Here is a 144,179-nt window from a genome sequence, read left to right as displayed (position 1 = left end):
GCGACGGGGAAAATGGCTTGGTCTTATAGGGCAAGGACATGTGACATACACTGCCAATCACACATGCCCTTGCTTGTGTGAAAAAAAGCACTTCGCTCCGTGTGTGCGCTGCTGATAGGCTGACAGATTGCACCTCCCCACTGCAAATGCGGGAAAGAGAAAAAAAAATGGAGATCTTCATTGTTCCTGCAGAGATCCATCCCCTGCCCCTCCCCCCGCCCCGCTGTACACTCAAACTGCGTATTAACATTAATTTTCATCATTACTGAGAAAAAATCCAGTTATGATTTTGGTGTACGAACAGTTATCGAACATAACCTCGATCAGCCGAATTTTTCTCAAATTGTTCGTGTTCGCCGACCGGCTCGAACACCGCCCAAAACAGCTCGAATTTGAGATTGGCGAACAGTTCGAGTAGAACAACGCTCATCTCTAATCACCACCAGTAGTATATTCACTGACAGCAAGCTCTTATTGACTGAAGTTACTGTGAGTGATCGTGCATTTCACCTATAAATATTGCTGGAGAAGAGATGTGATAGGAAGAAGTATGATATTTATTTATTTATTTTTCTCCACTTTTCTCCACTAACATATTCTGAAATACTATACCCATTAGGGCTCACAATCTAGATTCTCTATCAGTATGTCTATAGAGTGTGTTAGGAAACTGGAGAACCCGGCGGAAAGCCACGCAAACACAGTGAGAACATACAAACTCCTTGCAGATGTTGTTCTTGGTGAAATTTAGGCCCAGGACCTCTGCGCTGCTAGACTTCAGTGCTAACCACTGAGCCATTGTGCTGCCCCATGACATGACACAGTCTCACAGTGATGCATTTTTATGTGGTGCATAATTCTATCTGGGACATTTTAGCAGTTATGAAAGGGATTAAGGAATAAGGCATTGTGCCTTCCCATTGTTTATTTATAATTTCTATATTGCCAAGACTTCCATATTCACAAGAGTTAGGTTTTAATTGTACTCTTTGCCCCACCTATTGCAATACTGCTGCTCACTTCTATCACTCTTTCCAAGATGAGTACTCTATGTACCTATCTATGCATTGCATTATGATTTTGTAAGTAGAGTTGAGCCACCCCCATAGTGTTCTGGTTCGGTTCGTCGAACACCAGTATGTTTGCCAAACTGTTCATCGAACTGTTCGTCGAACACCGTCGAACACCATTAAAACAAATGGCAGGCAAACAAAAACACATAGAAACACATAGAAAACACCTTCAAAGGTGTCCAAAAGCTGACAAACTGCTCAGAAGACACAACTAACAAATGGAAAAGTGACAAGTACATATAGTCATGCGAAAAGAAAAGAGGTGGAGGAGTAAAAGGAGGGGGAGACACAGATATAGACATGTCATGCCCTTCTAAAATCAAGAAAGGCTGGAGTAAAAATCTAAAATCAGCCTACCAACACCCAGACGTCGTGACAAGAAAATTAAAAAAAGAAATATTTTTTGGTAGAATGGCGGTTCCATTCAGAACACTTTCCTTACAAGATGTAGTGATATCCCCATTGTGAGTTGTGCCAAAAACGGAACCCAATACATTCGGACTAATCCACCATTTGTCATATCCAAGGGGCAGGTCAGTAAACGACAACATTGACGCGGAACGAAGTACAGTAGTATATACTGTACATCCTTTGACAAGGCAATCAGGCGGATCAAGAAGTTGGGAAGGGTCACCCTAATGGTAAAAACAGGCATTGATGCGGCGTTCCGGTTACTTAATACCTGTGCCTCCGAATAGTGTCTACCTATTGGGCTGCTTCTGGGATGGAGCATACTATATAGATCGCTGTTTGCCCATGGGCTGGTCCAGATCCTGCTCACTATTTGAGGCGTTTAGTTGCTTCCTCGAATGGGTTGTAATGGACGTTTCTAATGGGGCACATATTATCCATTACCTCGACAACTTCTTATGCCTGGGCCCAAAAGATTCGCCACAGTGTGAATACATGCGTAGTCCACCTGTGAGAAGGAGAGAGCTGGAGGGAGAGTGGACACCACAGAGCCAAGGGGTTAGATGGAGAACGGAAGGAGGAAAGAGGGCGAAGGAGGTAAGGGAGTACAGTGGAATGCCGACCTGAGCTCGCCCACGTTCCTGTTGGGCAGGATACAGCCCTGGGAAGAAAAGTCGCTTGCGCATCCCTTTCAGGTTACAGGCGCGAGCGGACAGAGGGACTACGCAGAAGGGCGAAGCCGACACGGCCAGACCGTTCCTGCCCGTGCGACCTCCGTGTCGCCGGGTTTGTGCCAGAGCCGTGATGGACCCTGACGGCCAGCCCCCCTCTCCCAATACTGGTGCCTGTCCTCTGGTGGGTCGAGCCCCCCCGCGGTGGGGGGTGGAGTAACATCTGCAGAAGAAAGACCATCTTCCAGCCAAACTAAGATGTCTACTTCTTTTCGTGGACAATGTGATATGATCCCTTTCTTACGGACACGCCCATCGCTACAAATTCCAGATGAGGCACAAAAACAGCAGGTGCTTCAACGGATATCAAGTGCTCCTTCAAGTGGGCTCTCCTCCACCTCAACTTCAACATCACAAATACTCCAGTCCTCAGAGGTAACACCCCAATCGCACTTGATTCCTCACAGCTCCCAAGTCTCCAGCTGCCCATCTGAGTATGGGGTAACACAGATGGTTGAGTCTGCACAGCTGTTTACTCATACTATAGCCTGGGAAACGGAGGTCTGCTCCAGAGCTTCTGTTAATCCAGACGAGGAAATGATCTGCACTGATGCCCAGAATCTTTATGAGTCGGTTCCAGGACCAGATGAAGAAGGTTCTGAGCATAATGTAGACCCTCGTTCCCAAACTGTAACTCCTGTTGGTGGAGACAATGATGAAGACGATGATGAGACTCAAATACCTGATTGGAGCGATAACTTGACTTTCCGGTCAGGGCAGGAAGAGGTTGGCTCTGAGGACGAAGGGTGTGAGAACACACAGGGTGATGATGACGAGGTTGGAGATCCCTCTTACTGTCAACCCACAGTCAGCCAGTCGATGAGGTCATCAGAGGAGGTGGGGGAGGATGCTATTGACGACAAGGTTAGGTTGCACCTTCCTGGACAGAGACGGAGTACTGGAAGCACGTCAACAACTGCATCCTCAACCACAACTCTGCCTCTGACCACAAGTCGTGGTGGCTCTTCAGGTCGCATTGGCTCTAAGCCTTGCATAGCCTGGGAATTTTTTCAGATCGATAAGGATGACCCAACTCGTGTTACCTGTAATATTTGTTACCAAAAGCTAAGTAGAGGCCAAAAAATCCATAGTTTGAGTACTTCATGCATGAACCGTCACATGGATATGAAGCATAAGTTGCAGTGGGAAGCTCACTGTGCTACAATGCGGCCTAGCGGGCCGGGCCAACCACCGTCTTCCCCATCTTGTGCATCCGTGGTCTCTTCATCCTCTGTGGCTGGGGGGGACAGCAGTCACACATGTTTTTGGACGCAGACATGCCACCTCTTTACCCACAACAGCCAGTGTGAATGGCAGGTCGTCAATTCATTTGGAAGTGGAAACACCAGCTGGTGATGAGCGCTCTCCGACATCGAGAGCACCACCTTTGGATCAAGGCAACCTAACTTTTCCGACTGCATCTTCCTCACAGACCGGCAGTTTTCCGGGGACACCCTACTCAACCCCGTCTAAGCACAACAGCCAGCCCTCGGTCCCTCAGATGTGGACAAGTAAAAGACCATTTCCTCCTAGCCATGACAAAGCTAAGAGGTTGAATTTCACCATCTGAAAGCTGTTGGCTACACAAATGCTGCCTTTCCGCCTGGTGGACACAGAGGATTTTCGGGACCTTATGTCCGTCACAGTGCCCCAGTACCAGATGCCCAGTCGGCACTACTTCTCAAAGAAAGGTGTGCCTGCGCTCCACCAGCATGTCTCACACAACATCACCGCTTCTTTGAGAAACTCTGTGTGTGACAGGGTGCATTTCACCACAGACACTTGGACGAGTAGGCATGGACAGGGGCGTTTCATATCGCTGACTGGGCACTGGGTAACTATGGTGACAGCAGGACAAGGGGCTGCTGTCCAAGTCTTGCCGTCCCCACGAGTTGTGCGTCAATACTCTTTATCTAGAAGTTCCTCCACTGCTTCTGCCTCCTCAACCTCCTCTCGGTCCTCCACCTGCACCCAAAGCCTGTCTGGTAATGCCACCCATTTTCTAACTGTGCAGAAGGAATCCTGCACACCTCCTTACTATGCTGGCAGCAGGGCTCAACGGCATCAGGCGGTGTTTACTTTGAAATGTCTGGGAAATTTGAGTCACACAGCTGAGGAGTTGTGGTCAGCTCTGGAGACCCTGTTTCATGAATGGTTGTCTCCACTGGACCTGCAATCAGGGAAGGCTGTGTGTGAGAATGCTGCAAACCTTGGTGTGGCCCTTCGCCGGGGCAATGCCACACACGTGCCTTGTATGGCTCACGTGTTGAAACTGGTTGTCCAGCAATTTTTAGCCCTCTATCCTGGACTAGATGGCCTTCTGCAGAGGGCACGGTCGCTGTGTGCTCACTTCCGCCATTTGCACCCCGCAGCTCAACGACTTACATCTCTACAGAAGTCGTTGGGTCTGACAGTTCACCGGCTGAAGTGCGATGTGCCGACACGGTGGAATTCAATTCTGCACATGTTGCAGCGACTGTGGCAGCACCAACAAGCCCTGGTGCAATATGTTCTGACATATAGCCTGGGCCAACGAGATCCAGAGGTGGGGCAAATCACGCTGGAGGAGTGGTCTCAGATCAGGGACCTATGCACCCTTCTGCACAGTTTTGAAATGGAGACGAAGATGTTTAATGCTGATGATGCCATTATCAGCATGACTATTCCGGTGATTTACAAGCTGGAGCACACGTTAAACAGAATTCGGAGTCAGGTTGTGGGACAAGAGGAGGTGGAGGAAGTAGAGGAGGAGTCGTAAGCGGAAGGGATAACATTTCCAAGGTCCAGACGGTCGGCAGCACCAAGGCGGCAGGCATGGGAGGGTGGGGGAGAGGGATTAACCAGAGCGCATGGTAGCAGCCAAACAGTTGATGAAGGTATAGGAGCCGAGGAAGAAGTGGAGGATGAACTGGCGATGGGCATGAAAGACTCATCAGATGAGGGAGACCTTGATCACATTTCTGTTGTGCGAGGTTGGGGGAAGAGGGCAGAGGAAAGAAGCATTCTTACCTCGCTACCAACACAGCAAGGACTTGGTCCTCCTTGATGCACAAGACACATGAGTGCCTTCTTGCTGCACTACCTGAAACATGACCCTCGGATTGTCATAATTCGAAGTAATCCCGACTACTGGGTTGCCACACTCTTAGATCCCCGGTACAAAAGTAAATTTTGCGAAATAATTCCTGCCATAGAAAGGGATTCACGCATGCAGGAGTATCAGCAGAGGCTGTTGCAGAATCTTACATATGCTTTTCCACAAAACACCAGTGGTGCAAGTAGTGAATCTCAAAGTTCTAACTAGCCAACCGTGGGACTGTCGAGCCTTCATCACTCAAACCGTAACAGTAGCACAGTATCTGCTGGTAACAGCAATTTTGTGCAATTGTTTCACCACTTTTTTAGACCATCCTTTGCAAGGCCACAGGAGACAAGAAGTCTGACACATAGTCAACGCCTAGAGAGGATGGTACAGGAGTATATCCAAGCGAACATCGAAGCCATGACTGTGTCACTGGACACTTGCTCATTTTGGGCTTCCAATCTGGAAAAATGGCCGGAGCTCGCCACTCACACCTTGGAGATCTTGTCATGCCCTGCAGCCAGCGTTCTCTCTGAACGTGTGTTCAGCGCTGCTGGTGGTGTGCTGACAGATAAGCGTACGCGGCTGTCCACTGAGAATGTAGACAGACTCACGTTCATAAAGATGAACAAATCATGGATCCGCAAGGACTTTTCTACCCCTGTGTCATCCTGGGGAGACTAAAAGCTTGAGGATTTGGTAAAATCATCTCACCAACCGTTTTAAGCAACTCTGGGGCAATTGATGCCACTGAAGTGGTGTCTGTGCCACAATTTTTGGAAAAAATGGAGACTCTTTTTGGAGTCCCCTTGCTGTGTTTTACGTGATGTTGGCATCGTCAATTCAAGGTTGGTTGGGCCCCCCCCCCCCTTTTAACCGTAAGAAACTACATACACTATGGCTTGGGGTAACACAGATGGGTGAGTCTGAAGAGCTGTTTACTCATAGGTCTGCTCCAAAGCTTCAGTGTCTGCTAGTCAGTGTAGTAGCCCAGCTCTGAAGCAAGCTACACCGCCTGTGTATCTAATAAGAAGTTCAGCCCCACTACCGCCCCCCTTTCCTTGACAATACAATAATGTAACTCTTACAACTGGATGGGTGAGGATCGGTCACAGCTTTATTAACTCTTTATACTTATTCCATTAGAAAGGCATTTTATTTCTAAAATAATTCAGCTTGTTGCAGCATGCCCTGTGTCTCCACACCGTCAAGTTGGCCAACAAGTGTAACTCTCCAACATGTCCTTTCTCTTTTCAGGCCACGGAGGATCCTGTGTTCTCGTATGCAGGACTCTGATACCCATCCATCACTCTTAACACTTGTTCCACTCCGTCCTGGAGTCCAGACAGGAATATGTCTAGTCCAATATCCATTAAGCGAACACCATCGGGCCGTATGAGGCCTGCTTTATATCCTTCCAGTTGTCGGTGTCTCTTCTAAATTTTTGCCATCCGAATATTTATTACCCGCCTTGTCCATTCGATGGCCGTGATGTCTCGCGCACCTTGCCATACCGCTATCGGCACAATCTCTGACCATACTATAGTTAATTTTGTGAAAAATTCTCTGAAGCGCTCAGTGTCTAGTTTCATTATTGCCATTAGTTATGCGCTCTTGTGATGACCTAGGTCATTTCCCCCGGCCTGTATAACTAAGATGACCGGACCTCTTGCCTCTCTCCCTACCTTGCTTACCTACATTAGTACCTGTGGCCATTACAGGCCTCTAATACCTCTCCAGTTGAAATATGTGTTATGAAACTCTAATTTCCTCCCGCCTGGGTGGACTTTCGCCCTTCATTCTGCCCAATATATATACGAGTGGCCTATCACCCACACTGTTGGCTTAGCGTCACCTGTAAAAGAAACAAACCACGTTAGGATAACATGTCCGGTCTTATGTATCTCGCCAAACACATGGATCACCATCTCCCTATCCTCTGAACTTCCGTTTCTGACAGTCTTGCTCTTGCTGCTTCCGTGGCCGCGCCTATGCGGAATGAGTGTGTCCCGTAATCTTTGGGGTGGTTCCCTGCCGATGTTAGGCATTTATTAAATATAGCATGGAACTGGTATCTTGGTAATGGCGTTCCATCAATGTGTGATAGATTGAAATTACTTTGTGATCTGATGGTTATATATGTATTTACTATTGTTACCCGACTCAGTGTACCGTTTGTGGGTTGTAGAAGTACCCAAGTACCCCTGCCCGCTGGAACCGTTTTCGATTTGAATATGCGTAGATGTATTGCATTATTGGCTATGACTAAATCCTGCTGTAATAAGCCTCCACTGGTGGTAATTTTGGATTGAGGGACTAATTCGCTTATGCATAGCGCCCCGAAGAAGGCGATCGCAAATGCAGTAGACAGTAGTGTTGCTTCAAATTGTGAGTGTCATGTTAATGGTGTTAGGGATATGATGTGAGAAATCAGTTTTAGTGACACGGGACGGGATGTCTACACTCCTGACTTGGCTGACACCTTTTCCACCCTTTTATGGATTGTCTGATGATGAATCTCTTTGTCACATCTCCCCAATTCAGTAGTTGGAAGTGAAATGCTACTCCGGTCAGACACCGCTGCGCTGACGCCCCTGATATGCCCCTCATCATTAGCTGGTGGAGAAATTTTATGGTGACTTGTAATCTGGCTTGTTCACATTGGTCAACCCGTCTGCCTGCTACTAGTCGTGTCCACTCTTCCCATGCCTTACCGTATGCTTGCCACGTCGACGGGGCAACTGACGCTTAATGGCATCAACTATTCGCCACTAGATCCAATAGGGAGGGTGGAGAACTGTTGCCCGATGGGTGGGCGTTGGGGAGGAGCTCTGTGAAAATCTACCAATTGAATTGTGATAAAGCGTTAGCAGCAGCGTTAGACCCCTCAGCATCGTGGCTAGCGCGGACCCATACATTGTGTTTTAGGCACAGGAATGCTAGCCGGTGTAGTAGGCCTCGCACTGGGAGAGATGATGATGTCATCTTATCAATGCAGTACGCTAGGCTGATGTTTTTTGTTATGAAGCGTATATTTTTGTTAGCCAGGCACGCGCCCCATATTTCTATTGCTACCACAATTGGGAAGTGTTCCAGGAGTGTCTGTTTTTTTATCAGCACTTGTTCTGCCCAATACGGAGGCCATAAGCTTGTGCACCATTGGTTATTTAGTATCGCTGCATATCCGAACACATGGGCTACTCCAATGAGTAACAGACACTGCTACAGGCCCAAAAGGTTTTGCTTGGCTAGATGCAGTAAAAAATTGTTATTAAATGCAAAGGTGGTGTAGCTTGGTACAGATGGGTTACTCCAATGAGTAACAGACACTGCTACTATGCCCAAAATTATTTACTGGGCTAGATGCAGTAAAAATTTTTTATTAAATTAAAAGGTGGTGTAGCTAGGTACAGATGGGCTACTACAATGAGAAACAGACACTGATGCTATGCCCAAAATTATTTACTGGGCTAGATGCAGTAAAAAATTGTTATTAAATTCAAAGGTGGTGTAGCTTGGTACAGATGGGCTACTACAATGAGTAACAGACACTGCTACAGGCCCAAAATTATTTACTGGGCTAGATGCAGTAAAAAATTGTTATTAAATTCAAAGTTGGTGTAGCTTGGTACAGATGGGCTACTACAATGAGTAACAGACACTGCTACAGGCCCAAAATTATTTACTGGGCTAGATGCAGTAAAAAATTGTTATTAAATTCAAAGGTGGTGTAGCTTTGTACAGATGGGCTGCTACAATGAGCAACAGACACTGCTACATGCCCAAAATTATTTACTGGGCTAGATGCAGTAAAAAATAGTTATTAAATTCAAAGGTGGTGTAGCTTGGTACAGATGGGCTACTACAATGAGTAGCAGACACTGCTACAGGCCCAAAATTATTTACCTTGCTAGATGCAGTAAAAAATTGTTATTAAATTCAAAGGTGGTGTAGCTTGGTACAGATAGCCTACTACAATGAGTAACAGACACTGCTACAGGCCCAAAATTATTTACTGGGCTAGATGCAGTAAAAAATTGTTATTAAATTCAAAGGTGGTGCAGCTTGGTACAGATGGGCTACTACAATGAGTAACAGACACTGCTAGAGGCCCAAAATTATTTACTGGGCTAGATGCAGTAAAAAAATGTTATTAAATTCAAAGTTGGTGTAGCTTGGTACAGATGGGCTACTACAATGAGTAACAGACACTGCTACAGGCCCAAAATTATTTACTGGGCTAGATGCAGTAAAAAATTGTTATTAAATTCAAAGTTGGTGTAGCTTGGTACAGATGGGCTACTACGATGAGTAACAGACACTGCTACAGGCCCAAAATTATTTACTGGGCTAGATGATGTAAAAAATTGTTATTAAATTCAAAGGTGGTGTAGCTTGGTACAGATGGGCTGCTACAATGAGCAACAGACACTGCTACATGCCCAAAATTATTTACTGGGCTAGATGCAGTAAAAAATTGTTATTAAATTCAAAGGTGGTGTAGCTTGGTACAGATGGGCTACTACAATGAGTAGCAGACACTGCTACAGGCCCAAAATTATTTACTGGGCTAGATGCAGTAAAAAATTGTTATTAAATTCAAAGGTGGTGTAGCTTGGTGCAGATGGGCTACTACAATGAGTAACAGACACTGCTACAGGCCCAAAATTATTTACTGGGCTAGATGCAGTAAAAAATTGTTATTAATTTCAAAGGTGGTGTAGCATGGTACAGATGGGCTACTACAATGAGTAACAGACACTGCTACAGGCCCAAAATTATTTACTGGGCTAGATACAGTAAAAAATGTTATTAAATTCAAAGGTGGTGTAGCTTCTTACAGATGGGCTACTACAATGAGTAACAGACACTGCTACAGGCCCAAAATTATTTACTGGGCTAGATGCAGTAAAAAATTGTTATTAAATTCAAAGGTGGTATAGCTTGGTACAGATTGGCTACTACAATGAGTAACAGACACTGCTACAGGCCCAAAATTATTTGCTGGGCTAGATGCAGTAAAATATTGTTATTAAATTCAAAGGTGGTGTAGCTTGGTACAGATGGGCTACTACAATGAGTAACAGACACATCTACAGGCCCAAAATTATTTACTGGGCTAGATGCAGTAAAAAATTGTTATTAAATTCAAAGGTGGTGTAGCTTGGTACAGATGGGCTACTACAATGAGTAATAGACACTGCTACAGGTCTAAAGTAATTTATTGGGCTAGATGCAGTAAAAAATTGTTATTAAATTCAAAGGTGTTGTAGCTTGGTACAGATGGGCTACTACAATGAGTAACAGACACATCTACAGGCCCAAAATTATTTACTGGACTAGATGCAGTAAAAAATTGTTATTAAATTCAAAGGTGGCGTAGCTTGGTACAGATGGGCTACTCCAATGAGTAACAGACACATCTACAGGCCCAAAATTATTTGCTGGGCTAGATGCAGTAAAAAATTGTTATTAAATTCAAAGGTGGTGTAGCTTGGTACAGATGGGCTACTGCAATGAGTAACAGGCACTGTTACAGGCTCAAAATTATTTACTGGGCTAGATGCAGTAAAATATTGTTATATAATTCAAAGGTGGTGTAGCTTGGTACAGATGGGCTACTACAATGAGTAAGAGACACTGCTACAGGCCCAAAATTATTTACTGGGCTAGATGCAGTAAAGAATTGTTATTAAATTCAAAGGTGGTGTAGCTTGGTACAGATGGGCTACTACAATGAGCAACAGGCACTGCTACAGACCCAAAATTATTTACTGGGCTAGATGCAGTAAAAAATTGCTATTAAATTCAAAGGTGGTGTAGCTTTGTACAGATGGGCTGCTACAATGAGCAACAGACACTGCTACATGCCCAAAATTATTTACTGGGCTAGATGCAGTAAAAAATAGTTATTAAATTCAAAGGTGGTGTAGCTTGGTACAGATGGGCTACTACAATGAGTAGCAGACACTGCTACAGGCCCAAAATTATTTACCTTGCTAGATGCAGTAAAAAATTGTTATTACATTCAAAGGTGGTGTAGCTTGGTACAGATGGCCTACTACAATGAGTAACAGACACTGCTACAGGCCCAAAATTATTTACTGGGCTAGATGCAGTAAAAAATTGTTATTAAATTCAAAGGTGGTGCAGCTTGGTACAGATGGGCTACTACAATGAGTAACAGACACTGCTAGAGGCCCAAAATTATTTACTGGGCTAGATGCAGTAAAAAAATGTTATTAAATTCAAAGTTGGTGTAGCTTGGTACAGATGGGCTACTACAATGAGTAACAGACACTGCTACAGGCCCAAAATTATTTACTGGGCTAGATGCAGTAAAAAATTGTTATTAAATTCAAAGTTGGTGTAGCTTGGTACAGATGGGCTACTACAATGAGTAACAGACACTGCTACAGGCCCAAAATTATTTACTGGGCTAGATGATGTAAAAAATTGTTATTAAATTCAAAGGTGGTGTAGCTTGGTACAGATGGGCTGCTACAATGAGCAACAGACACTGCTACATGCCCAAAATTATTTACTGTGCTAGATGCAGTAAAAAATTGTTATTAAATTCAAAGGTGGTGTAGCTTGGTACAGATGGGCTACTACAATGAGTAGCAGACACTGCTACAGGCCCAAAATTATTTACTGGGCTAGATGCAGTAAAAAATTGTTATTAAATTCAAAGGTGGTGTAGCTTGGTACAGATGGGCTACTGCAATGAGTAACAGGCACTGTTACAGGCTCAAAATTATTTACTGGGCTAGATGCAGTAAAATATTGTTATTAAATTCAAAGGTGGTGTAGCTTGGTACAGATGGGCTACTACAATGAGTAAGAGACACTGCTACAGGCCCAAAATTATTTACTGGGCTAGATGCAGTAAAGAATTGTTATTAAATTCAAAGGTGGTGTAGCTTGGTACAGATGGGCTACTACAATGAGCAACAGGCACTGCTACAGGCCCAAAATTATTTACTGGGCTAGATGCAGTAAAAAATTGCTATTAAATTCAAAGGTGGTGTAGCTTGGTACAGATGAGCTACTACAATGAGTAACAGACACTGCTACATGACCAAAATTATTTACTGGGCTAGATGCAGTAAAAAATTGTTATTAAATTCAAAGGTGGTGTAGCTTGGTACAGATGGGCTACTACAATGAGTAACAGGCACTGCTACAGGCCCAAAATTATTTATTGGGCTAGATGCAGTAAAAAATTGTTATTAAATTCAAAGGTGGTGTAGCTTGGTACAGATGGGCTACTTCAATGAGTAACAGACACTGCTACTCTGCCCAAAAGGTTTTACTTGGCTAGGTGCAGTAAATAAATGGTATTAGATACACAAGTGGTGTAGCTTGCAACACAGATAGGCTACTCCACTGACTAACACACACTGCTAGAGGCCCAAAAGGATTGGTTTAGTTAGATTTAGCCAAATGCTATGAATAACACTTGCACAGCACTGGCACAGACCTACCTGGTAAAAAGTGCTAGGAACTGCTTTAACCTAGCCCTCAAAAGGGCTGCAATTACAAACTAGTCCCTACTCCCTAAACCTTTCTGTCTATTTAAGAGAAAATTCGCTTGCAATTCATAGTTACACAATATAGCACTAACAGCAGCAGCGGTGCCGTCTAACACTCAGCTGCAGCAGTGAGAAAATGGTGGCGACGGGGAAAATGGCTGTGTCTTATAGGGTAAGGATATGTGACATACACAGCCAATGACACATGCCCTTGCTTGTGTGAAAAAAAAAGCACTTTGCTGCGTGTGTGCGCTGCTGATAGGCTGACAGACTGCACCGCCCAACTGTAAATGCGGGAAAGGAAAAAAAAAAAGGAGATCCGCATTATTTCTGCAGAGATCCATGGCCTGCCCCTCCCCCCGCCCACTGTACTCTGAAAATGTGTATTAACATTGATTAACAGTATTACTGTGAAAAAATCCAGTTACGATTTTGGTGCACGAACAGTTATCGAACATAACCTCGAAAAGCCGGATTTTTGGGAAATCGTTCGGGTTCGTCGAACGACTCGAACACCGCCCAAAACAGCTCGCATTTGAGAATGGCGAACAGTTCGAGTCGAACACCGCTCATCTCTATTTGTAAGGTTCACAAAGTTCACTGTATTTTTTTTGTCTCAGATGGAGCCTCTTTGTCTCCTACATATTTTGTATGTTCACTACTCAAACACATCTGCAAACCACACTGTCTTTGCACACTGTTCTAAAATTGTTTTTTAAAGCCTATAATTGGAACCAAGTGAAACAATAGTAATGTTATGTAAGAAAAAAAATAGGCAAGTACTTGTTTGATCAAGACATAATCTGCACACTGAGGTTAAACAGCTATGGAAGTGAACACAAGACAGATAGCAATACTCTAGGAGACCAAGTGATTTAAGACCTGCAGGCAAAAGAAAAATCCTAAATTAGTCTTTTAGTGATTGGTCCATTATGAATAAAATTTATGGTTTGCTTATAGTAGTTACAATCTGGTCAGTTCCTTCTACTTCAAGCAGCGATATTGGTATGGTAAGATTCACAGGTGTAATTGTAGGGTACAATTTTTACATTTTTTAATGACAGTTCTTGCAACCACCAATAACAGCAAGACAGGTTATCAATTAACTTTGTAACCTATTACAATACTTTAATTTCTTGTGTTGTTTATATTTCATTTTGTTATTAGGATATTCTTACCAAAATTTCAGAATCATAATGACAAGTTCATTCCTAGCATACAGCTTACATTGAATCAGTGTATGGTATGTACAGGTATGGTACGCAGTAGGATGGGTACGGAAAGTATTCAGACCCCTTTAAACTTTCACTCTGTGTTTCATTGCAGCCATTTGGTAACGTACAGCCATGAGTCTTCTTGGGAATGATGCAACAAGTTTTTAACACCTGGATTTGGGGATCCTCTGCCATTCTTCTTTGCAGATCCTCTCCAGTTCCGTCAGGTTGGATGGTGAATGTTGGTGGACAGCCATTTTCAGGTCTCTCCAGAGATGCTCAATTTGGTTTAGGTCAGGGCTCTGGCTGGGCCAGTCAAAAATGGTCACGGAGTTGTTCTGTCCTTTGTTACTTTAGCTGTGTGCTTAGGGTCATTGTCTTGTTGGAAGGTGAACCTTCGGCCAAGTCTGAGGTCCAGAGCACTCTGGAAGAGGTTTTCATCCAGGATATCTCTGTACTTGGCCTCATTCATGTTTCCTTCAATTGCAACCAGTTGTCCTGTCTCTCCAGCTGAAAAACACCCCCATAGCATGATGCTGCCACCACCATGTTTCACTGTTGAGATTGTATTGGGCAGGTGATGAGCAGTGCCTGGTTTTCTCCACACATACCGCTTGGAATTATCACCCAAAAGTTATATCTTCGTCTCTTCAGACCAGAGAATCTTATTTCTCATAGTCTGGGAGTCCTTCGTGTGTTTTTGAGCAAACTCTGTGTGGGCTTCCATATGTCTTGTTGACCGAAACGTCTTTACTGTGGACTGCTAATAAAAGTACCTTTTATATCATTTGGTGTGCTGAGGTTATCGCGACATTTCAAGGCTTTGGACCCGACTCAAGCACCCAGGTCCAGTAGTGCTGCATTTTTTCTTAGTTGTACTGAGGAGAGGCTTCCATTGGGCCACTCTGCCATAAAGGCCCTACTGGTGGGGGGCTGCAGTGATTGTTGAGTCCTCTTCCTCTCTAAAGTAATAATTTGCATATATTGGACATATTTTTTTTTTCACATAGGCTTGGCTACTAAGATTGTCTGTGGCATTTTTATTTATTATATTAATTTAATTTTTTCTATTTTTTATTTATTTATTTAAACATTTTATTTTTCATTTATTCTATATATTGTGCCCTCAAATGGACATAAAAGGTGTTATAGGGGCCCAATTTTCATTTTATTTCCCGTTTAACTGGGGCTGACACATGGGCATACCCACCGTGGGGCGGGGGGGGCAGCTGCCCCCCCCAGAAGCAGGCACGCAAGCCGCACACCAGGGCCGGCGTCAGCACCCGGGCAAATGCCGGGGCCCTGAGCAGGCAGGGGGGGGGCCCCTCACCGTCAGCGCCCACTCCCCCCCGCTTGCTCAGGGCCCCGGCACCCGACACAATACTTACCCCTCCCCGTGCCTCCGCAGCAGCTCATGCATCCTCCGTGGCTGCTGCACTGTGACATCTCAGGTCAGAGGGCACGGTGACGTCTATACACCGCACTCTCTCCTGAGCAGTCACAGCGCAGAGCGGGATGAGGCCGGCGATGCTGGAGTCGAGTCTGGAGCAGCGGCAGCAGGTGAGATGTGAGGTGAGTATTTGATTTTTTTTAATTATATGGAGGCCTGTGGCAATATAAGGGAGGGGGGTGAGGTGGGGGTGTGTGACATCCTGCATGGGGCATTATAAGGGGGGGTGACTTCCTGCATGGGGCATTATAAGGGGGAGTGTGACATTCTGCATGGGGCATTATAAGGGAGGGTGACATCCTGCATGGAGCGTTATAAGGGGGTGTGTGTGTGACATCCTGCATGGGGCATTATAAGGGAGGGGGTGTGTGTGACATCCTGCATGGGGCATTATAAGGGAGGGGGGGTGTGTGACATCCTGCATGGGGTATTGTAAGGGGGGGTGACATCCTGCATGGGGCATTATAAAGGGGGGTGACATCCTGCATGGGGCATTATAAGGGGAGGGTGTGTGACATCCTGCATGGGGCATTATAAGGGGAGGGTGTGTGACATCCTGCATGGGGCATTATAAGGGAGGGGGGTGTGTGTAACATCCTGCATGGGGCATTATAAGGAAGGGGGGTGTGTGTGTCATCCTGCATGGGGCATTATAAGGTGGGGTGACTCCTACATGGGGCATTATATGGGGGGAACAGCCTGCATGGGGCATTATGTGGGGGGAACAGCCTGTGTGGGGCATTATGTGGGGGGAACAGCCTGCGTGGGGCATTATGTGGGGGGGAACAGCCTGCATGAGGCATTATGTGTGGGGAACAGCCTGCATGGAGCGTTATATGGGGGGCAGTATTCTGTATGGAGCGTTATATGGGGGTCAGTATTCTGTATGGAGCGTTATATGGGGGCCTGTATCCTGCCTGGAGCGTTTTATGGGGGCCAGTATTCTGTATGGAGCTTTATATGGGAGCCAGTATCCTGTATGGAGCATTATATGGGAGCCAGTCTTCTGTATGGAGCGTTATATGGGGGCCAGTATTCTGTATCGAGCATTATATGGGGGCCAGTATCCTGTATGGAGCGTTATATGGGGACCAGTATCCTGTATGGAGCATTTTATGGGGGCCAGTATACTGTGTGGAGCGATATGCTGGTTTCTGAGCTATTGTGGAATTTACAATAGATATCACTCATGTAATGTAAGAAGTGAAATCTTTGCATTGTACTATATATATATTTGTCTTCGGTATCTGTGACCATGGGTTGCCCCCCCCCTAGTTTTGATCCTGGGTACGCCCATGGGCTGACATATTGGCCTGCAGTACAAGGGAAATGCAGCCTGCTGACTGCATAGCAGAGCTGTCTAGGTCTCCTATGACCCAGCACCTCCTCTATACACAGTAATCACATAGCCACAGTGAATGGAAGAGGAAGTGCCGTCAGCGCTTCTTATTACTGTGTGTGCAATGCTTGTTTAGTGCTGTGTATACAGCAATAGAAAAAACACAGATGCTAGTAAATTATCTCTGCCTTCTCTATGGGGACTCAGGCGATCTGGCAGCTGGATCTCCGATCCTGCAGTAACATGATCACATTTAGAAGAGCTACTGTGCAGTGATATTTTAAATCGGCACTGCAGAGTAGGACCCGGACCGCCTAGACTTTTAAAGACTGTTGAGAGTGCAGAAGCCTTTTATGATGCCTGCCTCAGTCACCAGGTGCTACCTCATTCACTCGGTGGGTGGCGCTAGTGATGGAGGAGTTAGCATTGAAAATATCACTGGGCAGCACAAGCACTGTCAAAGCGAGTATGTTTTGCTATGTATGTGCTGTCCAGCCTCTCAGCAGGTGTAATAAACTCTCTAAAGTTACCTATGCGGCAGTGCCATAACCGATTTAAACTTCCAGGAATCTGCTGGGAGTTGCCACATATTATGTTCCTTTTCCCTATACTGTTGGTGCTTTTGTGATAATCTGTTCCTGACTACATGCCAGCTAGTGACCCCAACTTTTTAGTTCTCTGTTTTCTCCCTTTCTTTGCTATTTCTCAGATAATTGGCTAGTTTGACTCTGCTGTGACTGACTTTCTAGTTCCTGACCCCGGATATTTCATAGGCTACAATTTTTTCTCCTGATTCTGATCCTAGTTCTTCTGTACTGATCCAATTAGTTTAACCACTCCAACCAGAAGCCACTCCATGGCTGCAACCATGGGAATATCATTGTAATTCCAGACCAGATCCCTGTATAATGGTTTAAGGGAACCTGATATGAGATTCATGCTGCTTTTAGCACAGATACCATGATTTTGATACTGGCTGAGTTATTACAGCTATGTATATTCTATTCTGAGACTCTTTTCATAGAAAACACACTTAAAAAAAACTGTCTGGGTACTATGGGTCTAGGTTGACTAATCTGAGTCCAGCCCCCAAAGGCCCTTTGTGTGTATGTGCGTGTATGTGGAGAGACTTTTAAGTCTAGGGAAGTGGAGTGGGTAGAAGTTGCCAGGGATTGACTAGTCATTCAAGTCCCAAAATAGTTGATTTCTCAAACCATGTTGTCTCTGAAATGCCATACCATTTCAGAGTAAAACATTCACGACTAAAATAATTCTTGCAGTGCCTGCACCATGCTGCACATTGTTCAATCTGAGCATTTCTCTTCAAAGGATGAAGGCCGTGGTTCCTTTCAGACATTCTAGATGGATTGGTTAGCATCAAGTTTATCTGAGGTTGCTTTTTGAGTTGAAGGCCTCAGAAAGACTTAATAACCAATGTGTAATGCTTCAAGGAAAAATATGGGGTTATATATGACATGATCTATTATGAATGCTTGCCTGCAATAGAGTTCTGTGTTATATTGTAAGAGATTAAAGGAAAGTTTTTCTTTGCTTAGTCGCAATAAATAAACATTACATTTACATATAACAGCACATTCCTCTGTTGTCTTTTTCACATGATGTCGAGCAGTAATGTGCAGTCTCTACACTGTCCTGTTTATGGTATGGATCTTTAATGTGGTTTTTTGTTTTCAGGAAAACTGCTTGCATATGGGATACCGCAAATAAATTTATGCAAAAAAAATGACTCGGAGGTCTTAACAAAGTAATTGTGCTAAGAAATGAACTCTGAGAGATGATTTGTGGACACTTTTAAAGGCATTTATCATGTATATTGGGTTAGTAAATATTATTCTTGATAATCTCTTTCCTGCAATTATTCTATAAAGGCTGACATCATATGTCAGAGAACCTTTGCATATATGTGTATATATATATATATATATATATATATATATATATATGTATGTATATATATCTTTCTTCATAAATATTTTTTCTCTCAACTTGTTTTGGACTTTCAGGACAAATAATTTGTTGTTTTTTATTGCCATATCACAAGAGTCTTTCCTATTTAATTTTCCCATCCACACAGACTTATGAGGGTTTGTTCATTGTAAAATGAGTGGTATTTGTTATTTGTTATGATTTTTGTCTGGACACTACAAGCCATTTTTGATGTTCATAGGACTTGTCTCTTTACATAAGAAAAAGCACTGTTTTCAAGGTAATGTTTTTTCTTGTTTTTTCTTTCGTGATGAGGCAGTCACCTCATAGACATATTCGTAGCATGCCTTTCCACAACCCCACCCTGCTTTCAAACTCATCATATTGATTTAGGCCTCTTGCTAATAACATATCAGAAAGCAGACTCAATGAAGGTACACAGTCCAGTTGTACAGTTGTGATCAGCATATTAACCCTCCTTAAAGTAGAATATTAACCCTCCTTAAAGCAGAATATTAACCCTTTCTCTTCCTTTTTTCATCCAACTCTTTTTCATCCAACTCTCTTGCTACCCTTTTTTTATTCCATTGCCACCTTTTATGTCCACAAGTCAGTAATTTTCATATACAGTATAAAGAGGACTTTCTTTTATGCATACTTCAACTTCCAGAGCTTATACATCATTGCACTCACTGCTGGGTAGTGCTTCCAAACAGGGACCTCATATCGACCACAAGTCCTTAATTGTATTTGCTTAGCGTGCCAATGACTGATCTACATATCGCATCTTTCAATATAAAAACCTTAAATGTGTCCAAGTAAAGACCCCTACTTACTCTTCTTTCTATAAAATATTCTCAAATATCATGTTCATACAAGAAACTCAAATAAAATCCACAAAAAATACTAAAATTTCTCCAAAACATCTTCAAACAATTGTTTCATAGCTGGCATTCTACAATAGACTCAAAAGGCATTGCATCCTTTTGGATTCCTGTTCCCAAATCTCTCAGGCAGCAATGAGGAAATTCGATTATAAATTACAAGAAATAACCAACATAAATGTATGGAGGCTATGAATGCTAAAGACTTCACTTTTTTCTAGCACACTCACCAATTAATCCTATCAAAAGCTAGACCATATTTTATATTGCACTCTTTACTTTCATTTCCCTGATCTGATGTTTTAGGTAATATCACTATCATCAACCAATCACCAGTAAAAGTGCAAGTTATTGTCTCTTCTTGCCCGCATAGTGAGTGTATCTGGAAGTTAAACAAATTCATTCTTGACAGCGAGTCCAATAGAGGCCATATCAGAAATTACCTTCTCTTACTTTGAGACAAACTACAAAGGCATTGAAAAACATCCATTAGTCTGGGATTCACACAAGCCATATAGAACAAGGATTATGCTTGCCCTTGGCATTCGCACTAAGAAACCAATAAAAAAAAAACCTCTTTCTTAGCCCAAATCTCCTCAATTATTCTCAAAAGCTCTTTCTGTTCAAGCAGACCTCACAGAGCTCAGGGAACATCCAAAGGCATCAAAACATTATAATTTTTACCAACATGGAATCTATGTACATGGTGATACTGGTGGAAGGTTCATGTCGACTGTAATAAAGAAAGCAAAAGTAAGACAATATCACTTCAATTAAGGATGACCAGGGACAGGCATATTTGACCTTCCTTGATATTACAAGCATTCCCGATTGGCAGCAATCATCTTTTTGGAGAGCAGTGGCTTTCTCCTACTATACACCATTGTGATTCCGTGTTGTCCTTTGGGTCAACTCATGAACCTATCTCTTTTAGGTGACCACTCCTGTGGAAGATAGTAATAGTCTTCAGTCTCTTCCTCCTGAACACAATCTCTCTGACTGTTGATTGGTCCAAGTCTGCGTTTGTTGAGATTGTAGTTTAAATATCAAATACACATATACCTTTATTTTAAAAACATAAATCAAACTTAATCAAATTGACAATGGAAACATTAATCTATTAAGAAGTTAAGAACTTATCTTACAGTGTGTTTTCAACTTAGGAAACAGTTTATGTTGTAGCTTCTAGTATATACCCATGGCATGGTGCAAGTGTTTGCACACATGTACTTCAATAGCATAATGAAGCTCTGCTTGTCATATTTCCTCATTCATATATGACTCTTTAAAGCCTTTTCCTGTTTTACAGATGGTTTCTATTTAGTGGAAGCATCCACTACAAGGTGGATACATACCAACTAGGTAGGTCATCTATGGGTGAGAAATATAATATATCAAAAACATGATTTCCCTTGACATTTCACAGCTGCTTTTTAGCTAGACACCTGGAAATATCCCATATTTGTGTAATAGGAGTTTTCACTCATGTGAGAATTTTTTGTTACTGAAGATAAGCAATGGACGATGATTTAAACTTTGTTATTACACCTTGATTTTGTTCTAAATTATGTATTCAGTGTGAAACATATACAGCTCTGGCAAAAATTAAGAGACCACTGCAAAATTTTCATTTTCTCAGATTTTTCTCTTTATAGGTATATTTTTGAGTAAAATGTACATTGTTGTTTTAGTCTATAAACTACTGACAACATGTCTCCGAAATTCAAAGCTAAAAATGTTCTATTTATTTGCAGCAAATGATAAAGCGTCAAAATACTAAAAAAGAAACAGTGCTTTCAGACCTCAAATTACTCATGTTTTAACTCAGGAAGAGTTCAGAAATCAATATTTGGTGGACTAAACCTGATTTTTAAATCACCGCTTTCATGCGTTTTGGCATGCTTTCCACCAGTCTTTCCATGCTTTCCAATAGAAAACTGGTCAGTGGTCTCTTAATTTTTGCCAGACTTGTATGTATACAATTAGGTTGTATTTAATGACCTTGTTCTACCTCTTTTTTTTCTCTATTCATAGTAAATACACAACTTTTTTAATACATTATTTGCGATTACACACTATTACTTTTGAACATTTTTAAAAATTTAAATATTGTAAATATTATATTATTCTAATATTAATAATATGTATATTATTGAATGTCCTACTAAGATTACAATAAGACCAAAACAATGAAAACATGTTTTATTGAGAAAAATATATTTTTGTGATAAGATATTACAAGACATAACTTTTTCTATTTTCTTCCATTAGCATCAGCTTTAAAAGAGCATATTATTTTTCATCAAAAACGGTGTTTACGAAGTACTCTGTTTATATCCGCTATTGCTTTTACTTATTTACTTACAGGAGGGTATTTGTTCATTTTGTTTCTGTCTTAGGTTTTGTCTGTTTAATGGCCAATGTGAACATGCTTCTATTTTGCATGCATACCAAGTTATACTCCAGTTAATTTTTTTTTCCGTTTAGTTTCAGGTTTCTGAATTTAGTGCAGGTAAGGGTGTGACCTCCCTTCCATTTTGCTAGGCACTACATTTAAATAGCTTCCCATTTGCTCTGTGTCCATGTTAAGGATCCAGTCTTGCTCAGTCCTTATTCACACTGATGTCACTATGATGCATGATAAGGTTTTAATACTAGAGGTTAGGACCATCCTGATTTAAGTACACCTTGACGCTGGTGCGATGGGTTTTAGGCATTTTATGATCAAAAACGGTGTTTACGAAGTACCCTATTTATATGCACTATTGCTTTTACTTATTTACTTACAGTCGGGTATACAGTAAGTTCATTTTGTTTCTGTTTTAGGTTCACATTTTACTTATGCTGCCTTTAAAAAAGGGAGAAAAAATATTTTAAGAATGAGTTACTAAAGGTTTGAGCACACGTGTGTGCATGCATCTCTTTAACAGTATAATTTTATATTTCTTTTACCTTTTCTTTACCTCATACTCTGTGGCCAATATAGTCTTCTTTAAAAAGCTGGATTTAGCACTTTTAACCCAACAAAATCTGTATAGCATTATGTGCTTTATTATACCTTGCTTTTGTTCTTTTCCAGTTAATTTATTAGCTTTTATGCTTTTCTCATCATATTTCATTCAAAATCTAGAGATTTATTGTTTTCTCAATGGTTGGTTAAAGTGTTTCATGAACCGTAAAAGTGACTTAGAAGTTCTACTTTAAGTTTAAACAACCAAATATGATAAGGTTTCTAAGTAGTGCTGAAGAAAGAAGGTTGTAAAATCAGGACAAATTGGCTTATGATCCATCTCATAGCATTAATGCCGCAAGTTCCAGACATTTTTTTTTATTTTAAACAATGAGTGATCTGATAGATAGTATTTCTGGTAAGATCAACTTGCATGAGAGTTAAAATTAAGAAGAAAATATTAAATTTAAAAAAACATATTCAATATTATTCAATGGACTAACTAAGGAGCAGACCCAAAGGTGTTTTTGCATTTTCTGAAAATTACATAATTGAAAAATAAAAGAAAGTTAGATTTAGCACCAGCAAACCAGGACATTTCTGTGTAGGCTAGAAAATTTATAAATTTCTTTGAGAAAGACTGGGATGTGTGTGTGGTAAGTGCTTGCATATATTTGCAAAAAAGTAGGTCCAAATTTCCTACCAAAAAAATTACTGACAAAGTAAATTTTCCCAAAATGTGCTTACTATTTCTGATGCCATTTATAAATATTTCCTATATATTATACTAGTATATAATAGCTATATATACTTATGCTATATTAGTATATATACAGTACAGACCAAAAGTTTGGACACACCTTCTCATTTAAAGATTTTTCTGTATTTTCATGACTATGAAAATTGTACATTCACACTGAAGGCATCAAAACTATGAAATAACACACATGGAATTATATACTTAACAAAAAAGTGTGAAACAACTGAAAATATGTCTTATATTCTAGGTTCTTCAAAGTAGCCACCTTTTGCTTTGATGACTGCTTTGCACACTCTTGGAATTCTCTTGATGAGCTTCAAGAGCTAGTCACCAGAAATGGTCTTCCAAAAATCTTGAAGGAGTTCCCAGAGATGCTTAGCACTTATTGGCCCTTTTTCCTTCATTCTGCGGTCCAGCTCACCCCAAACCATCTAGATTGGGGTCAGGTCTGGTGACTGTGGAGGCTACGTCATCTGGCGTAGCACCCCATCACTCTCTTCCTTGGTCAAATAGCCCTTACACAGCCTGGAGGTGTGTTTGGGGTCATTGTCCTGTTGAAAAATAAATGATGGCCCAACTAAACGCAAACCGGATGGAATAGCATGCCGCTGCAAGATGCTGTGGTAGCCATGCTGGTTCAGTATGCCTTAAATTTTGAATAAATCCCCAACAGTGTCACCAGCAAAGCACCCCCACACCATCACACCTCCTCCTCCATGCTTCACGGTGGGAACCAGGCATGTAGAGTCCATCCATTCACTTTTTCTGCGTCGCACAAAGATCTCAAATTTGGACTCATCAGACCAAGGCACAGATTTCCACTGGTCTAATGTCCATTCCTTGTGTTCTTTAGCCCAAACAAGTCTCTTCTGCTTGTTGCCTCTCCTTAGCAGTGGTTTCCTTGCAGCTATTTTACCATGAAGGCCTGCTGCACAAAGTCTCCTCTTAACAGTTGTTGAAGAGATGTGTCTGCTGCTAGAACTCTGTGTGGCATTGACCTGGTCTCTAATATGAGCTGCTGTTAACCTGCGATTTCTGAGGCCGGTGACTCGGATAAACTTATCCTCAGAAGCAGAGGAGACTCTTGGTCTTCCTTTCCTGGGGCAGTCCTCATGTGAGCCAGTTTCTTTGTAGCGCTTGATGGTTTTTGCAGCTGCACTTGGGGACACTTTCAAAGTTTGCCCAATTTTTCGGACTGACTGACCTTCATTTCTTAAAGTAAAGATGGCCACTCGTTTTTCTTTACTTAGCGGCTTTTTTCTTGCCTTAATACAAATTCTAACAGTCTATTCAGTAGGACTATCAGCTGTGTATCCACCAGACTTCTGCACAACACAACTGATTGTCCCAACCCCATTTATAAGGCAAGAAATCCCACTAATTAAACCTGACAGGGCACACCTGTGAAGCGAAAAACCATTTCTGGTGACTACCTCTTGAAGCTCTTCAAGAGAATGCCCAGAGTGTGAAAAGCAGTCATCAAAGCAAAAGGTGGCTACTTTGAAGAACCTAGAATATTAGACATATTTACAGTTGTTTCACACTTTTTTGTTAAGTATATAATTCCACATGTGTTAATTAGAGTTGAGCCACCCCGGTAGTGTCCGAGTTCGGTTCGTCGAACACCCGTATGTTCGCCGAACTGTTCGTCGAACACCGTCGAACAACGGTAAAACCAATGGCAGGCAAACAAAAACACATAGAAACACATAGAAAACACCTTCAAAGGTGTCCAAAACCTGACAAACTGCTCAGAAGACACAACTAACACATGGAAAAGTGACAAGTACATATAGTCATGCAAAAAGAAAAGAGGTGGAGGAGTAAAAGGAGGGGGAGACACAGATATAGGCATGTCATGCCCTTCTAAAACCAAAAAAGTGCGAAGCTGACAAGGCCAGTCCGTTCCTGCCCGTGCGACCTCCGTGTCGCCGGGTTTGTGCCAGAGCTGCGGTGGACCCTGACGGCCAGCCCCCCTCTCCTAATACTGGTGCCTGTCCGCTGGTGGGTCGAGCGAGCCCCCCTGCGGTGGAGGCAGGTCTAAGCTTTTTAATTTAAATTGTCTCTGTAATTTGAATGAGTACACTTTAAATCCTTTTACAAGGATCTATTGGAGGGGAAGTCTGATGCCATCAGCCGCGGGAATTTCGGCTCCAGTAGCTTCCACTAAATCTGCTGCACTTAAAAAGATTTTATAAGAATCGAGCTTGGCGGTCCACCGCAAGGCGTCCTACTGCCAGTCCCAGCCCCTGTGCCTTGGGGTGCCTTCTCCATGCTCTTCACTGAGTTTCCCGGGGGCCCGAAGCATTTCCTTTGAAAAAATTAAGTGTCCAAACTACAGGTGGTGTAGCTTGCTTAACAGGTGGGATAATCCGCTGACACTGCTACTAGGTCCAAAGTATTTCCTGGGCTAGAGGCAGTTAAAAATTTGTAATTATATCTACAGGCGGTGGCTACTCCGCTGACTAGCAGACACTGCTACTAGGCCCAAAGTATTGCCTGGGCTAGATGCAGTTAAAAATTTGTAATTACATACTCTAGTTGGATGCTGAGAAAGCATTTCATAGAGTCTCCTGGCACGCCATATATTGTTCTCTTAAAAACCTTGAGGTAGGGGTCTAGGGGACCCTTTTATAGCCGAAATCATGGCCCTGTATCACAATCCGTCAGCTAGGCTGAAGATAAATGGAACATTTTCATCACCTTTCATAATCACCAATGGGACAAGGCAGGGATGTCCTCTGTCCCCTCTCTTATACATCCTAGTGATGGAGCACCTGCTCTCATCAATTCGCAATAACCCCAATATTAGGTGGATTGAGGTGGGAGGCACCGAGTACAAGTGCTCTCTATTTGCTGATGATGTCCTAGTATATATCACTCAATCACATATATCCATCCCTGCTGTTATGGCTGAAATAGATCACTTTGTTACATGGTCAAATTTTAAAATCAATGCAGCGAAGTCTGAGGCCCTCTATGTCTCCCTCCCCAAATCCATACAGGATTCCATCCAGTCCAAATTTCCCTTTGCCTGGCCCTCACAGGGTATCAAATACTTAGGAATTCGTATTCATAGAGACCTCTCCCGTCTATTTTATCTTAATTTTGGGCCCTTTATTGAACAACTCCATAAAGATCTTACTTCTTGGACGGTGAAGGATTTTTCCTGGTTCGGCAGAATTAGTATACTAAAATGAACGTCCTACCTAAACTCTAATACCTCTTCCAAACAATTCCCGTGGTAATTCCCTCAAATTTTTGGAAAAGTCTACGCAGTAGCTTTTAGTCTCCCTAGGATGACACAGGTGGGGCAGATGGTGGTTGTCCCGGCCCACTAGGCCGCATTGTAGCACAGTGAGCTTCGCACTGCAACTTATGCTTCATATCCATGTGACGGTTCATGCATGAAGTACTCAAACTATGGATTTTTTGGCCTCTACTTAGCTTTTGGTGACAAATGTTACAGATAACATGAGTTGGGTCATCCTTAGCGATCTGAAAAAATGCACAGGCTATGCAAGCGTTAGCACCTATGTGACCTGAAGAGCCACCACGACTTGTGGTCAGAGGCAGAGTTGTGTTTGAGGATGCAGTTGTTCACGTGCTTCCAGTACTACGTCTGTGTCCAAGATGGCGCAACCTGACCTCGTCATCACTAGCATCCTCCTCCACCTCCTCTGCTAACCTCATCGACTGGCTGACTGTCGGTTGACAGTAAGTGGGATCTGCAACCTCGTCATCATCACCCTGTGTGTTCTCACACCTGTTGTCCTCAGAGCCAACCTCTTCCTGTCCTGACAAAAATCTAAAGTTGTCGCTCCAATCAAGTATTTGAGTCTCATCATCGTCTTCCTCATTGTCTACACCAACAGGAGTTACAGTTTGGGAATGAGGGTCTACATTATGGTCAGAACCTTCTGCGTCTGGTCCTGGATCCGACTCATAATGATTCTGGGCATCAGTGCAGATCATTTCCTTGTCTGGATTCACAGAAGCTCTGGAGCCGGCCTCTGATTCCCAGGCTAAAGTATGAGTAAACAGCTCTGCAGACTCAACCATCTGTTCTACCCCATATTCAGATGGGCAGCTGGAGACTTGGGAGCTGTGAGGAAGCAAGTGCGATTGGGGTGACACCTCTGAGGACTGGAGTATTTTTGATGTTGAAGTTGAGGTGGAGGAGAGCCCACTTAAAGGAGCTCTTGATATCCTTTGAAGCACCTGCTGTTTTTGAGCCTCATCTGGAATTTGTAGCGATTGGCGTGGCCTTAAGAAAGAGATCGCATCACATCGTCCGCTAAAAGAAGTAGACATCTTAGTTTGGCTGGAAGATGGTCTTTCTAGTGCAGATGTTACTGTTGCTTTAACACCTACCCCACGGACACAACCTTTTTTCCCCTTCCCAACACGCCTATTTCCCTTTCCACCAGCAGCAGGCCTTTTTCCACTCATTTTGATGGTTAACTAATTCACATCTCTGGAGTTGTTTGCACAAAAAACGATGGATGGGAACCGAGCAGAGCTGAGTGGCCAAACTGTGGTATTAGCCCAAAAGGATTGGCTGGGTTAGATGCAGTAAAACAATTTTATTACATACACAGGTGGTGGAGCTTAATATAGATGGAGTAATAGAATGAGTCCCACACAATGCTACAAGACCAAAATTATTTTCCGAGCTAGATGCAGATAAAAATTATTTGTAATTTGCAAGCTGGTGGAGCTTAGTATAGATGGCCTAATAGAATAAGTCCCACACACTGCTACAAGCCCAAAATTATTTTCCGAGCTAGGTGCAGATAAAAATAATTTGTAATTTGCAAGCTGGTGGAGCTAAGTATAGATGGCCTAATAAAATGAGTACCACACACTGCTACTATGCCCAAATTTATTTTCCAGACTAGATGCAGCTAAAAATTATTAGTAATTTGCAACCTGGTGGAGGTTAGTATAGATGGACTAATAGAATAAGTCTCACACACTGATACAAGCCCAAAATTATTTTCCGAGCTAGACGCAGATAAAAATTATTTATCATTTGCAAGCTGGTGGAGCTTAGCATAGATGGCCTAATAGAATGAGTACCACACACTGCTACAAGCCCAAAATTATTTTCCGAGCTAGGTGCAGATAAAAATAATTTGTAATTTGCAAGCTGGTGGAGCTAAGTATAGATGGCCTAATAAAATGAGTACCACACACTGCTACTATGCCCAAAATTATTTTCCAGACTAGATGTAGCGAAAAATTATTAGTAATTTGCAACCTGGTGGAGGTTAGTATAGATGGACTAATAGAATAAGTCCCACACACTGATACAAGCCCAAAATTATTTTCCGAGCTAGACGCAGATAAAAATTATTTGTCATTTGCAAGCTGGTGGAGCTTAGTATAGATTGCCTAATAGAATGAGTACCACACACTGCTACTATGCCCAAAATTATTTTCCAGACAAGATGCAGCTAAAGATTATTTGTAATTTGCATGCTGATGGAGCTTAGTATAGATGGACTAATAGAATGATGCTATGCCCAAAAGGTTTTACTTGGCTTGGTGCAGTAAAAAAAATTGTATTCTATACACAGGTGGTGTAGCTTGCAAGACAGATACCCTACTCCACTGACTAACACACACTGCAAGAGGCCAAAAAGGATTTGCTTAGTTAGATTTAGCCAAATGCTGTGAAAAACACTTGCACAGCACTGGCACAGACCTGCCTGGCAAAAAGTCCTAGGAAATGCTGTAAACTAGTCTTCAAAAGGACTGCAATTACAACTAGTCCCTACTCCCAAGCTGTCTATTTAAGAGCACAGACCTGCCTGCTAAAAGTCGTAGGAAATGCTGTAACCTAGTCCTCAAAAGGACTGCAATCACAACTCTTCCCTACTCCCAAGCTATCTGTATATTTCTGAGAAAATTGGCTTGAAATTAACACTAAAAGTATAGCGCACACAGCAACAGCGGTGCCGTCTAACACGCAGCTGCAGCAGTGAGAAAATGGTGGCGACGGGGAAAATGGCTGGGTCTTATAGGGCAAGGACATGTGACATACACAGCCAATGACACATGCCCTTGCTTGTGTGAAAAAAAGCAGTTCTCTCCGTGTGTGCGCTTCTGATAGGCTGACAGATTGCACCTCCCCACTGTAAATGCGGGAAAGAGAAAAATGCAGAGATGCATCCCCTGCCCCTCCCCCCGCCCCGCTGTACACTCAAGCATTGATTATCAGCATTACTGTGAAAAAATCCAGTTATGATTTTGGTGCATGAACAGTTATCGAACATGACCTGGAACAGCCGGATTTTTTTCAAATCATTTGTGTTCGCCGAACGGCTCGAACATCGCTCAAAACAGCACAAATTTGAGAGAGTCGAACACCGCTCATCTCTAGTGTTAATTCATAGTTTTGATGCCTACAGTGTGAATGAACAATTTTCATAGTCATGAAAATACAGAAAAATCTTTAAATGAGAAGGTGTGTCCAAACTTTTGGTCTGTACTGTATATTCTAGCTATTGAACCCGTTCTACGCCCAGGAGGCAAGCATTTTTGTTGGTACAATTCCGGCACCATTTTTTTTAAGACACTGTGTCTGCGAGTTTTCGATAAAATGGCACCGTAGATCAAGGTATGCGCACGCAATGACTCCGGCACCATTTTATTGAAGTAATGTACTACTACATCAATATAGCAGTGCGGATGTTCCAGCCATAGGGATAATGGCGATGGGGGGTGGGTGCGCACTGCTATGTTGCTGTTTTAATACATTACTTCAATAAAATGGTGCCGGAGTCAGTGCATGCACATAGTGCGATCTCCAGCGCCATTTTATTGAAGACATTGTATATGTGAATTTGCAGATACAGTGTCTTAAAAAAATGATGCCGGATAGCGCGGTATGTGCATGCACTGACTCCCGTCCCATTTTATTCAAGTATTGTACTACAAATTTAAAGGGAACCTGTCACCAGAAATAATGCTACTAACCTTCAGATATGAAGTTAATCTGTAGATTAACAGAATTATTATGCTGCCAGGTGCCTGCATGAAGCAGAATGCAGCAGGGAGTAAATTAACTTTTTTCTCCCCACCAGCATTCGATTTCAGTTATGGGGGCGGGGGCGGTGCCGGTTTAGTCATTGCTCTGAATATACTGAGCGGCAGCTGTAGCCGTGCCCAGGCCCTGACTGACAGCTGTACCCCAGTGCAGAGCCGGTGTCAGTCAGGGCCAGGGGCACAGTTACAGTGGCCTCTCTGTCTTATAAGAGAAATGACTGAACCCGCCCCACCACCAACCCCATGACTGAAAACAAATGCTGGTGGGGAGAATAAAGCTCATTTTCTCCCTGCTGCATTCCGCTGCATTCAGGCGATGGGCAGCATAATAACTCTGTTAACCTTCAGATTAAAAGCATATCTGCAGGTTGACAGCATTATTTCTGGTGACATGTTCCCTTTAACATAGCACAAAAAACGTACCAAAAAAAATGCTCGCCACCTGGGCGTAGAACTGGCTCAATAGCTAGTCTTGGTATATGCTCCCCCAGCCAGGTATATGCTCACCCGTTCTATTATATGCTCCCCCATCCTGGTCCCCCTTCCAATTATATGCTCTCCCTTCCTGGTATATGTCCCCCATCTTGCCTGCACTGCTGTTGTTCAATACGCACAGGTGCTGACTCCAACGTCATACTCTTCCCCCAGCCTCGCCGTCGGAGATTGCTGACTTTGGCACAACACTTGTCCTCTAGCCTCACCCTCATTGTGCCAGAGATATTGCTGACTCCGGCGCCACACTCCTCCTCCAGCCTCAACCTCTTACTTGTCACCTCGAGGCACTGGACCGCTGATGTATTAATGCTGGATGTGTCCTTGAGACTCCCGCCACACCGCTCAGGCGCAGCCTATACCAGCATTATATTATAGATACGTACATATATTTTGCACAGAATAATGATGAACTTAGTATAGTGAAGTATAGTGTCTGTAAAGCGCTGTGGTATTAATAGTATTAATGGCGCTATATAAATGAGTAAAATAATTAAATAGTAATATAATATAGTTCAGTAATGTAGCAACTTCTCATTTATGCCCTCTCATTTATGCTTATTTATGCTGTCCACAAGTGCAACACCAAATATTTGTAAAGGAGAGGTTCCCCTGATAATATTATAATGAATGTAATGTGTTATATTGCTGCTCTATATGCGTTGTTTCATTAAATTGTATTTTGTATAATTATGCTCAGCAAAAGTATGATTAATTCAATTATGTTGGGGAAGTGAAGGTACAAAGCAGATTCAGGGCACAGAACAGTTAACAGCCTACCCTGCAGACAGTAGGAGTTTTAGAAGGAAGAAGGGAATGATTGCCTGTTGGGTCAGTTAGTAGTTGTGGAGGAGATAGGAAGTGAGTGGTATTCCTAAGGAAGGTGTGTACAAAGAAGATATTTTATGGGGCAGTAACTGTATTGGATAAAGTGGCAGTTTGCTTTCTAATACAACCAGAACATCCTGTGAAGTGGAACAGACAAGAAAGTAAAGCTCAGCTGCAATGGACACTGCTGGGAGCCCAAAGAGATTCAGTTGTGGGTTGTGGGTAAACCTGAAACAGCATTGGTGAAGTAGAACTTAAGAGGCAACATGTGGGCTGGACCTGGGAGTTTTATTGAGGATATATTGGATTTGTCAGGCTGAGGCACGGCCACCACTCAGAAATGGCTGTGGTCAGGTAAGGACAAATAGAAAGAATGGGGTATTTAAGTCAGACATACCTTTTGCTGAAAAGTTGCTAACAACTGATGTGCCATCACATGTGACCATAATGCCTGTGTCTCTGTAAAACAAAATATGAGGACAACAAAAATTTCTACCTGCTACCTACTGCATATGTTTCACCAATTCGACTAGTAAAGTTCACTTTATATTTGTAAAATGGACTGAATCCGTCCTTTCTATTGCTTTACATCTGCAGTTCCTGTGCCATCTGAGAGTATGTGGCCTGAGAGTGAAACATCTGAAGTGAATAACATCAGACATACAACTAATCTCACATGTGCGAAGGGTCATATCAGAACATTTCGGTCCATGTGACCCTTACAAATTATATATAAAAATGTGGCTGCATTGTTTCTACCTGTCTTTCCATTCACTTAAATGTTTGTGCCTGGATTATACATTTTATAGACCCTTTATCTTTAAAAAAGACTCAATAATCTTAAATGCTTTTGTCACTATTAAGTATTTCCTTCTTAAATTAAAATATCATCTCCATTCATCTCCAATTAATGACCCAGAATAAAATGAAATATTCATTAAAATATTAATTTTAAAGATTGAAAGTAGCAACAGTCTTATCAGTGTAACTATAGCAATAATTTACCGTGGTAAAATAATTAAATGCTCCCTAGTTACTAAAGCTTTTAAAATAAGATTGATTCTCCCTGTTAATGTGATCTGCAAAAAATAAGTTTTATAAGGTCTTAGTACATTTTAGTGTACCTTCAGCTTTCTATTAACGGGGTAATAAGCCTGTTAAGAAAGCCAATAATTTGCCGTTTGGCTAGACAGCTTTATAGGACCTATCGAAAAGCTGTGTCACCTATACTTGTAGGTAAGAAAAGTCTAAGAGCACTACAGTGATTGAAACATGTCCAGTGGTCGGTTGTACTCCTTTTTACCCCACACACTGTTTCAATGTGGTTCTACTGGAATTCCTGTTTTTAATGGATTAAATAAAAACTAACATTTTTATTGTGGAGGCTGGATCCTTTCTTACCTACGAATGTGTATCGCATCTAGCAGAAACGATCTTCCGTGCTTCAAGTCATGAATACGTCAGGATTCCTATCAAGGGTGAGCTGAAACACTCCTTTGGTTTACATATCACCTATACACAGTTTTTATGTAAGTGCACAGGCTACTGGTGTATTAATAACTGATGTAAGTTTAATTTACAATTTACAATAAAAGGCAAACTACACTTCAAGAAATAAAGGTTATTCTCTAATTAAAAGTTATGTGTGTATATATACCCATATATATATATGTATATACTGTATTTTTCAGACTATAAGAGGCACTGGACCATCAGACGCACCTAGGTATTAGAGGAGGAAAATAGAAAAAAAATGTAAGCAAAAAATGTGATCATGATGCATTGTTATGGCGGGGGGGTCTGCTGCTGACACTGGTATTGGGGTAATGTCCCCCAATTCTGTTAATATCCTCCATCCTGGTATGTATGGCCCCTCCTTCCTGGTATATGTGGCCCTCATCCCCATCCTGGTATACATGGAGCTCATCCCTATCCTAGTATACATGGCCCTCATCCCCATCTTGGTATGCATGGCACCCCAATCCCCCATCCTGGTATGCATGGCACCCCTTGATCCCCCATCCCGGTATACATGGCACCCCTTGATCCCCCATCCTGTTATGCATGGCACCCTTTGATTCCCCCATCCTGGTATGCATGGCACCCCTTGATTCCCCCATCCTGGTATGCATGGCACCCCTTGATCTCCCTTTCTGGTATGTATGGCACCCCTTGATTCCCGATCCTGGTATGCATCGCACCCCTTGATCCCACATCCTGGTATGTATGGCACCCCTTGATTCCCCCATCCTGGTGTGCATGGAACCCCTTGATCCCCCATTATGGTATGTATGGAACCCCTTGATTCCCCATCCTGGTATGCATCGCACCCCTTGATCCCACATCCTGGTATGTATGGCACCCATTGGTTCCCCCAACCTGGTATGCATGGCACCCCTTAATTCCCCCATCCTGGCATTTATGGCACCCCTTGATTACCCCATCCTGGTATGCATGGCACCCCTTGATTCCCACATCCTGGTATGCATGGCACCCCTTGATTCCCCCATCCTGATATGCATGGCACCCCTCCATCCTGGTATACATGGTACCCTCTGATCCCCATCACGCTGCTCACAAAAAAAAATAAACAATCATACTCACCTCCTCTCTCCTCCAACGCTGCGTCCTGCTCTGTTTCCGACACTCTCACTGTGTGAGCCGTGCATGGTTCCCATGCCGGGACTGTGTGTGTGGGGAGCAGTGACCATTCACTCTCTTCAATAGCACGCACACTGTAACTGGGCTTGGCGGTCAGTGTGCCCACTATTAAAGACTGTGAATTTTTACTACAATCCATGGGAGTGGATAGTAGTGAATATTCATGAGCTTTAATAGCGGGCACACAGACCTCAGAGTGCAGCTACAGTGTGCGCGATATTAAGAAAAATGAATCTTCCCTGCTCTCCATGCCCATGGATGTGGGGAGCAGTGAATATTCATTTTCTTTAGCAGCGGGCACAGTATAGGCTGCAACAGGTGGCTGCTGCCTCCTGTGCCCCGCTCATCCCCCTCTGCCGCTCCCCCCTTATAGTACCATATACAGTTGAAAGGTTTGGATTGTCTCTTCTTTTGGCATTTTTTTGCAGTGTTGGGGGGGCCAAAAACTGTACTTCCGGTGTAATTTTTTTCCCATTACGTCTAATACTCGGGTTATTTGATCTTTTATTTTGATAGGTTGGAGTTTTACATATTTACACATAACACATACATATATATTATTGTTTGCTATTTTGTTATTTTTAATGGGATAAAGCAGGAGGAGTACTTTTATGTTGTTTTTACTTTTTTATATTTTTAAAATTAGTTGAAGGGGTTGTCCTATGAACAAAGTACATTTTAATTAATAGATCTTGAAATAAAATTAAGTTCCACAGTTGGATGTGTTAAAAAATGTTCCTTATGATAATCTTATTAATGTGCCCTTGCTATGAACTGTGTGAAGGGCGTAGGGTGGTAGTCATGGCGAGGGATTGCTGTTCTTCTCCCACACCCTGGTTTCCCAGTAATAAAAGCTAAAGTCCTGCTCTTCGTGTAGTTTGTGTATAGAAGGTAACACTCGTGTTTTCTGTTGAGGGCCTCACCTGATCCTCGGTTCTTTTCTCAGAAGCAGGCACACAGTCAAGCTCAGACTCTTGATTTGTTTGTTTTTTAAAATATTTGACTTAAAACGTTCAGTTTAGTTTTGGTCACAGTTACAGTATAATGTGATGCAGCAGTCACAATTTCAGCCACCTGCATTATCCCTCTCTTTTCTGGTCCTTCCTTCCTCAGGGATAATCTACCCTGCTCCGCAGCTTCCAAAATCATGGTCCTGGTTCCTATCTGGGCATCCCCGTCTGTTTTCCCCACTTGGGACAAAAGTATGTCTGGCTCCTCCATACCATATCAATGCTATAGGTCTCGGATCTTTAGGGAAGATTCCCTGAAATTGGCCGCTCCCATTTCCATAATGCTGCTTCTCTCTTTCTTTTCCTCTTTCTGCATAACTATTGACCATCAGCCCACTGGCCCTGAACTTTTTCACTTTTCTCAGTTGTCCCTTCTGCACATACTTTAACGTTTCAACCAACCAACTCTTCTTCTCTGACTGACTTACTGAAAAAAACGTTGCTCTGCTCTGGCCCAAACCCCTCTCACTTTTAACTGGGCCAATCACCAACTCTCTTCCGGTCACTAGGCAAACTTCCTCATTACTACCCTACTGCAGTCACTAAACCTCCTATGTTCTAAACTATGGCTTATATCTTATAAACTAATAGGCCCACCACTGCCTATCAACCCTAATGTTTTTATCTATCACTATCTAAACCCTGAACTATATCTTATGCTTTCTCTATACAATATACACAGACTCACATATTAATACAGTTACAAAAATACAATAAAACCATACACTTGGCACAAACACAGTTTAAAGAAGGAGAGGCATATGACAGCCACTGTCACACCCTTACAGAGCTGTGTAATGGCTTTGTCTGACCGTGCAGGAGCATGGTCTGAATATACCATAGCAACTGACAAGGGAAGGAAGCAAAAGACAGTATGCAGACAAGACAGCATGGGATCCCAAATGCTGCTTTCTGTGAGGTAAAACATATTTAAAAACAAGCTGCAAAAGCTTTACATCACAGAAAGAATCAGCTGTAATCCCCGGCTGTAATATCTGTATACTCTTTTGCATCCTCCCCTGCCAAGGAGATGTGCTATGACCAGAGCATGTTCCTGTACGGTCAGACACAGCCATTACACAGTACATAGCATTTAAAAGATTATCTCAGCACAGGAACATTTTTTTCAACACATTCAATTGTGGAACTTACTTTTATTCCAAGATCTATTGATTAAAATATATTTTGTTTATGGGGAAACCACTTTAAAGTTTTTAAAAATTAGACTTTTTAACACTTAGACTTTTTAAAAGTTACACTGATTATTTATTAAGAAAAGTCTATTTCAGTGATGACTGAGTAATGTTACTCTTTACTAAAATTCTATTGCCTTCATGTTCACATTAGTGCACAATAATATCTGTAACCATCAATGACTGTATCTTTGTTTTTTCCTATTTTCTAGAGGAATAATGCATTTCCAATTTCATTTATTTCATGTTTGCATCCTTTAAAGAGTGCCACTTAATTTCTTAGCTATTTTCCCCGTTGAAACCTCAATATTCCTCTAATAAGGAGTTACATCGTAACATAATAAATATATTCAATTTAATGTGAGACCTTATAAAATACATATTTTATTTGCTTAAACATAATGTAATGAAAGTAACAACTAGTGATAGTAGTTAGCTAATAATCCTATTGTTGTTAGCCAAGTATTGCTTCAATTATGCTATTCAACAGTGATGCTTTCAATAGGTCTCTTGCATATCTCATTATAAAGCACAAAAACCTTTTGTTCCATATGCAAAAACAAAGTCAGGAGAAATGTGCCAGTCTTTTCCTAATTTGAATCAGATTCAAAAGGATCTATGACCAACTCGAAGCAGCTGTAAAGCAGTGTAAGTAAATGCCATTACATTATACCTTAAGCTACACACTCTAATGGCACCACATCATTTTCAGCATATGTTTTTGTTTCTTGTTTGTCACATTACGTATAGCTTGGGACTGCAGAAAATCCCTAGAAGGTATATAGTTCTAAATATTTTCTACATGTTAAAGAATTTTACAATCAAATAATTCAGTGAAAATCAATCTACGGTATATAGTTGTATAAAGTACCATGCAAAAGTTTGAGACAGATGTGGAAAAAATACGGTAAAGTAAAAATGCTTTTAAAAATAAAAGTGTTAATAGTTTATTTTTAGCAATTAACAAAATGCAAAGTAAATGAACAAAAGAGAAATATAAATCAAATCAATACTTGACCACTCTTTATCTCAAATTATCAATTTTTCTATGTACACTAGCACACATTTTTGAAGGAATTTGACAGGGAGGTTCTTTCAAAAATCTTGGGAAACTAACCACATATGTGAATGTAGGCTTGAGTACATTTTCAGTCTCTTCAGATCAGAGCACTGTGGGTGCCAAATTTTCCTTTTTTGACAGCCGTACGGATCACTAAGAATAGTGAGAGAAAATTGTATAAGGGTGCCCATGATCAGGATATAGCAGCGTTTTGGAAGAAGCGTATTTTCGCTGCTTCCAAAATGCAGCGTTCAATCACGTAGTTAAATCCGCATGTGTTCATTGAACCATGTGGATTTGCCGCATCCAATACATTCTATTGTGAAAATTTGTGTTGAGGAGGTGGTAGTCTCAAATTGACATGCTGCGGCTCATAAACCTGGGCCGCGGGTGAGTTTACGCATCTTAAGATAGAAGCACAGTGGGCATTGGATCTCTATAAATGCAGCATTTTAGACGCAGCTCATCTGCAGAAAATTCTGCTTTTGCTAATAGTGGGGACGTACCCTTATGATTTCAATGGGTGATGCAAGATACTGAAGCAACCATGTCTTCAATGAAAGCAAACTTCCTCACTGCACAAAATATGGCTTATCAAAATGCAATTAATTTTTTCAAGGCATCCAAAAATTTTCATTTTTTTGAGCTAGGCAGCAGACTTTTAAAAAGCTATCCCAAATAATCCCTTTTTAAGAGCAGTTTCAGATTTCTTATAGCTGCCTATGTGAGGGTAGGGTTCTCAGCGGAAGTACAGCATAGATATGCTGTACAACACAATAGATAAGAAGGAATGTAAGGCTATTTAGTGGCAGTGGCAGTGGTGGCAACAGCACAGTGAGCAATAGATGGAATGGCAGGAAATGTTTAGCTGTGTAAGGCCTGTCCTGAAGGAGCACAGTATTCATGGAATATAATAGACAGTCAGGAATTGCCCTGAAGCAGAAGTACAACAGTATAAACATAATGGAAAGGTATGCAGATACTACAGCCAATTTAATCATTGGCATCAGCTGTATGTAACTGAAACTCCTCACTGATCCATGCCTGATTCTTTATCACTAATGTACTGTTTTCCAAACTTGTGGATGACATTCTGGTCCAGCTCAGTTTGACTAAGTCTCCTGCACTAAATATCGTATTTGACAATATACTGGAGGCACTCATGATAAACTGGGCCAATATTTGACACTAGTCTAATATGCAGACCCAGATATCTATGGGGTCATGGCTCACAGTATCAGTAAGAGAAAGAACACTGAACCTCTTTGTCTCTTTTTTTGCTGATGTGCATTAGTTTGGTGCAGTAGCTGATGACACACCTGCTTGTTAAAAGTGATAGCGCTGCCGCAGATGGGGGAGTGTTGTGACTGTGCAGAGCATAGAGGAATCTCCTAGTCAAAGATGTGGTGAGCAGGTGTCTTTGTCAAACAAGTAATAACGCTCATCCTGATGGTAATTTCCTTTTGATAGCTGAAGAAAATTCCCCCATTTTGTGAGAGTCTAAAAACTTGACAATCAAATAGTCATCCTTTACTTTATGCAAACAATACAGCTGTCAGCTCACAAGCAATCAAGCATGCAGCTTTCCATGCTCTCCAAAATGACTGAGGGCACTGTTTCTCGTTCAGATCCACGCTGTGGCAATTGGTCATTATAGACAGCATCATCAATTTCACAGTGACTGTCCGTCTTGTAGCTTGCCTGTGCTTGTGATAACTCATTGTTCTTGTTGGGTGACTTGAGCATTTAGCATGTTGCATTCATTTAGTTTGACGTAGGGAAGGAATAGGAGTTTAAAAAATCTGGAGGCTTCCAATGGGCCCTGCATCGTAGGCAATAACTCTAAATTATAAAGGATTTCATAAAAGTGTTTAAGTGCATTTGCAATCTTTTCTTTTTTTGTTAACTATAGTCTTATTATCAGTCAGTATTTGTTTTATAAAGGACTGTTGAAAACTTTTTTTTCAGTAAGAAAGAGGTGAGTTTACTTCCCCTATTGCCATGAATATAGAGTATTTATTTGCATCTTTGATAAAGTTTGGCTAAGTGTATGTTTAAAGTATCTTTTTTGTGCTGAAAAAGCCCCCCTCGGCTTATACTCGAGTATATACATATTCTAGTGGTGGATAGTGGAGGGGGGTTTGAGGCGGTGGAGGGGGGTTGCAGCGGCGGAGGGGGGTTGCAGCGGTGGAGGAGCGGGGCACACGCTATAGCCGCTGCTGCAGCTACCTCGTGAGCCCACTGCTAAAGGGAAATTAATATTCCCTCTTGTCCACACCCATGGGCATGGAGAATGAATATTCATTCTCTTTTGTAGCGGGCATGGAGGAACGCTGACCTGTGGCTCTTGCTGACAGTGCCCGCTACTAAAGAGAATGCATATTCACTCCTCTCTGTGCCCATAGTCCAGGCGTGGAGAGGAGTGAATATTCCGGCAGCTCACATCAGCTTCTGAAAGCGCATGGCTATGACGCCATGCACTGCTCAGATGCTGACATAAGCTGCTGCAGCAGAACAGGACACAGAGCAGAGAGGAGAAAGGAAGGTGAGCATAAGTGTTTATTTTATATGTCTACAGTGATGGGGCCATACATGCCAGGATTGGGGGATGAGGGCGCCATGCATACCAGGATTGGAGGATGAGGGGGGCCATACATACCAGGATTGGGGGACAAGGGGTGCCATACATACCAGGATTGGGGATGAGGGTGCCATACATACCAGGATTGGGATGAGTGGTGCCATGCATCCCAGGATTGGGGGATGAGGGGGCCATTCATACCAGGATTGGGGAATGAGGGGGGCATGCATACCAGGATTGGGGGATGAGGGGGACCATACATACCATGATTGGGGATGAGGGTGCCCTACATACCAGGATTGGGATGAGTGGTGCCATGCATCCCAGGATTGGTGGATGAGGGGGCCATGCATACCAGGTTTGAGGAATGAGGAGGCATGCATACCAGGATTGGGGGATGAGGGGGGCCATACATACCAGGGTTGGGGAAGAGGGTGCCATACATACCAGGATTGGGATGAGTGGTGCCATGCATCCCAGGATTGGGGGATAAAGAGACCATGCATACCAGGATTGGGGGATGAGGGGGACCATACATACCAGGATTGGGGATGAAGGGTACCATACATACCAGGATTGGGGATGATGGGGTCATGCATACCAGTATTGGGGAATGAGGGGTGCCATACATACCAGGATTGGAGATGAGGGGCTCATACATACCAGGATTTGGGATGAGAGTGCCATACATACCAGGATTGGGGATGAGGGGGCCATGCATAACAGGATTGAAATGAGGGGGGCATACATACCAGGATTGGGGATGAGGGGACCATGCATACCAGGATTGGGGATGAGGGGGCTATGCATACCAGGATTGGGATGAGGGGGCCATGCATACCAGGATTGGGGATGAGGGGGCCATGCGTACCAGAATTGGGGATGAGGGGGCCATGCATAAAAGGATTGGGATGAGGGTGCCATGCATACCAGGATTGGGGATGAGGTGGGCCATGCATACCAGGATTGGGGATGAGGGGGCTATGCATACCAGGATTTGGGATGAGGGGGCCATACATACCAGGATTGGGGGATGAGGAGACCATGCATACCAGGATTGGAGATGAGAGGGCCATGCATACCAGGAATGGGGGATGAGGTGTGCCATACATACCAGGATTGGGTATGATGGGGCCATGTATACCAGGATTGGGATGGGGGGGCCATACATACCAGTATTTGGGATGAGGGGGCCATGTATACCAGGATTGGGGAATGAGGTGTGCCATGCATACCAGGATTGGGGATGAGGGGGCCATGCATACCAGGATTGGGGATGAGGGGGCCATGCGTACCAGAATTGGGGATGAGGGGGCCATGCATAAAAGGATTGGGATGAGGGTGCCATGCATACCAGGAATGGGGATGAGGTGGGCCATGCATACCAGGATTGGGGATGAATGGGCAATACTTACCAGGATGTTGAAATATACCAGTAGCTGCTGCATTTCCCACCCTAAGCTTATACTCGAGTCAATAAGTTTTCCTCGTTTTTTGTGGTAAAATTAGGTACCTCGGCTTATACTCGGGTCGGCTTATACTTGAGTATATGTGGTACTGTTTATACTTTTTATAGTCCTACTACAAATCACTTTAATATTTAATACATTTTCCTTAAATGTTTATTATTCTTTTCATCAGCACATTAACAACACCAAATTCATTAAAACACACACAAAAACTTTCATTGTTTTTTATAACAGAGCACCAAAATATATAAATGCAACTTTTTCAATTCATATATCACCCAATATATGAAACCAAATAGATATAACTAAATAACTAAAACTACTGATATGTAAGCTAATAATACAAGCTAATAATACAAGCTAATAAGCCAAGTATCAGGAAGAAAATTGGAAGAAAGTTTCTTTGACTATCTGTAGGAAAGGGTAGAAGAACATTTTGTATGGAAATGTCAGGTTGAATGCATTTGTCAGTGAAAGCGATAGCAGGAAACTGATGTTACTGAGAAAAAGAAACACATCACAGGTAGAAAGGGTTGTTGAAAAGTCCTATTGTGCTTTTTCGGACATAGTTTTGTAGCACTACGACACTTATTGGTTCCATTCAGCAGGCAAGTATAAAGGAGCTATTCAGGTCTCAACACGTAGATTTCAACACACAGTGATGTACTGGAGACATAAGGTAGCTTTGACATCAGCTCGGACGATGATATCAAAACGAATTACTGAAAGACTTGCTGATGGGATGATATGTGGATGTGGTACAAAGGTTATGTGTTGTTGTATGGAAGGTAGAAAGATGTTGATTGAAGGAAGCTGATTAGATGACGGAGAACATTCTTCTAATTACACTCAGTTACACCATTAAACCATCAACATGCAGTCTTTTAAATGGGTATTTTCTTTTGTAGTAGGCGGTAGGGTTCCTGCAAAAATTAAATGGTTGCATTTACAATTACTATTGCCTAAGGCTGCATATACTTGACTTCAAACAATAGATGTAAAATATTCAGGTTATGTGCTATATTGTATAACCAATATACATATATAGTATATAGTATATATATATATATATATATATATATATATATACAGTACAGACCAAAAGTTTGGACACACCTTCTCATTTAAGGATTTTTCTGTATTTTCATGACTATGAAAATTGTACATTCACACTGAAGGCATCAAAACTATGAATTAACATATGTGGGATTATATACTTAACAAAAAAGTGTGAAACAACTGAAAATATGTCTTATATTCTAGGTTCTTCAAAGTATCCACCTTTTGCTTTGATGACTGCTTTGCACACTCTTGGCATTCTCTTGATGAGCTTCAAGAGGTAGTCACCGGAAATGGTCTTCCAACAATCTTGAAGGAGTTCCCAGAGATGCTTAGCACTTGTTGGCCCTTTTGCCTTCACTCTGCGGTCCAGCTCACCCCAAACCATCTCGATTGGGTTCAGGTCTGATGACTGTGGAGGCCAGGTCATCTGGCGTAGCACCATATCACTCTCCCTCTTGGTCAAATAGCCCTTGCACAGCCTGGAGGTGTGTTTGCGGTCATTGTCCTGTTGAAAAATAAATGATGGTCCAACTAAACGCAAACCGGATGGAATAGCATGCCGCTACAAGATGCTGTGGTAGCCATGCTGGTTCAGTATGCCTTCAATTGTGAATAAATCCCCAACAGTGTCACTAGCAAAGCACCCCCACACCATCACACCTCCTCCTCCATGCTACACGGTGGAAACCAGGCATGTAGAGTCCATCCACTCACCTTTTCTATGTCGCACAAAGACACGGTGGTTGGAACCAAAGATCTCAAATTTGGACTCATCAGACCAAAGCACAGATTTCCACTGGTCTAATGTCCATTCCTTGTGTTCTTTAGCCTAAATAAGTATCTTCTGCTTGTTGCCTGTCCTTAGCAGTGGTTTCCTAGCAGCTATTTTACCATGAAGGCCTGCTGCACAAAGTCTCCTCTTAACAGTTGTTGTAGAGATGTGTCTGCTGCTAGAACTCTGTGTGGCATTCACCTGGTCTCTAATCTGATTGCTGTTAACCTGCGATTTCTGAGCCTGGTGACTCGGATAAACTTATCCTCAGAAGCAGAGATGACTCTTGGTCTTCCTTTCCTGGGGCAGTCCTCATGTGAGCCAGTTTCTTTGTAGCGCTTGATGGTTTTTGTAACTGCACTTGGGGACACTTTCAAAGTTTGCCCAATTTTTCGCACTGACTGACCGTCATTTCTTAAAGTAATGATGGCCACTCGTTTTTCTTTACTTAGTTGCTTTTTTCTTGCCATAATACAAATTCTAACAGTCTATTCAGTAGGACTATCAGCTGTGTATCCACCTGACTTCTGCACAACAAAACTGATGGTCCCAAACCCATTTATAAGGCAAGAAATCCCACTTATTAAACCTGACAAGGCACACCTGTGATGTGAAAACCATTTCCGGTGACTACCTCTTGAAGCTCATCAAGAGAATGCCAAGAGTGTGCAAAGCAGTCATCAAAGCAAAAGGTGGCTACTTTGAAGAACCTAGAATATAAGACATATTTTCAGTTGTTTCACATATTTTGTTAAGTATATAATTCCACATGAGTTAATTTATAGTTTTGATGCCTTCAGTGTGAATGTACAATTTTCATCGTTATGAAAATACGGAAAAATCTTTTAAATGAGAAGGTGTGTCCAAACTTTTGGTCTGTATTGTATATATATACACACATACTTCTTAGTATACGTGAGTGCGCCCCCTTTGAAAAGTAAGATTTGCATCAATATCTCACTAAACACAAGAGCAATTTCCAAAATTTTGACAAGACTGAGTTTCATAGAAATTTTTTAACCTCATAACTAGTGTTGAGCCACCGCTGTAGTGTTCGAGTTCGATTCGGTTCGTCGAACACCCGTGTGTTCGCCGAACTGTTCGCCAAACTGTTCGTCGAACTGTTCGTCGAACACCTTCGAACACCGTTAAAACCAATGGCAGGCAAACAAAAACACATAGAAACACATAGAAAACACATTCAAAGGTGTCCAAAAGCTGACAAACTGCTCAGAAGACATAACTAACACATGGAAAAGTGACAAGTACATATAGTCATGCGAAAAGAAAAGAGGTGGAGGAGTAAAAGGAGGCGGAGACACAGATATAGGCATGTCATGCCCTTCTAAAATCCAAAGAGTGAGAAGCCGACACGGCCAATCCGTTCCTGCCCGTACCACCTCCGTGTCGCCGGGTTTGTGCCAGAGCCGCGGTGGACCCTGACGGCCAGCCCCCCTCTCCCAATACTGGTGCCTGTCCGCTGGTGGGTCGAGCGAGCCCCCCTGTGGTGGAGGCAGCTCTAAGCTTTTTAATTTAAATTGTCTCTCTAATTTGAATGAATACACTTTAAATCTTTTTACAAGGATCTATTGGAGGGCAAGTCTCATGCCAGCAGCAGCGTAATTCCAGCTCCAGTAGCGTCCACTAAAGCTGCTGCAGTTAAAAAGCTTTTATAAGGATCGAGCTCGGCTGTCCATCGCAAGGCATCCTACCGCCAGCCCAGCCCCTATGCCTTGGGGTGCCTCCTGATGCTCTTCACTTATATCCCGTGGTCCCGAAGCATCTCCTTTGAAAAAATTAAGTGTCCAAACTACTGGTGGTGTAGCTTGCTTAACAGCCGGGATAATCCGCTGACTAGCAGACACTGCTACTAGGCACAAAGTATTTCCTGGGCTAGATGCAGTTAAAAATTTGTAATTAGATACTCTCGTTGGATGCTGAGAAAGAATTCCATAGAGTCTCCTGGCACGCCATATATTATTCTCTTAAAAAGCTTGGGGTAGGGGTCTAGGGGACCCTTTTATAGCCAAAATCACGGCCCTGTATCGCAATACGTCACCTAGGCTGAAGATAAATGGAACTGTAGCACCCTGAGGGCTCGGTTGCTACAGAGGTATTGCACCTCACCCAGAGGTGTGATATCTCACTCTCAGGTAAGGATGGAGTGTGGATCAGGACCCGACACCTGCATGCATTACACCACATTGCCGTGGGGCAGGGCGACCAATATGTCACTGAGATAGGCACGACAGTCCCTGTCCCTGGCTGGAGTGGGGGGAGGGAACACTGAGGAAGGGGAACCCTGTAGTGCAGGAGCAGGGAGGAAGCAGTTCCTGGGTGCATTGAGAAGGGAGTATAAAAGGTGGGCACCATCTTAGTTCAGTGCAGAGAAGTCTGAGCAGAAGTGACAGGGAGCAGGGGCTCTGCATGAGCTCTGCTCCAGAGGCTGGCCTAGTAACAGAGGCCCAGGCCTGGAAGAGGGAGAAGGAAGGAAGAGGAGCGGAGAAGGCTCCAGGAACAAGGAACGAAGGGATCCCAGGGGTGCGGACGGGCGAGTCGCCACCGCACGCCCGAATCCACCTGCTTGGAGGGGTCAAGCCAAAGGGGGAGACCGGTCCCCGAAACTAGTGGAAGCAGGAAACGACCCTCAGCTAGCAACCGGAGGCTCTGACATTTTACGTGGCGCAGCCCCTCGCTACACCCGCTAGGAAGGCATCACATAGGGTCAGGGAAACTGGCGCCAAGTTTACCAAGAGGAGGCCCGAGGCAGCCGGACAGAAGGGTTGGTAAGAAAGGCCAGACAAAGGACACACAAAGGGGGTCCTGTGAAGCGCTCCAAAGTTATCTGGGAGTTGTCTGAGCCACTCACCTGGTGAGCACAGTACGACGTGGGCAGCCGTTACCTGCAGAAGTGGTCTGGATAATAAGAACTGTGAGTAAAGGCCCTGGACTGCATCACTGACTCCGTGTCGTTACTGCTGCTGCCCAGCACCATCACCCCCATCTTCCGCATACACTGCCCTGAGGCTATACTCCTCCCGTGGGGAGTTATGCTACACTCTGCTGCACCCACAACACCAGCCTCAGCGGTCTGCCCTGCAGCGGCGGTTCACTCTGACCACAATCCACGGGTGGCGTAGTTGGACGTTTAAACATCAAAACCACATAAATAGTTCCACCACTGGTTTGACCGCCCTGAGCCACGGAACCGGGTCGCTGCCACGGAGACTACAACCACCAGCATCCACCAAAAAGGGTCCGGCTCCGGGTGTCCCAAGACCCAGGGGGCGCGTCAGAACATTTTCATCACCTTTCATAATCACCAATGGGACAAGGCAGGGATGTCCTCTGTCCCCTCTCTTATACATCCTAGTGACGGAGCACCTGCTCTCCTCAATTCGTCATAACCCCAATAATAGGTGGATTGAGGTTGGAGGCACCGAGTACAAGTGCTCGCTATTTGCTGATGATGTCCTAGTATATATCACTCAATCACATATATCCATCCCTGCTGTTATGGCTGAAATAGATCACTTTGTTACATGGTCAAATTTTAAAATCAATGCAGCGAAGTCTGAGGCCCTCTATGTCTCCCTCCCCAAATCCATACAGGATTCCATCCAGTCCAACTTTCCCTTTGCCTGGCCCTCACAGGGTATCAAATACTTAGGAATTCGTATTCATAGAGACCTCTCCCATCTATTTTATCTTAATTTTGGGCCCTTTATTGAACAACTCCATACAGACCACGGTTGGCAAGTTAGAACTGTAAGATTCACTACGTGAACCACTGGTGTTTTGTGGAAAAGCACATGTACACTGTGTTCCAAATTATTATGCAAAAAGTGTTTAGGAGTGATAAGGGAAGAATTTATTTGTTTGTCAGCTAAACTCATTGATGGTGATGTGTGTCAGGGCTCTTTATATCACTGTAAGCAATTGCAGACACCTGTGCTAATTTGTTTGGCAGGTGTGTCCAATGAAAGGCAAGACTACTTAAGAAGACTGTCCCACATTATTAAACAGCCTACATTTTCTGCCAAAATGGGAAAGAAAAAGGATGTGTCGGCTGCTGAGAAGCAAAAAATTGTGGAGTGTTTAGGTCAAGGCATGACTACAATCAACATTGTGCGATGATCAGGATGAAGTGTCTTGGCAATCAAGAAGTATGTAGCTGATTCACAGTACACACGTGTGCGTGCTGATAAGGGCAAATTGAGGACTCTTTCCTACAGGCAATTACGTCAGGTTAAAAGAGCAGCGGCAAAAAAGCCTTGTCATAGCAGCAGACAAGTTTTTGAAGCTGCTGGTGCCTCCAACGTCCCGCGAACAACAAGATGCAGGGTCCTTCAGAGGTTTGCAGCTGTGCGTACGCCATCCTGTCGACCTCCTCTATCCACTGCACACAAGCAGAAACGGCTCAGGTGGGCCAAACAATACATGAAGACTGATTTCAAAACTGTTTTGTTCACGGATGAGTGCCGTGCAACGCTCGATGGTCCAGATGGATGGAGTGGAGGATGGCTAGTTGATGGACACCCCACGCAAACACGGCTACAGAGCCAACAAGGAGGAGGTGGAGTAATGTTTTGGGCTGGAATCATGGGGAGAGAGATAGTTGGCCCCTTTAGGATCCCTGAAGGGGTAAAGATGAACTCCATAATGTATGTGGAGTTTCTCAAACAGCACTTCCTGCCACGGTTCAAGAAGAAGAACCGTGTATTCCACAACAAGATCATTTTCATGCATGATAATGCACCGTCTCATGCTGCACATAACACATCTGCATCTCTGGCTGATATGGGCATAAAAGGGGATAAACTTATGGTGTGACCCCCATGCTCCCCTGACCTCTACCCCATTCAGAACCTCTGGAGCATCATCAAAAGGAGTGTCTATGATGGCGGGAGGCAGTTCACATCTAAGCAACAGCTCTGGGAGGGTATTTTGTCCTCATGCAAAACAATTGAAGCAGAAACCATCCAAAACCTGACAAATTCAATGGACGTGAGAGTTCAGAAGCTCCTTTCGAACAAGGGGTCCTATGTGCAAATGTAACATCACCTAGAATAAAGTTTTGAGTTGAAAACTGTTTGATTTCAGTTTCTAATAACCTGTTAATGCTTATAATTTCAAAAATGACCATTTTTTTGGTCTTTATTAAAATGAAAAGGTTGATCGAAGAGTGTGGGGGATGTAAGAGTGTGGCAACCCAGTAGTCAGGATTACTTCGAATTCTGACAATCTGAGGGTCATGTTTAGTGTTGAGCCACCCCCGTAGTGTTCGAGTTCGGTTCGGTTCGTCGAACACCCGTATGTTCGCCGAACTGTTCGTCGAACTGTTCGTCGAACACCTTCGAACACCGTTAAAACCAATGGCAGGCAAACAAAAACACATAGAAACACATAGAAAACACCTTCAAAGGTGTCCAAAAGCTGACAAACTGCTCAGAAGACATAACTAACACATGGAAAAGTGACAAGTACATATAGTCATGCGAAAATAAAAGAGGTGGAGGAGTAAAAGGAGGGGGAGACACAGATATAGGCATGTCATGCCCTTCTAAAATCCAAAAAGTGAGAAGCCGACACGGCCAGTCCGCTCCTGCCCGTGCCACCTCCGTGTCGCCGGGTTTGTGCCAGAGCCGCGGTGAACCCTGATGGCCAGCCCCCCTCTCCCAATACTGGTGCCTGTCCGCTGGTGGGTCGAGCGAGCCCCCCTGTGGTGGAGGCAGCTCTAAGCTCTTTAATTTAAATTGTCTCTCTAATTTGAATGAATACACTTTAAATCCATTTACAAGGATCTATTGGAGGGCAAGTCTCATACCAGCAGCCGTGTAATTCCAGCTCCAGTAGCGTCCACTAAAGCTGCTGCAGTTAAAAAGCTTTTATAAGGATCGAGCTCGGCTGTCCACCTCAAGGCATCCTACTGCCAGTCCCAGCCCCTATGCCTTGGGGTGCCTCCTGATGCTCTTCACTGAGTATCCCATGGTCCCGAAGCATTTCCTTTGAAAAAATTAAGTGTCTAAACTACAGGTGGTGTAGCTTGCTTAACCACCGGGATAATCCGCTGACTAGCAGACACTGCTACTAGGCACAAAGTATTTCCTGGGCTAGATGCAGTTAAAAATTTGTAATTAGATACTCTCGTTGGATGCTGAGAAAGCATTCCATAGAGTCTCCTGGCATGCCATATATGATTCTCTTAAAAAGCTTGGGGTAGGGGTCTAGGGGACCCTTTTATAGCCAAAATCACGGCCCTGTATCACAATACGTCACCTAGGCTGAAGATAAATGGAACTGTAGCACCCTGAGGGCTCGGTTGCTACAGAGGTATTGCACCTCACCCAGAGGTGTGATATCTCACTCTCAGGTAAGGATGGAGTGTGGATCAGGACCCGACACCTGCATGCATTACACCACATTGCCGTGGGGCAGGGCGACCAATATGCCTCTGAGATGGGCACGACAGTCCCTGTCCCTGGCTGGAGTGGTGGGAGGGAACACTGAGGAAGGGGAACCCTGTAGTGCAGGAGCAGGGAGGAAGCAGTTCCTGGGTGCATTGAGAAGGGAGTATAAAAGGTGGGCACCATCTTAGTTCAGTGCAGAGAAGTCTGAGCAGAAGTGGCAGGGAGCAGGGGCTCTGCATGAGCTCTGCTCCGGAGGCGGGCCTAGTAACAGAGGCCCAGGCCTGGAAGAGGAAGAAGGAAGGAAGAGGAGCGGAGAAAGCTCCAGGAATGAGGAATGAAGGGATCCCAGGGGTGCGGACGGGCGAGTCGCCACCGCACGCCCGAATCCACCTGCGTGGAGGGGTCAGGCCAAAGGGGGAGACCGGTCCCCGAAACTAGTGGAGGCAGGAAACGACCCTCAGCTAGAAACCGGAGGCTGTGACATTTTATGTGGCGCAGCCCCTCGCTACACCCGCTAGGAAGGCACCACATAGGGTCAGGGAAACTGGCGCCAAGTTTACCAAGAGGAGGCCCGAGGCAGCCGGACAGAAGGGTTGGTAAGAAAGGCCAGACAAAGGACACACAAAGGGGGTCCTGTGAAGCGCTCCAAAGTTATCTGGGAGTTGTCTGAGCCCCTCACCTGGTGAGCACAGTACGACGTGGGCAGCCGTTACCTGCAGACGTGGCCTGGATAATAAGAACTGTGAGTAAAGGCCCTGGACTGCATCACTGACTCCGTGTCGTTACTACTGCTGCCCTGCACCATCACCCCCATCCTCCGCATACACTGCCCTGAGGCTATACTCCTCCCGTGGGGAGTTATGCTACGCTCTGCTGCACCCACAACACCAGCCTCAGCGGTCTGCCCTGCAGCGGCGATTCACTCTGACCGCAATCCACGGGTGGCGTAGTCGGACATTTAAACATCAAAACCACATAAATAGTTCCGCCACTGGTTTGACCACCCTGAGCCACGGAACCGGGTCGCCGCCACGAAGACTACAACCACCAGCATCCACCAAAAAGGGTCCGGCTCCGGGTGTCCCAAGGCCCAGGGGGTGCATCAGAACATTTTCATCACCTTTCACAATCACCAATGGGACAAGGCAGGGATGTCCTCTGTCCCCTCTCTTATACATCCTAGTGACGGAGCACCTGCTCTCATCAATTCGCCATAACCCCAATATTAGGTGGATTGAGGTGGGAGGCACCGAGTACAAGTGCTCTCTATTTGCTGATGATGTCCTAGTATATATCACTCAATCACATATATCCATCCATGCTGTTATGGCTGAAATAGATCACTTTGTTACATGGTCAAATTTTAAAATCAATGCAGCGAAGTCTGAGACCCTTGATGTCTCCCTCCCCAAATCCATATAGGATTCCATCCAGTCCAACTTTCCCTTTGCCTGGCCCTCACAGGGTATCAAATACTTAGGAATTCCTATTCATAGAGACCTCTCCCATCTATGTTATCTTAATTTTTTGCCCTTTATTGAACAACTCCATACAGACCACGGTTGGCAAGTTAGAACTGTAAGATTCACTACGTGAACCACTGGTGTTTTGTGGAAAAGCACATGTACACTGTGTTCAAAATTATTACGCAAAAAGTGTTTAGGAGTGATAAGGGAAGAATTTGTTTGTTTGTCAGTTAAACTCATTGATGGTGATGTGTGTCAGGGCTCTTTATATCACTGTAAGCAATTGCAGACACCTGTGCTAATTAGTTTGGCAGGTGTGTCCAATGAAAGGCAAGACTACTTAAGAAGGCTGTCTCACATTATTAAGCAGCCTACATTTTCTGCCAAAATGGGAAAGAAAAAGGATGTGTCGGCTGCTGAGAAGCAACAAATTGTGGAGTGTTTAGGTCAAGGCATGACTACAATCAACATTGTGCGATGATCAGGATGAAGTGTCTTGGCAATCAAGAAGTATGTAGCTGATTCACAGTACACACGTGTGCGTGCTGATAAGGGCAAATTGAGGACTCTTTCCTACAGGCAATTACGTCATGTTGAAAGAGCAGCGGCAAAAAAGCCTTGTCATAGCAGCAGACAAGTTTTTGAAGCTGCTTGTGCCTCCAACGTCCCCCGAACAACAAGATGCAGGGTCTTTCAGAGGTTTGCAGCTGTGCATACGCCATCCTGTCGACCTCCTCTATCCACTTCACACAAGCAGAAACGGCTCCAGTGGGCCAAACATTACATGAAGACTGATTTCAAAACTGTTTTGTTCACGGATGAGTGCCGTGCAGCGCTCGATGGTCCAGATGGATGGAGTGGAGGATGGCTGGTTGATGGACACCCCACGCAAACACGGCAACAGGGCCAACAAGGGTGGAGTAATGTTTTGGGCTGGAATCATGGGGAGAGAGATTGTCGGCCCCTTTAGGATCCCTGAAGGCGCTAAAGATGAACTCCATAATGTATGTGGATTTTCTCAAACAGCACTTCCTGCCATGGTTCAAGAAGAAGAACCGTGTATTTCACAGCAAGATCATTTTTCTGCATGATGATGCACCATCTCAGGCTGCACATAAAACATGTGCATCTCTGGCTGATATGAGCATAAAAGGGGACAAACTTATGGTGTGACCCCCATGCTCCCCTGACCTCTACCCCATTCAGAACCTTTGGAGCATCATTAAAAGGAGTGTCTATGATGGCGGGAGGCAGTTCACATCTAAGCAACAGCTCTGGGAGGGTATTCTGTCCTCATGCAAAACAATTGAAGCAGAAACCATCCAAAACCTGACAAATTCAATGGACGAGAGAGTTCAGAAGCTCCTTTCGAACAAGGGGTCCTATGTGAAAATGTAACATCACCTAGAATAAAGTTTTGAGTTGAAAACTGTTTGATTTCAGTTTCTAACAACCTGCTAATGCTTATAATTTCAAAAATGACCATTTTTTTGGTCTTTATTAAAATGAAAAGGTTGATCGAAAAGTTTGGGGGATCTAAGAGTGTGGCAACCCAGTAGTCATGATTACTTCGAATTCTGACAATATGAGGGTCATGCTGCAGGTAGTGCAGCAGGAAGGCACTTATGTGTCTTGCGCATCTTGGAGCCCCAAAATAATTTTCCGGGCTAGATGCAGCTAAAAATTATTATTAATTTTAAATCTGGTGAAGCTTTAGTATACATGGCCTAATAGGATCAGTGCTGCACACTGCTACAAAGCCCAAATTATTTTCCAGTCAAGATACAGATAAACATGATTAGTAATTTTAAATCTGGTGGAGCTTATTATAGATGGCCTAATAGAATCAGTGCTGCACACTGCTACAAAGCCCAAATTATTTTCCAGCCAAGATACAGATAAACATGATTAGTAATTTGAAAGCTTAAAACGGTTGGTAGGGTGATTTTAACCAATCATCAAGCTTTTACTCTCCCCAGGATGACACAGGGGTAGAAAAGTCGTTTCGGATCCATGATTTGTTCATCTTTATGAACGTGAGTCTGTCTACATTATCAGTGGAGAGCCGCGTGCGCTTATCTGTCAGCACACCACCAGCAGCGCTGAACACACATTCAGACAGAACGCTGGCTGCGGGGCATGACAAGATCTCCAAGGCGTAAGTGGCTAGCTCCGGCCATTTATCCAGATTGGAAGCCCAAAAAGAGCAAGGGTCCAGTGACACAGTCGTGGCTTCAATGTTTACTTGGAGATACTCCTGTACCATCGTCTCTAGACATTGACCATGTGTCAGACTTCTTGTCTCCTGTGGCCTTGCAAAGGATGGGCTAAAAAGTGGTGAAATGATTCCGCAAAATTGATGTTATCAGCAGATACTGTGGTTCTGTTACGGTTTGAGTGCTGAACACTTGACGGTCCCACGGTTGGCAAGTTGGAACTGTGAGATTCACTACGTGCACCACTGGTATTTTGTGGAAAAGCACATGTAAGATTCTGCAACAGTCTCTGCTGATACTCCTGCATGCGTGCATCCCTTTCTATGGCAGGAATAATTTCTGCAAATTTACTTTTGTACTGGGGATCTAACAGTGTGGCAACCCAGTAGTCAGGATTATTTCTAATTCTCACAATTCGAGGGTCATGTTGCAGGTATTGCAGCAAGAAGGCACTCATGTGTGTTGCGCATCCAGGAGCACCAAGTCCCTGTTGTGTTGGTGGCGAGATAACAATCATGCTTCCTTCCTCTGTCCTCTCCCCCCAACCTCGCACAACAGAAATGTGATCAAGGTCTCCCTCATCTGATGAGTCTTCCATCAGTTCGTCCTCCACTTCTTCCTGGGCTCCTGCACCTTCCTCACTAGTTTGGCTGCTACCATGCGCCCTGGTAAAACCATCTCCCCCACCCTCACATGCCTGCCGCCTTGGTGCTGCCGACCGTCTGGACCTTGCAGATGTTAGCCCTTCCGCATACAACTCCTCCTCCTCTACTTCCTCCACCTCCTCTTGTGCCACCACCTGACTACGAATTCTGTTTAACATGTGCTCCAGCATGTAAATCACCGGAATAGTCATGCTGATAATGGCATCGTCAGCACTAAACATCTTCGTCGCCATTTCAAAACTGTGCAGAAGGGTGCATAGGTCCCTGATCTGAGACCACTCCTCCAGCGTGATTTGCCCCACCTCTGGATCTCGTTGGCCCAGGCTATACGTCAGAACGTATTGCACCAGGGCTTGTCGGTGCTGCCACAGTCGCTGCAACATGTGCAGAGTTGAATTCCACCGGGTAGGCACATCGCATTTTAGCCGGTGAAGTGGCAGGCCCAACGACTTCTGTAGAGATGTAAGTCGCTGAGCTGCGGGATGCGAACGGCGAAAGTGAGCACACAGCGACCGTGCCCTCTGCAGAAGGCCATCTAGTCTGGGATAGTGGGCTAAAAATTGCTGGACAACCAGGTTCAACACGTGAGCCATACAAGGCACGTGTGTGACATTGCCCCGGCGAAGGGCCGCACCCAGGTTTGCAGCATTGTCGCACACGGCCTTCCCTGGTTTCAGGTCCAGTGGAGACAACCATTCATGAAATTGGTTCTCCAGAGCTGACCACAACTCCTCAGCTGTGTGACTCACATTTCCCAGACATTTCAATGTAATAACCGCCTGATGACGTTGAGCCCTACTGCCAGCATAGTAAGGAGGTGTGCAGGATCCCTTCTGCGCAGTTAGAAAGCTTGTGGCATGACCAGACAGGCTTTGGGTGCAGGTGGAAGACCGAGAGGAGGTTGAGGAGGCAGAAGCAGTGGAGGAACTTTGACATAAAGAGGATTGACGCACAACTCGTGGGGACGGCAAGACTTGGACAGCAGCCCCTTGTCCTGCTGTCACCATAGTTACCCAGTGCCCAGTCAGCGACATGTAACGCCCCTGTCCATGCCTACTCGTCCAAGTGTCTGTGGTGAAATGCACCCTGTCACACACAGAGTTTCTCAAAGAAGCGGTGATGTTGTGTGCGACATGCTGGTGGAGCGCAGGCACACCTTTCTTTGAGAAGTAGTGCTGACTGGGCATCTGGTACTGGGGCACTGCGACAGACATAAGGTCTCGAAAATCCTGTGTGTCCACCAGGCGGAAAGGCAGCATTTCTGTAGCCAAGAGCTTGCAGATGGTGAAATTCAACCTCTTAGCTTTCTCATGGCTAGGAAGAAATGGTCTTTTACTTGTCCACATCTGAGGGACCGAGGGCTGGCTATTGTGCTTAGACGGGGTTGATAAGGGTGTCCCCGGCAAACTGCCGGTCTGTGAGGAAGATGCAGGCGGACATGTTAGGTTGCCTTGATCCAAAGGTGGTGCTATCGATGTCGGACAGCGCTCAACACCAGCTCGTGTTACCACTAGTGTTGAGCCACCCCCGTAGTGTTCGAGTTCGGTTCGGTTCGTCGAACACCCGTGTGTTCGCCGAACTGTTCGTCGAACTGTTCGTCGAACACCTTCGAACACCGTGAAAACCAATGGCAGGCAAACAAAAACACATAGAAACACATAGAAAACACCTTCAAAGGTGTCCAAAAGCTGACAAACTGCTCAGAAGACACAACTAACACATGGAAAAGTGACAAGTACATATAGTCATGCGAAAAGAAAAGAGGTGGAGGAGTAAAAGGAGGGGGAGACACAGATATAGGCATGTCATGCCCTTCTAAAATCCAAAAAGTGAGAAGCCGAGACGGCCAATCCGCTCCTGCCCGTGCCACCTCCGTGTCGCCGGGTTTGTGCCAGAGCCGCGGTGAACCCTGACGGCCAGCCCCCCTCTCCCAATACTGGTGCCTGTCCGCTGGTGGGTCGAGAGAGCCCCCCTGTGGTGGAGGCAGCTCTAAGCTTTTTAATTTAAATTGTCCCTCTAATTTGAATGAATACACTTTAAATCCATTTACAAGGATCTATTGGAGGGCAAGTCTCATGCCAGCAGCCGCGTAATTCCAGCTCCAGTAGCGTCCACTAAAGCTGCTGCAGTTAAAAAGCTTTTATAAGGATCGAGCTCGGCTGTCCACCGCAAGGCATCCTAGTGCCAGTCCCAGCCCCTATGCCTTGGGGTGCCTCCTGATGCTCTTCACTGAGTATCCCGTGGTCCCGAAGCATTTCCTTTGAAAAAATTAAGTGTCCAAACTACAGGTGGTGTAGCTTGCTTAACAGCCGGGATAATCCGCTGACTAGCAGACACTGCTACTAGGCACAAAGTATTTCCTGGGCTAGATGCAGTTAAAAATTTGTAAGTAGATACTCTCGTTGGATGCTGAGAAAGCATTCCATAGAGTCTCCTAGCACGCCATATATGATTCTCTTAAAAAGCTTGGGGTAGGGGTCTAGGGGACCCTTTTATAGCCAAAATCACGGCCCTGTATCACAATACGTCACCTAGGCTGAAGATAAATGGAACTGTAGCACCGAGGGCTCGGTTGCTACAGACGTATTGCACCTCACCCAGAGGTGTGATATCTCACTCTCAGATAAGGATGGAGTGTGGATCAGGACCCGACACCTGCATGCATTACACCACATTGCCGTGGGGCAGGGCGACCAATATGCCCCTGAGATGGGCACGACAGTCCCTGTCCCTGGCTGGAGTGGGGGGAGGGAACACTGAGGAAGGGGAACCCTGCAGTGCAGGAGCAGGGAGGAAGCAGTTCCTGGGTGCATTATGAAGGGAGTATAAAAGGTGGGCACCATCTTAGTTCAGTGCAGAGAAGTCTGAGCAGAAGTGGCAGGGAGCAGGGGCTCTGCATGAGCTCTGCTCCGGAGGCGGGCCTAGTAACAGAGGCCCAGGCCTGCAAGAGGGAGAAGGAAGGAAGAGGAGCGGAGAAGGCTCCAGGAACGAGGAAAGAAGGGATCCCAGGGGTGCGGACGGGCGAGTCGCCACCGCACGCCCGAATCCACCTGCGTGGAGGGGTCAGGCCAAAGGGGGAGACCGGTCCCCGAACTAGTGGAGGCAGGAAACGACCCTCAGCTAGAAACCGGAGGCTCTGACATTTTATGTGGCGCAGCCCCTTGCTCCACCCGCTAGGAAGGCACCACATAGGGTCAGGGAAACTGGCGCCAAGTTTACCAAGAGGAGGCCCGAGGCAGCCGGACAGAAGTGTTGGTAAGAAAGGCCAGACAAAGGACACACAAAGGGGGTCCTGTGAAGCGCTCCAAAGTTATCTGGGAGTTGTCTGAGCCCCTCACCTGGTGAGCACAGTACGACGTGGGCAGCCGTTACCTGCAGACGTGGTCTGGATAATAAGAACTGTGAGTAAAGGCCCTGAACTGCATCACTGACTCCGTGTCGTTACTGCTCCTGCCCTGCACCATCACCCCCATCCTCCGCATACACTGCCCTGAGGCTATACTCCTCCCGTGGGGAGTTATGCTACGCTCTGCTGCACCCACAACACCAGCCTTAGCGGTCTGCCCTGTAGCGGCGGTTCACTCTGACCGCAATCCACGGGTGGCGTAGTCGGACATTTAAACATCAAAACCACATAAATAGTTCCGCCACTGGTTTGACCGCCCTGAGCCACGGAACCGGATCGCCGCCACGAAGACTACAACCACCAGCATCCACCAAAAAGGGTCCGGCTCCGGGTGTCCCAAGGCCCAGGGGGTGCGTCAGAACATTTTCATCACCTTTCACAATCACCAATGGGACAAGGCAGGGATGTCCTCTGTCCCCTCTCTTATACATCCTAGTGACGGAGCACCTGCTCTCATCAATTCGCCATAACCCCAATATTAGGTGGATTGAGGTGGGAGGCACCGAGTACAAGTGCTCTCTATTTGCTGATGATGTCCTAGTATATATCACTCAATCACATATATCCATCCCTGCTGTTATGGCTGAAATAGATCACTTTGTTACATGGTAAAATTTTAAAATCAATGCAGCGAAGTCTGAGGCCCTCGATGTCTCCCTCCCTAAATCCATATAGGATTCCATCCAGTCCAACTTTCCCTTTGCCTGGCCCTCACAGGGTATCAAATACTTAGGAATTCCTATTCATAGAGACCTCTCCCATCTATGTTATCTTAATTTTGGGCCCTTTATTGAACAATTCCATACAGACCACGGTTGGCAAGTTAGAACTGTAAGATTCACTACGTGAACCACTGGTGTTTTGTGGAAAAGCACATGTACACCGCGTTCCAAATTATTATGCAAAAAGTGTTTAGGAGTGATAAGGGAAGAATTTGTTTGTTTGTCAGTTAAACTCATTGATGGTGATGTGTGTCAGGGCTCTTTATATCACTGTAAGCAATTGCAGACACCTGTGCTAATTAGTTTGGCAGGTGTGTCCAATGAAAGGCAAGACTACTTAAGAAGGCTCTCTCACATTATTAAGCAGCCTACATTTTCTGCCAAAATGGGAAAGAAAAAGGATGTGTCGGCTGCTGAGAAGCAACAAATTGTGGAGTGTTTAGGTCAAGGCATGACTACAATCAACATTGTGCGATGATCAGGATGAAGTGTCTTGGCAATCAAGAAGTATGTAGCTGATTCACAGTACACACGTGTGCGTGCTGATAAGGGCAAATTGAGGACTCTTTCCTACAGGCAATTACGTCAGGTTGAAAGAGCAGCGGCAAAAAAGCCTTGTCATAGCAGCAGACAAGTTTTTGAAGCTGCTTGTGCCTCCAACGTCCCCCGAACAACAAGATGCAGGGTCCTTCAGAGGTTTGCAGCTGTGCATACGCCATCCTGTCGACCTCCTCTATCCACTTCACACAAGCAGAAACGGCTCCAGTGGGCCAAACATTACATGAAGACTGATTTCAAAACTGTTTTGTTCACGGATGAGTGCCGTGCAGCGCTCGATGGTCCAGAAGAATGGAGTGGAGGATGGCTGGTTGATGGACACCCCACGCAAACACGGCTACAGCGCCAACAAGGAGGAGGTGGAGTAATGTTTTGGGCTGGAATCATGGGGAGAGAGATTGTCGGCCCCTTTAGGATCCCTGAAGGCGCTAAAGATGAACTCCATAATGTATGTGGATTTTCTCAAACAGCACTTCCTGCCATGGTTCAAGAAGAAGAACCGTGTATCGAAAAGGTTGATCGAAAAGTTTGGGGGATCTAAGAGTGTGGCAACCCAGTAGTCATGATTACTTCGAATTCTGACAATATGAGGGTCATGCTGCAGGTAGTGCAGCAAGAAGGCACTTATGTGTCTTGCGCATCTCGGAGCCCCAAAATTATTTTCCGGGCTAGATGCAGCTAAAAATTATTTTTAATTTTAAATCTGGTGAAGCTTATTATAGATGGCCTAATAGAATCAGTGCTGCACACTGCTACAAAGCCCAAATTATTTTCCAGTCAAGATACAGATAAACATGATTAGTAATTTGAAAGCTTAAAACGGTTGGTAGGGTGATTTTAACCAATCATCAAGCTTTTACTCTCCCCAGGATGACACAGGGGTAGAAAAGTCGTTTCGGATCCATGATTTGTTCATCTTTATGAACGTGAGTCTGTCTACATTATCAGTGGAGAGCCGCGTGCGCTTATCTGTCAGCACACCACCAGCAGCGCTGAACACACGTTCAGACAGAATGCTGGCTGCGGGGCATGACAAGATCTCCAAGGCGTAAGTGGCTAGCTCCGGCCATTTATCCAGATTGGAAGCCCAAAAAGAGCAAGGGTCCAGTGACACAGTTGTGGCTTCAATGTTTACTTGGAGATACTCCTGTACCATCGTCTCTAGGCGTTGACTATGTGTCAGACTTCTTGTCTCCTGTGGCCTTGCAAAGGATGGGCTAAAAAAGTGGTGAAATGATTCCGCAAAATTGATGTTACCAGCAGATACTGTGGTTCTGTTACGGTTTGAGTGCTGAACACTTGACGGTCCCACCGTTGGCAAGTTGGAACTGTGAGATTCACTACGTGCACCACTGGAATTTTGTGGAAAAGCACATGTAAGATTCTGCAACAGTCTCTGCTGATACTCCTGCATGCGTGCATCCCTTTCTATGGCAGGAATAATTTCTGCAAATTTACTTTTGTACCGGGGATCTAACAGTGTGGCAACCCAGTAGTCAGGATTATTTCTAATTCTCACAATTCGAGGGTCATGTTGCAGGTAGTGCAGCAAGAAGGCACTCATGTGTGTTGCGCATCCAGGAGCACCAAGTCCCTGTTGTGTTGGTGGCGAGGTAACAATCATGCTTCCTTCCTCTGTCCTCTCCCCCCAACCTCGCACAACAGAAATGTGATCAAGGTCTCCCTCATCTAATGAGTCTTCCATCAGTTCGTCCTCCATTTCTTCATGGGCTCCTGCACCTTCCTCACTAGTTTGGCTGCTACCATGCGCCCTGGTAAAATCATCTCCCCCACCCTCACATGCCTGCCGCCTTGGTGCTACCGACCGTCTGGACCTTGCAGATGTTAGCCCTTCCGCATACAACTCCTCCTCCTCTACTTCCTCCACCTCCTCTTGTGCCACCACCTGACTCCGAATTCTGTTTAACATGTGCTCCAGCATGTAAATCACCGGAATAGTCATGCTGATAATGGCATCGTCAGCACTAAACATCTTCGTCGCCATTTCAAAACTGTGCAGAAGGGTGCATAGGTCCCTGATCTGAGACCACTCCTCCAGCGTGATTTGCCCCACCTCTGAATCTCGTTGGCCCAGGCTATACGTCAGAACGTATTGCACCAGGGCTTGTCGGTGCTGCCACAGTCGCTGCAACATGTGCAGAGTTGAATTCCACCGGGTAGGCACATCGCATTTTAGCCGGTGAAGTGGCAGGCCCAACGACTTCTGTAGAGATGTAAGTCGCTGAGCTGCGGGATGCGAACGGCGGAAGTGAGCACACAGCGACCGTGCCCTCTGCAGAAGGCCATCTAGTCTGGGATAGTGGGCTAAAAATTGCTGGACAACCAGGTTCAACACGTGAGCCATACAAGGCACGTGTGTGACATTGCCCCGGCGAAGGGCCGCACCCAGGTTTGCAGCATTGTCGCACACGGCCTTCCCTGGTTTCAGGTCCAGTGGAGACAACCATTCATGAAATTGGTTCTTCAGAGCTGACCACAACTCCTCAGCTGTGTGACTCACATTTCCCAGACATTTCAAAGTAAAAACCACCTGATGACATTGAGCCCTACTGCCAGCATAGTAAGGAGGTGTGCAGGATCCCTTCTGCGCAGTTAGAAAGCTTGTGGCATGACCAGACAGGCTTTGGGGGCAGGTGGAGGACCGAGAGGAGGTTGAGGAGGAAGAAGCAGTGGAGGAACTTTGAGATAAAGAGGATTGACGCACAACTCGTGGGGACGGCAAGACTTGGACAGCAGCCCCTTGTCCTGCTGTCACCATAGTTACCCAGTGCCCAGTCAGCGACATGTAACGCCCCTCTCCATACCTACTCGTCCAAGTGTCTGTGGTGAAATGCACACTGTCACACACAGAGTTTCTCAAAGAAGCGGTGATGTTGTGGGCGACATGCTGGTGGAGTGCAGGCACACCTTTCTTTGAGAAGTAGTGCCTACTGGGCATCTGGTACTGGGGCACTGCGACGGATATAAGATCTCGAAAATCCTCTGTGTCCACCAGGCGGAAAGGCAGCATTTCTGTAGCCAAGAGCTTGCAGATTGTGAAATTCAACCTCTTAGCTTTCTCATGGCTAGGAGGAAATGGTCTTTTACTTGTCCACATCTGAGGGACCGAGGGCAGCAGTTGTGCTTAGGCGGGGTTGATAAGGGTGTCCCCGGCAAACTGCCGGTCTGTGAGGAAGATGCAGGTGGACATGTTAGGTTGCCTTGATCCAAAGGTGGTGCTATCGATGTCGGACAGCTCTCAACACCAGCTGGTGTTACCACCTCCAAAGAAAATGATGACCTGCCAATCACGCTGGCTGTTGTGGGTAAAGAGGTGGCAGGTCTGCGTCCTAAAACAGGTGTGACTGCTGTCCCCCCAGTCACAGAGGATGAAGAGGCAGCGGATGCACAAGATGTGGCAGACGGTGGTTGGCCCGGCCGGCTAGGCCGCATTGTAGCACAGCTTCCCACTGCAACTTATGCTTCATGTCCATGTGCCGGTTCATGCATGAAGTACTCAAACTATGTATTTTTTGGCCTCTACTTAGCTTTTGCTGACAAATGTTACAGATAACACGAGTTGGGTCATCTTTATCGATCTGAAAAAATGCCCAGGCTATGCAAGGCTTAGGACCCAAGCGACCTGAAGAGCCACCACGACTTGTGGTAAGAGGCAGAGTTGTGTTTGAGGATGCAGTTGTTGACGTGCTTCCAGTACTACGTCTCTGTCCAGGAAGGCGCAACCTGACCTCGTCGTCACTAGCATTCTCCTCCACCTCCTCTGCTGACCTCAACTCTTGGCTGACTGTGGGTTAACAGTAAGTGGGATCTGCAACCTCATCATCATCACCCTGTGTGTTATCACACCCGTCGTCCTCAGAGCCAACCTGTTCCTGCCCTGACAAAAAACTAAAGTTGTCGCTCCAATCAGGTGTTTGAGTCTCATCATCGTCTTCCTCATTGTCTCCACCAACAGGAGTTTCAGTTTGGGAATGAGGGTCTGCATTATGGTCAGAACCTTCTGCGTCTGGTCCTGGATCCGACTCATAAAGATTCTGGGCATCAGTGCAGATCATTTCCTCGTCTGGATTCACAGAAGCGCTGGAGGCGACCTCTGATTCCCAGGCTATAGTATGAGTAAACAGCTCTGCAGACTCAATCATCTGTTCTACCTCATACTCAGACGGGCAACTGGAGATTTGGGAGCTGTGAGGAAGCAAGTGCGATTGGGGTGACACCTCTGACGACTGGAGTATTTGTGATGGTGAAGTTGATGTGGAGGAGAGGCCACTTAAAGGAACACTTGATATCCGTTGAAGCACCTGCTGTTTTTGTGCCTCATCTGGAATTTGTAGCGATTGGTGTGGCCGTAAGAAAGGGATCTTATCACTAGAGATGAGCGTTGTTCTACTCGAACTGTTCGCCAATCTCAAATTCGAGCTGTTTTGGGCGGTGTTCGAGCCGGTCGGCGAACACGAACAATTTGAGAAAAATTCGGCTGTTCGAGGTTATGTTCGATAACTGTTCGTGCACCAAAATCATAACTGGATTTTTTCTCAGTAATGATGAAAATTAATGTTAATACGCAGTTTGAGTGTACAGCGGGGCGGGGGGAGGGGCAGGGGATGGATCTCTGCAGGAACAATGAAGATCTCCATTTTTTTTTCTCTTTCCCGCATTTGCAGTGGGGAGGTGCAATCTCTCAGCCTATCAGCAGCGCACACACGGAGCGAAGTGCTTTTTTTCACACAAGCAAGGGCATGTGTGATTGGCAGTGTATGTCACATGTCCTTGCCCTATAAGACCAAGCCATTTTCCCCGTCGCCACCATTTTCTCACTGCTGCAGCTGCGTGTTAGACGGCACCGCTGTTGCTGTGTGCGCTATACCTTGTTAATTTCAAGCCAATTTTCGCACAAATATACAGATAGCTTGGGAGTAGGGAATAGTTGTGATTGCAGTCCTTTTAAGGACTAGGTTACAGCATTTCCTACGACTTTTATCAGGCAGGTCTGTGCTCTTAAATAGATAGATTGTGGGAGTAAAGACTAATTGTAATTGGAGTCCTTTTCAGGACTAGGTTACATGAGTTCCTATCAGTTTTTGCCAGGCAGGTCTGTGCCAGTGCTGTGCAAGTTTTTTTCACAGCATTTGGCTGAATCTAGCAAAGCTAATCCTTTTTGGCCTATTGCAGAGTGTGTTAGTCAGTGGAGTAGCCTATCTGTGTTGCAAGATATACCACCTGTGTATAGAATACCAATTTTTTTACTGCACCTAGTGAAGTAAAATCTTTTGGGCATAGCATCATTCTATTAGTCCATCTATACTGACCTCCATCAGGTTGCAAACTGAATATAATTTTTTTCTGCATCTAGCTCTGAAAAAATATTTGGGCTTCTAGCAGTGTGTGGGACTTGGTCTATTAGTCCATCTATACTGACCTCCATCAGGGTGCAAATTAAAAATAATTTTTTTCTTCATTTAGCTCTGAAAAAATATTTGGGCTTCTAGCAGTGTGTGGGACTTGTTCTATTAGTCCTTCTATACTGACCTCCAGCAGGTTGCAAATTGAATATAATTTTTTTCTGCATCTAGCTCTGAAAAAATATTTGGGCTTCTAGCGGTGTGTGGGACTTGGTCTATTAGTCCATCTACACTGACCTCCATCAGGTTGCAAATTAAAAATAATTTTTTTCTGCATCTAGCTCTGAAAAAATATTTGGGCTTCTAGCAGTGTGTGGGACTTGGTCTATTAGTCCATCTATACTGACCTCCATCAGGTTGCAAATTAAAAATAATTTTTTTCTTCATTTATCTCTGAAAAAATATTTGGGCTTCTAGCAGCATGTGGGACTTGTTCTATTAGTCCATCTATACTGACCTCCATCAGGTTGCAAATTAAAAATAATTTTTTTCTGCATCTAGCTCTGAAAAAATATTTGGGCTTCTAGCAGTGTGTGGGACTTGGTCTATTAGTCCATCTATACTGACCTCCATCAGGTTGCAAATTAAAAATAATTTTTTTCTGCATCTAGCTCTGAAAAAATATTTGGGCTTCTAGCAGTGTGTGGGACTTGGTCTATTAGTCCATCTATACTGACCTCCATCAGGTTGCAAATTGAATAAAAAAATTTTCTGCATCTAGCTCTGAAAAAATATTTGGGCTTCTAGCGGTGTGTGGGACTTGGTCTATTAGTCCATCTATACTGACCTCCATCAGGTTGCAAATTAAAAATAATTTTTTTCTGCATCTAACCCAGCCAATAGTTTTGGCCTAATACCACAGTTTGGCCACTCAGCTCTGCTCGGTTACCATCCATTGTTTTTTTGTGCAAACAACTCCAGAGTTGTGAATTAGTTAACCACCAAAATGAGTGGAAAAAGGCCTGCTGCTGGTGGAAAGGGGAATAGGCGTGTTGGGAAGGGGAAAAAAGGTTGTGTCCGTGGGGTAGGTGCAGAAGAAAGACCATCTTCCAGCCAAACTAAAATGTCTACTTCTTTTAGCGGACAATGTGATAAGATCCCTTTCTTACGGCCACGCCAATCGCTACAAATTCCAGATGAGGCACAAAAACAGCAGGTGCTTCAACGGATATCAAGTGCTCCTTTAAGTGGGCTCTCCTCCACATCAACTTCAACATCACAAATACTCCAGTCCTCAAAGGTGTCACCCAAATCGCACTTGCTTCCTCACAGCTCCCAAATCTCCAGCTGCCCGTCTGAGTATGAGGTAGAACAGATGGTTGAGTCTGCAGAGCTGTTTACTCATACTATAGCCTGGGAATCAGAGGTCGACTCCAGCGCTTCTGTGAATCCAGACGAGGAAATGATCTGCACTGATGCCCAGAATCTTTATGAGTCGGATCCAGGACCAGACGCAGAAGGTTCTGACCATAATGTAGACCCTCATTCCCAAACTGTAACTCCTGTTGGTGGAGACAATGAGGAAGACGATGATAAGACTCAAATACCTGATTGGAGCGACAACTTTAGTTTTTTGTCAGGGCAGGAACAGGTTGGCTCTGAGGACGACGGGTGTGATAACGCACAGGGTGATGATGATGAGGTCGGAGATCCCACTTACTGTCAACCCACAGTCAGCCAAGAGATGAGGTCAGCAGAGGAGGTGGAGGAAGATGCTAGTGACGACGAGGTCAGGTTGCGCCTTCCTGGACAGAGACGTAGTACTGGAAGCACGTCAACAACTGCATCCTCAAACACAACTCTGCCTCTCACCACAAGTCGTGGTGGCTCTTCAGGTCGCATGGGTGCTAAGCCTTGCATAGCCTGGGCATTTTTTCAGATCGATAAAGATGACCCAACTCGTGTTATCTGTAACATTTGTCAGCAAAAGCTAAGTAGAGGCCAAAAAATACATAGTTTGAGTACTTCATGCATGAACCGGCACATGGACATGAAGCATAAGTTGCAGTGGGAAACTCAGTGTGCTACAATGCGGTCTAGCCGGCCGGGCCAACCACCGTCTGCCATATCTTGTGCATCCGCGGCCTCTTCATCCTCTGTGACTGGGGGGACAGCAGTCACACCTGTTTTGGGGCGCAGACCTGCCACCTCTTTACCCGCAACAGCCAACGTGATTGGCAGGTCATCATTTTCTTTGGAGGTGGTAACACCAGCTGGTCTTGAGCGCTGTCCGACATCGATAGCACCACCTTTGGATCAAGGCAACCTAACATGTCCGCCTGCATCTTCCTCACAGACCGGCAGTTTGCCGGGGACACCCTTATCAACCCCGTCTAAGCACAATAGCCAGCCCTCGGTCCCTCAGATGTGGACAAGTAAAAGACCATTTCCTCCTAGCCATGAGAAAGCTAAGAGGTTGAATTTCACCATCTGCAAGCTCTTGGCTACAGAAATGCTGCCTTTCCGCCTGGTGGACACAGAGGATTTTCGAGACCTTATGTCCGTCGCAGTGCCCCAGTACCAGATGCCCAGTCGGCACTACTTCTCAAAGAAAGGTGTGCCTGCGCTCCACCAGCATGTCGCACACAACATCACCGCTTCTTTGAGAAACTCTGTGTGTGACAGGGTGCATTTCACCACAGACACTTGGACGAGTAGGCATGGACAGGGGCGTTACATGTCGCTGACTGGGCACTGGGTAACTATGGTGACAGCAGGACAAGGGGCTGCTGTCCAAGTCTTGCCGTCCCCACGAGTTGTGCGTCAATCCTCTTTATGTCATTTTTCCTCCACTGCTTCTGCCTCCTCAACCTCCTCTCGGTCTTCCACCTGCACCCAAAGCCTGTCTGGTCATGCCACAAGCTTTCTAACTGCGCAGAAGGGATCCTGCACACCTCCTTACTATGCTGGCAGTAGGGCTCAACGTCATCAGGCGGTTTTTACATTGAAATGTCTGGGAAATGTGAGTCACACAGCTGAGGAGTTGTGGTCAGCTCTGGAGAACCAATTTCATGAATGGTTGTCTCCACTGGACCTGAAACCAGGGAAGGCCGTGTGCGACAATGCTGCAAACCTGGGTGCGGCCCTTCGCCGGGGCAATGTCACACACGTGCCTTGTATGGCTCACGTGTTGAACCTGGTTGTCCAGCAATTTTTAGCCCACTATCCCAGACTAGATGGCCTTCTGCAGAGGGCACGGTCGCTGTGTGCTCACTTCCGCCATTCGCATCCCGCAGCTCAGCGACTTACATCTCTACAGAAGTCGTTGGGCCTGCCACTTCACCGGCTAAAATGCGATGTGCCTACCCGGTGGAATTCAACTCTGCACATGTTGCAGCGACTGTGGCAGCACCGACAAGCCCTGGTGCAATACGTTCTGACGTATAGCCTGGGCCAACGAGATTCAGAGGTGGGGCAAATCACGCTGGAGGAGTGGTCTCAGATCAGGGACCTATGCACCCTTCTGCACAGTTTTGAAATGGCGACGAAGATGTTTAGTGCTGACGATGCCATTATCAGCATGACTATTCCGGTGATTTACATGCTGGAGCACATGTTAAACAGAATTCGGAGTCAGGTGGTGGCACAAGAGGAGGTGGAGGAAGTAGAGGAGGAGGAGTTGTATGCGGAAGGGCTAACATCTGCAAGGTCCAGACGGTCGGCAGCACCAGGGCGGCAGGCATGTGAGGGTGGGGGAGATGATTTTACCAGGGCGCATGGTAGCAGCCAAACTAGTGAGGAAGGTGCAGGAGCCCAGGAAGAAGTGGAGGACGAACTGATGGAAGACTCATCAGATGAGGGAGACCTTGATCACATTTCTGTTGTGCGAGGTTGGGGGGAGAGGACAGAGGAAGGAAGCATGATTGTTACCTCGCCACCAACACAACAGGGACTTGGTGCTCCTGGATGCGCAACACACATGAGTGCCTTCTTGCTGCACTACCTGCAACATGACCCTCGAATTGTGAGAATTAGAAATAATCCTGACTACTGGGTTGCCACACTGTTAGATCCCCGGTACAAAAGTAAATTTGCAGAAATTATTCCTGCCATAGAAAGGGATGCACGCATGCAGGAGTATCAGCAGAGACTGTTGCAGAATCTTACATGTGCTTTTCCACAAAATACCAGTGGTGCACGTAGTGAATCTCACAGTTCCAACTTGCCAACCGTGGTCTGTATGGAATTGTTCAATAAAGGGCCCAAAATTAAGATAACATAGATGGGAGAGGTCTCTATGAATAGGAATTCCTAAGTATTTGATACCCTGTGAGGGCCAGGCAAAGGGAAAGTTGGACTGGATGGAATCCTATATGGATTTAGGGAGGGAGACATCGAGGGCCTCAGACTTCGCTGCATTGATTTTAAAATTTTACCATGTAACAAAGTGATCTATTTCAACCATAACAGCAGGGATGGATATATGTGATTGAGTGATATATACTAGGACATCATCAGCAAATAGAGAGCACTTGTACTCGGTGCCTCCCACCTCAATCCACCTAATATTGGGGTTATGGCGAATTGATGAGAGCAGGTGCTCCGTCACTAGGATGTATAAGAGAGGGGACAGAGGACATCCCTGCCTTGTCCCATTGGTGATTGTGAAAGGTGATGAAAATGTTCTGACGCACCCCCTGGGCCTTGGGACACCCGGAGCCGGACCCTTTTTGGTGGATGCTGGTGGTTGTAGTCTTCGTGGCGGCGATCCGGTTCCGTGGCTCAGGGCGGTCAAACCAGTGGCGGAACTATTTATGTGGTTTTGATGTTTAAATGTCCGACTACGCCACCCGTGGATTGCGGTCAGAATGAACCGCCGCTACAGGGCAGACCGCTAAGGCTGGTGTTGTGGGTGCAGCAGAGCGTAGCATAACTCCCCACGGGAGGAGTATAGCCTCAGGGCAGTGTATGCGGAGGATGGGGGTGATGGTGCAGGGCAGCAGCAGTAACGACACGGAGTCAGTGATGCAGTTCAGGGCCTTTATTCACAGTTCTTATTATCCAGACCACGTCTGCAGGTAACGGCTGCCCACGTCGTACTGTGCTCACCAGGTGAGGGGCTCAGACAACTCCCAGATAACTTTGGAGCGCTTCACAGGACCCCCTTTGTGTGTCCTTTGTCTGGCCTTTCTTACCAACACTTCTGTCCGGCTGCCTCGGGCCTCCTCTTGGTAAACTTGGCGCCAGTTTCCCTGACCCTATGTGGTGCCTTCCTAGCGGGTGGAGCAAGGGGCTGCGCCACATAAAATGTCAGAGCCTCCGGTTTCTAGCTGAGGGTCGTTTCCTGCCTCCACTAGTTCGGGGACCGGTCTCCCCCTTTGGCCTGACCCCTCCACGCAGGTGGATTCGGGCGTGCGGTGGCGACTCGCCCGTCCGCACCCCTGGGATCCCTTCATTCCTCATTCCTGGAGCCTTCTCTGCTCCTCTTCCTTCCTTCTCCCTCTTGCAGGCCTGGGCCTCTGTTACTAGGCCCGCCTCCGGAGCAGAGCTCATGCAGAGCCCCTGCTCCCTGCCACTTCTGCTCAGACTTCTCTGCACTGAACTAAGATGGTGCCCACCTTTTATACTCCCTTCTCAATGCACCCAGGAACTGCTTCCTCCCTGCTCCTGCACTGCAGGGTTCCCCTTCCTCAGTGTTCCCTCCCCCCACTCCAGCCAGGGACAGGGACTGTCGTGCCCATCTCAGGGGCATATTGGTCACCCTGCCCCACGGCAATGTGGTGTAATGCATGCAGGTGTCGGGTCCTGATCCATACTCCATCCTTATCTGAGAGTGAGATATCACACCTCTGGGTGAGGTGCAATACGTCTGTAGCAACCGAGCCCTCGGTGCTACAGTTCCATTTATCTTCAGCCTAGGTGACGTATTGTGATACAGGGCCGTGATTTTGGCTATAAAAGGGTCCCCTAGACCCCTACCCCAAGCTTTTTAAGAGAATCATATATGGCGTGCCAGGAGACTCTATGGAATGCTTTCTCAGCATCCAACGAGAGTATCTACTTACAAATTTTTAACTGCATCTAGCCCAGGAAATACTTTGTGCCTAGTAGCAGTGTCTGCTAGTCAGCGGATTATCCCGGCTGTTAAGCAAGCTACACCACCTGTAGTTTGGACACTTAATTTTTTCAAAGGAAATGCTTCGGGACCACGGGATACTTAGTGAAGAGCATCAGGAGGCACCCCAAGGCATAGGGGCTGGGACTGGCACTAGGATGCCTTGCGGTGGACAGCCGAGCTCGATCCTTATAAAAGCTTTTTAACTGCAGCAGCTTTAGTGGACGCTACTGGAGCTGGAATTACGCGGCTGCTGGCATGAGACTTGCCCTCCAATAGATCCTTGTAAATGGATTTAAAGTGTATTCATTCAAATTAGAGGGACAATTTAAATTAAAAAGCTTAGAGCTGCCTCCACCACAGGGGGGCTCTCTCGACCCACCAGCGGACAGGCACCAGTATTGGGAGAGGGGGGCTGGCCGTCAGGGTTCACCGCGGCTCTGGCACAAACCCGGCGACACGGAGGTGGCACGGGCAGGAGCGGACTGGCCGTCTCGGCTTCTCACTTTTTGGATTTTAGAAGGGCATGACATGCCTATATCTGTGTCTCCCCCTCCTTTTACTCCTCCACCTCTTTTCTTTTCGCATGACTATATGTACTTGTCACTTTTCCATGTGTTAGTTGTGTCTTCTGAGCAGTTTGTCAGCTTTTGGACACCTTTGAAGGTGTTTTCTATGTGTTTCTATGTGTTTTTGTTTGCCTGCCATTGGTTTTAACGGTGTTCGAAGGTGTTCGACGAACAGTTCGACGAACAGTTCGGCGAACACACGGGTGTTCGACGAACCGAACCGAACTCGAACACTACGGGGGTGGCTCAACACTACTTATCACATTGTCCGCTAAAAGAAGTAGACATTTTAGTTTGGCTGGAAGATGGTCTTTCTACTGCAGATGTTACTGTTGCTTTAACACATACCCCACGGACACAACCTCTTTTCCCCTTCCCAACACGCCTATTCCCCTTTCCACCAGCAGCAGGCCTTTTTCCACTCATTTTGGTGGTTAACTAATTCACAACTCTGGAGTTGCTTGCACAAAAAAACAATGGATGGGAACCGAGCAGAGCTGAGTGGCCAAACTGTGGTATTAGGCCAAAACTATTGGCTGGGTTAGATGCAGAAAAAAATTATATTCAATTTGCAACCTCTTGGAGGTCAGTATAGATGGACTAATAGACCAAGTCCCACACACTGCTAGAAGCCCAAATATTTTTTCAGAGCTAGATGCAGAGAAAAATTATATTCCATTTGCAACCTGGTGGAGGTCAGTATAGATGGACTAATAGAACAAGTCCCACACACTGTTAGAAGCCCAAATATTATTTCAGAGCTAGATGCAGATAAAAATAATTTTTAATTTGCAACCTGTTGGAGGTCAGTATAGATGGACTAATAGACCAAGTCCCACACACTGCTAGAAGCCCAAATATTTTTTCAGAACTAGATGCAGATAAAAATTATTTTTAATTTGCAACCTGATGGAGGTCAGTATAGATGGACTAATAGAACAAGTTCCACACACTGCTAGAAGCCCAAATAATTTTTCAGAGCAAGATGCAGATAAAAATTATTTTAATTTGCAACCTGATGGAGGTCAGTAAAGATGGACTAATAGACCAAGTCCCACACACTGCTAGAAGCCCAAATATTTTTTCAGAGCTAGATGCAGAAAAAAATTATATTCAATTTGCAACCTGGTGGAGTTCAGTATAGATGGACTAATAGAACAAGTCCCACACACTGCTAGAAGCCCAAATATTTTTTCAGAGCTAGATGCAGAAAAAAATTATATTCAATTTGCAACCTGATGGAGGTCAGTATAGATGGACTAATAGACCAAGTCCCACACACTGCTAGAAGCCCAAATAATTTTTCAGAGCTAGATGCAGATAAAAATTATTTTTAATTTGCAAACTGATGGAGGTCAGTATAGATGGAATAATAGACCAACTCCCACACACTGCTAGAAGCCCAAATATTTTTTCAGAGCTAGATGCAGAAAAAAATTATATTCAATTTGCAACCTGGTGGAGTTCAGTATAGATGGACTAATAGAACAAGTCCCATACACTGCTAGAAGCCCAAATATTTTTTCAGAGCTAGATGTAGATAAAAATTATTTTCAATTTGCAACCTGATGGAGGTCAGTATAGATGGACTAATAGACCAAATCCCACACACTGCTAGAAGCCCAAATATTTTTTCAGAGCTAGATGCAGAAAAAAATTATCTTGAATTTGCAACCTGATGGAGGTCAGTATAGATGGATTAATAGACCAAGTCCCACACACTGCTAGAAGCCCAAATAATTTTTCAGAGCTAGATGCAGATAAAAATTATTTTTAATTTTCAACCTGATGGAGGTCAGTATAGAGGGACTAATAGACCAAGTCCCACACACTGCTAGAAGCCCAAATATTTTTTCAGAGCTAGATGCAGAAAAAAATTATATTCAATTTGCAAACTGGTGGAGTTCAGTATAGATGGACTAATAGAACAAGTCCCACACACTGCTAGAAGCCCAAATATATTTTCACAACTAGATGCAGATAAAAATTATTTTCAATTTGCAACCTGATGGAGGTCAGTATAGATGGACTAATACACCAAGTCCCACACACTGCTAGAAGCCCAAATATTTTTTCAGAGCTAGATGCAGAGAAAAATTATATTCCATTTGCAACCTGGTGGAGGTCAGTATAGATGGACTAATAGAACAAGTCCCACACACTGTTAGAAGCCCAAATATTATTTCAGAGCTAGATGCAGATAAAAATAATTTTTAATTTGCAACCTGTTGGAGGTCAGTATAGATGGACTAATAGACCAAGTCCCACACACTGCTAGAAGCCCAAATATTTTTTCAGAACTAGATGCAGATAAAAATTATTTTTAATTTGCAACCTGATGGAGGTCAGTATAGATGGACTAATAGAACAAGTTCCACACACTGCTAGAAGCCCAAATAATTTTTCAGAGCAAGATGCAGATAAAAATTATTTTAATTTGCAACCTGATGGAGGTCAGTAAAGATGGACTAATAGACCAAGTCCCACACACTGCTAGAAGCCCAAATATTTTTTCAGAGCTAGATGCAGAAAAAAATTATATTCAATTTGCAACCTGGTGGAGTTCAGTATAGATGGACTAATAGAACAAGTCCCACACACTGCTAGAAGCCCAAATATTTTTTCAGAGCTAGATGCAGAAAAAAATTATATTCAATTTGCAACCTGATGGAGGTCAGTATAGATGGACTAATAGACCAAGTCCCACACACTGCTAGAAGCCCAAATAATTTTTCAGAGCTAGATGCAGATAAAAATTATTTTTAATTTGCAAACTGATGGAGGTCAGTATAGATGGACTAATAGACCAACTCCCACACACTGCTAGAAGCCCAAATATTTTTTCAGAGCTAGATGCAGAAAAAAATTATATTCAATTTGCAACCTGGTGGAGTTCAGTATAGATGGACTAATAGAACAAGTCCCATACACTGCTAGAAGCCCAAATATTTTTTCAGAGCTAGATGTAGATAAAAATTATTTTCAATTTGCAACCTGATGGAGGTCAGTATAGATGGACTAATAGACCAAATCCCACACACTGCTAGAAGCCCAAATATTTTTTCAGAGCTAGATGCAGAAAAAAATTATCTTGAATTTGCAACCTGATGGAGGTCAGTATAGATGGATTAATAGACCAAGTCCCACACACTGCTAGAAGCCCAAATAATTTTTCAGAGCTAGATGCAGATAAAAATTATTTTTAATTTTCAACCTGATGGAGGTCAGTATAGAGGGACTAATAGACCAAGTCCCACACACTGCTAGAAGCCCAAATATTTTTTCAGAGCTAGATGCAGAAAAAAATTATATTCAATTTGCAACCTGGTGGAGTTCAGTATAGATGGACTAATAGAACAAGTCCCACACACTGCTAGAAGCCCAAATATATTTTCACAACTAGATGCAGATAAAAATTATTTTCAATTTGCAACCTGATGGAGGTCAGTATAGATGGACTAATACACCAAGTCCCACACACTGCTAGAAGCCCAAATATTTTTTCAGAGCTAGATGCAGAAACAAATTATATTCAATTTGCAACCTGATGGAGGTCAGTATAGATGGACTAATAGACCAAGTCCCACACACTGCTAGAAGCCCAAATATTTTTTCAGAGCTAGATGCGGAAAAAAATTATATTCAATTTGCAACCTGGTGGAGGTCAGTATAGATGGACTAATAGAACAAGTCCCACACACTGCTAGAAGCCCAAATATTTTTTCAGAGCTAGATGCAAATAAAAATTATTTTTAATTTGCAACCTGATGGAGGTCAGTATAGATGGACTAATAGACCAAGTCCCACACACTGCTAGAAGCCCAAATATTTTTTCAGAGCTAGATGCAGAAAAAAATTATATTCAATTTGCAACCTGATGGAGGTCAGTATAGATGGACTAATAGAACAAGTCCCACACACTGCTAGAAGCCCAAATATTTTTTCAGAGCTAGATGCAGATAAAAATTATTTTTAATTTGCAACCTGATGGAGGTCAGTATAGATGGACTAATAGAACAAGTCCCACACACTGCTAGAAGCCCAAATACTTTTTCAGAGCTAGATGCAGAAAAAAATTATATTCAATTTGAAACTTGATGGTGGTCAGTATAGATGGACTAATAGAACAAGTCCCACACACTGCTAGAAGCCCAAATATTTTTCCAGAGCTAGATGCAGAAAAAAATTATATTCAATTGGCAACCTGGTCGAGGTCAGTATAGATGGACTAATAGAACAAGTCCCACACACTGCTAGAAGCCCAAACATTTTTTCAGAGCTAGATGCAGAAAAAAATTATATTCAATTTGCAACCTGATGGAGGTCAGTATAGATGGAATAATAGACCAAGTCCCACACACTGCTAGAAGCCCAAATATTTTTTCAGAGCTAGATGCAGATAAAAATTATTTTTAATTTTCAACCTGATGGAGGTCAGTATAGAGGGACTAATAGACCCAGTCCCACACACTGCTAGAAGCCCAAATATTTTTTCAGAGCTAGATGCAGAAAAAAATTATATTCAATTTGCAACCTGGTGGAGTTCAGTATAGATGGACTAATAGAATAAGTCCCACACACTGCTAGAAGCCCAAATATTTTTTCAGAACTAGATGCAGATAAAAATTATTTTCAATTTGCAACCTGATGGAGGTCAGTATAGATGGACTAATAGACCAAGTCCCACACACTGCTAGAAGCCCAACTATTTTTTCAGAGCTAGATGCAGAAAAAAGTTATATTCAATTTGCAACCTGATGGAGGTCAGTATAGATGGACTAATATAACAAGTCCCACACACTGCTAGAAGCCCAAATATTTTTTCAGAGCTAGATGCAGATAAAAATTATTTTTAATTTGCAACCTGATGGAGGTCAGTATAGATGGACTAATAGAACAAGTCCCACACACTGCTAGAAGCCCAAATACTTTTTCAGAGCTAGATGCAGAAAAAAATTATATTCAATTTGAAACTTGATGGTGGTCAGTATAGATGGACTAATAGAACAAGTCCCACACACTGCTAGAAGCCCAAATATTTTTTCAGAGCTAGATGCAGAAAAAAATTATATTCAATTGGCAACCTGGTCGAGGTCAGTATAGATGGACTAATAGAACAAGTCCAACACACTGCTAGAAGCCCAAATATTTTTTCAGATCTAGATGCAGAAAAAAATTATATTCAATTTGCAACCTGATGGAGGTCAGTATAGATGGACTAATAGAATGATGCTATGCCCAAAAGGTTTTACTTCACTAGGTGCAGTAAAAAAATTGGTATTCTATACACAGGTGGTGTAGCTTGCAACACAGATAGGCTACTCAACTGACTAACACACTCTGCAATAGGCCAAAAAGGATTAGCTTTGCTAGATTTAGCCAAATGCTGTGAAAAAAACTTGCACAGCACTGGCACAGACCTGCCTGGCATAAACTCATAGGAACTGATGTAACTTAGTCCTGAAAAGGACTGCCATTACAATTAGTCTTTACTCCCAACCTATCTATTTAAGAGCACAGACCTGCCTGATAAAAGTCGAAGGAAATGCTGTAACCTAGTCCTTAAAAGGACTGCAATCACAACTATTCCCTACTCCCAAGCTATTTGTAGATTTGTGCAAAAATTGGCTTGAAATTAACAAGGTATAGCACACACAGCAACAGCGGTGCCGTCTAACACGCAGCTGCAGCAGTGAGAAAATTGTGGCGACGGGGAAAATGGCTGGGTCTTATAGGGCAAGGACATGTGACATACACTGCCAATGACACATGCCCTTGCTTGTGTGAAAAAAAACACTTTGCTCCGTGTGTGCGCTGCTGATAGGCTGACAGACTGCACCTCCCCACTGTAAATGCAGGAAAGAGAAAAAAAATGGAGATCTTCATTATTCCTGCAGAGATCCATCCCCTGCCCCTCCCCCCGCCCCGCTGTACACTCAAACTGCGTATTAACATTAATTTTCATCATTACTGAGAAAAAATCCAGTTATGATTTTGGTGCACAAACAGTTATCGAACATAACCTCGAACAGCCGAATTTTTTTCAAATCGTTCGTGTTCGCCGAACGGCTCGAACACCGCCCAAAACAGCTCGAATTTGAGATTGGCGAACAGTTCGAGTCGAACAACGCTCATCTCTACACAGCAACAGCGGTGCCGTCTAACACGCAGCTGCAGAAGTGAGAAAATGGTGGCGACGGAGAAAATGGCTTGGTCTTATAGGGCAAGGACATGTGACATACACTGCCAATGACACATGCCCTTGCTTGTGTGAAAAAAAGCACTTCTCTCCGTGTGTGCGCTGCTGATAGGCTGACAGACTGCACCTCCCCACTGTAAATGCGGGAAAGAGAAAAAAAATGGAGATCTTCATTATTCCTGCAGAGATCCATCCCCTGCCCCTCCCCCCGCCCCACTGTACACTCAAACTGCGTATTAACATTAATTTTCATCATTACTGAGAAAAAATCCAGTTATGATTTTGGTGCACGAACAGTTATCGAACTTAACCTCGAACAGCCGAATTTTTTTCAAACCGTTCGTGTTCGCCGAACGGCTCGAACACCGCCCAAAACAGCTCGAATTTGAGATTGGCGAACAGTTCGAGTCGAACAACGCTCATCTCTTCTCATAACATGAAAGTAAGGTTAATAATATAACTTTCAATACAAAATCCTCAGTTTTACTCAAATTAGTTCTTGTAAAAATTAATATACCCCACATCACAAACTTCTACATCTAGTACTTTGTATGACCTCTGTAATTTTTAAGGACAACATAAAGTATTCTAGGCATGGAATGAACAAGTTTGTAACATATTGCTATATCTATCTTTTTTTTCCTTACTTCAAGAACGACCTATTTTAGAGCCTGGATGCTGGATGGAGAGTGATTCTCAACTTGTCTCTTCAGAATTCCTCAAAGGTGTTTCAGTTGGGATCAGATCAGGATACATATTTGACCACTGAATCACTTTCACCCTGTTCTTCAGAAATTATACAGATGTGTGTGTTTTGGATCATTGTCATGTTGAAAAGTGCACGACTACCAAGTGCATGGATTGATGGTACCGTCTTCTCATTCAATATAGAGCAGTACATTTGTGAATTAATGATACCATCAATGAAATGCAGCTCCCTGACACTAGCAGAACTTCTAAAAAGTAAATACTAGAGATGAGCAAATCTTTAGAATTTGGAATCTGCCAGCTTTAACATTTAAAAAAGTGATTTGCAGTGAATTGATTTATTGCAAATTTCAAGTACACCAATTCCCCTGAAAATATAGTATAACATTTTGAGGCATTCTAAAAGTGTAGTCAACTCCATTTAAGCTATTTAATGCAAATACAGCCTTAGCAATGCCAAAGTGACCTCATCATACAGTATATGATATGGGTAAATGTATGGTAACTGTTCTTCACTTCTCTGCTGTCACACACTATCTCTAGAATTTATTCACTATTTTATGTTTTTCTCTCCATATCTCTAATGTTAAGCTGTGAATTTTGAGCTGTGGTGCTCTTTAACTATCCATATTCACCCCAAAATTGCTGCTGTCCTTTCTGTCTTTTCTTTTATACAGACTGTGATAATCCATCCTGATTTTCTGTGATAAATTATGGGAAGCCCATTCGGCTGCACCCAATGTATTATCTTCTCTGACTGATGCAATCTTCTGTAATATTGCTGCTGCTATTAGAGCCGATTTGTGTTCAAGGTATCAAATTTGAATTTTCCAGGTTCTGCAAATTCCTTAAAATTAAATATGAATTTATTTAGCATCCTTCAAATTGATTCGCTCATTTAAATGACTGCATGTAAATGGTTTAGTATTGTAACTGAATCAAAATTAGAAGGATATACAGTGGCTTGCGAAAGTATTCACCTACTTGGCATTTTTCATATTTTGCTTCTTCACAACCTGGTATTTCACTGTTTTTTTGAGGGTTTGTATCCATTCATGTAAAGAATATGCCTACAACTGTGAAAAATTGGTTTTCTTATTATTGTGAAGCAAACAACAAATAGGACAAAATAACAGAAAACTTCAGTGTGCATAACTATTCACCCCACTAAAGTCACTACTTTGTAGAGCCTCCTTTTGCAGCAATTTCAGCTTCAAGTCACTTTGGATAAGTCTCTATGAACTTTTCACATCTAGCCACTGGGATTTTTACCAATTCATCAAGGCAAAACTGCTCCACCTCCTTCAAGTTAGATGGTTTCCTCTGATAAACAGCAATCTTAAAGTCTGACCACATATTTTCAATTGGATTGAGGTCTAGGTATTGACTAGGCCACTCCAAAATATTCACACGTTTATCCTTAAACCATTTGAGTGTTGCTTTAGTAGTGTGCTTTGGGTCATGGTCTTGTTGGAAGGTGAACCTCCATCCCAGTCTCAAATCACTGACAGTCTGAATCAGGTTTTGCTCAAGAATATCTCTGTATTTCGCATCATCCAACTTTTCCTCAACATGGAAAATTTTCCCTGTACCTGCTGCTTAAAAACATCCCCACAGCATGATGCTACCATCACCATGTTTCACTGAGGGGATTGTGTTCTTGGAGTGATAAGTAGTGATGAGCGAGCATACTCGCTAGTACTCGGTACTCGCGCGAGTATCTCAGTACTTGAGATGCTCGGAGCTCGCCGAGTACTTGCGAGATGCTCGGGCGGATGCTCGGGTCCCCTCCTTGCATGTTTGGTGCTCTTTACAGAGCCAATAAACATGCAGGGATTGCCTGCCACTCACTGTAATGCTGCAGCCATGTTGGTTGTGGCATTTGAGTGATTGGCTGACCGCAAAGCGTCGTCAGGTCTATATCAGACCTGGCACCGCTGTGTCGTCAGTCTACTCTGCAATCAGACAGTGTAGGGAGAGATGCTGCTGAGCTAGGAGAGATTTGCTTGTTTATTAGGTAGTGTAGGTAGAACAGAAGTATATTACACATATCCATCTCAACAAACAGTCCTTTTGAGGACTAATCCATCTGCAGAGATATCAGGCAGGCAGTGTATATAGGCAGGCAGTGTATATAGCAGACTGCAGTGCATATAGCACAAGAGGCTCCATTCCAGTTCTGTCTGTTGCTGCTGCTGTTAGACATCTCTAGACATAGGCACATAAATTGTGTTTTCTCCGTCACACGGATCACATATACGTTTTCAGAAAATACTGCCATTTCTGGCCTCCATTAAAAATTTGTTTCAGTGTGTCAGCGAAGTTTTTGACATGGGTTTGCTGTTCAAAATAGATACCTACAGGCCAGATATTTAAAACTGTGGTTTCTCCGTCACACGGATCACATATAAGTTTTCAGAAAATACTGCCATTTCTGGCCTCCATTAAAAATTTGTTTCAGTGTGTCAGTGAAGTCTTTGACACTGGTTTGCTGTTCAAAATAGTTACCTACAGGCCAGCCATTTAAAACCGTGGTTTCTCTGTCACACGGATCACATATAACTTCGCTCAAAATTCAGCCATTTGTAGTGAACCTGGATGATATTGCACTCCATTTAAAATGGGCAAGGCATGTTGCAAGGGACGGGGAACTGGACATGATGGTGATGGTGCATGTAGAGGCTGAGGCGGTGGGCAAGCTGAAATTGTGCCACAACAAACGCTCACATCTTCTCAACCGATCTTCCTGTCCAAATTCCTAGGGGATCGCAGCACACCACTATTGAACCCAGAGCAGTGTCAAAAGGTTGTTGGTTGGATTGCGGATAATGCTTCATTTAACCACCACCATCACCACCCTGTCTTCCACACGGTCAAGTCTCAGTAGCCATGAGTCTGGACTGCATATTCCCTACCCTGATCCTCCTTCCTCCCACCATGCCGAGTGCCCGGAGACAACTGATCCCACACTTGGACACTTCGAAGAGCTGTTCACTTTTCCATTTATAGATTAGAGCCTCTCGCCCGGTCCACTTGAAGCGGGGCCAGAGGAGATCGCATGTAGCGATGCCCAAATATTTTAGCAGCCACGGTCACGTGAAGGCAACGGTGGGAAAGTGTCACAAGAGGTGGACGATGATGAGACACAATTGCCAGAAAGTCAGGAGGAGAACCAGGGTGCGGAAGTGGAAGATGAGATGGTGGATGATATAGTAACTGACCCAACCTGGCAGGGGGACATGCAGAGCGAGGACAGCAGCACACAGGGGGAGGGAGGCAAAGCACCCCAACAGGCAGGAAGAAGCAGTGTGGTGGCCACAGACAGAAGGCAGGCAACCATTCCCCATAACACCAACGCGAAGGAAGTTGCCAGTACAACTGTTAGGTCTTCCCGACTTTGGTTGTTTTTGAAAGACTCTGCAGATAACCCCAAAAAGGCCATTTGCACCACCTGCCAGGCCAGCATCAGCAGGGGTGGCAAAACAACCAGCCTGACCACCACCAGCATGATCAGGCACATAGCAGCAAAGTACCCGACTTTGTGGGCTGAGCACCAGGGTCCAGGAACAGTGTCTGTGGGTGACACCACTGCTTCTTCCATTGTTGTGCATGCACGCCAATCTCCTGTCTATGGTGCATGCAAAGATACCTCCCGCCCTGCACGTTTCGTTGCACACTCTCAATTAGCACCACCAGCAAGCACGTCCATGTCCCAGCGCAGCGTTCAGTTGTCCCTACCCCAGTCTTGGAACACAAGTAGAGATGAGCGTTGTTCTACTCGAACTGTTCACCAATCTCAAATTCGAGCTGTTTTGGGCGGTGTTCGAGCCGTTCGGCGAACACGAACAATTTGAGAAAAATTCGGCTGTTCGAGGTTATGTTCGATAACTGTTCGTGCAAAAAAATCATAACTGGATTTTTTCTCAGTAATGATGAAAATTAATGTTAATACGCAGTTTGAGTGTACAGCGGAGTGGGGGGAGGGGCAGGGGATGGATCTCTGCAGGAACAATGAAGATCTCCATTTTTTTTTTCTCTTTCCCGCATTTACAGTGGGGAGGTGCAATCTGTCAGCCTATCAGCAGCGCACACACGGAGCGAAGTGCTGTTTTTCACACAAGCAAGGGCATGTGTCATTGGCAGTATATGTCACATGTCCTTGCCCTATAAGACCAAGCCATTTTCAGCGTCGCCACCATTTTCTCACTGCTGCAGCTGCGTGTTAGACGGCACCGCTGTTGCTGTGTGCGCTATACCTTGTTAATTTCAAGCCAATTTTTGCACAAATCTACAGATAGCTTGGGAGTAGGGAATAGTTGTGATTGCAGTCCTTTTAAGGACTAGGTTACAGCATTTCCTACGACTTTTATCAGGCAGGTCTGTGCTCTTAAATAGATAGATTGTGGGAGTAAAGACTAATTGTAATTGGAGTCCTTTTCAGGACTAGGTTACATCAGTTCCTATCAGTTTTTGCCAGGCAGGTCTGTGCCAGTGCTGTGCAAGTTTTCTTCACAGCATTTGGCTGAATCTAGCAAAGCTAATCCTTTTTGGCCTATTGCAGAGTGTGTTAGTCAGTGGAGTAGCCTATCTGTGTTGCAAGATATACCACCTGTGTATAGAATACCAATTTTTTTACTGCACCTAGTGAAGTAAAATCTTTTGGGCATAGCATCATTCTATTAGTCCATCTATACTGACCTCCATCAGGTTGCAAATTGAATATAATTTTTTTCTGCATCTAGCTCTGAAAAAATATTGGGCTTCTACCTGTGTGTGGGACTTGTTGTATTAGTCCATCTATACTGACCTCCATCAGGTTGCAAATTGAATATCTTTTTTTCTGCATCTACCTCTGAAAAAATATTGGGCTTCTAGCTGTGTGTGGGACTTGTTCTATTAATCCATCTATACAGACCTCCATCAGGTTGCAAACTGAATATATTTTTTTCTGCATCTACCTCTGAAAAAATATTGGGCTTCTAGCTGTGTGTGGGACTTGTTGTATTAGTCCATCTATACTGACCTCCATCAGGTTGCAAACTGAATATATTTTTTTCTGCATCTACCTCTGAAAAAATATTGGGCTTCTAGCTGTGTGTGGGACTTGTTCTATTAATCCATCTATACAGACCTCCATCAGGTTGCAAACTGAATATATTTTTTTCTGCATCTACCTCTGAAAAAATATTGGGCTTCTAGCTGTGTGTGGGACTTTTTGTATTAGTCCATCTATACTGACCTCCATCAGGTTGCAAACTGAATATATTTTTTTCTGCATCTACCTCTGAAAAAATATTGGGCTTCTAGCTGTGTGTGGGACTTGTTCTATTAATCGATCTATACAGACCTCCATCAGGTTGCAAACTGAATATATTTTTTTCTGCATCTACCTCTGAAAAAATATGTGGCCTTCTAGCAGTGTGTGGGACTTTCTCTATTAGTCCATCTATACTGACCTCCATCAGGTTGCAAACTGAATATAATTTTTTTCTGCATCTAGCTCTGAAAAAATATTTGGCCTTCTAGCAGTGTGTGGGACTTTCTCTATTAGTCCATCTATACTGACCTCCATCAGGTTGCAAATTAAAAATAATTTTTATCTGCATCTACAGTACCTCTGAAAAAATATTTGGGCTTCTAGCTGTGTGTGGGACTTGTTCTATTAGTCCATCTATACTGACCTCCATCAGGTTGCAAATTGAATATAATTTTTATCTGCATCTAGCTCTGAAAAAATATTTGGCCTTCTAGCAGTGTGTGGGACTTTCTCTATTAGTCCATCTATACTGACCTCCATCAGGTTGCAAATTGAATATAATTTTTATCTGCATCTAGCTCTGAAAAAATATTTGGCCTTCTAGCAGTGTGTGGGTCTTTCTCTATTAGTCCATCTATACTGACCTCCATCAGGTTGCAAATTAAAAATAATTTTTATCTGCATCTACCTCTGAAAAAATATTTGGGCTTCTAGCTGTGTGTGGGACTTGTTCTATTACTCCATCTATACTGACCTCCATCAGGTTGCAAACTAAATATATTTTTTTCTGCATCTACCTCTGAAAAAATATTGGGCTTCTAGCTGTGTGTGGGACTTGTTGTATTAGTCCATCTATACTGACCTCCATCAGGTTGCAAATTAAAAATAATTTTTATCTGCATCTACAGTACCTCTGAAAAAATATTTGGACTTCTAGCTGTGTGTGGGACTTGTTCTATTAGTCCATCTATACTGACCTCCATCAGGTTGCAAATTGAATATAATTTTTATCTGCATCTAGCTCTGAAAAAATATTGGGCTTCTAGCTGTGTGTGGGACTTGTTGTATTTGTCCATCTATACTGACCTCCATCAGGTTGCAAACTGAATATATTTTTTTCTGCATCTACCTCTGAAAAAATATTGGGCTTCTAGCTGTGTGTGGGACTTGTTCTATTAATCCATCTATACAGACCTCCATCAGGTTGCAAACTGAATATATTTTTTTCTGCATCTACCTCTGAAAAAATATTGGGCTTCTAGCTGTGTGTGGGACTTGTTGTATTAGTCCATCTATACTGACCTCCATCAGGTTGCAAACTGAATATATTTTTTTCTGCATCTACCTCTGAAAAAATATTGGGCTTCTAGCTGTGTGTGGGACTTGTTCTATTAATCTATCTATACAGACCTCCATCAGGTTGCAAACTGAATATATTTTTTTCTGCATCTACCTCTGAAAAAATATGTGGCCTTCTAGCAGTGTGTGGGACTTTCTCTATTAGTCCATCTATACTGAACTCCATCAGGTTGCAAACTGAATATAATTTTTTTCTGCATCTAGCTCTGAAAAAATATTTGGCCTTCTAGCAGTGTGTGGGACTTTCTCTATTAGTCCATCTATACTGACCTCCATCAGGTTGCAAATTAAAAATAATTTTTATATGCATCTACAGTACCTCTGAAAAAATATTTGGGCTTCTAGCTGTGTGTGGGACTTGTTCTATTAGTCCATCTATACTGACCTCCATCAGGTTGCAAATTGAATATAATTTTTATCTGCATCTAGCTCTGAAAAAATATTGGGCTTCTAGCTGTGTGTGGGACTTGTTGTATTAGTCCATCTATACTGACCTCCATCAGGTTGCAAACTGAATATATTTTTTTCTGCATCTACCTCTGAAAAAATATTGGGCTTCTAGCTGTGTGTGGGACTTGTTCTATTAATCCATCTATACAGACCTCCATCAGGTTGCAAACTGAATATATTTTTTTCTGCATCTACCTCTGAAAAAATATTGGGCTTCTAGCTGTGTGTGGGACTTGTTGTATTAGTCCATCTATATTGACCTCCATCAGGTTGCAAACTGAATATATTTTTTTCTACATCTACCTCTGAAAAAATATTGGGCTTCTAGCTGTGTGTGGGACTTGTTCTATTAATCCATCTATACTGACCTCCATCAGGTTGCAAATTAAAAATAATTTTTATCTGCATCTACAGTACCTCTGAAAAAATATTTGGGCTTCTAGCTGTGTGTGAGACTTGTTCTATTAGTCCATCTATACTGACCTCCATCAGGTTGCAAATTGAATATAATTTTTATCTGCATCTAGCTCTGAAAAAATATTTGGCCTTCTAGCAGTGTGTGGGACTTTCTCTACTAGTCCATCTATACTGACCTCCATCAGGTTGCAATTTAAAAATAATTTTTATCTGCATCTACCTCTGAAAAAATATTTGGGCTTCTAGCTGTGTGTGGGACTTGTTCTATTACTCCATCTATACTGACCTCCATCAGGTTGCACACTGAATATATTTTTTTCTGCATCTATCTCTGAAAAAATATTGGGCTTCTAGCTGTGTGTGGGACTTGTTGTATTAGTCCATCTATACTGACCTCCATCAGGTTGCAAATTAAAAATAATTTTTATCTGCATCTACAGTACCTCTGAAAAAATATTTGGGCTTCTAGCTGTGTGTGGGACTTGTTCTATTAGTCCATCTATACTGACCTCCATCAGGTTGCAAATTGAATATAATTTTTATCTGCATCTAGCTCTGAAAAAATATTGGGCTTCTAGCTGTGTGTGGGACTTGTTGTATTAGTCCATCTATACTGACCTCCATCAGGTTGCAAACTGAATATATTTTTTTCTGCATCTACCTCTGAAAAAATATTGGGCTTCTAGCTGTGTGTGGGACTTGTTCTATTAATCCATCTATACAGACCTCCATCAGGTTGCAAACTGAATATATTTTTTTCTGCATCTACCTCTGAAAAAATATTGGGCTTCTAGCTGTGTGTGGGACTTGTTGTATTAGTCCATCTATACTGACCTCCATCAGGTTGCAAACTGAATATATTTTTTTCTGCATCTACCTCTGAAAAAATATTGGGCTTCTAGCTGTGTGTGGGACTTGTTCTATTAATCCATCTATACTGACCTCCATCAGGTTGCAAATTAAAAATAATTTTTATCTGCATCTACAGTACCTCTGAAAAAATATTTGGGCTTCAAGCTGTGTGTGAGACTTGTTCTATTAGTCCATCTATACTGACCTCCATCAGGTTGCAAATTAAAAATAATTTTTATCTGCATCTAGCTCTGAAAAAATATTTGGCCTTCTAGCAGTGTGTGGGACTTTCTCTATTAGTCCATCTATACTGACCTCCATCAGGTTGCAAATTAAAAATAATTTTTAGCTGCATCTACCTCTGAAAAAATATTTGGGCTTCTAGCTGTGTGTGGGACTTGTTCTATTAATCCATCTATACAGACCTCCATCAGGTTGCAAACTGAATATAATTTTTTTCTGCATCTAGCTCTGAAAAAATATTTGGCCTTCTAGCAGTGTGTGGGACTTGTTCTATTAGTCCACCTATACTGACCTCCATCAGGTTGCAAATTCAAAATAATTTTTTGTCTGCATCTTGCTCTGAAAAAATATTTGGCCTTCTAGCAGTGTGTGGGACTTTCTCTATTAGTCCATCTATACTGACCTCCATCAGGTTGCAAACTGAATATATTTTTTTTCTGCATCTACCTCTGAAAAAATATTGGGCTTGTAGCTGTGTGTGGAACGTGTTCTATTAATCCATCTATACAGACCTCCATCAGGTTCAAATTGAATATAATTTTTTTCTGCATCTAATCCAGCCAATAGTTTTGGCCTAATACCACAGTTTAGCCACTCAGCTCTGCTCGGTTCCCATCCATTGTTTTTTTGTGCAAACAACTCCAGAGTTGTGAATTAGTTAACCACCAAAATGAGTGGAAAAAGGCCTGCTGCTGGTGGAAAGGGGAATAGGCGTGTTGGGAAGGGGAAAAAAGGTTGTGTCCGTGGGGTAGGTGTTAAAGCAACAGTAACATCTGCAGAAGAAAGACCATCTTCCAGCCAAACTAAAATGTCTACTTCTTTTAGCGGACAATGTGATAAGATCCCTTTCTTACGGCCACGCCAATCGCTACAAATTCCAGATGAGGCACAAAAACAGCAGGTGCTTCAACGGATATCAAGTGCTCCTTTAAGTGGGCTCTCCTCCACATCAACTTCAACATCACAAATACTCCAGTCCTCAAAGGTGTCACCCCAATCGCACTTGCTTCCTCACATCTCCCAAATCTCCAGCTGCCCGTCTGAGTATGAGGTAGAACAGATGGTTGAGTCTGCAGAGCTGTTTACTCATACTATAGCCTGGGAATCGAAGGTCGACTCCAGCGCTTCTGTGAATCCAGATGAGGAAATGATCTGCACTGATGCCCAGAATCTTTATGAGTCGGATCCAGGACCAGACGCAGAAGGTTCTGACCATAATGTAGACCCTCATTCCCAAACTGTAACTCCTGTTGGTGGAGACAATGAGGAAGACGATGATAAGACTCAAATACCTGATTGGAGCGACAACTTTAGTTTTTTGTCAGGGCAGGAACAGGTTGGCTCTGAGGACGACGGGTGTGATAACGCACAGGGTGATGATGATGAGGTCGGAGATCCCACTTACTGTCAACCCACAGTCAGCCAAGAGATGAGGTCAGCAGAGGAGGTGGAGGAAGATGCTAGTGACGACGAGGTCAGGTTGCGCCTTCCTGGACAGAGACGTAGTACTGGAAGCACGTCAACAACTGCATCCTCAAACACAACTCTGCCTCTCACCACAAGTCGTGGTGGCTCTTCAGGTCGCATGGGTGCTAAGCCTTGCATAGCCTGGGCATTTTTTCAGATCGATAAAGATGACCCAACTCGTGTTATCTGTAACATTTGTCAGCAAAAGCTAAGTAGAGGCCAATAAAATACATAGTTTGAGTACTTCATGCATGAACCGGCACATGGACATGAAGCATAAGTTGCAGTGGGAAGCTCAGTGTGCTACAATGCGGCCTAGCCGGCCGGGCCAACCACCGTCTGCCATATCTTGTGCATCCGCGGCCTCTTCATCCTCTGTGACTGGGGAGACAGCAGTCACACCTGTTTTGGGGCGCAGACCTGCCACCTCTTTACCCGCAACAGCCAGCGTGATTGGCAGGTCATCATTTTCTTTGGAGGTGGTAACACCAGCTGGTGTTGAGCACTGTCCGACATCGATAGCACCACCTTTAGATCTAGGCAACCTAACATGTCCACCTGCATCTTCCTCACAGACCGGCAGTTTGCCGGGGACACCCTTATCAACCCCGTCTAAGCACAATAGCCAGCCCTCGGTCCCTCAGATGTGGACAAGTAAAAGACCATTTCCTCCTAGCCATGAGAAAGCTAAGAGGTTGAATTTCACCATCTGCAAGCTCTTGGCTACAGAAATGCTGCCTTTCCACCTGGTGGACACAGAGGATTTTCGAGACCTTATGTCCATCGCAGTGCCCCAGTACCAGATGCCCAGTCGGCACTACTTCTCAAAGAAAGGTGTGCCTGCGCTCCACCAGCATGTCGCACACAACATCACCGCTTCTTTGAGAAACTCTGTGTGTGACAGGGTGCATTTCACCACAGACACTTGGACGAGTAGGCATGGACAGGGGCGTTACATGTCGCTGACTGGGCACTGGGTAACTATGGTGACAGCAGGACAAGGGGCTGCTGTCCAAGTCTTGCCGTCCCCACGAGTTGTGCGTCAATCCTCTTTATGTCAAAGTTCCTCCACTGCTTCTGCCTCCTCAACCTCCTCTCGGTCTTCCATCTGCACCCAAAGCCTGTCTGGTCATGCCACAAGCTTTCTAACTGCGCAGAAGGGATCCTGCACACCTCCTTACTATGCTTGCAGTAGGGCTCAACGTCATCAGGCGGTTTTTACTTTGAAATGTCTGGGAAATGTGAGTCACACAGCTGAGGAGTTGTGGTCAGCTCTGGAGAACCAATTTCATGAATGGTTGTCTCCACTGGACCTGAAACCAGGGAAGGCCGTCTGCGACAATGCTGCAAACCTGGGTGCGGCCCTTCGCCGAGGGCAATGTCACACACATGCCTTGTATGGCTCACGTGTTGAACCTGGTTGTCCAGCAATTTTTAGCCCACTATCCCAGACTAGATGGCCTTCTGCAGAGGGCACGGTCGCTGTGTGCTCACTTCCGCCGTTCGCATCCCGCAGCTCAGCGACTTACATCTCTACAGAAGTCGTTGGGCCTGCCACTTCACTGGCTAAAATGCGATGTGCCTACCCGGTGGAATTCAACTCTGCACATGTTGCAGCGACTGTGGCAGCACCGACAAGCCCTGGTGCAATACGTTCTGACGTATAGCCTGGGCCAACGAGATCCAGAGGTGGGGCAAATCACGCTGGAGGAGTGGTCTCAGATCAGGGACCTATGCACCCTTCTGCACAGTTTTGAAATGGCGACGAAGATGTTTAGTGCTGACGATGCCATTATCAGCATGACTATTCCAGTGATTTACATGCTGGAGCACATGTTAAACAGAATTCGGAGTCAGGTGGTGGCACAAGAGGAGGTGGAGGAAGTAGAGGAGGAGGAGTTGTATGCGGAAGGGCTAACATCTGCAAGGTCCAGACGGTCGGCAGCACCAAGGCGGCAGGCATGTGAGGGTGGGGGAGATTGTTTTACCAGGGCGCATGGTAGCAGCCAAACTAGTGAGGAAGGTGCAGGAGCCCAGGAAGAAGTGGAGGACGATCTGATGGAAGACTCATCAGATGAGGGAGACCTTGATCACATTTCTGTTGTGCGAGGTTGGGGGGAGAGGACAGAGGAAGGAAGCATGATTGTTACCTCGCCACCAACACAACAGGGACTTGGTGCTCCTGGATGCGCAACACACATGAGTGCCTTCTTGCTGCACTACCTGCAACATGACCCTCGAATTGTGAGAATTAGAAATAATCCTGACTACTGGGTTACCACACTGTTAGATCCCCGGTACAAAAGTAAATTTGCAGAAATTATTCCTGCCATAGAAAGGGATGCACGCATGCAGGAGTATCAGCAGAGACTGTTGCAGAATCTTACATGTGCTTTTCCACAAAATACCAGTGGTGCACGTAGTGAATCTCACAGTTCCAACTTGCCAACCGTGGGACCGTCAAGTGTTCAGCACTCAAACCATAACAGAACCACAGTATCTGCTGGTAACATCAATTTTGCGGAATCATTTCACCACTTTTTTAGCCCATCCTTTGCAAGGCCACAGGAGACAAGAAGTCTGACACATAGTCAACGCCTAGAGACGATGGTACAGGAGTATCTCCAAGTAAACATTGAAGCCATGACTGTGTCACTGGACCCTTGCTCTTTTTGGGCTTCCAATCTGGATAAATGGCCGGAGCTAGCCACTTACGCCTTGGAGATCTTGTCATGCCCCGCAGCCAGCGTTCTGTCTGAACGTGTGTTCAGCGCTGCTGGTGGTGTGCTGACAGATAAGCGCACGCGGCTCTCCACTGATAATGTAGACAGACTCACGTTCATAAAGATGAACAAATCATGGATCCGAAACGACTTTTCTACCCCTGTGTCATCCTGGGGAGAGTAAAAGCTTGATGATTGGTTAAAATCACCCTACCAACCGTTTTAAGCTTTCAAATTACTAATCATGTTTATCTGTATCTTGGCTGGAAAATAATTTGGGCTTTGTAGCAGTGTGCAGCACTGATTCTATTAGGCCATCTATAATAAGCTGCACCAGATTTAAAATTACTAATCATGTTTATCTGTATCTTGACTGGAAAATAATTTGGGCTTTGTACCAGTGTGCAGCACTGATCCTATTAGGCCATCTATACTAAAGCTTCACCAGATTTAAAATTAATAATAATTTTTAGCTGCATCTAGCCCGGAAAATAATTTTGGGGCTCCGAGATGCGCAAGACACATAAGTGCCTTCTTGCTGCACTACCTGCAGCATGACCCTCATATTGTCAGAATTCGAAGTAATCATGACTACTGGGTTGCCACACTCTTAGATCCCCGAAACTTTTCGATCAACCTTTTCATTTTAATAAAGACCAAAAAAATGGTCATTTTTGAAATTATAAGCATTAGCAGGTTGTTAGAAACTGAAATCAAACAGTTTTCAACTCAAAACTTTATTCTAGGTGATGTTACATTTTCACATAGGACCCCTTGTTCGAAAGGAGCTTCTGAACTCTCTCGTCCATTGAATTTGTCAGGTTTTGGATGGTTTTTGCTTCAATTGTTTTGCATGAGGACAGAATACCCTCCCAGAGCTGTTGCTTAGATGTGAACTGCCTCCCGCCATCATAGACACTCCTTTTAATGATGCTCCAAAGGTTCTGAATGGGGTAGAGGTCAGGGGAGCATGGGGGTCACACCATAAGTTTGTCCCCTTTTATGCCCATATCAGCCAGAGATGCAGATGTTTTATGTGCAGCATGAGATGGTGCATTATCATGCAAAAAAATGATCTTGCTGTGAAATACACGGTTCTTCTTCTTGAACCATGGCTGGAAGTGCTGTTTGAGAAAATCCACATACATTATGGAGTTCATCTTTAGCGCCTTCAGGGATCCTAAAGGGGCCGACAATCTCTCTCCCCATGATTCCAGCCCAAAACATTACTCCACCTCCTCCTTGTTGGCGCTGTAGCCGTGTTTGCGTGGGGTGTCCATCAACCAGCCATCCTCCACTCCATCCATCTGGACCATCGAGCGCTGCACGGCACTCATCCGTGAACAAAACAGTTTTGAAATCAGTCTTCATGTAATGTTTGGCCCACTGGAGCCGTTTCTGCTTGTGTGAAGTGGATAGAGGAGGTCGACAGGATGGCGTATGCACAGCTGCAAACCTCTGAAGGACCCTGCATCTTGTTGTTCGGGGGACGTTGGAGGCACCAGAAGCTTCAAAAACTTGTCTGCTGCTATGACAAGGCTTTTTTGCCGCTGCTCTTTCAACCTGACGTAATTGCCTGTAGGAAAGAGTCCTCAATTTGCCCTTATCAGCACGCACACGTGCGTACTGTGAATCAGCTACATACTTCTTGATTGCCAAGACACTTCATCCTGATCATCGCACAATGTTGATTGTAGTCATGCCTTGACCTAAACACTCCACAATTTGTTGCTTCTCAGCAGCCGACACATCCTTTTTCTTTCCCATTTTGGCAGAAAATGTAGGCTGCTTAATAATGTGAGACAGCCTTCTTAAGTAGTCTTGCCTTTCATTGGACACACCTGCCAAACTAATTAGCACAGGTGTCTGCAATTGCTTACAGTGATATAAAGAGCCCTGACACACATCACCATCAATGAGTTTAACTGACAAACAAACAAATTCTTCCCTTATCACTCCTAAACACTTTTTGCATAATAATTTGGAACACAGTGTACATGTGCTTTTCCACAAAACACCAGTGGTTCACGTAGTGAATCTTACAGTTCTAACTTGCCAACCGTGGTCTGTATGGAGTTGTTCAATAAAGGGCCCAAAATTAAGATAACATAGATGGGAGAGGTCTCTATGAATAGGAATTCCTAAGTATTTGATACCCTGTGAGGGCCAGGCAAAGGGAAAGTTGGACTGGATGGAATCCTATATGGATTTGGGGAGGGAGACATCGAGGGCCTCAGACTTCGCTGCATTGATTTTAAAATTTGACCATGTAACAAAGTGATCTATTTCAGCCATAACAGCATGGATGGATATATGTGATTGAGTGATATATACTAGGACATCATCAGCAAATAGAGAGCACTTGGACTCGGTGCCTCCCACCTCAATCCACCTAATTTTGGGGTTATGGCGAATTGATGAGAGCAGGTGCTCCGTCACTAGGATGTATAAGAGAGGGGACAGAGAACATCCCTGCCTTGTCCCATTGGTGATTGTGAAAGGTGATGAAAATGTTCTGACGCGCCCCCTGGGCCTTGGGACACCCGGAGCCGGACCCTTTTTGGTGGATGCTGGTGGTTGTAGTCTCCGTGGCGGCGACCCGGTTCCGTGGCTCAGGGCGGTCAAACCAGTGGCGGAATTATTTATGTGGTTTTGATGTTTAAATGTCCGACTACGCCACTCGTGGATTGCGGTCAGAGTGAACCGCCGCTCCAGGGCAGACCGCTGAGGCTGGTGTTGTGGGTGCAGCAGAGCGTAGCATAACTCCCCACGGGAGGAGTATAGCCTCAGGGCAGTGTATGCGGAGGATGGGGGTGATGGTGCAGGGCAGCAGCAGTAACGACACGGAGTCAGTGATGCAGTCCAGGGCCTTTACTCACAGTTCTTATTATCCAGACCACGTCTGCAGGTAACGGCTGCCCACGTCGTACTGTGCTCAACAGGTGAGGGGCTCAGACAACTCCCAGATAACTTTGGAGCGCTTCACAGGACCCCCTTTGTGTGTCCTTTGTCTGGCCTTTCTTACCAACCCTTCTGTCCGGCTGCCTCGGGCCTCCTCTTGGTAAACTTGGCGCCAGTTTCCCTGACCCTATGTGGTGCCTTCCTAGCGGGTGTAGCGAGGGGCTGCGCCACATAAAATGTCACAGCCTCCTGTTTCTAGCTGAGGGTCGTTTCCTGCCTCCACTAGTTTCTGGGACCGGTCTCCCCCTTTGGCCTGACCCCTCCACGCAGGTGGATTCGGGCGTGCGGTGGCGACTCGCCCGTCCGCACCCCTGGGATCCTTTCGTTCCTCGTTCCTGGAGCCTTCTCCGCTCCTCTTCCTTCCTTCTTCCTCTTCCAGGCCTGGGCCTCTGTTACTAGGCCCACCTCCGGAGCAGAGCTCATGCAGAGCCCCTGCTCCCTGCCACTTCTGCTCAGACTTCTCTGCACTGAACTAAGATGGTGCCCACCTTTTATACTCCCTTCTCAATGCACCCAGGAACTGCTTCCTCCCTGCTCCTGCACTACAGGGTTCCCCTTCCTCAGTGTTCCCTCCCCCCACTCCAGCCAGGGACAGGGACTGTCGTGCCCATCTCAGGGGCATATTGGTCGCCCTGCCCCACGGCAATGTGGTGTAATGCATGCAGGTGTCGGTCCTGATCCACACTACATCCTTACCTGAGAGTGAGATATCACACCTCTGGGTGAGGTGCAATACCTCTGTAGCAACCGAGCCCTCAGGGTGCTACAGTTCCATTTATCTTCAGCCTAGGTGACGTATTGCGATACAGGGCCGTGATTTTGGCTATAAAAGGGTCCCCTAGACCCCTACCCCAAGCTTTTTAAGAGAATCATATATGGAGTGCCAGGAGACTCTATGGAATGCTTTCTCAGCATCCAACAAGAGTATCTAATTACAAATTTTTAACTGCATCTAGCCCAGGAAATACTTTGTGCCTAGTAGCAGTGTCTGCTAGTCAGCGGATTATCCCGGCTGTTAAGCAAGCTACACCACCTGTAGTTTGGACACTTAATTTTTTCAAAGGAAATGCTTCGGGACCACGGGATACTCAGTGAAGAGCATCAGGAGGCACCCCAAGGCATAGGGGCTGGGACTGGCAGTAGGATGCCTTGCGGTGGACAGCCGAGCTCGATCCTTATAAAAGCTTTTTAACTGCAGCAGCTTTAGTGGACGCTACTGGAGCTGGAATTACGCGGCTGCTGGCATGAGACTTGCCCTCCAATAGATCCTTGTAAATGGATTTAAAGTGTATTCATTCAAATTAGAGAGACAATTTAAATTAAAAAGCTTAGAGCTGCCTCCACCACAGGGGGGCTCGCTCGACCCACCAGCGGACAGGCACCAGTATTGGGAGAGGGGGGCTGGCCGTCAGGGTTCACCGCGGCTCTGGCACAAACCCGGCGACGCGGAGGTGGCACGGGCAGGAGCGGACTGAACGTGTCGGCTTCTCACTTTTTGGATTTTAGAAGGGCATGACATGCCTATATCTGTGTCTCCCCCTCCTTTTACTCCTCCACCTCTTTTCTTTTCGCATGACTATATGTACTTGTCACTTTTCCATGTGTTAGTTGTGTCTTCTGAGCAGTTTGTCAGCTTTTGGACACCTTTGAAGGTGTTTTCTATGTGTTTCTATGTGTTTTTGTTTGCCTGCCATTGGTTTTAACGGTGTTCGAAGGTGTTCGACGAACAGTTCGACGAACAGTTCGGCGAACACACGGGTGTTCGACGAACCGAACCGAACTCGAACACTACGGGGGTGGCTCAACACTAAATACAAGCGCAAATATGCAGCCAACACCCCACTGGCCACACTACTAAATTCATGCATTTTGCAACTGCTTGCATTCAAAATGTTGCCCTTTAGGTTCGTGGAGATGGAAGCTTTCCGCAACCCGAATGCGGTGGCCGTCCCACGGTACTCGGTTTACAGCCGCCACAATTTCTCCCAGTGTGCCATCCCCGCATTACACAAGCACGTGTCCCACAACTTAGCCGTGCCCTCAACACAGTCCACCTAACCACAGACACGTGGACAGGTGCTTGTGGGCAAGTACTGTACATCTTGCTGATGGCATACTGGGATAATATAGTGGAAGCCGGGACCCAGTCAGACCTTGGGATAGAACATGTCCTCCCGACACAAAGGATTGCGGGCTCTGGGTCTATCAGGGTTTGCCCCACATTCTACAGCTCCTGCACCTCCTCCTCCACTTCAGCCTCCATCTCTGAAATGACCACATCAGTCAGAAGCTGGAAGCACTGCAGCACTGCCTTCGTCCAAGCGGCTACAGGCTGTGCTGAAGCTAATATGCTTAGGTGACAAACTGCACACCGCTGAAGAGTTGTGGACAGCTCTGAAAGAGCAGGAAGATCTGTGGCTGACACTGCTCAACCTACAGCCAGGCATGGTCATGTGTGACAATGGCCAGAACCTGGTGGCGGCTCTGAAGCAAGGCGAGCTCACACATCTACCATCTCTGGCCCATGTGCTGAACCTCGTGGTTCAGGGGTTTCTCAAAACCTACCCAGATCTGTCACATCTGCTTGTCAAAGTACGTGTGTGCCCATTTTAGAAAATCAGCTAAAGCTTCTGCCGTCCTTGCCATGCTTCAGCAGCGTTTGCAGCTTCCAGCTCACCGACTAGTGTGCGATGTTCCCATGCATTGGAACTTTACATTGCAGATGTTGGAAAGGATTTGTGAGCAGAAGAGGGCAGTTGTTGATTACCAGCATCAACACAGCCGTCAGTTTTCACGTCAGACTCCACACATAAGACCTCAGGAGTGGACATGGATGTCAGACATCTGTACCATACTCCAAAACTTTTGAGGAGTCCACCAAGATGGTGAGAGGCAATGATGCCATAATTAACATCACCATCCTGCTTCTCTCTTTTGAAACCCTCTCTGCTCACAATCAAAGAGTATGCCTTGCAGGTGGAGCACGATGAGATGGAGCAAGGAACCATACAGGGTGATTCCACACAGCCCAACCTCATCTCATCCCAGCGTGGATTGGGTGACAATGAGGAAGAGGAGGAGGAAGAAAAGGAGCTAGTTTCCTGCGCTATGGACATTACTACCTGCACAACTGTCATACAGTCTGTTCAGCGTGGATGGCCTGAGGACAGGGAGGAGGAGGAGGAGGAGAGCATGGTCAGTCGTCCTCTTGGAGAGGAAGTCTTGCCTCTTTCCAGTCTGGAATACATGGCTGAGATTATGTTACGCTGCCTTTCCCGTGACCCTCGCGTTCTCAAAATTTTGGGTGTCAGTCACTACTGATTGGTGACACTTCTAGACCCACATGAGAAGGCCCTTGTTGTGGTAGTATTAAAAAAATTCCCATTTGAAATCGCTGGCGGCAGAGGTCACAGATCGTTGGACAGCCAAGGAGTACAAGCAAAAGAGACACAAATGCAATCCAGCAGAGGCCGGGGAACACTGTCAAGTTTCTGGGACAGTTTTCTCAGACCCTCCTCCCATCGCACAGGCCCTGAGGCCCGGGGTACTCTCACAAGGAGGGAAAAGTTTCGGAAGATGGCGAGGGAGTACCTTGCTGACCATACTAACATCCTCTGTGATTCCTCTGTGCCTTATAATTATTAGGTATCCAAGCTGGACACGTGGCATAAACTGGCTCTCTACGCCTTGGAGGTACTGGCCTTCCCTGCCGCTAGCGTTTTGTCAGAGCAGGTTTTTAGTGCCGCTGGTGGAATTATAACCAATACGCGCATCGGCCTGTCAACTGAAAATGCTGACAGGCTGACTCTTATAAAAATGAGCAAGGGCTGGATTGGGCCAGACTTCTCAACACCACTGAATGATAACAGAGTAGCATAAACTCAAATCCAGTGTCTTTTGTTTGGGAGGTCTAACTCTAATCTCATGCACATATGTCTTCACATCCAGAAATGGGTATAAGATTCCTGATTTTGTCTATTTTCTCTTGTCCTCCTCCTTCTCCTCATCCTTATCCTCCACCACCATATCACCACAATATCATCCATATCATCATATCTATGTCTCTTGCAAGGGGCATTGGAGTTCCTCCAATTTTTTTGCAGTCGTTGCATTCACTGCATATGTAAACAGTATGGGAGACCCACTTCCTAATAATGGGAACATTGTTTTCAGGAGGCCCTCCGACCTCTACATCTCTTGCAAGGGACATTGGAATTACTCCAAATTTTTGACAGCTGTTGCATTCACTGCATAGGCAAACAGTATGGGAGACCCACTTCCTAATAATGGGAACATTGTTTTCAGGAGTCCCTCCGAACTCTACATATCTTGCAAGGGACATTGAAGTTCCTCCAAATTTTTGGCAGCTGTTGCATTTACTGCATAGGCAAACAGTATGGGAGACCCACTTCCTAATAATGGGAACATTGTTTTCAGGAAGCCGTCTGTAGCGTCGGCGTCTCTGCCTCCTGCCGGGCAGAGACGCCGATCCCCTCACTGCCTTGGTCCTGGTCCGGCATGCTCCTGCTCCCCTGCTACATTTGCCCGTGGTGCGCGCACCACGCGCAGTTCTCCGGGAACTGTACTTAGGGCACGTGTGCATGTGCTCCCTCCCTCTTAAAGGGGCCACGTGCGCCATCCTAAAGAGTCCCCAGCCAATGGCCGGAAGACTGCCCTTATATAAGGCACCTCCTCCAAAATGGAGGTGCCTGTACAAGGTTGTTGTTTGTGTGCTAACACTCTCTCCAGCCCTCAGGTTCCAGTGCTCGCCAGCCTGTCTATCAGCCGTACCCGCCTGCCCGTCTAGCAACCGTGCCCGCCTGCATGTCTATCAGCCGTATCCACCTGCCTGTCTATCTACCCGCATAACCTGCCTGTCTACCAGCCGTGCTCATCTGCTGTGCCTGTCGGCTTCGGCCATCACTCCCGTGGGAGTCGCCGGCTCTCACACAAGGTCGGTCTCAGAGTGGAACCTGGTTCACCTTCCTGGTCCCTCCTTGGTTCACAAAGTTGAATAAGCCAATGTGTGGCCAAGGTCGGCTAGGGTAGGCACTTAGTTACGCCCCTCTGTTCCCTCCTTGTATGGGAGCACAGAGGTTCCACCACCCGGATCTGTAACAGTTTGCCCAGGCCATGGAATCTGTTGGCTCCCAGGCTCCTTCGCTTTCAGACCTGTACCAAGAGGTCTCTCGTCAGAGATCCCAACAGGATACTATCCTGTCCTATCTGCGGACAGTCAACTCCCGCTTGGATGCGCTGTCCACCCCGACTGTGTCTGCCTCTAACCAAGCGGCACCTGCCTCGGCGGCACCTCAACCCAGTGGCGCTGTGGCATCTGGCTTAGGACCCCGGATATCTGCTCCTCCACGTTTTGGTGGTGACCCTGCTCTATGTCGGGGCTTCATTAATCAGTGCACGCTGCACTTTGAGCTCCTGGCACACCAGTTCATCTCCGACCGGGCCAAGGTGGCATTCATCATGTCTCATCTCACCGGAGAAGCATTGGCGTTGCTTAACCCTCTGTGGGAGAGAGGGGATCCTCTGATGTCCGACCTCCAGGATTTCCTCGCAGCTTTCCGGAAGGTGTTCGATGAGCCCGGATGAAAATCTTCTACTGCCTCCTCTCTTCTCCGACTCTGCCAAGGGAGTCTCTCTGTGGGACAGTATGCCATGCGTTTTCGCACCCTCGCATCTGAACTTGCTTGGAACAATGTGGCTCTGGTGTTCACCTTTTGGAAGGGCCTTTCCGGACGGATCAAGGATGAGCTAGCCGGTCGTGACATACCTCCCTCTCTGGACGACCTGGTGTCATTAGCTACATGGATCGACATCCATTTTCAAGAGCATTCTAAGGAGGCGACAAGTGAGAGAAGATCCCTGCACCTCGCACCAACCTTCCAAACGTCAGTCTCGCAAGCAGCATCCCCTCCAATGTCTTCTCCAGAGTCTATGCAAATAGACCAAGTTAAGATGGTCAAGTCTCGCCAAGAGGCCCGCCGCGCCGAGAGGAGTTGCTTTTACTGTAGCAGTATAGAGCACCTAATCCGCTCCTGTCTGGTGAGACCAGGAAACTCCAGTGTCTAGGACCGCTCGGGGAGGTCATCCTAGGTAAAAGCGCTTCATCTCCGCCCTTTATTCTGTCCATACTGGTTACCAGTGATAAGACCCGCTTCTTCGAGATTGCCTAACTGGATTCTGGAGCCGCTGGGAACCTCATTCAACAAGCAGTTGTGGAGCGATATTAGATTCCTACCATACATCTGGCTGATCCTTAAGTGGTTTCCTCTGTGGATGGAAAGCTTCTCTCTGAGACCATCTGGTTTGTCACTGAGCCTGCAACTCTTCAGGTGGGAATGCTACATTCAGAGAGGTTCTCCTTCTACGTCCTGTCCGGTCTCTCTCATCCCCTCTTGCTTGGTCTGCCTTGGTTACAGAGACATGAGCCTGTCCTGAATTGGAGCTCAGGTGAGGTGCTTTGCTGGGGTCAGGAATGTCATATGTCCAGTCTGGTTCCAGTTCGTCCTGCTCGACCTCCGTCTACTTCAGCTAACCTACCTGGCCTGCCGGCACCCTACTGGTCACAAGCGGACGTCTTTGATAAAAAGGAGGAAGAGACACTACCACCTCATAGGCCATATGATTGCCCCATTGACCTAATACCTGGTGCTTCACCTCCTTGCGGGCTAATCTACCCCTTGTCGCTGGCCAAGACCCGTGCTATGTCTGAGTAAATAGAAGAGAATCTTGCTAGGGGATTTATCCAGAAATCCACCTCTCCGGCTGAAACAGGATTCTTCTTCGTCAAAAAGAAAGACAGGTCTCTTCGTCCATGTATTGATTATAGGGGCCTAAACCAGATTACCATCAAAAATAAGTACCCCCTGCCTCTTATCTCGGAGCTGTTTGACAGCCTAAAAGGCGCAAAGATCTTCACTAAGCTCGATCTTCGTGGGGCGTACAATCTGGTCCAGATTCGCCAGGGAGATGAGTGGAAGACGGCATTCAACACTCGGGATGATCACTACGAGTACCGCGTGATGCCCTTTGGTCTCTGTAATGTTCCAGCTGTCTTCCAGGAGTTAGTGAACGACATCTTCTGAAATCTCCTGTATTCCTGCATGGTGGTGTACCTGGACGATATCTTGGTGTTCTCCCTGATCTGCCGTCTCATCGGAGGGATGTTCATCAGGTACTGCTGAGGCTCTGGAAGAATCGCCTGTATGCAAAGTACGAAAAATGGCTTTTTGAGCAGACCTCCCTACCATTTTTAAGGTAGATCATCTCTGAGACCGGACTGCGGAAGGGAGAACATTCATGCTCCTCGTCTTCTAGAAAAATTTCTTGCAGACTTAAAGAAGAGGGAGCGTAAACTGGGGGTACTGTAGCGTCGGCGTCTCTGCCTCCTGGTGGGCAGAGATGCCGATCCCCTCACCGCTGCGGTCCCGATCCAGCATCCTCCGGCACCCCTGCTGCATCTGCCCAGGGTGCGCGCACCACGCGCAGTTCTCCAGGCACTGTAGTTAGAGCACGCACGTGTGCACTCCCTCCCTCTTAAAGGGCCTGTCTGTCAGCTGTGCCCGCCTGCCCGTCTAGCAGCCATGCCCGCCGGCCTGTCTATCAGCCGTATCCACCTGCCTGTCTATCTACCCGCATCACCTGCCTGTCTACCAACCATGCTCGTCTGCTGTGCTTGTCGGCTTTGGCCATCAGTCCTGTTGGAGTCGCCTGCTCTCACACAATGTCGGTCCCAGAGTAGCACCTGGTTCACGTTACCGGTCCCTCCTTGGTTCACAGAGTCGACTAAGCCACCGTGTGGCCAGGGTCGGTTGTGGTAGGCACTTAGTTACGCCCCTCTGGTTCCTACTTGTATCACAGCACAGAGGTTCCACCACCCAGATCCGTAACACCCTCCATCCTCTCCATCTCTTGCAAGGGACATTGGAGTTCCTCCAAATTTTGGCAGCTGTTGCATTCACTGCATAGGTAAACAGTATGGGAGACCCACTTCCTAATAATGGGAACAATGTTTTCAGGAGGCCCTCCAACCTCTACATCTCTTGCAAGGGACATTGGAGTTCCTCCAAATTTTTGGCAGCCGTTACAGTCACTGCATAAGCAATAACAGTATGAGAGACCCACTCTTTTCTAATGGGAACATGCCATTACTGTGGCCCAGGTCTATGTGTCTTTAAATTGGTATTGTTTTTTTTCCAAATTTTGGCAGCTCTTGCAGTCACTGCAAGGGCATTACCACTATAGGAGACCCCCTCCTTTAATGGGAACATTTTTTTTTCTGAGACCCTCCTTTATGTCTCTTCAAAGGGGTATTGGGGTGCGTCCAAATTTTTGTCAGCCCTTGCAGTCACTGCGTATGCAATAACAGTATAGGAGACCCACTTTTTAATATTGGGAACAACAAAGCATAGCCGACTGCTGGCCCTTTAAGAATAGTAAGGGCCGCCTGATGGCACTATAACAATAGTGTTTGTGACTTTCAGAGTCCCTCCTTCATAAATGAAACAGGATGTGTCTCATGTTGTCTCACACACCACATTGCCAGACAAGGTAGTAAAATGTTAAAATTACATTTCCTGGTGAATGCATTTTTTACCATTGAAAGCAATGCAAAAGTGCAAAAACGCATCAAAAACGCGACGTGTGAACATTGCCCAAGATGTGGAGGAGCATTTTTGTTTTTGTATATTTATTTTGCCATATATACAAATCATTTCCCTGGAAAGGATGTTCCTTAACATTTTTCCCAGGAAAATCCATTTTGGTTTCCTTTTTGTATGTTTTATTGTCCGTAAAAGTGGCGTAATACCTGACAATGTTGTTGACAGCATTGACCTGGGAGTCAGAAATGCTTCCAGGGGTCTTCCCTATGCTGTTCCCATTTCATTTGAGCACTGTTCCCATCGATTTGGGCAATTTTTAGGCCCTCTGCAGGCCGCCGGGTCTAGCCGCCGGAAAAATGCTCGAGTTTCCCATAGGCTTACATTGGGCTTGTTACTCGGACCGAGCACTCAAGCATTCCAATTTGCTCGACCTGAGCAGTGAGTATCCGAGCATTTTAGTGCTCGCTCATCACTAATTATGTAATCCTTGGAGAAGTTTATTTAACCGGACTTTGGGTCCATAGTTTAAGAGAGACTGAAGAGTCTGTGTGGGAAAGTGACTCCCATACTCCATACCATGTGTTGTCTACCAAACCAGAAGCCTCAGGTGGGACTAAGCATGTTTGTATAAAAGCAAGCTACGAGAGAGCAGTGTTCTCTTTGTCTGCTGGACTGATTAAAAGTTTAACTTAGTACTAAAAGGTCTAGAGATATCACTGTGGAAATTGACAGACTATTTTATAACTGAACCTGCCAAGTTTGGAGAGACACATTTTTTAATTATAAGTGATATAGTCTGAATTCAAGACTTTATTTTCTGCTTTGCTGAAGTAAGCCTATTGAAAGTGAATCTGTTACCAGTTTAAAAGTGGTCTGTTACTGATCTTATTTTATTCCTGGTGCTTCTCTGAGTATTCTCCTTTATTCCTTTTTTTTTTAAATCTGCCATTCTGCTCCAGAGATAGGGGTCTTTTTCTTTAGAGCAAGTATTATGATCTTTACCAAAGGGGCAGCGTGTCTCACAGGGTAGTAATGCAGAGCAGAATTAAGACATGCCCCCAGAGAATCCTGTGAGCAACACTACCTTGGCAAAGACAACAAAAATAGCAGTAAATATCCTAACTAAAAAGTCAAATATCTCTGAAAAAGAATGGCAGATTTTAAAAAACAAACAAAAAAATGTAATACTCAGGGGAGTAGCGGATACAAAATAAGAGCAAAACTGTCAACTTATGTCTTGGTAACAGGTCATTTTTAAGTAATTGCTTCTTTCAGATGTGCACACCTGAACTTTTACTGCCAGCATGTGCCTGCTTCCACATGTTTGTATGTATGTATACGTGTGTGTATACAGTGGGTACGGAAAGCATTCAGACCCCTTTACATTTTTCACTCTTTGTTTCATTGCAGCCATTTGGTAAATTCTAAAAAGTATTTTTTTTTCTCAATAAAGTACACTCTGCACCCCATCTTTACTGAAAATAAACAGAACTGTAGAAATGTTTGCAAATTTATTAAAGAAGAAAAACTGAAATATCACATGGTCATAAGTAGTGTTGAGCATTCCGATACTGAAATATCGGGTATCGGCCGATATTCGCGGTATCGGAATTCCGATACTTAATTCCGATACTTTTACAATATCGAATACCGGAATCGGAAGTTTCCATAATGCCTGCGCTCTGCAGTGTCTCTGAAGTATGACAAGCTGGATGGCAGCGCTCAGCTGCGATCCAGCCTGTCATCAGAATGCCATCCCAGCGGCTCACCTCATGCACGTCACTGACAGCGTGGGAAAATTCTCCTGCACTCAGCGCTTCAGCGTGAGAATTTTCCCACGCTGTCAGTGACGTGAATGAGGTGAGGTCATGTCCAATGAACTCAGCTCACCTCATGCACGTCACTGACAGCGTGGGAAAATTCTCCTGCACTCAGCGCTTCAGCGTGGGAGAATTCTCACACTGAAGCGCTGAGTGCAGGAGAATTCTCCCACGCTGTCAGTGACGTGCAGGAGGTGAGCTGAGTTCATTGGACATGAGCTCACCTTATGCACGTCACTGACAGCGTGGGAAAATTCTCCTGCACTCAGCGCTTCAGCGTGGGAGAATTCTCACGCTGAAGCGCTGAGTGCAGGAGAATTCTCCCACGCTGTCAGTGACGTGCAGGAGGTGAGCTGAGTTCATTGGACATGAGCTCACCTTATGCACGTCACTGACAGCGTGGGAGAATTCTCCTGCACTCACCGCTTCAGCGTGAGAATTTTCCCACGCTGTCAGTGACGTGCATGAGGTGAGCTGAGTTCATTGGACATGACCTCGGCTCATCTGGATGCCGTCACAGAGAGACAGTGAGGAGCGCAAGCATGCCTGCGCTTCTCAGGGTCTGCGGGATGACAGGCTGGATGGCAGCGTTCTGCTGCGGTCCAGCCTGTCATCTCGATGTAGCAGAGCTGAAGCTGTCCTGGGAACCATGGAAAGGTAAGGATGAGGTTGCTTTATTATTTTTCTTTTATTGCAGTAAATCGTTGGCTTCAGCTGGAATGGGCGTGATGGTAAGTAGAGTTTAATTTAGAACAATAAAGAATTGTGTTTTTATTTCAATGAAAGGACTTTATTCTGGGTGTTTGTGTTTTTTTTTTTAACTTTGACTATGGGGTTAGTAATGGGGTGTCTTATAGACGCCTCTCCATTACTAACCTGGGCTTGATGTCAGCTGGCATTATAAGCTGACATCAACCCCAACCCTATTACCCCACTGCCACAGCTACAGGGCAGTGGGAAGAGCGAGGCTAAGTGCCAGAATTGGCGCATCCTATGGATACACCATTTCTGGGGCGGCTGACGGCTGGTGTTTCTAGCCTGGGAGGGGGCCAATATTCATGGCACCCTTCCTGGGCTATTAATATCAGCCCCCAGCTGTCTGCCTAGCCTTTGCTAGCTATTAAATTAGGGGGGACCCCACGTCATTTTTTTGAGGGGGTCCCCCATTTTAATAGCTAGTAAAGGCTAGGTATTCAGCTGGGGGCTCATATTAGTAGCCTGGGAAGCTCCGTGGGTATTACCCCCTTCCCAGGCTTCAAACATCTGCCCCAGCCGTCTGCTTAACCTCCGCTAGAGACTAAAATTAAGGGGAAACACACGCCAATTTTTTTTTAAATAAATCCTTTATTTTAACACTAAATGACAAGTACAGTAATCAACACTGTCACTGTACTTCATATATATGTGACTGACATGTTTCTATCTATCTAATCTATGTGTGAAGCTCTATTCTGTCTGTTATAAATTGTCGGGTACAGATGCTGAATTGCCGGCCGGCTTTTTTAAAGAGACAGTGCATGAAAACACAATTATTTTTTTAAATAAATCCTTTACACTAAATGACAAGTACAGTAAGCAACACTGTCACTGTACTTCATATATATGTGACTGACATGTTTCTATCTATCTAATCTATGTGTGAAGCTCTATTCTTTCTGTTGTAAATTGTCGGGTACCGGTGTATGCCGCTGATGAATTGCCGGCTTTTCGCGTAATACATTCTACATTATTCTTAGTTGTTTTACTTCATGTAGAATTAACCTACAAGGAAAGAAAGGGTTTATTTTCATTCCGATATTTGTGTCCCATTGACTTGCATTGGTTTCCGGTATCGGAATCGGCGATATCCGATACTTTTTGGGTATCGGTCCGATCCAATCCGATACGATATTTCCTGATATCGGAAGGTATCGCTCAACACTAGTCATAAGTATTCAGACCCTTTGCTCAGTATTGAGTAGAAGCACCCTTTTGAGTAAGTACAGCCTGGAGTCTTCTTGGGAATGATGCAACAAGTTTTTCACACCTGGATTTGGGGATCCTCTGCCATTCTTCCTTGCAGATCCTCTCCAGTTCTGTCAGGTTGCATGGGGAACGTTGGTGGACAGCCATTTTCAGGTCTCTCCAGAGATATTCAATTAGGTTTAGGTCAGGGCTCTGGCTGGGTCAGTCAAGAATGGTCACAGAGTTGTTCTGAAGCCACTCCTTTGTTATTATAGCTGTGTGCTTAGGATCATTGTCTTGTTGAAAGGTGAACCTTCGGCCAAGTCTAAGGTCCAGTGCACTCTGGAAGAGGTTTTCATCCAGGATATCTCTGTACTTGGCCGCATTCATGTTTCCTTCAATTACAACCAGTCGTCCTGTCCCTGCAGCTGAAAAACACCTCCATAGCATGATGCTGCCACCACCATGTTTCACTGTTGGGATTGTATTGGGCAGGTAATGAGCAGTGCCTGGTTTTCTGCACACATACCGTTTAGAATTATCACTAGAAAGTTCTATCTTCATCTCATCAGACCAGAGAATCTTATTTCTCATAGTCTGGGAGTCCTTCATGTGTTTTTGAGCAAACTTTATGCAGGCTTTCATATGTCTTGCACTGAGGAGAGGCTTCCATCAGGCCACTCTGCCATAAAGGCCCGACTGGTGGAGGGCTGCAGTGATAGTTGACTTTGTGGTACTTTCTCCCATCTCCCTACTGCATCTCTGGAGCTCAGCCACAGTGATCTTGGGGTTCTTCTTTACCTCTCTCACCAAGGCTCTTCTCCCACGATTGCTTAGTTTGGCTGGACGGCCAGGTCTTGGAAGACTTCTGGTGGTCCCAAACTTCTTCCATTTAAGGATTATGGAGGCCATTGTGCTCTTAGGAACCTTGAGTACTGCAGAAATTCTTTTGCAACCTTGGCCAGATCTGTGCCTTCCCACAATTCTGTCTCCGAGCTCCTTGGGCAGTTCCTTTGAGCTCATGATTCTCATTTGGTCTGACATGCACTGTGAGCTGTGAGGTCTTATATAGACGTGTGTGCCTTTCCAAATCAAGTCCTATCAGTTTAATTAAACACAGCTGGACTCCAATGAAGGAGTAGAACCATCTCAAGAAGGATCACAAGGAAATGGACAGCATGTGACTTAAATATGAGTGTCTGGGCAAAGGGTCTGAATACTTATGACCATGTGATATCTCAGTTTTTCTTTTTTGCTAAATTTGCAAAGAATTTACCAAATGGATGCAATGAAACAAAGATTGAAAAATTCAAAGGGGTCTGAGTTCTTTCCGTACCCACTGTGTATATATATATATATATATATATATATATATATATGTATATATATATATATATATATATATATATATATACAGTACAGACCAAAAGTTTGGACACACCTTCTCATTTAAAGATTTTTCTGTATTTTCATGACTTTGAGAATTGTAGATTCACACTGAAGGCATCAATACTATGAATTAACACATGTGGAATTATATACTTAACAAAAAAGTGTGAAACAACTGAAAATATGTCTTATATTCTAGGTTCTTCAAAGTAGCCACCTTTTGCTTTGATGACTGCTTTGCACACTCTTGGCATTCTCTTGATGAGCTTCAAGAGGCAGTCACCGGAAATGGTTTTCACTTCACAGGTGTGCCCTGTCAGGTTTAATAAGTGGGATTTATTGCCTTATAAATGGGGTTGGGACCATCAGTTGTGTTGTGCAGAAGTCTGGTGGATACACAGCTGATAGTCCTACTGAATAGACTGTTAGAATTTGTATTATGGCAAGAAAAAAGCAGCTAAGTAAAGAAAAACGAGTGGTCATTATTACTTTAAGAAATGAAGGTCAATCGGTCCGAAAAATTGGGCAAACTTTGAATGTGTCCCCAAATGCAGTTGCAAAAACCATCAAGTGCTACAAAGAAACTGGCTCACATGAGGACCATTACAGGAAAGTAAGACCAAGAGTCACCTCTGCTTCTGAGGATAAGTTTATCCAAGTCACCAGCCTCAGAAATCACAGGTTAACAGCAGCTCAGATTAGAGACCAGGTAAATGACACACAGAGTTCTAGCAGCAGACACATCTCTACAACAACTGTTAAGAGGAGACTTTGTGCAGCATGCCTTCATTGTAAATAGCTGCTAGGAAACCACTGCTAAGGACAGGCAACAAGCAAAAGAGACTTGTTTGGGCTAAAGAACACAAGGAATGGACATTAGACCAGTGGAAATCTGTGCTTTGGTCCGATGAGTCCAAATTTGAGATCTTTGGTTTCAACCACCGTGTCTTTGTGCGATGCAGAAAAGGTGAACGGATGGACTCTACATGCCTGGTTCCCACCGTGAAGCATGGAGAAGGAGGTGTGATGGTGTGGGGGTGCTTTGCTGGTGACACTGTTGGGGATTTATTCAAAATTGAAGGCATACTGAACCAGCATGGCTACCACAGCATCTTGCAGCGGCATGCTATTCCATCCGGTTTGCGTTTAGTTGGACCATCATTTATTTTTCAACAGGACAATGACCCTAAACACACCTCCAGGCTGTGTAAGGGCTATTTGACCAAGAAGGAGAGTGATGGGGTGCTACGTCAGATGATCTGGCCTCCACAGTCACCAGACCTGAACCCAATCGAGATGGTTTGGGGTGAACTGGACCGCAGAGTGAAGGCAAAAGGGTCAACAAGTGCTAAGCATCTCTGGGAACTCCTTCAAGATTGTTGGAAGACCACTACCTCTTGAAGCTCATCAAGAGTATGCCAAGAGTGTGCAAAGCAGTCATCAAAGCAAAAGGTGGCTACTTTGAAGAACCTAGAATATAAGACATATTTTAAGTTGTTTCACACTTTTTTGTTAAGTATATAATTCCATATGTGTTAATTCCTAGTTTTGATGCCTTCAGTGTGAATGTACAATTTTCATAGTCATGAAAATACAGAAAAATCTTTAAATGAGAAGGTGTGTCCAAACTTTTGGTCTGTACTGTATATATATATATATATATATATAAATTTATATAAATAGATATATATATATATATAATGTGTGTACGTGTATGTATGTAAAGGGTGGACCATTTATATGGATACGCCTAAATAAAATGGCAATGGTTGGTGTTATCAACTTCCTGTTTGTGGCACATTAGTATATGGGAGGGGGAAAACTTTTCCAGATGGGTGGTGACCATGGCGGTCATTTTGAAGTCAGCCATTTTGGATCCAACTTTTTTTTTTTTTCAATGGGAAGAGGGTCATGTGACACATCAAACTTATACTTTCATAAGAAAAACAACGGTGTGCTTGGTTTTAACGTAACTTTATTCTTTCATGAGTTATTTACAAGTTTATAACCACTTATAAAATGTGTTCAAAGTGCTTCCCATTGTGTTGGATTGTCAATGCAACCCTCTTCTCCCACTCTTGACACACTGATAGCAACACCGCAGAAGAAATTCTAGCACAGGTTTCCAGTATTCATTGTTTCAGATGCTGCACATCTCGCATCTTCACAGCATAGACAATTGCCTTCAGATGACCCCAAAGATAAAAGTCTAAGGGGGTCAGATCAGGAGACCTTGGTGGCAATTCAACTGGCCCACGATGACCAATTCACTTTTCAGGAAACTGTTAATGTAGGAATGCTCGGTCCTGACACCCATAATGTGGTGGTGTACCATCTTGTTGGAAAAATTCAGGGAACGTGCCATGGATATACCTTACCCACACCCCCTTCCCAAGGACAAGTGCATGCAGAAGTATGGCCCTTTCCAGGATCATCAAACTCCCTGAGTCTTGAAATCCCATCACTTGGGCACCATTCACAGTCACTTGGCATTCCTGAGGCTGATCACCAGAATGCGGAACAGTATTCCAGGCAGGGTAGGTGAAGTAGGAGTTGTGTCTGCCCATGGTGGAATCCATTGATTCTGGGATTAGTCAGTTCCACCATCTCTCTGTACTGAGGTGCTACCTGAATCCCACCACCAGGCTTTGCGGACCCTGGTTCTTCTCCACACAACTCCACTTAAAGAGACTGCTCCCAACCCTCCTGAGCTGCAACAGCAATGCCATGACACAACATCGATGTCACCTTCTTTCAGGACCTATATAATCTTTAAATATCACAAGAAGTTTCAGGGAAATAACCTAACAGCTAAATTTACATTGTCACCCCTTTACCCTTTAAAAGCATCTACAGAACTGTTTGCAGTGGCCACAAAGTCCACTGTCACTGCAATACAGGGCCAGATGGGTGCAAGGGCCAAATTTTTCTTGGATTTTGTATTAATGCCTTCTATTTAACCACATCAAAATACTTTTGCTGGGATATACATTTATGACTGCCCTTTTCACAACTCAGTACAATTTGAAAATTGTAGATAAAAAATGTATGTAAAAATTCTGCATTATCAGAAGAGCTCACTGGCTCTCACTGAACTTTATCAAATAAAGTGTTTTCTTTGCACTAACATTGGCCCTGATCACACTAATACGTGTCTCCACTATTACTACTGTTTTAAAACCTCTTAATCCCTGTGTAAGTGTCATGGTACTTTGCCAATTGCTGCACTACTTTCCCCCATGTCAAGACCATACTCCTTCCAGGTTCCAATGAATTTATGCTTTTTTCCTACTGGGGAGGAGCTAAAATACTCTATTTACTTGAAACCACCAATGCTTTCTGCACTTTCAGTTCGTCCATGAGCTATAGTTTTCCAACAGAGCAATGAATTGTAAGGACTTGCAAACACCACAAAAGTTGATAGAGGCTGATCATAATTTCATCACTCTAGCAAGTGCATTTGAAAATCACAGAAAAGGTATTCAAAGGTACCGCTCGGCAGAGTCATTGACTTTAATGCTTAGATGAAGTTCAAATACTCTTGCATTTAGCAATCTTTTTCTTTGAAGTATAGAAAAGTGCAGCATACAACGTTTTTCTATACTTCTGAAAAAGTTTACCTATTAAAGATATTTAAGCACAGTTGAACTATATCTGGCCATTAGAAACTATGACTAGGCCACATGGCAACTTTGAATGAGTCATTAGTGGTTTTCAAGCAAAGGTGCTCACCAGATGCAGAGCTCATTCATGATCTAAACAGCCCCAAACAAACAAAAATAAACCAGGACAGACACAAAAGACAGATCACATAAAGACACGGATAATGCTTATTAGAGAATACTAGCTTTTCTCTCTTTTCATAGCACTCCTTTCAAAGTAAAAAAAAAGTGTATTTATACTTGCAGTTCCATTATGAAAATGTAGTTCATTTTATCTAAAACATTTATTGTAAAGCACCACTCCAGCATTTTTATTTTTATTGCAGGGCTGGAGTTATGTCACTAATCTATATTCCCAGCCCCTAATCTCATACTTACCAAACACCATCTTCATCTTTTATCGGTGCCATTCCAGTTGGTTTTCGCGGTTTGTGACCTGCCAGATCACTTCAGTGTGTCCTGGAGCAATCCGGAAGTAATAACTCAATGTAAGTTAATGAGAGACAGAACGAAGGACAGAATAAAGCTCTCACAGATTACATTTACAACTTGTGACCATTACTTCTGACTTCCAGCCAGTGTCAGAAGTTTCGGTCACAAAATGGCGACGTGAGACCGGAACGGCACCTGGAAGAGCTGAAGACATTGGCTAGTAAGTATAAGACTAGAGTCAGGGACTTTAGATTAGTAGCACAACTCCAGTCCTGATATCAAAAAAGTGCTGGAGTGGTGCTTTAAGCTACAAGGAAAAATCAAACACTTTGAGCAGCTATATGGTTATAAGTGATACAAGGAGATTTGCTGTGTGGGATTTAAAGAAAAATACCATAAAAAAAATGGTATGAAACCAATCTGTGGAATGAGAATATAATAATTGAGAGTTCAATAAATATATTACACTATAAAATAAGCTGTCGAAAAGCACCTAGTGCTTGGGCATGTTCATACCACATGATGTAGTGTGTAAACATCTTCTAAAGCTGATGCTAACAGGGTAATAGGAAATGTGACAGTCCACGGAGATTTACTTCCTCATTCTTATTTGCTTTCCTAACTAGATACAGAGCAAAACGATACTTTAAAGACAACTACAAAGCCGAAGAAAAATGGCACCTCTGGCTATTGGTCGTTGAACTCTGAACCCTAGACATGCTAAGATAATGAATTTTCAAAGCTAATACAACAAGACAGCAGAAATTGCCAGTTTCTTTCAAGGCAATGAAGAACGTGTCATAGAATATAACGTAATATATACAGTATTGTTCTGGTCTTGAAATTGGAGCTCTGGTTATTAAGGTAATTTTTATAAAATATGTGTATCTGCTCCATGACCTCCAGGTCATACCTGCTCAGTTTACTCTTTAACTTGAAAGCTGTTTTAACATTATTAGTGACAACACAATGAAAGAGAAACATATAACCAAAGAGGATACTGTCTGGACTGAAATATCATTAGTCTTTTTTGAGGACATTTTGATTAATGCCTCTATATTACGTACCTTATTGTAACACTTCACGGCATGCTTTGCCTTTGGTTGTAAATGTACTTTATTACTTGTATTATCGTATAGCATTTTCAAGTCTTCATTTCTTTTTTTGCTTCGCTGGAAAAATATAATAGGTTCATGAAAATACATTTTGTTTCTGGAGTAAAAAAATATAAATAATGATATAACAGTATATGATTAATAGTTAAATATACATAATTGATGAATAAAAGTAACATAAAAAGTAGTGTAGAAAGTAGATATAGTGAATACATACACAAATTTAATTTGGTGGAGACCCTTGAACAAAAAAAATTGCATTGTTCCCATTCCCAGTAAAAATGCATCCATATTACATCCAATTTTTCTGGATATATTGCCATTATTAACATAGGAAACTGTATTTGATCTTGCAATTTTTATTAACTGCTGATGTATAAAAACTAATGTCATACAGATCATACAAAAATAAATATATGCATAATGCAATTATGGAATACAAATAAAAATCATCATTTCTTTTCTGGATGAAAATTTTTCATACTCACATGTGAACTTGGCCTTTAATATCTTGCTAAGTTTAAGGAACATTTCTGGCAAAACTTAGATACAATGCCTCAGGGGGCAATGTATGACTTGCAAGACTGTCTGGTCATAAATGTAAAATAAATGTCACTTAATCTCACTCATATCAATAGAAATTAGCAATAAACAAGTATATCACATGACAGTCCAACTAGTCAGAAAATAAAGTTGTTCAAATATTGATAGATATTTGGAGGATTAAGGTATGACAATAAAAATAAATCCTTAACCATCTTTTTTTTTTCTAGCGTGACATGCAGATGGGATATCAGAGCTACTGTATTTTCAAAGAAAATGGATCTTCAACCTATAATGGAAACTCAAGGTCAATTGTACCTTGTGCTCTACTGTACTTAAAGTCTATAAGGTAAAATTGCTTCCTAAAAATATGACATTTTCTTGTAGCGCGACTTGCCCTAAGAATAATCATGCATTTTGTGTTTAAATGAATTTAATGTGCTATGTAAATTAGATGCTCAGTGCAACATCTTTGAATAGGCAGATAGAAAAGTCCAGATGAGAGGCTGTCAATCAAAGAAGAGGGGGCAGTGTTAGCCAGTCTGACCAACAGAGGGACAGTGCTTTAGACTATTGGAGTAACATTTATGGTGCACTGAGTGCACTATATTAGTGAAACACATAAAATCTTTCCAAATTGTCCACTGTCTTTTGACAGCAGGTGATGTGGGTCTCAAGTCTGCAATGACGTCTTTTAACAACACTTCTTTAAAGCTCCCACAATCTAGCAGGAGCAGATTGGGTCTTCAACTATCAGCATCAGATAGAGACCCTAAGGAAAAGGCATAAGTGCTTTAACCCCTTAAGGACCCTGGGATTTTCCGTTTTTCCATTTTCATTTTTTGCTCCCCTTGTTCCCAGAGCCATAACGTTTTTATTTTTTGGTCAATATGACTGTGTGAGGGCTTATTTTTTGCGGGACGAGTTGTACTTTTGAATGACATTACTGGTTTTACCATATGATGTACGGGAAAATGGGAAAAAATTCCAAGTGCGGTGAAATTACAAAAAAAAGTGGAATACCACAGATGTTTTTTTTTTATTTTTTTACCACGTTCACTGAATGCTAAAACTGACTGGCCATTCTTATTCTCCAGGTCATTATGAGTTCGTAGATACCAAACATGTATAGGTTCTTTTTTATTTAAGTGGTGAAAAAAAAATCCAAAATTTGCTAAAATAAAAAATAAAAAAATGGCGCCATTTTCCTAGACCTGTAGCGTCTCTATTTTTTGGGATCTTAAGCCGAGTGAGGGCTTATTTTTTGCGTGCCGAGCTTAAGTTTTTGTTGATACCATTTTGGGGTAGATCCGATGTTATGATCGTCCGTTATTGCATGTTATTTCAATGTTGTGGCGACCAAAAAACTTAATTCTGGCATTAAGAATTTTTTTCTCGTTACACCGTTTACCAATCGGATTAATTCTTTTTTTTATATTGATAAATCGGGCGATTCTGAATGCGGCAATACCAAATATGTGTATGTAGGTTTTTTTTTTATTATTTTTTTTTATATTTTTAAAAACATTTTTCTTACACTTTTTGCTTGCTTCTATAGTCTCCATAGGATCGCCTCTGCTATGATGAGCAGATCATCTTTATGTAACAGAAATGCTCCTGTGCTATGAGTGCCGACCACTAGGTGGCGCTCATAGCAATCTTTACATAACAACCACTGGGGTCTGCTGCAGACCCAGGGTTGTCATGCCCACCCATCAGTGACCCACGATCACGTGACAGGGTCACCGATGGGCGGGGTAAGTGACGCGCTTCCGGTGCAGCGCTGATAAATGCTGCTGTCAGAGATTGACAGCGGCATTTAACATATTAATAGCCGCGGGTGGATCGTGATTTCACTCGCGGTTGTTGTGGGCACATGTCAGCTGTAATAATCAGCTGACATGTGCCCGGTTTAGTGTGGGCTCAACGCCGGAGCCCGTGCTGAACAGGGGGTGAAAGCCTGGTGTGTACTATTATGCCCCAGGCTGTAAAGGGGTTACGCTGCTTCTGAATTTTCTATTGCCATCTAAATAGTGCTCAATAAGCGCTATTTAGTGAAATTATGCATTGAAGATGCCAATGCTTCAATTGGATCTTTAAATCACATGACTGAAAAATGTCTGTCTGGCATGACAGAGCTGCTGGGTCTTAAAGGGAACCTGTCATGTAAAATAACGCTATTAACCTGCAGATATGGGGTTAATCAACAGGTAATAATGTTCTGACACCTTTTGGCTGCCGCACTGAGAGCCCCACAGCCAAGAGGAAATACATTTTATTCCTCTTGGCAGTAACACTCTTTCAGTCATAGGATTGGCGCCGGCATGTCCCTGGCACTGATTAATAGCAAAACAATATCAACCTGCAAATCAATCCCATATATGCAGGTCAATAGTGTTATTTTACATGACAGGATCCCTTTAACAGACCCAGATAAGTTCTGCCAGTGACTTCTTTCACTATGTGCAGATCTTTTTCCAGTAACTGGGTCTCTAATGGATGCCCCAGTTAGAGAGGAAGCCTCTAAATTCAATGTTATCCAGAAAACTTTTATTATCTCTTGGGGTACATACTATATGAACAAAAATTGAAATATATATACAATTTAGGAAAAGTAAACTGAATGAAAATGTAAAAATAAAAGTAAAATGGGTGAATATTTGATAAAGAAAAAATATTTCTATTGTACATACATTAAATAATAACAAAACAACTACAAATATTGGAATCTTCAAGACTATAATGACCTGAAAAATCTATTTAACAGATTATTTAGTGTAAAATATGAACACTGCAAAAAAACAATGGCAAAATATATATATAAAATATATTTTATTATACACTGCTCAAAAAAATAAAGGGAACACCTGAACAACAGAATATAACTCCAAGTAAATCAAACTTCTGTGAAATCAAACTGTCCACTTAGGAAGCAACACTGATTGACAATCAATTTCACATGCTGTTGTGCAAATGGAATAGACAATAGATGGAAATTATTGGCAATTATCAAGACACCCTCAATAAAGGAGTGGTTCCGCCGGTGGGGACCACAGACCACATCTCAGTGCCAATGCTTTCTGGCTGATGTTTTGGTCACTTTTGAATGTTGGTTGTGCTTTCACACTCGTGGTAGCATGAGAAAGACTCTACAACCCACAGAAGTTGCTCAGGTAGTGCAGCTCATCCAGGATGGCACATCAATGCGAGCTGTGGCAAGAAGGTTTGCTGTGTCTGTCAGCATAGTGTCCAGAGGCTGGAGGCGCTACCAGAAGACAGGCCAGAACACCAGGAGACGTGGAGAGGGCCCTAGGAAGGCAACAACCCAGCAGCAGGACCACTACCTCTGCCTTTGAGCAAGGAGGAACAGGATGAGCACTGCCAGAGCCCTGCAAAATGACCTCCAGCAGGCCACAAATGTGTATGTGTCTGCACAAACAGTTAGAAACCAACTCCATGAGGGTGGTATGAGGGCCCGACGTCCACAGATGGGGATTGTGCTCACAGCCCAACACCGTACAGGACACTTGGCATTTGCCACAAAACACCAAGATTGGCAAAGTCACCACTTTCACAGATGAAAGCAGGTTCACACTGAGCACATGTGACAGACGTGACAGAGTCTGGAGACGCTGTGGAGAGCGATCTGCTGCCTACAACATCCTTCAGCATGACCGGTTTGGCAGTGGGTCAGTAATGGTGTGGGGTGGCATTTCTTTGGAGGGCCGCACAGCCCTCCATGTGCTCGCCAGAGGTAGCCTGACTGCCATTAGGTACCGAGATGAGATCCTCAGACCCCTTGTGAGACCATCTGCTGGTGCGGTTGGCCCTGGGTTCCTCCTAATGCAGGACAATGCCAGACCTCATGTGGCTGGATTGTGTCAGCAGTTCCTGCAAGATGAAGGCATTGAAGCTATGGACTGGCCCGCCCGTTCCCCAGACCTGAATCCGATTGAGCACATCTGGGACATCATGTCTCGCTCCATCCACCAACGTCACGTTGCACCACAGACTGTCCAGGAGTTGGCGGATGCTTTAGTCCAGGTCAGGGAGGAGATCCCACAGGAGACCATCCGCAACCTCATTAGGAGCATGCCCAGGTGTTGTAGGGAGGTCATACAGGCACGTGGAGGCCACACACAATACTGATCCTCATTTTGACTTGCTTTAAAGACATTACATCAAAGTTGGATCAGCCTGTAGTGTGTTTTTCCACTTTAATTTTAGGGGTGACTGCAAATCCAGCCCTCCATTGGCTAATAAATTTGATGATTTTTGTGTGATTTTATTGTCAGCACATTCAACTTTGTACAGAACAAAGTATTCAATGAGAATATTTCTTTCATTCAGATCTAGGATGTGTTATTTGAGTGTTCCTTTTATTTTTTTGAGCAGTCTATAAATTACATAAATATAAAAATTAAATAAATAATTAAAATAAATAAATTATATAATTATTTACAAGAATTTACAACAGTGCAGAAAAATAATACAATTGTTCCCCCATAAAACAAGGCCAGATAAAAGCATGAATAAAAAAAGCTCCAAACTGTTAAAATGTAGAAATGCAAAAATGCAAAAAAAAATGGTTTGTTCATTAACGTATTTTCAGGCCTGATCATTAAGGAGCTAAAGTCGTTATTCTGGACATTTATACCATTGATTTGTTCATAACAGTTATGATGATTCTTAAGACAAGCTTCTCTGCATGGAGATATCCTTGCTTTAGGAGATTGTTTTGCCCTTAAAAACTCCTTTGAATATAAAAATAATACTATTAAGTATTTACATTGACATATATTTTCAGATAATAGCAATAAAGTAGTGCATAGGTAGTAATCACATCAGACTTTTTTAACTAAGCGGACTAAAGGTCCATTTGCAACATAAAGAGACACCAGTATGATTAATAGTATATGTAAGCAAAAGTCTCTGGTTTAGATTTTATACTGGGATCCAGGAGCTTCAAGATATGCTTCTACACATTTTAAATATATATTGCTTGCAGTGAACTGGAATTTAGCTATTGTAAAATGAAGCTTCATGTTCTACAGTAAGAAACATTGTCTTGTGCACAGCTATAAAACTACAATTCACACAGGTGATGTTGAAATAGACATGGTCTGTTACAGCGCACCATTCCTAAACATAACAGAATGTCACATTAACGAGAATCCTTCTGATGCATGACTAACTCCATGTTTTCACCCACTGTTTTGGTTTCACAAGTAATCAGTTGACCATTTATGATGAATGATGAATTATCCACTCAACATGTAAAAACATTGCTGTGGCCACTGGGATGTGACACAACACAAATATATTCAATGACTAATGATTAAAGACATGGATGAGAGTAATGTCTATCTATCTATCTATCTATCTATCTATCCATCTAGTGTCTATCTAAACAAATCCTTTTCATTGAGTTATTATTATTTATTATTATTTATTATTATGGCGCCATTAATTCCATGGCGCTTTACATGTTTAAAAGGGGTATACATAGCAAACAACAAGTGCAATAATTTGAACAAAAAACAAGTCAGCGACTGGTACAGGAGGAGAGAGGACCCTGCCCACGAGGGCACATAATCTACAAGGGTTGGGTGAGGATACAGTAGGTGAGGATAAAGCTGGTCGTACAGTGGTATGGTGGAGCGAGGGTTACTGTAGGCTGTAGGCTTGTCGGAAGAGGTGGGTCTTCAGGTTCCTTTTGAAGGTTTCCAAGGTAGGCGAGAGTCTGATATGTTGGGGTAAAGAATTCCAGAGCAGGAGGGATGCACGGGAGAAATCTTGTTTGCGATTGTGGGAAGAGGAGATAAGAGGGGAGTAGAGAAGGAAATCTTCTGAGGATCGGAGGTTGCATGCAGGTAAGTACCGGGAGACTAGGTCACAGATATATGGAGGAGACAGGTTGTGGATGGCTTTGTTTGCCATGGTTAGGGTTTTGAACTGGAGTCTCTGGGAAATGGGAAGCCAGTGAAGGGATTGACAGAGAGGAGAGGCCAGGGAATAGCAGTGAGTCAGGTGGATTAGTCGGGCAGCAGAGTTTTGGATAGATTGCAGGTGTGCGAGAGTGTTAGAAGGGAGGCCACAAAGCAAGAGGTTGCAGTAGTAGAGGCCGGAGATGTTGAGGACATGCACTAGGGTTTTTGCAGATTCATGGTTGAGGAATTTGCGGATCCGGGAAATATTTTCGAGTTGGAGTCGGTAGGAAGTGGAATGGCTTGGATATGAGGTTTGAAGGAGAGATCAGAGTCAAGGGTTACCCAGAGGCAGCGAGCTTGCGGGACTGGGGAGAGTGGAGAGCCATTGACTTTGATTGATAGGTCAGATGGGGGGGCTGAGCGAGATGGTGGAAAGTTGATGAATTTAGTTTTATCCATATTAAGTTTTAGGAATCTGGCGGAGAAGAAAGAAGAAATAGGTGACAGACATTGTGGGATTTTGGCTAGTAAGGAGTTGATATCAGGTCCAGAGAGGTAGATCCGTGTGTCGTCAGCATAGAGGTGATACTGAAAGCGTGAGACTCTATGAGCTGTCCCAGGCAGAAGGTGTAGATGTAGAAGAGCAGGGGTCCTAGAACAGAGCTTTGGGGGACACCGACAGATAGCGGGCGAGATGAGGAGGTGGTGTGTGGGTGGGAGACACTGAATGTCCTGTCTGTTAGGTATGAGGAGATCCAAGATAAGGCCAAGTCTGTGATGCCGAGAGATGAGAGAGTTTTTAGTAAGAGAGAATGGTCTACTGTGTCAAAGGCAGATGACAGGTCCAGAAAGAGAAGGACAGAGTAGTGTCGCTTGGATTTGGCGGTTAGTAGGTCGTTGGTGACTTTAGTCAGATTGGAGGCGGTCAAATAGGGTGCAGGAGGAGTGGCAGGACAGCTCAAGATGGACGTGTTGTTCTAGTAGTTTTAATTCATATGGGAGAAGTAATATGGGGCGATAGCCAGACAGAGAGGATGGGTCAAGGGATGGCTTTTTGAGGATGGGTGTGATCAAGGCATGTATGAAGCAGGAGGGGAAGACACCAGTTGTTAGTGACAGGTTGAAGAGGTTGGTTAGTATTGAGATGAAGACTGCGGTAAGGTGAGTTTTCAAATTACAGCAATAAAATGGAGATGGCTATATTATGAAGTCAGGGTCAGGGAATCATGTCGCACAACTTACATGCAGTTGTGTGAAAAAGTGTTTGCCTCCTTCCTGATTTCTTATGCTTTTGCATGTTTGTCACACTTAAGTGTTTCAGATCACAAAGCAAATTTAAATATTAGACAAAGATAACACAAATAAACACAAAATGCAGTTTTTAAATGAAGGTCTTTATTATTAAGGGAAAAAGAAATCCATACCTACAGGGCCTGTTCGAAAAAGTGATTGTCCCCTAAACCTAATACACATATACATAGAATCATAGAATCATAGAATCATAGAATGGTAGAGTTGGAAGGGACCTCCTGGGTCATCTGGTCCAACCCCCTGCTCAAAGCAGGATTCACTAGATCATCTCAGACAGATGTCTGTACAGCCTCTGTTTAAAGACGTCCATTGAAGGGGAACTCACCACCTCTCGTGGCAGCCTGTTCCACTCATTAATCACCCTAACTGTCAAAAAGTTTTTTCTAATATCTAATCTGTGTCTCCTCCCATTTAGTTTCATCCCATTGCTTCTAGTCTTTCCTTGTGCAAATGAGAATAAAGATGATTCTTCTACAATGTGACAGCCCTTGACATATTTGTAGACAGCTATTAAGTCTCCTCTCAGTCTTCTTTTTTGCAAGCTAAACATTCCCAAATCCTGCAACCGTTCCTCATAGGACATGGTTTGCAGACCAGTCACCATTCTGGTCGCTCTTCTCTGAACTTGCTCCAGTTTGTCTATGTCTTTTTTAAAATGTGGTGCCCAAAACTGTACACAGTATTCCAGATGAGGTCTGACCAAAGAGGAGTAAAGACCGATAATGACTTCACGTGATCTAGACTGTATGCTTCTGTTAATACATCCCAGAATTGTATTTGCCTTTTTTGCTGCTGCATCACACTGTTGACTCATGTTCAGTCTATGATCTATTAGTATACCTAAGTCTTTTTCACATGTACTGTTGCTTAGCTCTATTCCTCCCATTCTGTATATGCTTTTTTCATTTTTATTGCCCAGATGTAGTACTTTGCATTTTTCCCTGTTAAAAACCATTCTGTTGGTTGCTGCCCACTGCTCCAGTTTATTTAGGTCTTTTTGAATCCTCTCTCTCTCTTCTCTAGTATTAGCTATCCCTCCTAGCTTTGTGTCATCAGCAAATTTAATCAGTTTACCCTCAATTCCTTCATCTAAATCATTGATAAAGATGTTGAACAATACAGGTCCCAGGACGGAGCCCTGTGGTACCCCACTTGAGACATTCATCCAGCTGGATGTGAAGCCATTTACAACCACCCTTTGAGTCCGATCACTAAGCCAGTTATGAATCCACCTAACAGTTGCCTGGTCCATTGCATACTTGGTCATTTTTTCAATAAGGATGGTGTGAGATACTTTGTCAAATGCTTTGCTGAAGTCAAGATATACTATATCTACAGCATTTCCCTGATCCACCCAGTCAGTGATTCTGTCATAGAAGGAAATTAAGTTAGTCTGACATGACTTGTTAGTTACAAACCCATGCTGACTCTGGTTAATCACTTCATTCTTATCCATGTACTTACATACATGTTGTTTAATAATTTGTTCAAAGATCTTTCCTAGTATAGAAGTCAGACTCACCGGCCTATAGTTCCCTGGGTCCACCTTCTTCCCCTTTTTGAAGATAGGAACAACATTTGCTCTTCTCCAGTCTTCTGGGACTTCTCCTGTTCTCCAAGAATTTTCAAAGATTATGGAGAGTGGTTCTAAAATTTCTTCTACGATCTCCTTCAGTACTCTGGGGTGTAATTCATCTGGACCTGGAGACTTGAACTCATTTATGTTAGCTAAATATTCCCTCACAATCTTTCTGTTTACAGATAACTTGGATTCCTCTATTCCTTTAAAAGGACAGTGAAGATCAGTTGATGTTACATTTTCTTTCTGAGAGAAAACAGATGCAAAATAGGAATTAAAAAGTTCGGCCTTCTCAACATCCTCTCTTACCATTTCTCCATTTTCATCCTGTAAAAATCCTATAGCATCTTTGACTTTTCTTTTACTTTTGACATACCCCCAAAATCCTTTTCTATTGCTTTTGACATCTCTTGCAAGCCTTAATTCATTGTCAGCTTTAGCTAACCTGATACGTGCCCTGCAGGATCTGCAGACTGCATTATAATCTTTTTTAGATATGCCTCCCTCTTTCCATTTAATAAACATTTCTTTCTTTCTTTTTAGCATGTGTTTAAGTTCTGTGTTCATCCATCCTGGTTTCCTTAAATGCTTCCCATGCTTTCTACTTTTCGGGATTGTTAACGATTGTGCTTTGAGAATCTCATTTTTAAAAATTTCCCATCCTTCCTGGACATTTTTGTCCTTAAGGACATCCAGCCATTGGATCCCTCCTATTCTCTTTCTGAGTCTCTTAAAATCTGCCTTTCTAAAATCTAACCTTGAAGTTTGAGTCTTCACATGTCTTCCTCCTCTAGTTATCCAAAATTCTATAATAGCATGGTCGCTGCCTCCTAGGGTCCCAGCCACTTTTACCTCCTCAACCATTTCCTCCCTGTTTATAAGGATTAGATCCAAAGTAGCAGATCCCCTTGTTTTCTCCCCTACCTTTTGGAAGATAAAGTTGTCAGCAAGAGAGGATAAGAATTTGCTTGACCTGTTAGTTTTACTTGAGAGAGATTCCCTACAAATGTCTGGATAGTTGAAATCTCCCATGACCACTACGTCATATTTTTTGGAGAACTTGGTCATTTGATACATAAAGAGTTCATCCATATCTTCAGCTTGCCCAGGTGGCCTGTAGTAAATGCCTACAATGGTGTCCTTTCCGTTGTTCTCTCCTTGTATTCTTACCCAAACAGTTTCCACAGAACTCCCAGTCTCTGAAGCTTCAATCTCTGTGCAGATATACGCTTTTCTAACATACAATGCAACACCTCCTCCTCGTTTATCAAGTCTGTTTCTTGCAAATAAGTTGTATCCTTTTAGCCTTTTATTCCAATCATGTGTATCATCCCACCAAGTTTCAGTGATTCCAATGACATCATATTCCTTTTCCTGCATTAGTAGTTCCAATTCTCCTTGTTTGTTGCCCATGCTTTGTGCATTTGTATAAAAACATTTTAGTTTGTGATTGGTTTCTCTTCCTCCCATATTTTTATTATTTAAATTGTTTTGTCTTTGTTCTTCCTTTCCACTTCCAGTAGCAGAGATCTCAATAGTATTTGTCAGCTGTATGGCTTTTTCTGTCCTTTTGTTTCCCTTCCCACATTGTTCTAGTTTAAAGCTCTCCTGATGAGTGTAGCAAGGCGACTTCCAAATACATGTTTTCCAGTCTTCGTAAGGTGCACCCCATCTCTAGCAAGTAGTCCATCGTATAGGTAATTCATTCCGTGATCCAGAAATCCAAATCCTTGTTGACGGCACCATCGACGTAGCCAGTTGTTCACCTGTAGAATCTTATTCCACCTCATTGTTCCATGGCCATCCACTGGGAGGATGGATGAGAAGACCACCTGCGCTCCCAATTCTTTCACTTTCTTGCCTAAGTCTTCAAAGTCACTGCAGATGGTTTCCAGGTCCTTTCTTGCGGTGTCATTTGTCCCCACATGTATTAGCAGGAATGGGTAGTGATCTGTAGGTCTGAAGAGTCTTGATATCCTGTCAGACACATCTTTAATTTTTGCTCCTGGAAGACAGCACATTTCTCTTGAGGTTATGTCTGGTCTGCAGATAGCGGCCTCTGTTCCTCTTAACAGGGATCCCCCATGACCACCACTCTCCGTTTTTTCTTCACAACATTCTTCTTTCTCCATCCAGGAGGATTCTGAGGGCTTACAAGGTTATTCATTGCTGGCAAAGTCTTATTTTGCTGTATTTCTTCCTGGTTCTCCTGCGTGAGAGCCTGGTACTGGTTCCTGAGCAGTATGGGTGCTGACTGCCTCTCGATCCTCCTGCTTCTGTGGGTCACATGCTTCCATTCCTCTGTTTCGTCAGGTGCAGTTCGAATTTCTTCTCTTTCTGAATCATGAAGAGATAATTCTGCTCTGTCTAAGAATTCTTCACCTTCCTTAATGATTTTCAAGGTAGTTAACCTCTCTTCTAGATTTCGCAACTTTTCCTCCAACAGGGACACAAGCTTGCATTTCTGGCATGTGAAGTTTGGCTTTTCCACTGGCAAGTCTGTGAACATGTAGCAGGATATGCAGCTCACCAAATGGCTCCTGGACTCTTCCATGTTCTTATTGTTAATGTTCTGAAAACAGTGAAAAAAGCTTAAAAAATAGCTTCAAAATGCGCGCGCCAGCCGGCGCGCGGTTTACCGATGTCCTCTTTTCAGCTCCAACAGCCAAAATCCAGTGTTCATTGAGCTCGCGGAGACTCTTCACTTACCCCAAAATGCAGTGGGAATATGCATATATGAACATATATTGTTCACATATATGAACAACGAAAGCAACTTTGCAAAAGAAATCTGCACACAAAATTGTTGAAGACGTAGTTATTGCAAAGAACAGGTTATTAAAAAGGGATAAGTATGCTGAGTAAGATATTTAAATGGTGATTTCTAGTGTAAATGGTCCATTGGCTCAAATGATGATTTCTACCAGAGAGGACAGAGGTTACATTACATCATCTGGTATAATCAACAAAATTAGAGGAGCCAAACTAAAGGTCATCAAAGTTGATAGCATGGCTATCCATTGTGATTCTATGCATTTGTCACCCTTTTTATGTACTCCTTATGATAGAACTGATAGTTTGGTGCTCAGTACAGGGAACTGATGGTGTAGAAGATCAGACTGTTTTTGTTCCAAAAGCTTTTTTCGTCTTTGTGAAGTGCTGATTATGAAAGCCTGTGGAATTAGTGGTTTTCTTGTGTTTACTAGACAAAACAAATAAACTTCTGCCCTTTCTTTGAATATGTTGTATTGGCAAACTTTGGACATCTCAGAGCTGGACATATGATTGCTGCAATTTGTGCAGCCACACAAGGGCCCTGGAGTTAACGGGGCCCACTCCCACCTCCAAAGCAGACAGAATTGTGCATTATGATGAGCTTTTGGGTTGCAATGGGCCCATATATCTTACTTGCAGAGGATCCCTCTTCTGTCTGTGTCAGCTAGTGGGACAACCTATACAAATTTTATGAATAGGATGTGAATCATTTTAAAAAATGATCAGAGCAGGTGGAATCGAACAAACTGCAGCAAGTAAAGAATCTTTGGAGGTAAGTATGTTGTATAGAGGTTGTCTATCCAGTTTAAAGGCTGTGTGGATGTATTTCTAGTGGAAATAAATGAAACTTAATAATATACCATGCTTTTCAAGCCAAACGATGCACCTTACATAAAGATATACTCAAGATGTCATAAAATAGGAAAAATATATTTCCTACTAATTAAAACCTTACTGGTGGTGTAAATAGGCAAATGAGTCAAAATCAATGAGCAGAGGGATCAATTTCACCAGGCGTCAATAAAGTATTCTAGGGAACTATAATAGCCAGTGTAAGGCAGCACTAGACATCATAATGGGGAATACTCGCTGCACCGGGTAAATCAAAGCACACCAGCAATGTCCTTCCGGTATTTCACAATGCTGCAGTTTATTGCACTTCATAAACCACAGTTCACCGGGTCCAACTCAGTGGCACGCCGACACACATATACATATAATGTTCACGAGCCAAGTGGCAGACCGGCCCACTTGCTCCAGGTACAGCCTTCATCAAGGTAATCAGATAGCAATGTCCATAGCAATGTCCATATAACACAGGGTATTACCTTTGCCGGGTTTAGCTGTCTCAGTCCATTACTCCGCCACCACTGTGGCTTTGCGGCTTCCCAGGTAGGGGTCTCCAGCCGTTGTTCCTCAAAGGCTACTGGTATGTCTTCACTCACATCCAGCCTGCGCCTTTCAGGACTCTTGTATGCCAAGCCGGCTCTCCCTCAAAAGGTCACTGACATCCATGCACAGGATCCAGGCTCGACCTTTCAGGCTGCCAGGCTTCACTCTCGGCCTCACTAGGCCTCACACAAACGGTGTCCCACACACATGGGGAACAGGCCTCATGCCTCTCGCAGAACACACCTGTCTCCCATCAAGCAGGGTTTATATATGAATCCCGTGCACACACACACACATACTGACAGGACCTTGCTGATGTCACAGTCATGTGATCAGACAGACATTCTGTGCGTGCAGGACCTGTGCTATGTCACAGTCATGTGACCAGTCACCTGAGGGGGAAGGTACATGGTCAGGAAAAAAACATCCTGGACCATTACCGTAATGCCAGCAAGTCGCTGCATTACATATCCCCCCCCTCTGTTCAAACTTGTGGGGTTGAACACATAATATACATAACCACTATAACCCCCAGCACTGTTCAAACTTGTGGGGTACAACACATAATATACACAATGACATTATAACCCCCAGTTCACATAGAGACCATGTACTTTACAATTGTGCTACTCAGCCCCTGGAACATTAGTCAACGACATTAGCCCATTCCTTAGGGACCTACCATTTGTCACTGTCACTGACTTCGTCAGGTCACCTTTCCGGGTCGTAACCTTGTCAGAGCTCCCCCGCTCCCAGCGGTCAGTTGTAACCTTGTCAGGTCTCACCCGCTCCCAGCGGTCAGTCGTAACCTTGTCAGGTCTCCCCCACTCCCAGCGGTCAGTCATACAGCAGTGTGACTCACATGCCCTGGTATCTAAGGTCCGGTTCGACTCCGTACTGTCCCGTCCTCTATTGGGTCGTTTGTATGGGCTGCTCAAACCTGAGTTACTGGAGGTCTCACTACCTCTAAACCCACGCCCACTACTCTCAGGACATCTTGAAGGGTCCCTAACTCCAGCTATAGCTGTTCTGTTATTTAGGGGGCCCTTTCTCTGTCTGGTCTCATAATTTCTAGACGGCTGCCATCATCTGTTACTCAGATGATGCTGTCTATCCACTCGCAGTCTAGCGAGATTCAACTGTTCTACCTCTCGCAGGTAGGTCACTCGGTACTCCAACAGCATGCGCATATATCCCAGGCTTTCTTCTGTTCCTACAGCGGAGAATGATACCATGCCGTCTTCGTTGGGTATCCAGTCCTGACGATCACGTGGGCTGCTTACTTTCACCACCCCAGACTTCTTGACCATCATCTGCATGGCTCGACCATTTCTCCCAACGAGCTTCCTCACCAGAACATGAGGCACCCGGATGACCTCTTCATGCATATTGTGAGCTTTCCTCATCAACTCCAGTTGTCTAACGGCTTGTTCCGTATTCAACCGGAGAAACCGCTTCGTGCGAATACATCGCCAGTGCATGTCACTCAGGATAGCCACTCTCTTCACTGTGACTTCGTCATGGACAGGACCACCAGCTGTTTAGCTTCTGAGGTCAAGTACACCGTACAGGCTCCCACGGCCTTCTTACACTCCTCATGCACGGACTCACTGGTGCATTCTTCCCTCAAATCCTCGGGCACATCTACGAGGCACTTGTACCAAGACGTTTCGGTCTCACCAGTGGTTTCCAGACGATCAACCAGCTCCGGTTTCAGGGGCAACTGACCTCCAGCTTCTTCACCCTGTATGCTTCCCCTGAGCTGACTCACAGCTACAAATTCACGAATTTTCATCTTGACCACTTCCATCTCATATTTATCTGTGGTTAACACTCTCTTAGCTCTCCTCAGGTCCACCTTTTCATGGTATAAGGGAGTGAGTGCAACGTGTTCGCCCTTTTCCTTCTCCAAGAAGGCCTCGTTCACTGAGTGATACTTTGTCAGGCGACTTTTGAGCCCGGAAACTTCTTTCTCTAGCTCCGCCACTCGCCTCTCAGCGGCCAGTCTCTGAAGCTCTTCCTGCTTCAACTGCTCTTTCAGCAGCAGAGTTCTCACAGACCTCTCCGTCTCCAATGCGCCCACTCGGCTCTCAATAGCCAGTCTCTCACACTTCTCTTGCGTCCACTGGGTTTGTAGCAACTCCTTGAGCTGCTTGATCTCGGCTCCGACATCCACCGAACCCTCCGAGCCCACATCACTCAAGGAGGTATCTGCTTCATACCTCCCATCACCAGCGGTCAACTCGTGGCCCTGGTCTGTGGCTTTTCCGATGGACTCCTCCATCTTCTCTCGCTCAGCTTCCATCTTGCTGACTGTTTCCTTAAGGTACGTCTCCGCCTTCTGGAGAGTATCACAGGACATCTGTAGCTCCTTCACCTGAGCTTCCAGATCTAGGGTCTTTCCCCGGAGATCATCATTCTCCTCACGGGTGTCTTGCAGAGTGGTCTCAACCACTTGGCGCACTTGCTCTGCACCCGCCTTATCCTCCTCTAGTTTTTCCTTCATCTTGAGGAGATCCTCATAATCTCTCTTACTCTGTTGCAGTTCCCTACTGCATTCACCACACTCCTTCTTGGAGTCACACAGCTCCTGGTTGAGCTGTTTGCGCAGTCATTCTAGGATTTGTTCACATCCAGAAACACCATCCTGCCGCGCCTCCTTCTCAAGCTTCAACTGCAAAACCTCTTCCTTGATTTTGCGGCGGTCCTACTTAATTGCGTAGAACATTCCCTTCCACTGGTTAATTTCCGCGTGGCTTTGCTCCACGTCTCGCTGCCAGTTCCTCATAAGCTGGTGTATTTTTTGCTGTTCAGACTCCAGGATAAACTGGTCTGAGGACACGTTCCCCAGGTTTTCACATAATTGCTGCACATCACTCTGACCCTGCTGGCCGATAGGCTCCAGCTCTTGGTCACGACTGGCCGCCTCCTCTTTCAGGGCTGTCAGACCCTTCTGACTCGGTACCGTACCGGAGGTTGCTACTGGCAACGTCACCTCCTCTTCTACCTCTAATGGAGGATCCACACTTAAAACAAAGGCACACAGTACTACATTCTTTTTATTTTCATTTTCAGCCAAGTCTACAGGAGCAACCTTTTTGTGGCCCTTGCGCCGTCTACGAGATGGGGACTTTCTCACCTCGTCTAGCCCCTCCTGACTGACCTCTCCTTCTACTTTCGTAGTGTCACCGTCAGCTACTGGGTCTGTGTCACTCCCCATGTTGTTGTGGACTAACAGGTCACCTCCCACTTTGACGTCGCCCCCTTCTACTGGAGCTACCCCGTTATCAACGGTCACATTGTCATTTTTAGGAGGTACCAACCCACCACCAGTAATTTTTTTTGATTTTCTATCCTCCACGCTGTTTTGAACAGCCGCCCCTTTTTAGACTCAGCCCCCTTTTTTACAACCACACCGGCAGGGAAATTTTTACAAGAAAAATCAATAATAGTCTTAGGACTCAGTTCACAACAGCTCTTACCACCTCCCCGGGCACTCTGGGACAACACTGGCGCCCCCGGAGAGTTCATAGAATGGTCCACTGTCGCCATTCCATATGGTGCCCACCGCTCCTGTTTCATGTCCAGTAGACGTTTCTCAAATACCTGCTCCGGTTTTAACAGGCACTTTAATCGCTCTAATCGCGCAATAGCTTCAGACTCAGTTGCTGCTCCTTTCAGAGCCATTTTTATCTGCTCCTGCATTTCCTCAGGACACTATTCACACACCGCTATCCCCGGAAAAATTTTCGTGGCCCCGCCGAGCCACAGCAAAACTGGATTTGAGTGCGACGACAACCTTCGCAACCCCGCCGAGTTGCAGCAAACAACCGGATTTGAGTGTGACAAAAATCTTCGCAACCCCGCCGAGTTGCAGCAAGATGCTTTATCCACACTCGTCGTCCTGCGCCGTTGCACCTAGCAACCAGACTGCAGCTGCCCGCATTCTCCACCATATGTAAGGCAGCGCTAGACATCATAATGGGGAATACTCGCTGCACCGGGTAAATCAAAGCACACCAGCAATGTCCTTCCGGTATTTCACAATGCTGCAGTTTATTGCACTTCATAAACCACAGTTCACCGGGTCCAACTCAGTGGCACGCCAACACACATATACATAAAATGTTCACGAGCCAAGTGGCAGACCGGCCCACTTGCTCCAGGTACAGCCTTCAGCAAGGTAATCAGATAGCAATGTCCATAGCAATGTCCATATAACACAGAGTATTACCTTTGCCGGGTTTAGCTGTCTCAGTCCATTACTCCGCCACCACTGTGGCTTTGCGGCTTCCCAGGTAGGGGTCTCCAGCCATCGTTCCTCGAAGGCTACTGGTATGTCTTCACTCACATCCAGCCTGCGCCTTTCAGGACTCTTGTATGCCAAGCCGGCTCTCCCTCAAAAGGTCACTGGCATCCACGCACAGGATCCAGGCTCGACCTTTCAGGCTGCCAGGCTTCACTCTCGACCTCACTAGGCCTCACACAAACGGTGTCCCACACACATGGGGAACAGGCCTCATGCCTCTCGCAGAACAAACCTGTCTCCCATCAAGCAGGGTTTATATATGAATCCCGTGCACACACACACACATACTGACAGGACCTTGCTGATGTCACAGTCATGTGATCAGACAGACATTCTGTGCATACAGGACCTGTGCTATGTCACAGTCATGTGACCAGTCACCTGAGGGGGAAGGTACATGGTCAGGAAAAACACATCCTGGACCATTACCGTAATGCCAGCAAGTCGCTGCATTACACCAGGTTTGACCGTCAACTCCTGAGTGTTTGTCTCTGTAGCATTTACCTTACAAGTCTGCAATGCACACACCACTGCTGCAGGCACGGTAACCATATACTTTCTGTACGAGCAGTTCATAGGCATACAGCACTGCAGCATACACATCACTGTTGCATGTATAATGAATATACACACAACACTAATATGGGCACACACAGGTCTACTGCATGGACAGTATATTCAAACAACTCTGCTGCATATATATGTATACACTTAAATCTCTTCTGCATACAAACATAAACACACTGGCTTGGACAGGCCCACTGGGGGACCATGGAATCCCTCAGTGGGTTCCCCACTCTAAAGTGGGTTCTTGACCTGGGGCATGACAATCACAGTAACAGATTATGCAACATGAAGTCCTGTCTATTTTTTATTCAAGATTTGGATCAAATTTGGTAATCAAACTTCATGGGTCCATGAAGAAAATAATAAACACACACTTGGCGTCCACGTTTCATCTGTGTGCTGTTATCTTTTCTGTCTGATTGTTAGACCATACCTGGAAAATACCCTTTTAGAAATAGTTTTGCTTTTTATGTTTTGTTCTTTTTATTTTTTTGTTTTGGTGTGAGTACATGGCCTACATGTCATCATGGCAAGATAGAATATTCCCTGCTAAATGTTCATGAATGGCCTAAATTATAGGACAACCATTGTGAGGGATTGAGCAGTTTTGGGAGGCCATTGCACACAAGCTCTTTTAGGAGGACTGGGAGCAATATCTGGATGCAGAGCATACTACGTTTGGTAAGACCATATCACCATTCCTCCGCTCAGTGTGTCTTGGATGCAGTGCATGAAAGTTCAGTCATCCAATCTAGCGCAGAGGTGGGCTGAGTTGTCAGTGACTCGCCCAGGGGAGATATGGGGGAAACTCGGTACCCGGGCCTTTACCTTCTTTGTAGGATGTCACGGCAGTCGGCTCCCGGGCCCGTCCTCTGGGGTCACTCTTTAAAAGGGCATTTTTGTTAACAGTTTGTCTCGTGATGCCACCTGTGGTTCCCCGTAATGAGTACCGGCGCTGCTGCAGACCTCCGGGGGTGATGGGATGGCAGCTGGGATGTTTCTGATCCCCACAGGCAGAGCGGGCCCCCCCGGGGAAGTGTAGTTGCAGATGGTGATGCTAGGCGTTGTAGTGCAGGCGCGATAGCGTGGTGGAAATAACTGACAGAGACAGTGGAGTGCAGTCATCCGAGTTTACTCACAGTTCTTTTTAGGTTCCTCGGGTACACAGTCCAGGTGTCAGACTCCCACGTAGCACTGCGTTTGCCAGGCAGAGGTTCAGCACTCCTTCAGGTATATTAGAAGCACTTAACGGGACCCCCTTCCTTTATGTTCCTTCCTTGGCCGACTTCCTATGCTGGGTCTTCTCCCTCCTGCCCTGCGCTCCCCACACACAGTCCCAATCAAGGTACTCTGAGATCCCTCTGGGCAAGCTAAAGTTCCCGGACCTACTTGGTGCCCTTCACGGCGGCTAGGGTGAGGTTGTGGCAACTGCACCATGGAAGCGCAGAAGCCTCCGGTTTTTCCAGCCGAGACCTGGAGTAACACGGCTGGTCCAGGGACCGGTTCCATTCCTGCGACCTGATCCCTCTGATGCTTGTTGGCATATTCGGGCGTACAGGTGCCGTCCTGCACTCACCGTACCCCCTGGGATCCCTTCTGTTCCTGGAGCATTCCTCCCTTGCTCCCACTCCTCTCCTGTTCCTCTCTCACTAGGCCCCACTTTGGAGCAGAGCTCCTGAAGAGACTCTACTCCCCTCCTCTCCTCTCCTTACTACTTACTGACTGAACTGCACTGACTAACTAAGATGGCTTCCTTTTTTATATCTATTCTCTAAGTGCTCCCCTGTTCTACGTCCTCCACCCACACTCACTACTGGTTCCCCTCTCTTTGGTTCCCCCCACTCCAGCCAGGGACAGGGCAGCAGAAGAAGTGCATAATTCCCTTCCAGCCGGCCTGGAGTAGAGAGGTGTTGAGTGCAGGTGTTGGGGTCCCGGGGCAGTACTCCATCCTTACCTGAAGAAGGAGATGCCACACCTCTGGGTGAGGTGCAGTACCTCTGTGGTGACTGAACCCTCAGGGGCGCCACATCAGTATTTTGATAGACAGCTCAGTCATCCAATCTAGTCCAGAGGAGTGATGAGCTGTTGGTATTTTAATAGGCAGCTCAGCTGTCCAATCAGAGGCTGGGAGGTGCTGAGCTTCCTTCAGGTGTTCCTTGTCCTAAGTGATTACCTAGCAACTTAGCTAAACTGTCAGTCCCAGATCTCTGCCACTCAGCATTTTCTTGGTGGTACATGTTTGTCTTGTATTCCTGTGCTCTGTTTGTTGATCTATTGCTTCTTGACCTTGGAACTCTTTCTGACCATCCATTTGCCTATCAGCTTGGCTGTCATCCACTATCTTCTGGTATTCTGACCTCGGACAGTAACCTGACTATGCCTTTGTCTGTCCTCTTTAGTGCTCTCTTAGTATCTGACCCTGTATGGTTTGTGGACCCTGCCTCACGGCTTGTCTGTGAGTAGTAACTAGCATCACAGTCCATAGTTGTTCCCTTTTTTACTTTCTTTTTTTTGTTGTTTTTTTTTGCTTTGACTTCACAAGTATTGTTGAGTGAATTTGTTCGACATTTCAAATTCTGGTTCATGTTCAGGGTTCCGGCTTGTTCGCGCCAAAAAATCGGCTCCGCCCATGAACATTCCTGATTTGCCATGCTGTCACGCAGATAACATCAGGGATGTTCGTGGGTGGAGCCGATTTTTTTGCACGAACAAACCGGCACCCCGAACATGAACCCAAATTTGAAATGCCGAACAAATTCACTCAACAATATTCACAAGTACTGTATTGGTTAAATGCTTGAAGAAAGAATGGAACTGAAATATATCAATCAGGTGAAATGTATAGTGGTGTATGCCTCCATGTATGCTGCACTTCAAATCTTACTCCAGGTTTGTCTCTCCTTTTTTCTGGAGACAAAAGTTACATTGTTTTGAACATGGAGCAGTTATGGCTTCTCAACCAGGCGTGAGAAATGGTCCATTCTTTTGGGGTATGCAACTAGTTTACTAATCACAAAATGATTAGGCAATTGCAAAGGCTTTATGAAGCCTTCCAAAATTTAAACTTTTTTTCTGGAGACAAAATAGTAAAGTTGAACGTGAAAAAATATGTCTTGCTTTTACAAGCGTTTTAAAAAAATTGCCCTATTGTGAGAGCTGTTTCTTGAGGGCACAAGAACATGTATGTTTCCCAGCAAAAGTAGTACTCTCTAGCACTATAAAATACACTAGGCAGCCAGGAGATATGTAACTAGCATGGCTGTGCAGTGGTTGTCACTGGAGCAGTAAGGTAGAGGGTCAGGATGGGGCAGGCAAGGAAATGCTTTGCAATTTAGGGCCAACAATGTCTGCCGCAGCAGCAGTAAAATGCAGCTCATTATGAAACATTGTGGGCAGCCAGGAGATGTGTGTCTGGTGTAGTTGTGCAGTGGCTGCAGCCAAAACTGCATGATAGAGAATTAAGATGCGGCAGGCAAAAAGATGTGTGGCAGTGCAGGGCCAGCAATGGTAGCTCCAGCAGTGGCAGTACTACGGTATTTATGATAGATACTTGATAGACAGGGAGTAGATGTCTATCTGAGTGTGGACCACAGGCACTGGCGGCAGCAGAACAATGTAGAAGACAGACGATGGACAATCGGGAAGGCAAGCAGATAGTATGGCTGATGTCATAATTGGTATCAGCCATAGGTGGATGAAAGTTGACACTGAACCTTGCTTGATTCATTTTCAGTTCTTTCCACTGGTCCAGCTTGTTGAGTCAGAAGTCCATGGGAAAATAGCTAAGTGTATCTGCTGCTAAAGGACACACTGCAGGAATGATTAAACCTGGCTGTTCAACTCGTCTAACTCTGCTGATCTGCATCAGTTTGTTGCATGAGCAGATAAACCATCTGGTCCATCAAGTCATATGAATTATAGTGCTTTTGCTGCCTTGGTTATTTGGAATAAAATTTTTCATTTTGTGAAAAAAATTGCATATATGGAATTAAAAGAATTTTGGTTTGATAATTTTAAATAATTTAGCCCTTTCTGACAATGTTTCCCTTTCTCATCTGACCTGCAGGAACAGGTGATATTTACATGGTAATACATGCGAATGGCAAACGTTAGCTAGGTTTTGTTGGTAATATGGCAATTCCTGTACCCCAAATTATTTTTAACAATTTTGGAAAAAAATTAACATTTTTGTAAGGAAAACTGCAGTCCCTTAAAAGTCAAGGATTTTGGTGTGATAATTTTACACAGTTTAGCACTTTCTGACCTTCACTGCACAGGGGTTGCACACACAGTGTAGTGTTGATTCTGTAGGTCACCGGGTGTACTCGTGGTTGACAACCATCTGCTTTGCAAAAGATTAAATGATTAATGAACACAGATTCTCCTAATAATAAGCCAATTCCATCACCCCAAAATGTATTAACAATGTTGGAAAAAAAAGATAATTTTGGTCAAACAGTCATGGAAGCTCAAGAATTTTGCATTGACAATGGTAAACATTTTTGCCCTTTCTAACAATTTTTCTCTTTCTGAACTGTCCTGCACAGAGGCCCCATATGCAGGGAAATGTTGACTTTTCAGGGAGTAAAAATGATTCCCTAGGTCAGACATACGTATGGCAACCATTCACCGTGCAAAAGCTTCTCTGATTAGGGAACATAGATTTTCCTAGTAATATGCCAATTTAACCAATTCAAAAATTTCTTAACAATTTAGAAAAAATGGTAAATTAATTTTAAGAAAAATTCACTCATGAAGTTCTAAGAATTTTAGTTTGAAAATTTTCAACAATTTTGCCTTTCTCACAATCAGTGGCATAACTAGAGTTCCGTGGGCCCTGGAGCAAAATTTGGATCTGGGCCCCCTCCTCCTTGTTGGTCAGATGTTAGGGACTTTGTAGTATTATAGATTCTATAAAGACATACATGTCCACCCTCGATGTAATAGAGTCCCAATCCTGGCACCTTCCTGTAATAATGTCCCCCATTGTGGTGCATTGTGGTAATAATGTCCACCCATCCAGGCTCCTTCCTATAATAATGTCCTCTATGCTGCCCCCTTTCAGTAATGATATCCACCATCCTGGCCTCTTTGTCCCTCATCCTGGTTCCTTTGTGTAATATTGTTCCCATCCTGGCCCCTTTCTGTAATAATGTCCCCAGTCTCTGCCTCTTTCTGTGATAATGTCCTCCATCCTGGTTCCCATCCTGTAATAATGTCTCTCATCCTAGTCCTCTTCCAGTTAAAATATACCCATTCCAGTAATAATGTCCCCCATCCTAGACCCTTCCTGTAACAATGTCCTCCATCCTGGTTTAATGTCCCCTATCCCAGGACCCTTCCTGGCATAATATACCCTGTCTACAGTCTCTTAACTTAATAATGTCCCCCATCCTGGTAAAATGTCCCCCATCATGGCCTCTTTCTGTAACAATGTCCTCCATCCTAGTATAATGCCCCCCCATCATGTGCCCCTTCCTGGTATTATTATCCTCATCCTATAACAATGTCCCTCATGCCCTTTCCAGGTATAATGTCCTCCATCCCATAGCGATTCTAGTATAATGATCCCCATTCTGAACTCCTTCCTAGTGTAATGTCCTCAATCCTGGGACTCTTTCTGGTATAATGACCCCTATCCTGGTATAATGCCCCCATCCTTCTTGGTATGATATCCATTCTGTTTTCCAAAACATGATAAAAAATAAACAATTCTTGCCTTTCTCCACTCTCATGATATGTGACATCCTCTTCTGTAGCACATGATGTCACTGCCATGTGCTGCTCATGACAGGCATGTCAACGTCAGCTGCCGGCCTCTGATTTTCCAGAGGCGTGTATTGCAGTGCTGGGAGCCCTTGGGTCCCTGTGTAGCAATACACTTCTGCTGAATGTGCGTCCTCAGATATAATTAATATTTAAAAATTAGAAATAAGATGAGTTTGTTGTACCAAAAAATTGTTGCACATAATACGATGAATGTTCTTGAAAATATGTTGCATTTTGTGCGCAAACCTGGCAGAGATACAGTAACTTTTTGGTACAATAAGTAATGGCAGCTAGTTATCTTTCATTGAACCTGAGCGCATGAGAGAGTTTTCAAATTAGAAACACTATTCAGGTCGTCTAGATAAATTGTGTTGAATTTGGACAGTACATGTGCTGAATTTGGGAGTACAATTTCCATGTAAAAGTACAATTGACAGTATCTTTCTTGGGCCCAAAAAAGGAGAACTGAAGATGCAATGGAGGTGAAGGAGTAAGTATATGAATAGCAGCATGGTGGCTCAGTGGTTAACACTGTTGCTTTGCAGTACTGGGGATCCTGGGTTCAAATCCCACCAAGGACAACATCTGCAAGGAGTTTGTATGCTCTCCCCTGTGTTTGCGTGGATTTCAGATGCCTATATGTGTGAAATGGCCAGCACTTATTGCCTGTCTGCCTGACTCCTATTCTGAAGTTTGCCTTGGCAAAGAGCGCTACTAACATGGAAAGTGTCCCTACTACTATTGCAGAACCTGCAATACATATTGACAGTTATGGTTCATCTACTCTGTCACCATGTTGTCTGAGAAAAAAGGCAGGCTGTTCATGTCTTCCAAAATATCAACTGGAAATTTTTCTGGTGTAATATTTACCTTAGCATTCAGTGTGCTGTTGGTTAGGGTACTTTGGGGCACAATAGAAACAGGGGTCATTAACAACATCATCCTGCTGTGACTTAGATGAGCGATGGGACATATACTCCATTTTTGCCATCCAGTTCTTCCCCGCTGTAACATACCTGGCGGCGTCCTTGCATAGTGGTCCATCTCCCACTGTGCAAGAGCGCGCACTTGATCTCCTGTCCAGAATGTCTCTCTGGCTTCCCTCCATGCTGTCTGTTTGTGTCTGTTTCTGCTGCTTAAGGGCGGCGCCCGATCACTTCCAGCTTTTTGTACCTGCTGTGGGTCACACCTCTTGTGCGTCCTCAGCCTATTGCTGTCTGTCACCTGGTATATAGCTCAGCTGCGCCCATCTATCCCTGCCTGAGCATAGTGTTTCTTTCAGTGTGTGCTTGCACTCTGAAGGTGCCAGGTTCCGTTCTGTGTTCTCTTGTCTGCCTATCCTGGAGGCTGTATTTCCAGGCCTGTCTGAACACGCTCCTAGCCTGTTCCTCCTGCCTTCTAGGGGCCGATTACCTAGACCTGTTCCTGTATCTTGTCTGACCTGTCTGAACACGCTCCTAGCCTGTTCCTCCTGCCTTCTAGGGGCCGATTACCTAGACCTGTTCCTGTATCTTGTCTGACCTGTCTGAACACGCTCCTAGCCTGTTCCTCTCGCCTTCTAGGGGCTGATTTCCTAGACCCGCTCCTGTATCTTGTCTGTCCTGTCTGAACACGCTCCTTGCCTGTTCGTCCTGCCTCTCTGGGGGCCGTATTCCCAGACCCGCTCCTGTATCCTGCTGCAGTGTCGGTCTCCTCCGTACACTCAGTTCCAGTCTGAACTCTCTCCTATCCTTTACCTGTTTTGCCTCTATGTCCGTTCCCTTCCTTTTTCTGCAGAGTCTGAACTCGTACCTAACTCCTGCTTGTTGTCTCTGTACTCCCGTTTGTGAGTTTGTGGTCCACTCGCTACTTCACTGCAAGTACCCTGTGGGTGTCTGGCTCTGCCTTTCCCTTCCTGTCTGTTCCGTGTGAACAGAGCCCTGTCCCCCCTACTCAGCCTAGCCTGCTCTGACTCCTTTGCTCACCGCTCCGGCGGTTCTAGCCTGCTCTGACTCCTTTGCTCACCGCTCCGGCGGTTCTAGCCTGCTCTGACTCCTTTGCTCACCGCTCCGGCGGTTCTAGTCTGCTCTGACTCCTTTGCTCACCGCTCCGGCGGTTCTAGTCTGCTCTGACTCCTTTGCTCACTGCTCCTGCAGCCCTGTCCTGCTCTGTTCTTGCCCACCGCTTCGAGCGTTCCCTCTCTGCTGTGGTTGTCTACCGCATCTGCGGTTCTGTGACCCAGTCTGTACTGGGTCTTAACCTTTCTGTGCTCCAGCCCGTCCTTTCGGCCAGTACCTCCCTGCCTGCATACTCGCCTGTATCCACCCATCTGCATACCTGCCGTGTTTGCTTATATCCACCAGTCTGTGCCAGCCTAACCTGCCTGTTCCTGAGTCCCAGTGTGTACTGGGTCCTATCCCGCCTGTGTTCCTACCTGCTAGTGCCTCCCTGTCTGCACTCTAGCTGTGCTTGCCTGTACCCCTCTACCTGTATTGTTCCTGAGTCCCAGTGTGTACTGGGTCCTATCCCGCCTGTGTTCCTACCTGCTAGTGCCTCCCTGTCTGCACTCTAGCTGCGCTTGCCTTTACCCGCCTGCCTGCATACCAGTCGTGCCTGCCTATACCCTCCAGTCTGTGCGCCAGCCTAACCAGCCTGATCCAGTAATCCCTGTGTGGGTCAACCCCCGTGTCCGGAGTTTGACCTGGAGTAGCACCTGGTCCCTCTGCCCGGTTTCTCCCTGGTGCACTGGCGTCGTATGCCGTCGTGCCATCTTGGTCGGATCAGCCAGATACTTAGTCACGCCCCTCCAGGCACTCTCCGGTTCATGGTCCAGTGGAATCACTACAATCACACGCACACGCCGCTCAGCCCGGGCGTGTGCATAACAGCATGCTCAGGCCATGGTTCCCGTTGAGCCCCACGGCCTTCGCTCTCTGAGAAGTTTTCCAGCGAATACATGCATTAAAATAAATAAATAAATATTTTTTTTTTTTCCTTTAGCTGAGTTCCAGGCGAATTACGCACCCGTCCAGATGGATCTATCTGCTCTCGTTCCCGCGGATCCGCTACGTTATTATGGGGATCCTAGACAAAGTCGTGCATTTGTGGAGCAATGCATGCTACACTTCAAGTTCTACCCTCTATGTTTACCCACCGATCGGGTTAAGGTGGCATTCATTATGTCTTACCTGGCGGGTGATGCCTTGGAATGGATCAACCCCCTATATGAAACACAGGATCCGATCCTCCTGGACCTAATGGCCTTCCTGGTGGCCTTTCTAATGGTCTTCGATGATCCTAACCCGGAGGCTCCTGCTGAAGCTTCACTTCCCAATATCCCGGAGCAGCCCCAATGGGTAATGTGTGTGGGTAGCGCAATAGTCCTCCAGCCCAATGAGACTACTGCCCACCCAGAATCCTCACAGGGTGACTACGCTTTCCGGAATACTTCTCCCAACCTCAAGAGGCAGTCCAGACGTGCTAGACGTAGAGGCAAGCCGTCACGCCAGGGTCTGTCCTCCCTGAGACCTCCTGACCCCAACCTTGAAGTCCCTACTGAAGCTTCATCTCCCTGTATCCCGGAGAAGCCCCAACGGGTAATGTGCGTGGGTAGTGCACCAGTTCTCCTGCCCGAAGAGACTTCTGCCCATCCAGACTCCACACAGGAGAACTTCCTGCACCCGGCATCAGATGCTTCACCCACTTTAACCGGTGTGCATGTCCAAGGATGCTCCAAAGCTGTGGTTACCTCAGAGTCTGTGCACCTCTACTACCTGGCGGAGGACCCCCTGTTGCCTCCTGAATCCTCCGGGATACCACTCGATGACAAATGGAGAGAGAATTCTCTACACCCGGTACTCGATACTTTGTCCGCTTCGTCCTGTGAGCCTGACAATGGGTACCCCAAAGGGGTAGTTACCCCCGAGTCTCTACACCCCTCCGACCAGGCGGAGGACCTCCAGTTGTCTCCTGAACCCTTCGGGGTGCTACCTGGTAGCGAAAGGACAGAGACTCTCCTATACTCTGTACCTGATACCTCGCTCGCTTCGTCCAGTGAGTCCAACCTAGTGTACTCCGAAGCAGAGGTTACTCCCGAGTCTCTACACCCCTCTGAAAAGGCGGAGGACCTCCAGTTGTCTCCTGAACCCTTCGGGGTGCTACCTGGTGGTAAATGGACAGAGACTTTCCTATATCCTGGATCTGATACCTCGCTTGCTTCGTCCAGTGAGTCCGACCTAGTGTACTCTGAAGCAGAGGTTACCCGTGAGTCTCTACACCCCTCTGACCAGGCGGAGGACCGCCAGTTGTCTCCAGAACCCTTCGGGGTGCCACCTGGTGGAGAATGGACAGAGACTTTCCTATACTCGGTACCCGATACCTCGCCTGCTTCGTCCAGTGAGTCCGACCTAGTGTACTCTGAAGCAGATGTTTTCTCTGAGCCTCTGCACTCTTCTGACCCGGCGGAGGACCTCCAGTTGTTTCCTGAATCCTCCGGGGTACCACCAGAAAACAAAGAGACAGTGACTTTTCCTCATTATGTACCTGATAACCCGTCTATTTCTTCCTGTGAGCTTGACAAGATGTACCTCGAAGCAGAGATTACCCCCAAGTCTCTGTCCCCCTCCAACCCGGTGGAGGACTTCCAGTTGTCTCCTGTACCCTCTGGGGTGCCACCTGAAAATATGTGGAGAGAGACTTCCTTGTGTGCTGTTCCTGGTACTCCACCCGTTTCGTCTGTTGCTAAGGGTGGCTGGATGGGAGGTAGCATCCTAGCTACCCAGAGGAGACCAGTTTTTCCGGTGGACAGTGGAAGTGATCTCTTCGAAGTGAAGAATTGGCCCTCGAATTCCCTGCGGAAGATTCTGGCAGGCCTGAAGAAGAGGGGGCGTAAGGGGGGGGGTACTGTAACATACCTGGCGGCGTCCTTGCATAGTGGTCCATCTCCCACTGTGCAAGAGCGCGCACTTGATCTCCTGTCCAGAATGTCTCTCTGGCTTCCCTCCATGCTGTCTGTTTGTGTCTGTTTCTGCTGCTTAAGGGCAGCGCCCGATCACTTCCTGCTTTTTGTACCTGCTGTGGGTCACACCTCTTGTGCGTCCTCAGCCTATTGCTGTCTGTCACCTGGTATATAGCTCAGCTGCGCCCATCTATCCCTGCCTGAGCATAGTGTTTCATTCAGTGTGTGCTTGCACTCTGAAGGTGCCAGGTTCCGTTCTGTGTTCTCTTGTCTGCCTATCCTGGAGGCTGTATTTCCAGGCCTGTCTGAACACGCTCCTAGCCTGTTCCTCCTGCCTTCTAGGGGCCGATTACCTAGACCTGTTCCTGTATCTTGTCTGACCTGTCTGAACACGCTCCTAGCCTGTTCCTCCAGCCTTCTAGGGGCCGATTACCTAGACCTGTTCCTGTATCTTGTCTGACCTGTCTGAACACGCTCCTAGCCTGTTCCTCTCGCCTTCTAGGGGCTGATTTCCTAGACCCGCTCCTGTATCTTGTCTGTCCTGTCTGAACACGCTCCTTGCCTGTTCGTCCTGCCTCTCTGGGGGCCGTATTCCCAGACCCGCTCCTGTATCCTGCTGCAGTGTCGGTCTCCTCCGTACACTCAGTTCCAGTCTGAACTCTCTCCTATCCTTTACCTGTTTTGCCTCTATGTTCGTTCCCTTCCTTTTTCTGCAGAGTCTGAACTCGTACCTAACTCCTGCTTGTTGTCTCTGTACTCCCGTTTGTGAGTTTGTGGTCCACTCGCTACTTCACTGCAAGTACCCTGTGGGTGTCTGGCTCTGCCTTTCCCTTCCTGTCTGTTCCGTGTGAACAGAGCCCTGTCCCCCCTACTCAGCCTAGCCTGCTCTGACTCCTTTGCTCACCGCTCCGGCGGTTCTAGGCTGCTCTGACTCCTTTGCTCACCGCTCCGGCGGTTCTAGCCTGCTCTGACTCCTTTGCTCACCGCTCCGGCGGTTCTAGTCTGCTCTGACTCCTTTGCTCACCGCTCCGGCGGTTCTAGTCTGCTCTGACTCCTTTGCTCACTGCTCCGGCAGTCCTGTCCTGCCCTGCTTCTGCCCGCTGCTCCGGCAGTCCTGTCCTGCCCTGCTTCTGCCCGCAGCTCCGGCAGTTCTGTCCTGCCCTGCTTCTGCCCGCTGCTCCGGCAGTCCTGTCCTGCCCTGCTTGTGCTCGCTGCTCCTGCAGCCCTGTCCTGCTCTGTTCTTGCCCACCGCTTCGGGCGTTCCCTCTCTGCTGTGGTTGTCTACCGCATCTGCGGTTCTGTGACCCAGTCTGTACTGGGTCTTAACCTTTCTGTGCTCCAGCCCGTCCTTTCGGCCAGTACCTCCCTGCCTGCATACTCGCCTGTATCCACCCATCTGCATACCTGCCGTGTTTGCTTATATCCACCAGTCTGTGCCAGCCTAACCTGCCTGTTCCTGAGTCCCAGTGTGTACTGGGTCCTATCCCGCCTGTGTTCCTACCTGCTAGTGCCTCCCTGTCTGCACTCTAGCTGTGCTTGCCTGTACCCCTCTACCTGTATTGTTCCTGAGTCCCAGTGTGTACTGGGTCCTATCCCGCCTGTGTTCCTACCTGCTAGTGCCTCCCTGTCTGCACTCTAGCTGCGCTTGCCTTTACCCGCCTGCCTGCATACCAGTCGTGCCTGCCTATACCCTCCAGTCTGTGCGCCAGCCTAACCAGCCTGATCCAGTAATCCCTGTGTGGGTCAACCCCCGTGTCCGGAGTTTGACCTGGAGTAGCACCTGGTCCCTCTGCCCGGTTTCTCCCTGGTGCACTGGCGTCGTATGCCGTCGTGCCATCTTGGTCGGATCGGCCAGATACTTAGTCACGCCCCTCCAGGCACTCTCCGGTTCATGGTCCAGTGGAATCACTACAATCACACGCACACGCCGCTCAGCCCGGGCGTGTGCATAACACCCGCTAATGCACTTGCCAGATGCAAGGGAGGCTAAATGTGACTTGAGTTCAGAACTGCAGTTTCCGGTCAGTTGCTGCAAACATTAGCAGTTCTATCACCACTGGTGCTAGCAGCAGCCACATAGGTTTAGCATAAATCTAGGACAAAATTCTAAAGTTTAATTTGTTTATAAATAGTGTTGAGCGAGCATGCTCGACACTGCTCGGTACTCGCCCTAGCATCACGCTACTCGGAATGTTCGGTGAGCGGCGAGCACCGAGCATTTCCGGGTTACTCGGGCGGGAGCTCGGGTCTCCTCCCAGCATGTTTGATGCTCTTTACAAAGCCAATGAACATGCAGGGATTGCCAGCCAGTCACTGTAATCCCACAGCCATGTTGGTTGTGGGCATTACATTGATTGGCTGGCCGCACAGCATCACCTCGAGTATTTAAAACTGGGCGCTGCCAT

This window comes from Phyllobates terribilis, unplaced genomic scaffold (genome assembly GCF_046119375.1).
Source record: "Phyllobates terribilis strain yellow unplaced genomic scaffold, ASM4611937v1 Scaffold_11__3_contigs__length_659146591, whole genome shotgun sequence".
Taxonomy (NCBI): Eukaryota; Metazoa; Chordata; class Amphibia; order Anura; family Dendrobatidae; genus Phyllobates; species Phyllobates terribilis.
This window is presented reverse-complemented; position numbering follows the sequence as displayed.